The sequence below is a fragment of the Lytechinus pictus genome, chromosome 1, assembly GCF_037042905.1.
Source record: "Lytechinus pictus isolate F3 Inbred chromosome 1, Lp3.0, whole genome shotgun sequence".
NCBI lineage: Eukaryota > Metazoa > Echinodermata > Echinoidea > Temnopleuroida > Toxopneustidae > Lytechinus > Lytechinus pictus.
Genome location: NC_087245.1, coordinates 10,304,752 through 10,429,148, shown reverse-complemented (window position 1 = coordinate 10,429,148; position 124,397 = coordinate 10,304,752). Strand labels below are relative to the sequence as shown.

The 124,397-nt window shown below is 35.3% G+C and overlaps 1 protein-coding gene and 1 long non-coding RNA gene across 2 annotated transcripts; both read left to right on the top strand.

Moving 5' to 3' along the window:
• The first annotated feature begins 39,235 nt into the window (after positions 1-39,235).
• On the top strand, positions 39,236-45,235 carry LOC129257211 (frizzled-7-like). The gene has a single exon (XM_054895494.2). It carries the CDS (start codon positions 39,756-39,758, stop codon positions 41,448-41,450), a length of 1,695 nt encoding a protein of 564 aa, XP_054751469.1. The 5' UTR covers positions 39,236-39,755; the 3' UTR covers positions 41,451-45,235.
• Positions 45,236-90,585: 45,350 nt separating this feature from the next.
• On the top strand, positions 90,586-96,254 carry LOC135155543 (uncharacterized). Its single transcript, XR_010294691.1, has 3 exons — positions 90,586-90,734; positions 92,555-92,656; positions 95,500-96,254. It is a non-coding gene; the product is annotated as an uncharacterized LOC135155543 (long non-coding RNA).
• Positions 96,255-124,397: the final 28,143 nt, after the last annotated feature.

Genomic DNA, 124,397 nt, shown 5'->3' with positions numbered 1-124,397 from the left:
GAACATTGTCGTGCTATATCAACGCTTGACTGAATTGTTCTGTTGGTATATACAGGAGATGGGGGAAAGCTGAGTGAAAGAGGATGAAAAAAGAGCAAAGGGGAAATCAGAGCCAGAACCAAAAACGCATACATTCGTAATTCCGAAGCTTCGTTATTCCGAAGGATCGTATTTCCGAAGGTTCGTAATTCCGAAGATTCGTAATTGCGAAGGTTCGTTAATCCGAAAACGAAATAAGGTTCGTAATTCCGAAGGTTCGTCAATCCGAAAACGAAATGAGGTTCGTAAATCCGAAGATTCGTTAATCCGAAAACGAAATAAGGTTCGTAATTCCGAAGGTTCGTTAGTCCGAAAACGTAATGATTAACGAACCTTATTTCGTTTTCGGACTAACGAACCTTCGGAACAACAAACCTTATTTCGTTTTCGGATTAACGAACCTTCGGAACAACGAACCTTATTTCGTTTTCGGACTAACGAACCTTCGGAACATCGAACCTTATTTCGTTTTCGGATTAACGAACCCTGTTACGTTTTCGGATTAACAAACATCGAGGTATAGGCAATTTACGTGTTTCGGACCTTTGTTACGAACCTTTGGAATAAACAACCTTCGGAATTACGAAGTGTAACCCTAAAAATTAATCGATTTCTTTAAGCAAAATGGAGGCTTGAACTGATGAAAGTATTTTAAGCCTTCATTTCACCTGTTTCTTTATGAAATCAACACAAAATTAAAGTTTACTAAGTGTACATCCACTAATTTGAAAGCTGATTCTGAAACATTATTAAACGGGCTTAAATCATCTTTTGAAAAGTTAAGCCAAGGATGAAATATTTTAATGTTGGAGAGTAAAGTTTAACGACTATTTTTCAATGAAGAATGTATTCTTCAATACAAATCATGTTCCCCCTAAAAAGTTGAATGAACTGATTGGCGTATTTGAGGAAGTGTCAATCGTTTTGAGACTAGAGTTGGTTGCAGTGGGATAAGTCTAGTTTCACACCAACACATGTATAGTCCTTACCTTAAAGGACAAGTCTACCCCAACAAAAAGATGGTTTGAATAGAAAGAGAAAAATCAAACAAGGATAACACTGAAAATTTCATCAAAATCGGATCTGAAATAAGGTCAGTATGCAAATGAGGGGACCGATGACATCACCCACTCACTATTTCTTTTGTATTTAATTATATGAAATATGAAATATTTGAATTTTCTCCTCATTGTCATGCAGAACATTTTTCATTCCTCCCTGAACATGTGGAATTCTATCGTTTTAACATTTTGTGGTTCAAACGAGATGGTCATAATTTCCAAATCCGTTAAAAATAAAATATTGTATAATTCAAACAATAAAAAAAACAAAAGAAATAGTGAGTGAGTGACATCATCGACTCTCTCATTTGCATATCACTGAGTTGAGCATAGAACTGTTTTTTGAAAAATAAGCGACACTTTAAAATGTCATAACTTTCTTATTTTCCATCCGATTTTGATGAAGTTTTCAGCATTTTTCTTGTTTGATTTTTCTCTGTTTATTCAAATCAACTTTTTTCTGGGATGGACTTGACCTTTAAAAAGTGTATCGAGGTACAGGAAGTGAAAGGAATATAGAAAAGATGGCGAGGGTAGATTTAAGTGTCTCGAAACTGTTGATAGAAAAATAAAAAAAGATTACAGAGAAGGAATGGTAAATTGAGGAACGTAAATTAGTTGTTCCAATTTTGGGGAACGTTGTTCTAAAAATTAAACAAAAGTATGGTGAACATTGATCACAATGCTCGATAGTGTTTGAAAATTAAAACGAAAATCAGAAGCCTAAATTTTATAGTAATACTTCATAATATTTGAGTTGACGTCTGGGCAACAGGCTAACATCAATCTTCAAGCCTCATTTTGCCCTCTTGATGGCAGACATACAGAATGCACATCGTCATATCAATATCTTCATCTCCTATTTTGATATCAAATCTCTACACCACCCCCTAGGCCTCTCATTAAGAGAGACAAAGAAAAGAAATGACAGCGGCATGTTTGAACGGGGTTAAGATGAAAAGAAATGCTATTCCACTGCCCCCTAGCCCTCGATGAGTAAGTTGTGCTCTCCCTCAATATCCATATTGAACGTCTTAATATTAAATCTTACAATGCCCTCAGCCTCACTGCATGTTCAACTTTCAATAATTATAGCACTGCCCGAATACACACAGAAGTAACTCAAAGTTAGTTAATGTAGCAAATTTTTAGCTTTGCTATTATTTATGGCTTAATCGTCCACACTATACGACCATGGTTCATGATACAATTTCCATATTTTTCTGAACATGAGAAAATTTGATATTCCCCCAACTCTTTGATTATTGTTCTTGATAAGCTATACAGAGCTTTACTATATTCAGTATAGCTTTTTCACAAAAATTTTGCTTAAGCCAGCTTGAATATATTATTATTTAGCTGTGAGTGTATTATGTATGTGAGGGTGGGGATGTTCGCAAATCTATGTATATTGATAAATGATTTTATTTTAATTTCATTTCTTATCTATGCAGTTTAGAATTCGAACCCGAAATTGTTTTACTGATGGGAATATGATTAAATTCCTCATTAAAATTGTGGCAATAAATGCGAGCAACAGTTTATGAAGCATGTAATATTGCATTATCAAAAATCAATATGATGAATAAGAAGAAGGAATGGAGGAGATAAAGACAATATTGAGTTACCAATTAATACGATGTTGCATTAAATTGTACTGCATTTTTTTGTAGTAGCATCACAATGATATGCATTTACAAGTACATAGGATAAATGTTATGAGACGTAGTAGCAAACGAAAGATGAAAAACACCATTAACATAATGATAAAGGGGGTGGTAATCAGACAAATGGAGACATTAAAACAAAATACAAAAATGAGAGGTAAGAAAAAGCATGGATGCTTGAAGTGTTTTTGAGTGCTGATAGAGTTCAACTTGATTGAAATTCAGAGTTTGAAGCGACCAAGATACATCACCGTTTAACGTCAATAAGTGAGAAACAAACCGAGCCGAGGCGCCAAGCAGACGCATTCTCATTTCACGAATCTATGGCTTGAAGCTAACAGACAATACTCACTTTACATCCAAAAGATAATCATTCTGTACCTCTGCATGCTATTAATAATGATGCTGTGAAAAAAAGTAAATTGTTGTATTATCCAGGATTCTTAGTTTGGTAATAGATTGCTTTGAAAATAAATATGGAATTTCATTTTTTTCATAAAAGACGTCGTTCTTTCAAATTAAAGATTTCTGGAATTCATTTTCTTGTTTTTAAATACGGATCACAGCCTGTATATGAATGGTATTCATGACAGACTTATTAAAAAACCTTCTAAGTCATAATATAAAATGCACTACTCTCTTAAAAACAATCGGTTTTATTGTAAGGTCAACTCGATTCACCCTTTTCTATTCACATGTTTTTGAGTTGCACACCAATGAAACATAGTGTAAAATGATTTAATAAGAATTGCACTTATAGTTGATCCTTTTGAAGATGTTCTACGTCGTGATTTATGCACCCTTACCTTTAATACTTATCTACTAATACATGTAAGAATTGGTAATATAAGATGTTTGTTCCACAAACATCATTCAGCACAACGGCAAAATTGTCTGTCTCACAATTAAGGCATTGAACTACGATTAATTTTCCCATGTGAAATGGGCAAAAGAAGAGGCTCATCCTGGATACATTGTGGGCATTTCGATTACGTTTAAACCGAGATGTACAAGAGGATGGCTGATTAGGGAATGGGGCAATGGAAATTGGAGAAAGCTCAACATAGAAGCATTAGAAAATCCAATTCCAGTGCATGCAATCTTATTCTGGTGATTTCCAAGTCTTCAGACAAACTAGAGATAGAATGCATTCTTTATCAGTTCTGAGTATTCATAGTGACACGTACATGTCTCGATTTAGAAAGATGGTGCAATATGTAATGGACTTGCAATCAAATGAAATTGCTTTTATCTCTGTTCTGTATAACTTGTTTTGTGTATTTTTGTTTGAACATTGTATTTATTACATGCATGATATTTGTTTAGGGTAATCAATGTGGGAAAGCATGTACATTGCTTTCGGGATAGTACTGTAGATAGCAAAGTAACTTACTGATGAATAAGTTTCTAAAGCTATGTGCAAAGTGCCACAGTCATCAGTTTGAGTTATTAATGTTCAAATATTGCCCGTTTCTTACCCAGAATGCATCATTTTGATCGTGTAATCTTGTAACCTAAAACTCGAGTTTATATTAAACCCTGATGTGAAAGGAGCTCTACGATGACAATGGACTTGTTGAGGTATTTAACTCTTATTAGTTTGACTTTATCTTTATTTCCCCTCCTGAATCAATGGGAAGACCATTATTGTGTTCACAATACCCTTCATCATGGATGTGGCAATGCAATCCCTGTGACTAAAGTAAAGCTCAAATACTTTGGCGCACATATACCATATTACTCCAACTGTACATCAACTTTCCAGGTATCTCTCATAGGATGTGGCGATGTTGACCCTAACCCTGGCCCAACTCCTGATAATAATGGCCAAAAGATATATGTCCCATTATATGAACATAATCTATCTATTCCAGCAAATCATCAGTACCACGAATGTTGTGCTGTATCCAACAAGTCACAGAGGGTATAATTGTAGGATATGACATTCATTACTCTGATGCTCTGGTAATTAGCAAACTCACTTCACTATCTTCCAGAAGGGATTCACTTTTATTTAACTTTGGACAGAAATTGATGAACTCTGATCATCATAAACACCTACTTCCAACACCAAGGTCCATTTCTTGTACTAGACAATTACGCAACATGACTGGTTTCCCCACAATCAAATGCAATACTGAAAGATACCGTAAATCCACCATTCCTCACCTTGCAAAGAGTTTGAAGTAGTTTTCCGCAATTCCTGTATTTTGATTATATAGCCATTCCTTGTCACCATTTCAGCCCACAATCCTTCTGTCTCCTTTTTTTGTTAGTGTTGTTACAATGTAAACTTACTCTCTTACCTTATTTTTTTCTCCCTCTTTCCTCTTTCTTTCCCTTTCCTATAGTACTATTTTCCTTACCTATTTGAGTCCTATCCCTTACACTTTTCTCTTTTTATTTTCTTGTCTGATCCTCTTTCTTTCTTTTTTCCTTTCTTTAGCTTTCTATCGGTTTTTTGTAGGTTAGGCCTACGTACATGGAAAATTTGAAATTATTACAGTTATTGTCTTGCTAAAATGTATTATACTACTTATTCTTATGTTGAATCTATTTATATAATATATAAATCATTTTGTATCTCATATAGGATATTCATATTTTTATGTAGTGTCAATCATAATTGACAGTATTTTGGCTTCTATGTTCTCCATGTCACTCTCCACTTCTTCACCACTTTTTGTTTTTCTCTCTACCTCACTCAATTTTCTCTTTCTATTTGGAGGACATACTCCCTCTCTCCCTCTCTCTCTTTCCATTACTCTCATTTCTCTCTCTCTTCTTCTCTCTCCCTCCTCCCTTTTGCTTATTTATCTCTTTCTCAAACTTTTATTTATGAGATACATCTTTTAATTGGAGATAAGTTTTGACGTAGAATACTTTAATTACGTTTTTATTCATTTGCTTTGTTATATTTGTATATTCTACTTCATGAATTTTTGTAAATTGACCCTTTCAGCTTGTGCTGCTGGTCAATTTTTATGTGCATATATACCAATAAATAAATAAATAAAATAAATAAATAAAGTTGTGAGAGCGAATTGGGGCACAAATCCCTAACAGGACACATCCCATTTATTAACTCATATTATGACACCCACATTGTTCACAATTGTCTGGGAATAATAACTTAAGTATTTTGAAGCATTTTTCCTCATCATGAAAGCAAAAGGAAACAAAGTAGTAAACATATAAAATATAAACAGATTTTTTTTATTTTTTGGCTCCCCATAATTTTAGCACAGAGTTAGACCGTGTTCTAAGTTAAACCCATAACTCTATGGTTAAACCCGACTTCAGAATACGGGCCATAATATATAAGTTATATCCCTCTCATGAATATTCATGAGTATTCTAGATAAACGATTGGTCAATTCGCGATAATGTGACAAAGTATAATTTCAATAGGAAAGCACATCGCTGCAAATAGCTCCGTATAGTTTTCTTAGAACTATCTCCGTATATTTTTCGATATACTATCATGGGGAGAACTGCGCATGCTCATGCTCGATATTTTCCCCCTCAACGTTGAACTGCGAAAGCTCCCTATCCCGATATCCGCAAAAATTAATAAACAAAATAAAATACAAGCTATCGCTCAAATTACTTACCGACAATCAGAAAAAAAATGTGTGGAATCTGGGGAGTGTTTCATTAACATTTTCATCCGACAAGTTGTCAGATCTGACATCTTTCTCTGATGTTGATTGGCTGAGAGGTACTGTTACTATGGTAACTGTCGGATAAAATGGGACTTGTCGGATCAAACGTCCGACAAGTCCTTTCATGAAACGCTCCCCGGGTCTCGATTATCATGCATAAAATTTAATTCCATGACGGCCTTTCATACAGGATCATTCAAATTATACAAGGTGAGTCAAGATCCGTTTACTTAGCCTGCGCGTTTACAATTTGATTTTGAGTCAACTACAGCGGCGCAGCGGACCTCTCATTAACTGCAGTCGGGTAGAGGCCGCGCGCAGTTTACACAAGAACTGGTTAGCATGAGCTCGACAGGCCTACATTGTAGGACTAGGTTCGGCAACGTGAGGATTGGTCTAGGTTGGTTACGTATCAGCAAGGACTACGTCTACAAGTTAAAAAGGGATATAAAACAAATATATCAGGCGTTTCCTTCGAAAGCATAGTGGGAATTATTAATCCTCGGTTGGACTGGCAATAATAACTATTTTTCATCGGGTCTTCGCCCCTCTGAGAAAATAGTGAGTCCAACATCGGATAAATAATTCCCACTATACTTTCTCAAAGCCTGATATATTTGTATAGTATCATATGCAATGACATTACAGTATACATCAATATTGTCGCTTTACTCTTTATACAACATTCATAATTATTACGAGTTTTCGAGGAACGAATTTATATGGTTCAATTTTTACTACCTCTATTACTGACGCTACTATTACTATTACAACTACTACTACTAATACTACTACTACTTCTTCTACTGCTACTTCTTCTACTACTACTGCTGCTGCTACTTTTACTACTATACTACTATACTACTACTATTACTACTATTACTAATACTACATGTACTACTACTCTCTCTCTCTCTCTCTCTCTTTCTACCTTTCTTTCTTGTGCTCTCTTCTATCACTCTGTATTCTGATTCCTATCTGTTCCATGCTCTTCCCATCTCTCTTCACATCATTCTCTTCTCCATTGCCTCGCCCTTCCCTAATCATATGCATTTCTTATATTTCAACCTACCTTCATCTTACATGCTCTTCCCTTATCTCTTACATCTTCCTAATTTTAGCTGTAGGCCATCTGCCTTGTTACTATAAACCACTACCAACATGAACAAATGACTTAAAATGTCACATAGATCATTCTGTCGGCAACGTTACCAAATGCTCAGCTCCGTTTATGCACTTTCCATTAAAATTCATGTATAACATGCATGTAAAATTTGAGGCATATTCTTAGGCCGCTAGATGGTACGTGACAAGAAAGCGCTATGTTAGCCTCTTGTGACTCATTTGTCTTAAGGAAGCCCTTGTCAGAATCGCTTCTTATTTTCAGTCTTTAATATTTTATGTAGATGAAAGGGAGGGTTGGGAAAATGGAGAGGTCTAGTGAGTCTTGGATAATGACAAATATTTGTTGACTAAGCTTGAGTAAAAATGGACATGAAGAAGCGGAACCAAGTGAACGTATGAAGTAGGAAAAACGTGCATGGGATTAAAAGCATAGATATGTGCTGATAACAGTGATACCACTTTAGGAATCCCGACCACACGTATGTATTAAAAACTAGGATTAAAATCGTGTTGTATGTGATATCAAACGTGAGGAAAATTAGGGAAGTTGCGTGAAGAATAAAAAAGCTCAATGAAGAGGGGACATGATATATACCAAATAGATGATATAGAGGAGAAGGAGATATCGAAAGATTAACCGAAAACCTATTGTTTGACATAAAAAAAAGGACATCACCAAACAAGTTAATCTACATTCTTCAAGATGAAATAAGTAGATATACCATTTAACAACATATTGATTATAACATTTAGTTAAAAAACGGGTAAGCAAATGTGATAGTGTATACTATGTTCATATCTTATGCTGAAAGTAATTGTATTTTTTATTGTAAGGACATATAAACAACGAACACCATATTTTATATCGCTGTTATTATCATTATTTTTATTTTTACCATGTTAACCATTATCATTATGATGATGTTTGTTACTATGATCATTTATAGAAGGATTATTATTAATATTATTATTATTATTATTATTAGTAGTAGTAGTAGTAGTAGTAATAGTAGTATAGTAAACTTAGTACAGTTTTTATTAATATCATTTATATCATCATCATTATTATTGTTAAAACTATTTGTCATTATTACTGTGATATATTTCTATATCTTTGGATATGTTTTTTATGACCAAAAACACATGTAGATCTTAATTATTTATGTTCAGAATAACCATGAGATTTTTATAATAAAGACATAAACGTGGATTGAAATAAACAAGAATATAGGCCTTATATCACTACAGTTTAAGAAGCAATGAATATGAATATAGATTAAAGTGATCCATGCTTTGCACCGAAATCACTTCATAAAGCATGTTATAAAACGTTCCACTTGTCACCTTTTACGATACACCATCATTGACCATCAGGTAAAACAAAGTCTAAGAAGAGTCTGGAAAACAAGACAACATGCCACCCTCTGTGGGTTAGTATAACAGCAGACCAGCTGATCAACATTTCTCCTCACCTCTTCCCAAAATTTGTCAACCCTGCGAATCTAATTAATTGGTAAAATATGACATGCTGTGACATGGATAATTTGACAGCTTCTTCTGCCAGCGCGGTCCACATCAAAACACTACAAGCTGACACCATGGGCGAGGGTACGAGGAGGTTCAAGGAATGCATGGGGTCATCTCTGAACCTCCACGAGTTGCTTGAGCTTTAAGGGAATTTATTATTTCTGTACAATGGAACGATATGAGCTGAAAGGGGTCACAAATTCATTGGTCCATTCAAAAGAACCAATTTTTAACCCCCCTCCCCCCAAAATATCAGCTAAGGAAATTTTCAGTCGCGTTGCCAAGCACTGATTGAAATAAATTTATATGGTAAAACGATATAAAGTATGGCCCATCTTTGGCACATTCGTTGTGTCCTAGTTTCACATGTTGTTGATCATATGAAGACATTTTTAACCATGTTAACAACTTGTTACGAATATTTTGACATCTCTGCAGTCTGAATCTCAAGAACCCCTCTAGGTAAATTATGCCCTTTCATTTGCTTTATTACATTTTCCCCATTAGGAGCTTAACATGGATGTACCCCAGGGTGATACTGCACTCCAGCATGGGTGACAAACTTGTCTAAAATCAAACAAGGTGGAACAATTTATACACCTGTCTTAGTTGAGTCCTTGGATGACCCACAGTGTGGCACCAACATAATACCCATGACTCCTTTCGTGTTATTGGAAAGGTTCAAAATAAATATGGAGTACATGGTCCCAACTTCGTTACCTGCCCATACATACACATATTTAAGAATTGTCTTCGCTTTATCTTATTATCAGTCTCACACATTCCAACCATTTAAAGGAGTTTATCTATAAATCGTTCCACCTGAACAACAGAACAAATTGGGATATTTGTTTATTATATTCAACCGAAAGTAATCCTATTTAACCCTGAATTAACAATACATCTTTAAATGATAAAGAGCCCATATTATATAATTATCAAAATTGTTTTCCTCTCGTACAGAGCAAATTAATGAACAGAAATTAAGCGGAACGGAGGAGATTTTTAACAATTATTAAACAATAAAGAAACATTATTTTGTAGTGTTACGCATTGATCTTAAACCCAATCAGTTTTTAACATTTATTTCCTTTAAGTTAATTTTGAACTATCCCCAGGGAGAAGAGTCTAGTTGGGGTGGGGTCATTTCAGGTCAGTGTCAAATCTATTTCGACTAGATGAAAATAGACAGGTTTAAATTCTAGAAGACTATAGGGTCACTTTATCGAGCCCACCTACGCATTGATGACTGATATCATGCTGAGAAGGTATGCCGTGATGAAAGCAGAGATATTGTTTGGGATCAAAGATAATAATGTAGGAGTTCATTTGCCTGACTACTTCATGACCAAAGTGAAAGAGGAACGCAATTCTATTAAACCAAACTTCATTTTCAACCAATCACAAGTGCACATTTGAGATTTGCTTCTGATTTTTTTTTTCTGTTTTAATTTTGTGAACGACCCCACAATAGTCAATTGGTTTTGTTACTATTTTTATACAAGGCGTATTACGATTTGATATAGTTTCAACAGTAAAATACGAATGAATTTGTATTATTTTTATATGTATCCTTCATTTGTCCTCTTTTAGCTTCTTTCTTGCGAGCTGTTTTTTGATTATTTTTTTGTTGCTTCCCCGAAGTATCTCTTAAAGATGATAACAATCGCACTACGAAAATAATGATAATTATATTGCTAAAAGAAAAATAACAAAAGAGTGATGACATTAAAAGTACAAATGATGATAATAGAATAATAGCATACGTACATCAGTATCATCATCCCATCATTAACAATTTAAAAAAAAAATACATTTGAAAAAAAATGAAAAAATAAACTCAAACCCCAGCATGCTGGTTTAAGATGCCAACAAAAATTATAATGGATCGGGTTATAGATGATTGTTGCATCTGACGAGGCCGAGTTTTTACGTAGACCATGACATCAAAGGACCGATCAAGTCATTACTGGAGATGTCCTCCCATCATCAAAACTCAAAACATCTTAATCCCAATTAGAGATCTGCAACCTGCCAAAAGAGAGAACCTTCTACTTGCATCCATATTGACAAATGATGCTCAGCTGTATGTATTTGTAAATCCTTTTCTATCCGGGGCCTAATAGTTTTGCAGGAGGTCTATAATAGCTTTGATTTTGGTATCCTGATCATTGCACTATTGGACTCCTGCTGCCCATATGCTTTGCCTTATCCATCAACCATATTGAACTCAATTTAAATATCCCTTGGAGTGGTCAGTAAAGGGTGTGTTCACAATGATATAAACGTTCAAGAAAAACGTAAAATGAATACCCATACTGATATACGAGTGGTCAGCTCAAGCCAATGGGTGTGTTCATTTTTTTTTTCATTCATTTGTAAAATTGACCATTAAATTTCAATTGATTTAACCATAACATAAAACAAAATGTATGTACAAAAATCCTAATTAAAATACGAAATATGGCTTGGATCATACCAAAGCAGATAATGCAGATTGCTTATACGACATGGCCCAGAAGTAATAACATTCACGGCATGAATATATCATTCTTTAACATATCAGATAAATTTGAAGGTCTGAATGAGGAGGGGGAGTGGTAAGTGCAGATCTTTATTCATAGCTATGAAAGTTATTTGTTAAATCGTAAAACAAAGAATTACATAGAATTATCAAATCCACCATGAAACCCGCTTTTACACGTATTTTCCATTTACAAGAGACACAATTACAGAAAACCATCCCACGCAGTATTTGATTAGAGAGTAAGTTGAAAATAAGTAGTTTTCCATGTTTAGAATATGAAACAAATTTTTGGTTTATGGAAGTCAATTACAATTTAAATAAATCCAATTTAGAGAAACCACTTATTGGAAATTTCGATAAATGAAAGATTATTATAAAGCTAAAACAATCACTATAGTCAGACTAATTCAAAATAAAAAACGATAATATCACTAAGCATGCTTAGTCGTGGTAAATGTTAAGTTCTCGGGATAATACCAAACTCTCTCATTACAATCATCAACTCCGATTAGACCTTATGAATATTAATTTAAAACATTCATTGCTCTTGATTTTTAAAGCCTATATTCTGATATAAGCAAGCATCAAGAGCTGACAACCACGACCCATGATATTTCAACAATCTTGCTGGCAACATCCATGAAAACATTGATTTGAGACTACTTTCTAAACTGAAGGGAATCTCAAAAAGGGGGACCCTAAAGCTATGGGAGTATGAACACATTTTAAGATCGGTCAATCATGATCTGGAAATCAGACCATTAAATCAATGACCTGCTGAGCCGCAAGTTCAATTCAAATCTATACCCATTCCCCCAAATTACACAGACTCGTCCCCAATAGACCGGCTACCCTGAAAGAGAAAATAATAAGTTCAACTCTTCCAAGTTCACGGCAGGAAAAAACAAATCAATATATGCCCTAGATGTACCTCAAGATTATATTTTTACATCAAACAGGAAGCTAAATAGGGCCATTCTATGAAAACAAAATCTTAGAATTTGCTTTGTAGAACAACTGTTAATGTATAGCATTTTAGGATGCAAGATGTTTTTAAGTAAATTGATACAGAGCAAATATCTTCAAAAAAGTTACCAAAAATAGTACTTTATAACGCATCTTTTTTTTTTGGATAAGAGAAAATCTGAGAATATTTTACAAAAGGACATGCAAGTAACTTCCTATACCAAACAGAAAAAAAAATATATATATATTTAGCTCATAAAACAGAACTCGAGGTTAACAGCATTAGCAAAATTTGACCCATATTAATAAAATATTAGTAAATTGACTATACTGTTTTTATAACATATATGAAGAAATTGCAATTAAGGGGGTAATAATAACGACAGACAAAACACGAAAGTCACTAAATACATCATTGAATAGCATGATAATTAAGCCTATCACAAATCAAAATTATCATTTTAAAAGTCATATCCACTTATAAATTTAAATGCTTTACATGAAATACAGTTTAATTGTGGAAAACAGACATGTGGCCACAGTAGTTTTATATCCAAATTGTGAGATACCAACTCAGATATTGTCGCATGTCTCAACATATACATCAGTTTTGCATATCTTTGGTATGCATGTTTCTAATTATCAACCTTTTCCATCTATTGCCCTTTGTGTAGATCCACTCATGACCTTTTCACGTAGTCATAAGCAACAAATTTTACCTGTATAAATTGAATCAGCATTGCATTATACAGGGGGTCTTGCCTTATCGCTATAGTGATATTAAACAAACCTAATACCCAAACACATTATACACCTAATGAGATCATGCCCAAATTTGTATCAACAATCATGTAATTACTGAAGAGGACAGGTCGTGCAATCCTTTCACATAATTTCATTACCAGACTATACTCGCGTCCAAGCACAAAGATTTGAAGTCCGCTGTATCACCTGCGCGTTAGAAATCTTTTTTTAAAGTTTCATTACAGAAAGGGTAGGGTAATGCTTGCCACTGGCGGCGGAATAGGGGGCAAGTGCCCCCCCCCCCCCAAAAAAAAAAAAATAAAAATAAAAAATCCCCGTAGGAAAAAAATACCTTTTTTTCAAAACGGAAAATGCCCTTTTTTCAAAATGAAATGTGCCCTTTTTTAAGTAAAACAAAATACATTTCAGGTTAGAAAATCACATTTTCTGGGCTCGCGCTCGCATCAATTATTATTTAGTATAAGGTATTCGTCCTGTTCATGGTTACAAAAATGCATAGAATGTCCAGTTTTCATGTTGGAATATCTCACATTTTTGTCTCGTGTTTTGCGCTTGCACTAAGTAGTTTTCTGGTTAGAATATCACAAATTTTCAGCTCGCGCTCGCATTATTCAATTGGTGCGATATGTAGCCCATATCCTATTCATGATTCACTAAATGCAGTCTTCAAAAAGATTTGGGTCACTTAAAAAGATACTTTGCTCAACTTAATTACTACAAAACACACAATTTCTTTACATAGATGATAATCTCATGGTGAAAATATCCGTTTGCACCAAAAGTCCTATTTGGGACATAAGTGCCCTTTTTGGCTTTGCCCCCCCCCCTCAACGAAAATACGTTCCGCCGCCCCTGATGCTTGCAATATTATTGACTACGCTAATCATTAGACGAAGAACATAATTATGATATCGGAATCAATCCTCATTAAATCATGTTAGTATTGAGAGGATTAAGAAATATGTACACCAGTCATATTCTCCCTACAATCGAGGCGTTGCTGGGTGAGAGCTTTATCTGCAAGATTTCCGACCGATATACTTCCATCAAAACCTCCGTGTCCATATTAAAAACATCCACCTTCAAATACATGAACTGTAGGCCTTCATCATGTTCTTGCAGTATTTATTGAATTTATTAACCCAGAAGATAGGGGATCGTGCCCCTAAAAAAGCTTGCCCCACCTCCCCATTTTGGGAGAGCCTTGTATTTGGTTAAACGGGTTCGACTTTGCAAAATAGATACTGATTGTTTTCGATTTCTATAACGCTCGTTATGCTCGCTCATATATAGATATGAATTCGGAATCGTTTTAGTTATCCTTCACATTTTTTTCTCCAGCTAGCCCGATGCCGATTATCATTTACATTTGGGCAACCAGGTACCTAATTATTAAAACAAAATATCATTTTTAAAAAAGAAGATCATCACGCCAAAAACTCCATGTTCTAGAGGGAATATTCATTTTCGGTCGCTTTCTTTGCTCGCTAGTAAAAATAATTAAAAAATATGTTTTTGATGTCAACAATAATTATTGCTATATCAGAAATCTTTTGCTTACAGAAAATTTAAAAATAACCTGAAAGGAGAGAATTAAGGCAATAACTTTTCAAATCGCTCCATTTTTATTGTAACTTTACTTTCATTACTACAAGATCTTATATCTGTCACTAAGTCTTGAGCTATGCTAACCCAACTGCCCTCTGATCAGAGTGTTCTTAAAAATTGCTTCTTGAGAATGAGATGAATATAGGAGAGAGGTCAAGGGTTTTCTAACATGGATTCAACAAGAAAACTTGACAGGAGATGGAGGGGCGTGAAGCATCTATTCAATATGAAAGCTCTTGTTTCATAAAGAAGAGAGAGCAAGGTGAGGGAGGATATGAAATAATTGACAGGACGATGCTCATATTTCTAATAAGATATCGAATAACTATTTAACCGTTATAAAAATGGGCACCACTCCATAAAAATTGATTTATGCCTTGCCTTCTATGCAGTGAGACATTCCTTTCATGATATATTCACCGTGGGGAGAGGAATGTAACCATGAAACATATTTCATGTTTATAACTCCAAGGATTATCAACATTAAAAAGGGACATATATCCATTTATAAAAAGTTTAATTTGAGTTTTCAGTTTCACTGTGTACCTATTTTTAGGGCAAATAAAATATGGCGTATCAATGTTCTATGTATTGTATATGTCTTACACGTACGTATTTTAAAGGAAAAATGTCCGGAGAAAAATAGAATTAAAAACTCAATGAGATAATTCTGACATTCATTTCATAACAACGAATTAGAAAGAGCAATGAATTTGAATCAAAAGTTCGATGATATGAATAAAGACATATCATTATATATTAAAAGACATATGTTAAAAAAAGATTATCGAAAGTGGGAAAATGAAATATATCCGATGAGCAATTAGGTATCACATTATTGTAATCATATCATAATATTTTCCAAAATGAAAGGTATTCGCCCATTCCTTCAAACTTCGTTTCATCACATGACCTATAGCTGTTTTCCTAAAAATATTTCAATATCCATTACCTGGGTACCAAGGTTGTAATATAAACGAAAAAATAGTAAATGCTAGATTGGAAATGAAACAAATTTGACAAATATTTAAATTCGGTCTAAAAATTCCAAAGGTAATCGACAGTATTTGACTCTAATAAGAAATCATGGTATGATATGTTTATGAAGATCACAGACCCCTCCTCCCCTTGACTTTATATTTTTATTACTCCAGCAGATGTTATTTGATGGAGAGAGGAAGGATGGTGTTTAATGAGGTACATCTCCTTATTAAATAATGATGGAAATTACAATCACAATTTCAAAGGTAACAGATTGTTTCATGACATCACCATGCATTCAAGATGAATGGAGGATGTGGGCCACAATGCTAGTAGAAAACAAGAGGTAATGCACTGACTCCAAAACGCCCACCTCTTTTAAGTTAATATTTAACGTACATCTACCAACATGGCAACTCCAATTTAGAAACAACCAAACATAAAGTATATAGAGAATGAAAGTTAATGCTGAATTGATTGGAATTTTAGTATTGGACTTTCTGCATAATCAATTTTCATGATTCTGGTTATGATGTTGATAGCAGTGATAGAAATCACGGTTAGTGTCAATTTTAATGATGGTGATCTTGATGGCAGCGATAAAAATAAAAATGAGGTCAGCTTTCATAGTAATCAATAACATGAAAAATAGTAAGAAAATGGTTTGTTAATAACAACGATCCCGCCATGTTCCTCACAAAGACACATTAAAATTGTATTTACCAGCATCCGCTGTGATCAGATGATGCGCATATTTTGTGGAGAAGACACGATGTCTGGAAAATGTGAAAATGACTTTTGAACGTGTTAATGATTCTGATTTTGACACTTCGGAATATAAGGATGGCATCTTTGCACCCATTCTGAGCCTAATGATGCATGATGAATCCATGATGGATTCGAATGAGGAGATAAAGAGGTTGGATGAGGGCGAGAATAGAATGACTGAAATTACCTCATGTTCCAATGATAAAGCAGCACCATTTCAGATGATGAAATATTAAAGATCTTCGACAGTCAGGGGAGTGGGTTTGATTCATTGCAGGCGCAAGATACCACACATATGAGAGGGGAATTTTTTGTATCGAATTCATACAGATAACAACGGCTTCTAATAAGGAGCTGTGCATGTAAACCATCTAAACATATGGACCTGAGTTTCCAGTTGTGCAATTAGATTATTCAATATCCATTTGTACTTCGTATTTTAGGTGAGAACAATAACATAATAATTATATCCACAAAACAAACAAGAATTTAAATCGCTTGATTAAGAAAACAAAATAATGACTAAAAATGTGAACAAGCTGTAAACCACTAAATATATCTACAAACACGTGGGTACTTTATTCTATGCTTTACTATGAACAAAAAATATTTGCAAAATGTTTTGCTAGACGAGATCAAATTATTAATTTTATACGAAACCTATTTGGCACCTAATAATTTTGTTGCGTTTTGTAAGAATTCATTTGTTCCCATTATACTACCACACGCGGCGACTTCTGTATATGGCCTATGTATTTTTTCTGTGGAAGCCATATTCTTATCTCTCATGCATACATGAATGAAAAGCATCCAGATATAGAAATTGTCTAGATTTCTAAGGCTTAGTGAAATACTAAACATATGCCTGGAAATATGCACCACGCAAATGGGACGCCTAATCCTGACTTTACCATGTTTACCGTGGACCTGAAACCGCACAGGAAAAGGCGCCTTGGTGTCCCATCAAAGTTTACATGGGTGGACATGGTATATTTCTTTATATTTCATTTCAAATGATCAAATACACAATACACGACAAATAAAAAACTTGGAGAACTCATGTAGCTAAAATTGGAATACAATAATTCCTTTTCAACAACGAACAAATGTGAACTCGTTACTGCGTGACCCTGAAAATGTATGAAATACAATCATGACAATAATTGAAAATCAGTATTTGTATTTGTTTTTTATGATGCCTTGTATTTGTCTTTTTTTTCCTCTTGTCTGTTTATTTTGCATGTATGCAATGACTTTGCGTTAAAATTCGATGAATTGAATCGATTTGAATTATATCAATTTGAATTGAACTGAAATCAATAAACCTAAATTGAATAAAATCAATTAAAACTAAATAAATAAAAAAAATGCAAAGGACTTTCATTAGATGAAGAATCGAAATGGTCTGGACAAAATAAATACTTACTCCACCCCCCCAAAAAAAAAAAAAACCACACATACACATTGGCATAATAAAACGAACGACTGTTGTTTCTTTCTTTCTTTTTATCCCAAGACAACTACTGATAATGAACGAGCTAAATGGGCTTACGTAAATTATGTAAACACCACATTCATTATTCATAAGTTCAAATTGGCGTCCATCCTTATGTCTTATGCCACAGGCCTACATGTACATAGGTGTAATAAGGAAAAATGAATAGAGTAAGGTTTGCTGTGTGGTGAACTAGTTTTTTAAAACTTCGAGCGAGCGAAGCGATGGAAAACTTAACTTTTTAACTTAGTAATCACTCATTAATAAATTCGGTGTGTAAAAATTCGAATCGGCCAGAGGCAGAGAAATTCGATGGAGGTTTAATCTAGTGATGCAGTACATTATCATCCCTGGCTCTCCTCCTCGAATTTAAAGAAAGAAAACATGTCAAACATGCATGCACCACACACGGTTGGTCGAACTTTAAAATGTCAATCTCTTTAATAGTTTCCTGTCCTCCAACCCCCCCTTTACCGGTGCCTCACAATTTCACACGTTCTTTTCATGTGCTTGAGGAAATCTGAATTTGACTTGAGGGGTGGGTCTTCACCGCTGCTCTTTACTTGATCACATTTTCTCCCCTCCTCCTCCTCTCGACTAATCAATATCAGCGGTTATGAATCGACTCAAGTGTTTCATCGTGTGTCTATATTCTCGCCATCCATTTCCTAGTTTTATCCTTCTCCTTCTTCATCCACGTGACGAGATTTCTGTGGTCAACTTGTTTTAACTTTATGTTTCATACTTCTATATTTTCTTTTTTAGACAATTTTTGTTTTACTTTAGGATTCAGATGTAAACATGTGGATAAAGTTCAGTTACTTTTGTGAATAACGTCAGTTAAATATTTTCTTGTTTACTTTACTAAGATTGACGTTAATTGAGGCTTTTGGACAGAAAATCAGTTGAATAAACATACACCTCAAACAAGAGTATAATTATGATGATGGTAGCATATACATGATATATCTTCAAAGATACATACGACTTGTGATAAGAAATCGTGGTATTTTTTCAACTTCTCAGATTAATATGTTTTAATAGGCCAATACATTCGGGAGGCAACATAATCCCCCACCCTCCTTCATTTAATTCTTATACTTATACACTGCCAAAATATGCACACATCATGGACGTGCTGTCACCCGTGTACTTCAGCAGACCCGACAAACAGACCACACCCTTTTCTTATATCCGCCATTCTCTGCCACATGGACTTGTATTTATGAAGTGTTGACAGAATGTCTGATTTCTGGGGCATATAGATGGAGTGACGGAGGTTTGAGACCTGTTCTCAAGATGAGGCACTGTATCAAGGTAATGAGATAACTTAGGACCTGAAGACGAACAAAATTAGTTGGGAAGAGGAAATTCGTGAGGTATAGGCTACCATGGGTCGCAATTACTCTGTAGACCAAGTCAGACTAAGAAGACAAGATTAGTCAAAAAATTCCTGGACCTCGTCAAGTCGACTTGATGAAGACAAGGAGACACGTTCCTAGATGTCTATTTGTCTTCTTGTCCAAATCATGTTGACTTGATGACATCCTGGTTCTCGACAGTTTTATCTCCTTGTTCCGACTATGTCGACTCCACGAGACCTAGAAACTCCTAAAGTCGTCATGGTTCATTCAATTAACATTCCAACATTATGGAAGTGCTGCAAAATGCCAGATATTCAATTCCGCAAGTACACAATATTAACTTAATCTTTCTTGAGAAAAATTAGAAGCGTATATGAACTTGGGGTATTACAAAATGCTGTGCCTGATGTATGGATATTTTTCCATGTGAAAACCATCAAGACCAAAGCCTAATGCGATACTTGCATCAGAGCAAGTCTTTTTACATACAATTGACAATATTCAATTCGATAGATGATTTCAGATAGTTTTGGAGAGCAGTCTCATAAAAATAATTTTCTGGGAAAAGGCAATTAATTAGTCACAATTACTGTGGCTGAACTCACTCAGGAAGGTAATAGAGTCTCCGTATTTAGTGAATAGAGTCAATCAATACTTTACACCTGCCATTCCTGGGGAAATAATCATACAAACAGACATTAAAATTACGAATTTTTAAGAAAGAATTAATTTCAATAAGGTTCTTAGAATGTAACAAATAACATCAATGTAACATCTGCACCTTTTTCTCCCCTTCAGATCAACAATGAATATATTACTTCATGAAAAACACATTACTCTGCTTGATAGATAGAGAGTTAGAGATAAATAGATAGATAGATAGATAGATAGATAGATAGATAGATAGATAGATAGATAGATAAATAGATAGATGGATGGATGGATGGATAGATAGAAAGATAGATAGATAGATAGATAGATGGATAGATAGATAGATAGATAGATAGATAGATAGATAGATAGATAGATAGATAGATAGAAGGATGGATATATAGATAGAAGGATAGATATATAGATAGATAGATAGATAGAAGGATGGATAGATAGTTAAAAAGACAGAAATCTGAAATGATAGAAAATAGACATTGTAATCTCACTTTTCAGGGGCATTTCCCTGAAGGAAATACGGCATCTGAATCAATCGCAAAATACGTGATAAAACACATTGTCCCTGATAATGCAATTAATCCAGAATATATTTTCATCCTCATAGAGTGCATTTAAAATATGATATTATGAATGTCAATTTTCAAAATAATGACGTAGCCTACCTGTCACATATCCAACTTATATATGTTTACTCGTCTAAAATAACCCCTTACGTTTGACAAGTTCTGAATCCCTGTTAATACACTATTTTTACCCAGGGATAAACACATCAGCAAAATAAAACTGTCAAATTTAGCCTGCCGACGATTTCTACCAAGGAAAATAGAATCCTGTCATACATCATGGCTAACCAATTTGATTAATGAATTCAGTCTCACATGTGATATAGGATATTTCATTTACACAATTACATCTAAATAAGATGTGAAACTCTTGAAGAATAATTAACGATTGATACTTTAATGGCCTTTGTCCGAACCCAATTTTTGTCCACTTATCTCATGGCTATGTTATTCTGTCTCTACTCATCTGACTGTGTCTGTGTATATCCATATACGCCACACCCCCTTCTCTCTCTCATACACCCTTACACACACCCGCACACACACATATTTTCTTTTTTTCTCTTAATGGGATTCCTAAAAATAACAATTTAGCCCCCATTAAAGACAGCATAACATCTTCTGAAAATATTATTCTGCAATATTCAATATCAAGGATTGCATCATTTGATACCGTCCTTGATATTGATAATGTAAACAGGCGAATTTAGGTCTTTTAAATTATTTAAATGCATTTAACCAAATAATAATAATAATCATAATGGAAAAAAGTCTACAATAATGAAACATAAGTAGAAAAATTCTATTCTTCAAACTAGTTTGATGAAGGAAGAATGAAGAAATGGCATTCTATTTATTATTTTCTCATTTGAATTCGCCCACCTAGTTTTCTGTGTTATGTACATTAAATCATTATACCTGTATATTATTAGGCTCACATAAACATTTAGCAAGCCAATTTCTTGGAATGATAAAAACAACTTTAAAAAACAGAACAATAAAGTTGAAAATAACTGACCCAGATAAGACCACGTGGGCAAATGTACAGTATAGATATATATATAATAATTAATATATATGTATTATTGATATTTAAGGTACAATTATTAATATTTTCAATAATGTTATATATTGTATTAATTTCTTTATCAGAGTTCCTTAATATTTCATGTTAACCATGTGAACACACAACATGCAATCTAACAATGAACTTTTATATCCACATGACTGCCACCTCTATCTGTACTTTTCTTGAGGGGATTTCAACATGAAAGTTTATTCTTGCCTGTCAGTATGATTATGTGGATATCTGACCACAAAATGTTTGGCTCAGAATGGATAACATGCACTGTTTATGAGAAAGCAAAGCAGGTGCACGCAAGGAAATATGTATTGACAGTAAGAGCATGATATTCTATCGTGAGATGGAAAATGAGAAGAAGAGAGAGAAGGGTGCAGGGTGGTTGGTTGGTGGAGAAGATGCTATGAAGATTTATCATAAGTTGTAGGAGAACATAGATGGTGGAAGAGAAAAGAGATTGGATGTAAGGAATTAGTCTGTGTGTAGGACACATTAAAGGGGTGAAGAGAGAAACACAATACAAAACAAAACAACATTAATGTCAGTGATATAGGGCAGACATAAATACATCACAATCCAGGTGCGTGTGGGGGAGAGAGACAGGGGTGTGAAGCTAGTATAATATTGAAAAAGGTGAGAGGAACTTAGGGAATGGAAAATGAATACATTAATATCAAAGTGTACTGCCATGAATGGACTAAACTGCTACCAGAGAACTGGAGCTAGAAGTCGTTTAAACAAAGACTTACAATTGCGATTAAACTTTGTCGCTATGACAGCTATCAAGGTAACTGATCTGAGCAGCCAATCAAAAGCAAGGATTCTATGGTAGTTATCATAATGGAAAAGTTACCACTCTTTATACGTCTTTATGAAAGTGATCCTGCCTGGAGAAGGAAAGTTTATGATTAGAGGGACAGTAGACATGGTGGTAGACCCAACACCAAGGCGCCTAGAGAGTGATGGAGAAACGTACCAAGGGAGACACATGATAAGATGCAAAATATAGACATTGACATGCAAAACTAACAAACTCCCTACAAATTCTACATTTAGAACATGAGAGATAAGACATTGATATATCTCTGAGGTAAGATTGAAAGACATTATGAAACAAAGGCGGGGCAGAGACAGCTTGGAGGGCCAGTGGAGGGAAAGAGAATGGCATAAAATTTGATGGTTGGTGACATTAGGTTATTGGTCACGTCATATCTCATTTATCTTCAGTATCACCTCCTTTCACATGCAATTAAAGCAGAGAAAAACATGACTCATATATCAAGATACATTAGACTTTCATTAAAGAGCTTGCCTTCGGAGAGGGAGATCAGTTGTAAAAATAGCCGAACATAATCATGATAATGTAATTTCATGAAATAGTTGGTGCATGGAATAACGAGGTTTGGAAACTATGGGTTATCTCATGATGCTTTTTATTAGCAAAGAGAATATTCCTTTATGATTCATTTACATCATTTCAAATGTAACTCGACAATCTAATTTTACTTAAGTCATACAAAAAATATACATTTAATTTTGTATGAGAGAGGTACATGTACGTGTATCAGATTAAATTTAAACTCAAGCGTGGAAATATAATGGGTGCATAATTTTTATCCAATATGTGATTTTTGCCACTTTCCTTGCATCATGTAGGCCTATAAATATAGAATTGTCGGACACATATTCACCGTAAGCTAAGTTTTTTAAACAAAAGTTGCTGAAGCTTTAAAAGAAAGGTGCATTCCACTCCTTTTCTAACTACCTGCATGGAATTAAGCGATATGGATGATCATCTGTGATGAATAGAATATCAATTAAAACTTCATATTCGTCACTAGAAGTTCACCAACTGAAGTCACGTAGATTCTTCACTTTTTTGTTCAAAAATGAATTTCATTCGAGCACATTCAATACCATGCTCATATATAGCTGGTGAAGCAGCTAAACATTCGTTGCCTTATGCATGTATCCAGGCACTGCTATAAAAGTGTTTAATTTACAGGAACGAACGTCCTTTCATGTGGATATGAAAATACAAAGCATTTCTTCTACATCTAGTATTTCTATTTACTGAAAGCGTCTGTTTCAGTGACAGCTGAATAATCGAACCACACATCTCCTTTAGGACCAGTGTGAACCCTAGATATTGAAAGATCAAGTGGTTTTTAATTGCTGAGGTTCAATGCCTCATCTTGGTCAGGTTGAAATTAGAGAGTCCTCAAATCTAGAGGGTCATTTACACTCGGGAAATTTGGGACTTTAATAGAGATGATGTGGATCGTATCACTCCCTATTGTAGTGTGTATTCAGAGGACGCTTCTGATTTCTACAATGTGAAATCGGTTTTATGTGGATACTTTAATCTTCGTTTGACACGCCAGACAAGAGAGTAATGATTGGATACCAAGGAATATCAAAAAGTGTCGATGATGATGATAATGATAATAATGATAACAATAATAATAATGATAATAATAATGATGATGATGATGATGATGATGATGATAATAATTATAATGATGATAATAATAATAATGATAATTATAATAATAACAATAATAATAATAATAATAAATGGTAGAAATAATACGATAAGAATACTAATGAAAACAATAGCAATAATGATGATAATACTTATCATTATCATTTAGTATTATCGTCATTTTTACACGAGAACTATGCATATTTCTATAAATTTCAAAGAGGTATACAATATATTTTTATAGGAAGTCTGAACGAAGAGTCATGATTGAAGGAATTGACTTTTTTTTCTTTTCTTTCTTACAAGATGTGAGAAGGAGGACGTGAGGAGAACATGAAACCTGGGATAGGATGTCGAAAGAAAACATAGCACCAACATTCTCCCGTCTCCGTTACCTGCTGGGAACATGTCAAGACCAGGAGAAAGAAGTCTATGGAAACATACCATCCAACACCACATTCTACAGGGACTTAATATCTCTGCTCAGTCGTTTCACCAACTCATAGCATCTGAAAAAACAATCGAGAGAATGATATTCAGCATTGGTAATGAGAGCCATTTGATGGGGGCAGACTGGGCTATCAGTGTCAATGGAGAGGGGTGAAGGGATGGGGGCGATCCCCAAGAGATAGGGGCATCAACAATTATATTATCTGGCAGGCAGTCATAATGTTTAAGTAACATAAGAAACTTGAAGGTTTCATGTCTAAAGTCATTGTGGTGTAAATCAAAGTTTCTGTCCAATTTGCAATAAAAATAGCAAGTAGCTTGCATTAACACGTTGACTTTGTTCATGCAGTAATGATAAGTAGCAAGATAATTTTTAAGATCATATCAATTCATACAAATTATTTACAAATTATATTCTGTGGATAAAATGTAACCCCAAAACAATTCAGAAAAATATTGATTTTTAAAAATTGGAAAGTGTATTGTTTGGAAAACTAAAATGGGATTAGTGGGGAAACCATGACAACACTGAGGGTAAAATGAAAGAAAAGGTGGAAAACATTCACCATGACCACAGTAAGGATAACAAAAGTATTGGGGTATAACCTTTATGATATAGGCCCTATCTGTATGCAATTTCTTGGGTCCATTTTTATTTTAAAATACATAGTACACTCTCCACTTAAAAACCAACTTGTATAATGTAGTGTGATATTTAATCAGAACGAAAAAATATAATAACAACACTGATAAATACATGTGTCTTTCTGATTTTGTTCATAATTTCCTGTATTTCCATATTTTGATGCACCCAGTGCATCCCCCCTAAAAAAAACCCCAACTCGATAGATCGTTACTCAATATAACACTTCCCTGCTCAAACTAAAACTTCGATGCAATCCCCTATCCCGTCCATGAACCCATCCCTGAATCAGGACTGAACCTTACTCCATGTTGCTCTATTATGAGTTTCGTATTACATACATTATGTGCAATTGATGCCAATCAGGGAACACCTGGCATTGGTAAATTACATTATGGTAACTCCATATCCCTTCACACATTATCAAGTTAAAGAGAGATTTAACTTTCATCTACATTCTATACAATCTAGAAGCAACTAGTGAGGTTTGGATATATGATGGAGTGTGAAAATCGGTGTGCACTTTGATATTTTAAAATTATAAATAATTGACATTCTTGATGTGTAGAATCAACAGCATTCCATTCTAAGTTCTATACAACCCTTACAATACCTGAACGATCCCAGGAGCCCTCTCCCCCACCCCGACATTTTGAAGACGGAAGTATAGTATCATGGTACGTTTCACTTTTTTCATAACACAATTTTTCCCCCGGTCGCTACGCTCCCCCACAATCACACACAAGCAATATTGAAGTTTGGTTTTCGAAGGGAAATGCTCAAACCCCTTCACTGCATTCAACTCACGACTTTTATATGTTATTAGTTTCAAACGACAAGATTTCTCATGAAAAGTAAACAAATTTTGTCGCATATAAAGAATTAAAAAAATCGCGGTGACGTCACTGACCCCAACTAGTTTGCCGTCCCTTATGAATACTCACAACCGTTAAACATTGAATTTTTCTCCCAAATAGTTATTACTACAGTCATTAATGAAATCGACCAATTCTAATTGATTGTCAGCATTTTATCAAAAATATTTATACATTATATGATAATAATACTATTCATCACAAGGACTCACTGATCTCTTTAAGTCAGTAGGAGGGGGGGGGGGGTAAAGGGAGAGTGAGAATTACGTTAGCAGATATCATTTGTCATCAGATGGAAACGTGATGTGAAATTGTAACCTTGGACTTCCAGGCAATTCTGTTCAACAGGAGCGAAACTGACAATGAGATTATGGTTTTGGGTCGATTGTCTAGCGATTGACATGAAAGTTAGATGGGGAAAGGAGACAGTGATGTTTGTGAGAAGATAGTAAAACCATGGCGATGATTATCAAATACCACCAACATAGGGAAACATTAAAAAAAAATGCTGGGTGTGCCTTATGTAAAAGCCAGATAATTTTGTTTCAAACTGTCAAGAAGCCCCGATATTAGAGAATAATTATGAAAGACGTAGGAACGAAATAGACATTCTATCATTAACCATTGAAATAATTTATGTAAAAGATTCTCATGAATGAATCTTGAAAAGCGAATTTTCTCCTTGAAAATAACTGACATTGATCTCACATCATCTAATTAATTTTCCCATGATAACGATGCATAGTGCTCAACAAGATATCATGTACGGTATGCCAAGTTTGTAGCTGATTTATAGCATTCCACTGATTTCTTCTAATACCAATTTATCTCATCGTTTTCATACCTATTTTGATTTTTTCAAATATCCCAATGCTGTAATTATTATAATCGAACCTCTAACCTGCATGATATCAACACAAAGAAAACACATTAACATTTACCATCCCTCGGATTCAATTCAAACACTCAAACCATCCAATAAAGTCTGCTCCTAAACTATCCCATTAAAGTTCCACAAACTGACAAAGAAGGACTATCTAGAAATGTGTTGGGTGTCGTTCTGATAAAATTTGATAACGAGGTGTACATATTTATATACCATGTATACAATAAGTTTATTGGAATATATATAATGATTATGAGGGTGGGCATGGTGGTCGGGTGCTGGAACTCACGAACTGATATGAGATACATTAACGTTCATTACGACTATATAGACACAGTCCATTAAACTTTGGAACCATAACAATTTACACAGCTTTTTGTCCTCATAACATAAACATCATTAAAAGAGATTACATACACTGTATTGTACAAATAGAGTAAAATTAACCAAAAATCATGCATGGAATACCCGATGACCTCTCATATCTGTCCAGACAATGCAAATAGATTGACATGTTTGACGCTACAGGGCCCTTTATATTCAATTATTATCTATTGATACCAATGTTGGCTATAAGGTTTAAAGTTATTCAAACTAGATCATTTAATGTCTGACAAACTTATAATTATCAATTTATTGACAATTATTTCCGTGCCTGTAAATTCATGCTGCATCATTCATACATCAGCTGGCTATTTTGCAATATATACATCTCTGTTAATTTGACCATCATCTTGCCCTTGTCAGACACTCATTGATATGTTTTCATAGAGGTATGGCTGTCGTCCGATGATTGGCATGTTATGCTTACCAAAGTAGACAAAAATAAACTGGATCCATGTAGATGAAGGGGCCAACTCTTGATATATCTACTCTGATCTTTTGAACCATACCATGCATATGTCATTACGAATATGAAATCAATGATTTCTGCCAAGGGGCCACCCAAAATCAACAATTTAGAATAATATGGCGGATATTTTGTAACCTTCTTCAAGTTCTTCCAAAAGCCTATACAGAGGAGAAAATTAGAGTCGTGTTGAAATAGATGCGTCTCAAATGTTGTGGCTTGAGGCATTTTCATAAAGTCGACGACCAACTTCCATAAACAAATCTTGTCATTTGAGTCTATCAGTTGACATGACATTTATAAATCTGTGGATCCTATTTCCAAAACAATAAACAATTGAAGATTCATTGAATATATCTCACTGACAGCATGACCGGTATTGTCTGCAATTAAAATAGTTTTATGAAGACATCATCCTAAGTGGAATGTGAAGCAGTGGGGTCAACTGCCCCTGCCCCCCCCCCCCCCCCCCCCCCGCTGGGTACGGCCATGGCCATGAAGCTCGACCTGGGCCATGCACATGAATGAAGATCCTAAACATCTAATACACATATCAAGAAAGCCTATACTGATTATCAATTTCTTTTTTTTTCTCTCTCTCTATACTTATAACTAAATGACATGTGACAGCTTTACGCGTTGTAACCAACTTTCAAAAGAGGCATATTATGAATAAATAACGATAGATAATCGCCAGGATAGCTGTGCCGATCTGTCCGCCAAAAAGTGGCGCTCGTGGTACTCTACCAATATAAAAGTTATTTGTAATTTACAAAAATTATATGACTTATTAGAAATATAGACACACACGAAAAAATGATATCGTTCTAGCTACTTTTTCAGCTTTAATGTGTAATATGAAGTTATGCTATTGATGTTGATAATGCGGTCAGTTATCATCTTTAAATTAGTAATAATTTCAGATTAAAAACTAATAAAGAAGCAAGAAGTGAAATACAGTTTCTCCGTCATTGGTGTTAAGTGGTGTTTGGATGAACATTTACGAAGTAATTTAACATGAGTGAGTTGTTTAAGTAGATTCATTACAAATGACACTATCACATAAATTATGATTTCTTTTGGCACGGTGCAGAGAGGCATAGGTCTCTACATGAAGATGCAGCGCTGAATTCCATTCACGGTATTAATGTTTGAACAATTCATTCTACGATCCTCAAAACGTGACCACTGCACTCCTAACTTAATCACAATCTAGGCATGTCACCTAGCAGCATCAAGTAGCCTGGGGCCCGTTGCAGAAAGAGATGCAATCAATCGCAACTCTAAAAATCATGCGCAACTTGATTTTCAACCAATCAACAGCGCGCATTTGGGACTTAAGATTGATTTTTTGACTTGCGTTTAAACGCAACTCTTTCTGCAACGGACCCCAGGACTCGGCACGAAGGGGTTGGGGTAGGCTAAATTTGGAATGTCATTCAAGTAGAATCCAACAAGATTTTTCATACTAATTTGAAAATTCTTACAAACCTAATGGTCAGCATCTACAAACTAAACGACCATAAACATGATAAAGAATAAGAGGTTTTAAGACACGTATCAAATTATGGCACTTTAAATGTAAAAATGGTATTTCGGCTTGTGCCATCATACAATTTCATTCTTGGATAAAAGCTATAAGTTGTTCAGAAAACAACAAAATATTTGTTAGATGCCTGTGAAAAGAGCATGGACCCGATGAGATATTGTTGTATACCAAACAATTATGTTACAGCATGCAAATTATTCATATCAATTAAATAAATCACTTCTGAAGAAATTCCAACGTTATAATATAATTCCAATGTTCTATATCATGTAAATGTATAGATGGCAAAAATTGTAGAAAAGCAAGATGATGTGATATAGGGATAGATTACCACGTAATACTTGGTCCTTGTAGATGGGTACGAATTGTTGTCATCATCTCACTATTCACTGTTGTTTATTTCATCATGTAATAATCTCTTCTCTTTTTTTTTGGAAATTGGTGAGGCAACTGGTTATTTTCATCAAACATCACTGCCGCTAATAGTCGCGTCTAGTTTTGAATCTACCTGCCCCTATACCTGCGTCCCAGCTCTGTGTATTGTAATGATGCAAACCGTGTTATTATGTTGATACAAAGCTCAAAAGGTGTGTAACATTAGCTCATCTTCAACTAGTATTCCAAACATGAATTTAGTAGAGGGGTTAGCTGAACTTTTTTTAGGAATTCCACATGATTGTATAGAGGGGGGGGGGGTATGGGGAAGCCTGATTGTGAGGGGTGAGGAGGAGAAGAGAGATAAATAAATAATACATAGAGTGAGAGAGAGAGTACCTGCTCCGCCCTCAATACATGAAATACATCAGGGTAAAGCAAGAGTATTTTATTTGAATAATTGGATGTAGACATCCTATAAGAATGACAGGTGTGGAAGATGAGACTCGTCATCCATGTCTTAATTCTCAGTTATGATCCCCTACTCAATGATACCATGGAGTAGGATCCATACATTTGAAGGCAAATGTAAATGAGGATGAAGGAAAACAACTCAAGGTGATGCACTAAAAAAAATCCAATGAAAACGAGAACATGATGAAAGAAAAACGACCCATTTACAACACATGTTCTCTGGTGGCATGGCTACCATAAGTTTCCTCTTTCACAGCTAGGCCTATACCTCTTGGTCTGTTGTGGGGATAAACAATTTCTCCCCTTTTTCGTTGAGAATGGGGAAAGGGTATTTGGGCAGGTAAATTAAAAAAGTCTGGCAATATCTAAAACACAATATGAAAAGCAGATGAATTTGGAAATCAATCTATTCAATGTATTTCCCCTATATTGCATCATTATACAGTCCAATTTTGATTGTATGAGTAGGCCTAGACAGTATTGTTTTAAAATTAGAGGTTTGTCTTTGAAACCATAATGTATGTATATCCAACATATCATGAGCTAAATATATATCTCCAATGCTCAAGATCGATGTTTGAAATGTAATTACCGGGCGTCCTAGTTCCTTTCACTCCCCCACTGTCCAATAATCAGAGGGCACTCCTCACTGCCTATTCTCGCAAATAACCCTCCCTTTACCAATCTTTCTCATATTAATATCATATCGTCCTGCCTTTCTCGTTCACCATTGGCCCATACACAGCATGTCATTTCTCCTGTGACACAGCTGGTTTGGTGGAATGTTTGCCACCCTGTCCTAGCCGACCATCTTGGTTCCTGCTTTCTAATAGAGCTTCCCGCAGTGCCAATTTGTCATTGGGGTTGGCTCGAACTACGAACCTAGAAATTGAAATTGAATGAGGCTGATCACATTCATGCCATAGGTTCATGCGTTAAAGGTATACCTATAACCTCTTTTCTCTCTTACTTGGGAACTTTATTTCAAAAGGCATCCATGCGGAGTAAAAAATGAAAGAAAATAATTATGATATTCAATGATCATAACTATATGATTGTTGTAATGAATGTTGTTAAGAAGGAACCAGAAGGTAGCACAAATGGCATGAATAAACAATCATGATCAATAATGATGATGATGATAAAATAATAGTAATGATGATGACAATATAATAATGATAATAACGGTGATAATAATATTGATGATGATGATGATGATGACAATTATGATGATAATTTCACAACAGTATCTAAATCGCTAACATGTAAGTTATACCTCGGTCACATTTGCTCTACGGCGGCCGTACGGCGAGTCGAAAACATCGGTTTTATTCATTTTTATCCAACCACTTATATGTAGCTATAACAAAAAAAAATTAAAACGGCTGTTTTCGACTTGCAGTAAGGCCGCCGTAGAGCAAATGCGACTGAGGTACAAGAATTGAAGAGAGAGCTTGGTGAAACTTGTAATTCATCGCGCGTTTCATCATTAAGCTTCAGGATGACATTCTCAAGATAAAGGAATTGACATAAGTCAATTTTCACACACTTACAAAAGTTACAGACAATATTTGTGAAAATTCATTTTACACTTTTATTCTGTCACTTGCCTGTTCTCAACTTTTGTTCAGAGTGCGATAAAAACCATACAGTTAAATGGAGACAAGCTTACACCTTGGAGAAAACCATTTACCTCATTATCACACGGATATGGTAAGTTCCAGGTAAAAACTTTCTCAGCAAGCAGCGTCTTCTCTCTGTCCTTTGTATTTGATTTATACAAACAAGAAGCTCGGGCTTGCATTTTTTATTCAATAGCAATCATGTTATGCAATATCCATTGACACCCAATCAGTCCCCTTAATTGGTCACAATTACCTATCCTTTGTTTGCTCGCCACAACTCACTAATTTCCTTGGCCCGTAGACGATCTCTTAAGGGTAACAAAGAAAAGGCAACGACTTGTAAGGAAAAGGTCATTATCACTAAGAGTCGAAAGGGGTAATGGTTTTCTTTGTTACTCTGGTGGTCCCAGCAGGTTGTTGTTTACAAACACAATGATAGAGAATCCTTTTACTAATGATTCAGTCCCATTCATTGGATTTCATGGTGGGGTGTGACTCGACTCTTGTATAGATTGCTATTTAGAATTCGCTCTCAGTAATAGTTACAGCACAGATTGAGGAAAGTGTGGATCAAGGGATGAACCAACCTTGTTAACATTTCCTCCAAAGTTCAGTCTGCATGGTATTACACTTTCCAAGATTCTTCTCTCATGAAATAGAGATTAAAAGTGTTTAACCCTTACTAATAAAACAAATTGGTATAAGTGAGATTTTTTCTCGTAAATAATCATATACATAACTGTCAAATGGGTTCATGTCCGTCAGATCATGATACTCTTGGCGTCCCAGAATACTGGTGAAAAAATAATGAATTATTAGAATGACATCTTCTCTGACTGAACTTGAATTTTAAAGAAAATATCGAAAGACCATGAAGTTACTTTCTTCTAAATCAGTCAATCTTCGCAATATAAAATCTACCGTTAAATGTACCCCCCCTTCCATGTCTTCTTTTATAAATGAAAGGGTGGGGGTAAATGGATTTTCCATAACTAAATCTTGAACATATTTTAACATTTTACAAATAAATCTGGAATCAGCAAAATTTGAATAATGGAAATACTTCATGAACATCCATATCTGCAAATGAATATGAAGGGACATTTTGTATATTGGGTTGCTCCATGTCCCTATTTCCAATGAAATACTGCATTCCTTTCAATGAATTAAAGTACTGATAAGATTCTATTGGATACGACATATGTTAAACAGTCACGCTACCTGTTTCAACAAGATCTATTCTTGGAGCAAATTTCACCAATTTGTGAAAAAGGTGAGTCATATGGCTCAGCTTATACTGCAAGAAAGTAGTCTTGATAGATACTTCTCCTGACGGTTTCATAATCATTCCACTCTAAAAAGTATCCATTGATTTTATATAAAGTGAGTACATGTTAAACCATTATATCTTTATATCTTTATAATTTAATTGAATGTTTAATATTTCATCTCAGAACTAGCCATACTCTACGGACAATGAAGTAATATTAATTTATCATACAAAATATTAGCAGTAGCTCAACGGGGAATCAAAACCATGAATTACGCCAGTGCTTTTTGAGAATTTAAATCTCATAATCTATATTAGAATATATATTATGGAATGCCTACCTCAAATCTTTTCTTCAATCAAGGGTCGATGACAAGATGGGGTGGCAATACGACCTACAATTATTGTCATTTCTTTTCGCCATTGACTAACAACAGGAGTAAGAAAGATTTACACGATCAGTACGTTTTTCCCCTTCCTTATTCTTAAATTCCCCCCATTTTGAAATATTTTTATGAACTTAGTATTATCTATTAAGTTCAGATTGTTCATTTATTTATACTTTATCTAATATACTATTTTCATAATATTTGAAATAAATAGGCAACCTTTCATAGTGTTGCAATTATATCTTTTAAGATCGTATTATATGTCTTTGTGCACTGAATTCAACACAGAACTGTACATTGGACTAATCACTAGTCATTTTCTATTTCACGTGATTGCGTGTACTTGATTTTACTTGCCGAAGGTCATGGTCTGTTTTGTTTTGTTTTCCTCAGCATATTATGTTCAATACTGCAGAAATGTTCAAATGTTCATTATAAGGATTTTGAAAATTATTGCTAATGGTGGTAGACGACGACGACGATGATGGTGATGATTATTATTGTTGTAAGGTTGAGAAATTGTAAGTTCGGAATAGAAAATAACATAAGTTCAAAGCAGCAAACTGAATCAATCATCGAACCAAAGGGGAAATATGTGAAACTGAAGTAGAGACGCAAAATGAATTGAACAGAACCCGAAGAAGTCTGGTAGTGCACTGATTTAATCTCTGGGTTACTTTGACTCAGCTTAACTTAGAATGATATACAAGTTACATGATTTATTCAAATTAGAAATAACAACCAAGAAACTAAAGAGAATGGAAGGATCAAACTAAAATGTAAGAACCAAATTCATAAGATAAACCAATAAGGAATGAGATGAAGATGATAAGAGGATGTCTGGGTGATTATGTAATAATGGAAATAGAAACTAAGGAGTAAGGTGAGGAATGGAATAAGTGGAACTCCTGAAGAGAGAATAGAGAAGAAATGAAGATGACAAAAGAGAATCAGAGGAAAGGCATTCAGAGAAGAATGAATTAATGACAACTGAATATATTTGAATATCATTAAACTCTTATGACCTAAGTTCAGACTGCAAGTGCAGTGCTGAAAATAAATGCAAATGAACTCAAGTCTAGCCGGAACAGAAACAGAACAGCTGAAGAAAACACAAGTTAAAGGAAATAAACAAAATGGCAAAATGGCAAAATGGCAAAATGACCATGTTACATTATTTTTATTTTTATTTTATTATTATTCTTATTATTATCAAAAGTGTTGAAAATATATGTATATAACTGGTTATTTAAATAGTGTGGAGTTTAATGGAAAATAAAATGTCAGATTATGATGATGATCGATAAATCAAACATATATCTGTTATACGTATAGTTTGTGTATTCAATCTCAAATGGAAGCTAAATAGGGTGACCTTGGAAATGTCATACGGAAATGTTTAATAACGTTAGCTCACAAAGAATGTATGTCGAAAATCTTAGTTCCATAACCCCCCATATCTTAGTCATATTCTAATTGGATCAATGTTACGCCCAAGGTTCTTTACACATTGCACGTTTAACTAATCTCCCGAACATCCCCCTTTTTCGTTTTCATGTCATGTAATGACACAGAAATACATGTTTGCTTATCCCTTTTAAGTAGTTCCCTTTCCGAGCAAACATTCTTATAACACAACTTTTTTTCATGTGTTTTAATGAATCAACACAATAAAAAAACATAAACAAATAATAATTATAATAATAATCAACAACAACAAAAATAAAACATGACATCAACGTAATGCATAAAAAAGCAGCTTATATCCATGTAAAGATATACGAATACATATTACAATCTATATGATGCACGACTTGACTGGCTTGAGTTATTGATGAACTCAGTGAAAATCTTTACAGAAGATTCAAGTGGAGAGAGAAAACACACATTTTGTCTTGTGCAGCGAGAGGATTACATGATGTGTGAAATTGGTCAGAATGTTGATTGGGGCACTCCAATGTATTTGGGGGCGATCTCCATCGATCTGGATATAGCTAACAAGATCAACATGATTGGGTGGAGGAGGAGCAAGTATGTCATCAATGAAATTAGATTGAAGTTCTGCGACATGTCAAAATAATTATTACTTAGCATTTTGTATTAAAGGTACTCATTAAAAAAGTCAAAAGAAATCCTAAATATCGAGGAGGAGAGTTACACATATCAAATGATTTCTGAAAATGCATATCGAAATGCCAATTATATTTAAAAAAAATTTAATAGCAATGATGAAAGCAATGATACTAGTAAGTGAGACAAACAAGACACAATTTCTAGATCAAGAGAGATAATACAGCATTGTTTTGTTTATGTGAAAACGGGGAATTATCTTATTATGTACATATTTATATCTCAATGAAATTACCAAATGAAACTACCAACATACGGGCATGGTGGCTCAGTGGTAGAGCGTCCGCCTCATGAACGGGAGGTCGTGGGTTCGATCCCCGGCCGAGTCATACCAAAGACTTATAAAAATGGGACCTTCTTCCTTCTTGCTTGGCGTTCAGCATTTAGACTGGAGAAGGGTAATAATAACATATTATGTTATGCAGGGCCCGCTGGAAGAGCAGTCTTATGATTGAAGTGGCTACCCTGTGTAAATAAAACGTTATTATTATTATTAACATAATTACACCCGTCTGTTAGGCAATACGGATTTTGGTGGTTAAATGAATTAGGGGGCACATGTCCGATTTAGTAAGTAATTCCTGACTGTATAAGTTAAGCATCCTGTGTGTTTTTCTTGGAAGGATGGTCTTTTTAAAACCTTTCCATCTACGTCTGCATTTGCAATAAATTTATGAACTGTAGATCAGTGTTCAACCTTTAATATCTCCTGAACATTAAAATGTTGAAAAGGATCAACAATAGAGGTTTCACAAGAAAATTACCGTCGAGTTTAAGAAATGCTGCCCTCTTACGCCATATAAATATTATCTAAAGGCAGTTCCGAGTTGATGACCCACTATTGAAACCAAACGAGGCATGACCATTCTAATACAGGCCTGATAGCTTCTAGGGTTAATGCTATGAATTTATTGTATAAATTTACAACTTTTAACGGTAAAGTGAAATAATTTCAATTAAACATCAATAGCAGCAAAATATTTGTTTGTCTTGCATTTATCGCAGTTTCATCGTGTCTATATTGTTTTGAAAAAATGTACTATTTCTTCGATTATATTTGTTTATTTTGTTGAACAGAAATAAATAAATCTAAATCTAATCTGATTATTTTCCATCGTTACTAATAAATCTCACTCACTGTACAGTCAATGTATAATAGATAAGGATGTTGATATACATGAAATATGATATCACCTATCAATGTAAAAAATTTGAAAGAAATATACAAAATAAAAATATGAAACAATATAAAATGCCTAAGAGATTATGGATGTCAATCTACATGTAAATTATCACCTGCAAGTCGGAGAGGAAATTCGTCTAGACAGATATGGGATCAAACTTTGATCTCTTTTGATGCATCTTCATTTTATCTCTCTGTGTCACCGTGTTCACGGATTTGTACAACTTCCTCTCAGGCAATTGAAGCATAGTATTGCTTCCTGTATGTCAAAAGTTTCCTTTGGTGAGTTCACATCAGTGCGGTTGAAGTGATGAGACCTGATGGTGAAGCCTCCGTTCCTCATTACATCCAGTTAAAGGGGAATCCAACTCAAATAAAAACTTGTTTTTATAAGAAAAAGAAAAATCAGGTAAGTTGATAGGTGAAAGTTTGAACAATATTGGACAAACAACAAGAAAGCTATGAATTTTTAAAAGTTGTAAATATTGGTAATCACTAAACTCATGGAGACTTCAAATTGGCCGCATATGGGATGTCATAGTGATGTAAGGCAAGGACTACTCTTCCATGTACTCCAATACATATTATGGCTAAAATGTCATTTTCCCCAAAAGTTTTATTTCAAATTACATTTATCTTTCATGAGGACATTAAACAATATACTACCTGGGTAATATTCAGATTACTGCCCCAGGGGAATGGGTACTTAAAAGAAAACCACAAATCCCTGATAATAAAGTACATGGCCTATGGGAAAGTTGTCCTTGCCCCTTGTCACAATTTACTTACCCAGTTGCCAATTTGAAATCTACATACTATTAGTGATCTCAAATTTAAAGCAGCTATAACTTTCTTATTGCTTGTCCGATTTCTTTCAAACCTTCACCATTCTGTTTAATTTATTTTTCTCCATCCCAACACAACAATTTATGGCCAAGGCTGGATTCCCCTTTAAATTATGCACGAGGGCAACTTAAAAACAAACCAGTGGAATAGAAGCCGAAAATTATTTTGCGCTTTGTTTTCAAAATTTGTCCCAAAGGTTCCTCGGAACAATCACCATGATGAGATGAATGTTGTATCAAATGTCATTTGCAGTTATCAGTTTCATGACTAAAGAAATAAAAAATCAAATGATGTGTTCGATTTGAATTTTATGTTAGTTACTGTTTTCCGCAGTTATAATCAAAACTAACTATCTCAGTTTTGAAATTTTGCTTTATATTTCACTATTCATTTCATACGCATATTTATTAAGTTCATATATATATATTAAAGATCCCTCAAAGTGAATACCCCCGTGACCGAATTCGTTATTATATTTAGTGCATGTCGGCTAGTTAAAAGCGAAATTCTGTAAAACCACTGACAAATAAATTGAAAATTAGGGTTTGATACTTTGGAAAATATAAAAAAGGTTCATCATCAAAATATTTTCATTGGTGAAAACTTGTTTTGGACATACATTTTCCCTGGCCCTGTAAATCCACACCTTGCACTGATTTTTTTTACATGAAATTATATCAACAAGTTGAGTATATTTATGCAATGAGTATTGGTTCAATGATTTGTCATCATGCATTTATTTATTACATCTATTGAGCAGAACTATACTTATAAAATATCAATTATAAACATATCAACATAGTTATATACCAGATTGGTTTTGGAACGTGTATTTAACCATTGAAAACATAAGTTTTTGTAAACCAGGTGACATTTAGATCTGATAAACTTCAAGGTGAATTCCCTCATATATTAATAAAATATAAATAAATGAAAAAATAAACACACAGCGTATTTAGGCTTTAATTCAACTTCATCAAGCAATCAAAACAAAAGTAAGAAACAGATAGTCAGATAATTGGAAGGCAACGTAATTATTAATGTGTCGTCAAAAATGACAACTATATTCATGAAGACAATATCATCATGAATAAAAAGATCAGTTTGTAAAGAGGCACTATTGAACTGTCAAGGGATTAATTGAAGTAGGACAGATGACATTAGCATCACCGCAGACAGGCTGGGAAAGTTATGAACTCAAACAGTTCGCTCCAAATTTGACCCAAGAACGAAGAACAACTCTTCATATATGCAAGAAAGCATACAGCGATGCACCTGCTAAAAACCCTTTTGTCCGCACGAATCACGTGGATTGCTCTTTCCGTTTTCATTGGTCAGTCACTAATTGGTTAGCGACAGGCACGTTTTTTCACCTCTCATTCGTTTTAGAAATAATGGGAAAATTCAAATAAATTAGACGAGTCAAAAATAAGAAAGGAACTATTAGAAGTTAACAGTTTTGCGATTTGCATGAACGGTGACAAAAATGGCAAAATAAGAAGGAGATTGTAGCGCCGTATGCAAATTTGGGATCCCAAACACGGCTCCTCCCTTGTGACGTCACGTATAGAAGCCATAATACACTTGCCCTCCGATGTGTTGGGGTACTTGCGAGCGAATTGAGAAGCCAGCCTGCCGATCACCGTCTACAAGCATTCATACACACAAGACCGGGCTTGGTTGTTGGTGCGACGATTTTGGTACCAAGCTGATGCCTGGTCGAACGCCTATCTTACCGAGGGAGGATACAAGCTTCATCTTGAGGCCTAATATTTTCATAATTTTGTCGAATTTCTACCTGTATTGAAGGAGATCTGTATTATTGGAATACTGCAGAAGATATTCAGTGTGAAGATGGGTTGGTTGATGAGAGGAAATCGGCATATTGCCGTCGAATTTTCATTGACATTGATGGTGGTGCTTTTTCATTTTGGCGCTGCCAATGCACAACAGTTTGATTACAACGAGGGAATTACACACGGACGATGTGAAGCCATAACAATCCCGTTATGTGAGGATATGCCGTACAATATGACGATCATGCCAAACCTTTTGAATCATCAGCACCAAGAAGATGCTGGACTTGAGGTTCATCAATTCTATCCTCTCGTCAAAGTACAGTGCTCGGAGGATTTGAAGAATTTCTTGTGCTCTATGTATGCTCCAGTGTGTACAGTGCTCGATTCGGCATTACCCCCGTGTAAATCGCTGTGCCTGAGTGCCAAGAATGGATGCGAAAGCCTAATGAACAAATTTGGGTTTTCGTGGCCTGCGAGTCTTTCCTGCGACCAGTTTCCAGAAGCAGGATTGTGTTTTGATCGGAATCGTACTGATGAACGCATTACCATCCCCTCCACAAAACCTCCAAACACTACCAAGTCGACTGAACCGTCAGTCACTAAAAATGTTCCATTTACTTGCCCTCTCCAACTGACGGTGGATAGTGACTGGGATTACACATTCATGAGGGCCCAAAATTGTGGTGCTCCTTGCAACATGTACTTCCACACCCCTAGAGAACAGAACTTTGCCAGATACTGGGTAGGATGTTGGGCATTTGTCTGTGCTGTCTCCTCACTGTTCACTGTCCTGACTTTTCTCATTGACCGCAGCCGATTCCGCTACCCAGAACGACCCATCATTTTTCTCTCCGGATGTTATTTTGTGATCTCGGTGGTCTTCATTGCAGGATTCTTTTTGGAAGATAAAGTGGCATGTAACAGACCGTATCTTCCTGGTGGGGAATCTACTTTAGTCCAGGGGGCAAAGCAACAATGGTGCACCATCCTCTTCATGTTACTCTACTTTTTCCAGATGGCATCGTGTTTGTGGTGGGTTCTGCTCAGTCTCACATGGTTCCTAGCTGCAGGACTCAAATGGGGCCATGAAGCTATCGAACGTAACTCCCAATACTTTCACTTCGCTGCCTGGTCCATTCCAGCCGGGAAGACTATTGGAGTCCTTGCTACTGGCCAAGTCGATGGCGATTCCCTTTCAGGAGTCTGTTATACTGGAATTCGCGATATGAATGCATTGCGGGGTTTCATTCTTGCACCACTCTTTGTTTATCTAATTATCGGATCATTTTTCTTGTGTGCTGGATTTATTGCATTGTTCCGAATCAGAACTTTCATGAAAAGCGATGGCAACAAGACGGATAAGCTAGAGAAACTCATGATCAGGATCGGTATCTTCTCATTGCTTTACACCGTCCCAGCCACAATTGTCATTGGATGCTACATTTATGAACAAGCAAATAGGGAATTATGGGAAGTGTTCTGGAAATTAGGAACTTGCCACCGCCTAAGCTTCGCATGCCCCCAACTTCAAGATTTGCCAAATTGGTTCCCTGTAGAATTTGTACAATCTCTCAATTTGCCAGGGCCAGACTATCTTGTTTTTATTGTTAAATATTTGATGATGCTTATTGTGGGAATAACCAGCAGTGTTTGGGTTTGGTCAGGCAAAACCATGAGATCATGGTCGCAGTTTTATGCAAAACTATGTAATTTTTCTTCGCATCCTAAAGGGGCCCCGGCCAACGTATGATCTTCAGTGAATAAAGTATTAAGTGTGGACAGCTTTATGGATTTGTACAAAAACAATTTTAGATTTGACATGGAAAACTAATATGAAAGTTTTGAATCTCCAGGAAACAAAGTGAGGTTTATGATTCGCTCGACCCTGTTCTGTTTAACCGATCCTTGATGCAAATATGCTTGTAAAAGTAATAGAAAGGGAAGTCATCTTGGTGTCATTTCATCAAGGTTGTCAACAGTAATGGTTGCCATGTAAACTGCTTCTTGATCATAAACGATGTTGAATTGAATGACAATGTAATGATGTGGTGATGGTGATCTCCATGAACTAGGGGACAGGTCGTCATTTATTTTTATCATAGATTGACCCAGCTACATTGATTGAAGTACATTCATGGCCAAGTTGTCCAGTAAAATATGATGTCTTTCATGTGGCATGGTAAATCCAGGGGGTTTCTGATCATAGGGTGAAAGATGAAAAATAATTCTGTATTCTTTTCTTTCTCTCATTCAGCTTGATAAACATACCTGTAAACTCTTGTGGGTTGATATTAAGAGACAAAGTTTTTTAATATTACAGCTATATGACAGCTTTAACTTATTTAACGAGAACTGGCATTTCTTTTATATGATTTTTGTTTCTATTTAAACTCCCAGAGAATCTGAAATAAATTTTTTGCCATTATCATTTTAGTTTCTTTGGTCTAATAATCTGACATACATGTAATTCAGTACCTGAAAGCATCAAGCAAACTTTTTTCTGTAGCGTATAATTTTCTTCATTTTTTAAATTTTAATTTGTCTTTTAAGGGGCACCAAGTCCGAGTCTAACCAAATATAGATCATGACAAAATGTAGAGTATCTATACAGAGCTGCCGTAGTGCAAACTGTATTACTACATGCTCTAGTTTGTTTTTTTTCGAGCACAGCAAGTTATAATTAAGTGTTGCCAATTTGTATACAGGTACTTACGTTCTGCTTACAAAGTATTATTGTTTCATAAACTGTATGTATCTTGATATGCCTTTGTAAATAATTTATGTACAAAAAAATGTATAGCTAACAGAAAATGTAAACAAATTATGCTAGAAAATGTACACTTGAAATAAATGTCAACTTTATTCGAGTTGATGTGTTGACAATTTTATATATATGTCGTAGGAAAGCTGTAGAATTGCATGATGATTTTTATGTCCAGTGTAGGGGAATACTGCTCATCTTTTGACAAGGAAAATTTTTGATAGTTTTACAAGGCAAATGTTTTTTCTTTTTTATTTTAGATTCCATTAAGAATAACAGTACTGTTAAATAACATTTAAAGTGAGACAATTGTATGTATGAAGGAGCAATTATTCATTTGGTTCTAAATTATTCAGTGCAATTAAAGCATTGTCAAAAAATTATGATGGCTGAATCTGGGATGGGGCATAGTTCTGTACACTCATTCCCCTCTTCCTTTCCCTTAAAATACAAATTGATTTCAAAGTTATGATATTGCAGTACATTTTTTAGTATGGTGTGCTATTATTTGGGGGACATTTTAAAAGAATTTAAGTAGATTGCCTCTCAAGCTTCACTGTGTTCATTAATTGTCATAAATACAAAGAACAAACACAATACAATTTAGTTTTAACCATACTTGCCTGTTATTAATATTATGTGATGTTGAAAAAGAAGTTTGCTTTTTGTCACTTAATTTTTTTAAATGTAATGTCTGCCAAGTTGCAATGCGTTCATACATGTCTGACCAAACGGTCATTGTTAATAAGTCACCAGGCCAGGAAGCCTTTCTTATGAAGCATCCAAATTGTTCTGTAGTTTTTTACAACTCGGATCAAAGGTTTGTTATGCACCAATATAGTCACTTACATGAATCATGTATTAATGCTTTCAATTTTCTTCATATATCTAAAAGAGTTTTGCTGGATTTGAAAAAAAAATTGATTTACATGAATGAGATATTTGGGAATCTTGTGAGTAATATATATTTAGGAGTTTCATTTTTTTTTATGTTTCCTGCCAGACAGTGTATGAACTACTGTACATGTGATAATTACTTCAAGTGTTATGTTTCGTTTTTCATGTCTTGTTAAATGATATTAATTAAATGAAAATCATATTTTACCCTTTTTTATTTGCAAAGCAAACAATGTTGAGGTCTGTTGTTAGGTTTCACAAGCCTTAATGTAACTATATTCAAGCAAAGGGGTACATTGTCATTATCCTCACAAGTTTGAACATCAATTAAATCTAGATGATTTGACTTTTTCATGAAGAAAATCAAAGCAAATTTCCATGGAAAAAAAAAAGGAATTGAAAAGCAACAGTTTCAGCATTTTGAAGTTTGAATAATTTCCATAAGCAGTAGATGAAAATGTGAGTAATTTATTTAGCAGTTGAGTCTTTGTGTAAACACACATGTACTGCAATTTTTCATATTGAATTAATGCATTTCATTTTTATCTCTAAAGGCAAGAATATGTAGAACGTGATTTCTTTTTACAAAGAATGTAAAGATAATCATAATCGTTTTTATGAATACAAGAGAGAGATCATCCTTGCACATCTGAAATATTTCACATTTCATGTATTATCTTTTTACTATACAAATTTAGAGTTTGAAAGATTACATAGCTGACACACTAATTTGCATATATCTGCCTGTCTTTAGTTTGCAAAATGATACATTTAGAAATTACACAGCTTTGTTTTTTATCTGATTTTTTGTCAAAATTTAATTAATAATTTTTGGCTGTGTATTTAAATCAACTTTTGGGTAGGCGCATCTCTTAAGACGTTGATTCAATTCTAAAATTGGAAATGAAAAGATGCACATAAAGGAAAATAAACAATTGTTCATGTTACTTTTATCACTAATAGAAGACTCTTTACAGAGGATTGCTCTTCAAATAACAGTCAGAAAATTTCCAGATTATGAACCTCCAAAAAAACCTGAAATTTTTGGGCTTCACGCCTTCACCCCAAATGTAGGCAGAAGTTAGTCAGTTTCTTATTGCTTTGGTGACCCAACACAAACAATGTTATTCATGTACATAAAAGTGTACCTTCACAAGTGCACATTATTCAAAATTTCCCAATCATCTTGAGACTTTTTTTTCATAAATTTTACCCATTTAAAATCATGAAAAACTACAAAAAAATGATATTAGGCCCTATTTGGTCCATGTCATGTGAAGAGTCTAATGTTGTTTGAATTTCCAGGCAGTCTTTGCAAACATTTTAAATACGTATATTTTAAAGTTTATTAAACCTACATGTACATGTGTATGCAAATGGTGCTTTTAATTGTTGGCAAATGAAAACATCTTCTTTACCTGTATTTTGTCTGTTCGTTACATATTTCAAACCTCTTGAAAGTTATGTTTTTATCACATGTAAATTTGCAAGAAAATTGTAAGCGGGACCACTTTTGATTTAATGAGAATTCAAAACTTTCAAAATTTATCTGAGTCATCCTTGTATTTTGCCCCTTGTATTTCACTGCACTATGCATGTATTCTTCTTGCATATTTGTTTTTCATTTGTTTTTGTTTTTTACAAAAGGCAGATTGATTATGTCAAGATTTAGTACAAGCATCAGTAAGTTTCAGTCCACTTTGTACAAGATTCAGTGTTATGTGACCGAATCGCCCATGAGAATGCAAATATGTTCTACATTTGTATCACTTCTGTGGAAAAATTGTTTTCTTGGTTCTTTATCATTAAGATTGTTGATGTTTAAAAGGAATAGAAAGATATGTGACATTAAAAACGCAAACATTTCTTGTATTTAATTCTGGTTTCATTGATGGCATTTGTTATTGGATTCTCTATTCAAATATGGTGTTCCAGTCTCTAAAAGGGAAAGTCCACAATTGTACATGTACCTTTGATCAAAGAAAAAAATAGTAAGCAAATTGCGAAAAATCGAATAAAAAAGTGTGAAGTTAGAGCAGCTCTCATTTAATGTCATGTACATGTACATGTATAATTCTAATGACATCAACTCGATTAATTCCCTTTTTTTATAATGGTCATGATCAAATTATATTTGCATTGTGTATGTCTGATTACACATTGAATGTAGACCTATAACTCATTGTCAATTTTCATAGAGTACTTTATAGAACTCAGCCATTGATTGCTCTTGTGTGACTTCACAAAAAATATTATTTCAAAATTTGTACCTGTAACTGTTGTTGGTTGGTAGTTTCCACCAAACCTCCAACTCCAATAGTAGTCGGTACAACTTTTTTTTTCTTCTGATTTTATTAACAATTTATCGAACATCAAGATGGACTTTCTCTTTGAATAATTTTTTACCAAATATGGTTATTTAACCAATATAAGTCTGCAGTTAACATTCCACATTTAAGCTGTTTTTTCCAATCAGATTATGCAAAGCATGTCTTACTACATAGTACATGTAGTCGAATGTAGTCATTTACATCATGTTAAGTACAGTACCATGATCTTAAGTTTGTAACAGATTCAAGCAACCATGTTCAAATATACTGTACTGTTATGATGGTCATGGTGTCATTTGGATAAGCGATAATCTATGTAGAATGTCCCATAATCCTTTGAGCTGTTGTTGGAAGTTCTTTTTAAATTCATTGCCAATGGCATCCCAATTAAACCTTGAAATGTCATTTGAACTTCAATTTAATCTTCTATTGTCTTTTTATTAAAGCACGTAGGCCAACAGCCAGAATTTTGAAAATGGTTAGGGCCTACATGATCACATGTATATAGATATATGTACTGATGCACAAAGCTTAGCAACTGAACGTACGATTCGCTTTTTACAATCTATTGCACATATTAAATGATGAATAGTAATACCATTCATCATAAAATATTTCTTGTATTGCACGGCTCCAAAATGGTGAATCCATCTTTTGACTCATAACTCAAGTCTCAATAACCTTTGGTACTATTGAACCCCTATTGAACTCTACTGCTATGTCTATGCTTTAGGTACATTTCCTAATTATGAGTGTACCATGCAGGCTACATTATTTGATAGGGTAGTAGGCCTATGCCCCCAGTGCTTTCTGGCACATATGCAAAAGCAGATAGTGAGCAATCCCCACCCCACACTTCATCCATCTTGATCTGCAAGTAGGGCCTATGCATATGTAATTGTTTTATACTTTTATTATTTAAGTGTTACTGCAATTTCAATTAAATAAATGGGGGTTTAACAAAAGTATCTTTGTTGGGTAATCTTCACTGCTTGTGATAGGTATGCCTGATTGTGCATCTTAACCAACATGATGCGGTGTAGTTGTTGTTACTGGATTTAATAGAGGTTTTATGAATTATGGGAAATTAGTAAAACAAAAAATACACTGTTATCAATTGTATTGAAGAAGCAAAGCACGATTTCCCATACTTGGGGTTAACTTGAAGTTGACCTGTAAATTCCAAGATTGGCCTAACATATGCCAGCCAGTCTTTAATTTCACCACAGGAGGGAAGATGGGATGAATTGAAAGCGGTCACAAAGTAGGGGCAGGGTGTCGAGTGAATGGCTGGAATCCACTAGCTGGGCCTTTGCCTTTACCCCATTGGTATTATTCCAAAGACATGTACTTCACAATATATATACACGTTCAAGTATACCAGAGATGTTAAGACGAGTGCTTGTACGTGTATATACACCCAGTCCATGATACACCTAACAAAGTCAATTTCAGTTGAGGTTTTCCAGTAGGGCCTGCAGTCACAACAATAGTGGTCAAAAAATTCCTTTCCATTTGGATTTCATAAATGGTTATCAAAGCGGTGAGTTTGTGTATTTTTGTCGCCCAATTTCATTGCTGTGATGTATTTTTCTTTCTCCGTTCTCCCTCCTGCTCCAAGGTTTTGAGAAGTTTGAGGCGCTCTTGGTATTTGTTTGTCCCAGTAGGGAGACCATGTTTTTTCTAAATTACTAGAGTAGGGCTTGAATAAACACATGGCTAACAGAGCCCTTTCAACTCTGTATGTATTTAAGGCACTTTGTTCAGTACTCTCTTTCTCTTCTTTTCTTCTCCTCTCCACAATTCTTCTTTTCAATGCTAGAAGAATGGACCAGCTTGCTTCGTTAAAAGCATGCATGGCTGCAAGTTGAATCACTGGAACACAATAGAACTCTTTTGAAGCATTTTAAGGTAGATTAAGAATAGATGAATCCCATTCAAATGGTTACTTCTTCACATTATTGTTGTAACATGGACTGAAGAACCGTTGTTGAAAAATTAGGCTTAACTTGTCAGTTCGAGCCATAGTTGCAACATCCAGTATAGTTTGGATTCTTGTTTTCTATGTCAGCGTTAATGAAAGTGCTTAGGAAAATTGAATGCCAAATACAGTAACATATTAGTATGTAATTTGAGCGAACTTGGTTCATAAATAGCTAAAATTTTCAACGTAAACAAATTGATTCCCTTGGGTGTTTATAGCATGGACCTATTAGGTCCATGCTTACAGACACTCTACTTGCAATGTACCTGTACCATGTGCGAGAAGCGACTCACGAACAGTCGCAAAGATGTTCAGATAAGCATACATGGATAATATTCACTACGAAACATTAAGGCCTACAGAGGCTATGATGAAGTCGCACGTTTCCAATTCAAACCTATCTGTCAGGATTTTTTTTTTACCAAGAGTCACCCAAAACAACTTCTAAACGCTTGTTGAAGTACTCACAAGTATAATTCAAGTTGAATTGAATTTCGGCGTTTTCGGGTCAAGTGAAAGAACGTGTGAAAATGATATCACACACAGCTTTGCTGGTATTATAAATCATTAGCAGGCATCCCAGTATATAGTAGGCCTACCTGTTATTTTCTTGATAGAATACAAAAGAGAAAAAAAATCAAAATGAGATAAATGTATTTCTAGTCCTATTTTTAATTGAAGTGTGCCTACAAAATAATCTTATCGGAGATACATTATCATAGGTTATGAACTGTCGAATTATAACAAGGGCCTTTTGTACTGTGAATATGCCCAAATATAGGCGATTTATTCATTTCACTTTGCGCTGACAGTTATTCATATCGAATTAAATCCGATTTTTTTTTATTCGAAAGCCTCAAATTCATGGCCCTTTACTACATAATAAGTTTATTTTAAATTACTTCCCTTGTAAAAAAGTACCATACAGTACCATGGTATACTATGGTATTACCAATGGTACTTTTTTACAAGGGTTGTTATAATGAAGATACACCAAACCTATTATCAAAATTTACACTGTTAGGTCTGTATTGGTCCTTTGTTATTACTTTCCCATACCCTGATACCACACATCATTTAGGTGTATGTGATCAAGTGAAGCACAAAAGATTGAAAAAGGCTAATTGATCTAAGTTAGAAACAAAACTGATAAATGGAACTACTCCTTCGGGCTCATCCTGCTTGTAATATCAATAGATTACTCATCCAGACTGTATGCAAGCATGTCTGCTCTTTGTCCCATCTCTACAACCACAACTCAACAATACGAATATATCATCAAGTCGATTGACTGTCTCCTGAACCCCCTTGGAAGTTTCTTGAGAAAAATATGAAACCTTGGCCTTCATGTTGTGTACACTCTTACACACAGACACCCCATTGACCATCAGTTCCACTGGAGTATTAGTGGATGTGATGGCGCTTCTATGAGTCAGACGCTCACAGCCATTTTCAGGAGTTGGGTTTCCAATAAGCATGAGTCACCCACCTAGAGATAGAAATCACATTCAATTTTGTTTGAGATCGCTAAATAATTAGTCTCCCAGTAGGATGCACAAGCAATTTGTGAATGTACTGTTAATTCGAAGAAGAAAAAAAAGGACTCCCCCATTCCAAATGCATTAATGCAGATGTTTTATGCAGTTTAATGTTAATGTCATACCAGATTTTTCTTTCAATTTTTGATTAGCAGATGTTGAAAATTTGTGTGGTCATTAACACAATGGAAATGGCTTCTGTATCAAAGTCTTTTTCATTTATTTTTAACGAATTTTTCAAATCAAATATTAAGTTTTCCCTTAATGTTTCTTCCAGGCATTCTATATATTCATTTTAGTGTTCCAGTTTGTAGCAGACAGGAGGCAAGTTAATAATAACTAATCTCTTTGATCATAGAAATCTGTTGGACTTAGGCAAAACTCTATTTAAAAAGGTGCAAATAACACATGCGTTGCATATTCCGCGAAAGCTCGAATTCGGTGATTTAAACAATTGATGAATTTATCGAAATATTACATTAACAAAATAACAACAAAACTTCCCTATTTGACGTCTAATAGTTTATTCCTGAAGTCATTTCGTATACCATGTACCATTTATTTTTAAGCAGGTTTATGTTTTGACGAAAAGTGGTATTGAAAATAAAAAGAAAATAGTTAAAACAGTTTACTTGACGATTTGACTATGGGATTAACTGATTTTAGATGAAGTAGGAATAGACAAAGAACAAAAAAGGGGGTGAATCCTCCTTACATTATGAAATGGGTACTGCAGGCTGAAAATATTATGACTTGAACAGAAACAGAAAAATCAGACAAAGAAAACAATGAAAATTTCATTAAAATCGCACAAGGAATAACAAAATTATGACAATTCAGATTTGCATTATTTTGGTGAAATAGTAACTTCTAGGCCTATGCATTTCTCATGAATATTTAATGAGAAAACTGGTGATGTCATATCCCCACTTTTTCTTCTGCGTATTATACATGAAATTACTTTATTCATTTTTTCCTACAAGAACTTAAAAAAATGGATTGACAAGCATTAGATATTCATGGATTGATGCCAACTATTAAGAGATATAGTTTACACATGTTTGTAAATATTAAATAACTATGATTTCATGTAATAACATAAGGAAAAGGAAAGTGGGGATGTGACACAATCAGCCCACCTAATGATATTCATGACGACGTGCATATATCTGTTTTCACAAAATATCGCTAAACTTTTAAAACTTCAATAACTTATTTGTTATCATATTTTGACGACTTTTGCAGCATTTTACTCTATCATTAAGACATAAATATTTTTAGCCTGGAGTACCCCTTGAATGCGTAAAATACCCCAGCCCCTTGAGAGTGGTAAGAATAATGGCTGGAATGAAATAAACAGACAGATAAGTGACTCTACACAGACGGATAAGTGCGTCAAAGAGTCCGGTGGGAAATGCGCGCCAATTCCCTCATCGAAGGTTATAAAACTGTCTGATGAATTACTGTTTCTCCAATAATAAAGTTAACGCGTTCTTGCATGCTGCCAGAAACAGTACAAATAATGAGCTCATGTGTTTGACCTTAAACGATTCAAAGGTCTCTCTTATGTTTTCAGGGGTGACTCCGGGACTTCGCAGATAAGGGGTTAAAAGAGGTAGGTTGATTTCTTAAAGGGGAATCCAACCCAAATAAAAACTTGTTTTTATAAGGAAAAGAAAAATCAGACAAGTTGAATGGTGAAAGTTTGAACAATATTGGACAAACTACAAGAAAGTTATGAATTTTTAAAAGTTATAAATATTGGTAATCACTATACCCATGGAGACTTCAAATTGGCCGCGTATAGGAAGTCATAGTGATGTAAGGCAAGGACTACTCTTCCATGTACTCCAATACATATTATGGCTAAAATGTCATTTTCCCCAAAAGTTTTATTTTGAATTATATTTTAATTTCTTTCATGAGGACATAAAACAATATACTACCTGGGTTATATTTAGATTACTGCCCCAGGGGAATGGGTACTTTGGAGAAAACCACAAATCCCTGATAATAAAGTACATGGCCTATGGGAAAGTTGTCCTTGCCCCTTGTCATAATTTACTTACTCAGTTGCCAATTTGAAATCTACATAGTATTAGTGATCTCAATTTTAAAGCAGCTATAACTTTCTTATTGCTTGTCCGATTTCTTTCAAACTTTCACCATTCTGTTTAATTTATTTTTCTCCTTCCCAACACAACATTTTATAGCCAAGGCTGGATTCCCCTTTAAGAACTTTCTGACAAAGCAAATTAAGAGGGGGAGAAAACTTCACGATGTTGGAGCATGTCACATGCATTCTTGACTGTTGAAAATAACTTCATATTATACTACTGATTGCAGCTTTCTTTTATTTATTTCAATTTCCTACACTTTAAAAACACAAAAGGCAAAAAAGGGCGCGGAAAATGGCCGAGGTGTGGCTGCGTTTTCCACCCTTTTAATTTTTAGAGTGTACTAAATCAAATTAAATATCACATTCATATAAAACTGACAAACCGAGGAGGACATTTAATTCTATATAGTTCAGTATAATATATATCCGTTTACATTTACTCACTCTTACAATAATCATCTAATAAAATTTCCTATACTGAAATAACCTTATCACAGAAAAAAAAACCTCTGAAATTCATTCCACGTTCTCCATGATAATTTAATAATTGAAATTACATGTACTTGTACTTGTTGTACACACTTCACAATTTTGAAAGCTCTTGAGTACCATCATGATAGCTTCATGAACCAGGTAGTATGCTGCTGCGTTAGATGGGGGCAAAGTCTACACCTTGGCCCGTTGTGGTAGGGTCCAGGACGTGCAAACCTACACGTTCTTGAGTTAGTGGGACTAGAATGAATTATCAAGGGCATGTAATTTACTCTTGTAAGGTTTCTATGTTTTAAGGGGGTAATTCGGGATCGAAGTGTTTACCTTTGTAATCAGAGAAATTCAGAAAAGATATAAAAAAGATAAGGAATTCATACAACTGCCTGATGCCTCAGACTGGAAGAGTCCAGAGTTCTAGCTAAAAAAGATATAGCATTGGTTCAACTTGAAATAAGTCCACCTTCCCCTTAGCCTAACCTCTGGTGTAACCTTCTGATTTGGGGGCCATTTACCCCCCCCCCCCCCCCAAAAAAAAAAAAATGAATAAAAAATATATAAATGAATGAATAGATAAATAAATAAATAAATATTTTAAAAAAATTATGAATAGATAAATAGAAAATAAAAGATAATAATCTCACGACCAAGTAAAATGACAAAATGAAAGAATTTTTTTATCAAGAGGGGTTAAAAGTTTGCCCGCTCGCTTCAGTCGCAGCTTTATAGAAATGTTGCCCCATTTGCACCCTTTCAATTTGTTGGCCCATTACGTTACTGAGCCCAGCCAACATAAAAGTCACCTATAAAACAAATACAAGAATGGACCAAAAAAGAATTCACAGAAATCATGCTCCAACTGATCTGATGACACCAAAATAAAAGTAATCTTTTAGCACATGCGACTAGAAACACCTTGTTTATTCACTGAGAAAGGGTCAATTGGAAAAGCCCCGCATATGGATAAATGAATTTCAACCCCCCCCCCTCAAAAAATAAATAACATTTTAAAAATGAGTCCCCACCCCCCATCGCTTCTATATGAATGCATTGAAGTTTGCAAGAGTAACTCCACAATGCTAAGCGCTATGCGAACAATGCACCACATCAAAAAAAGAAAGACCCTGATCCCTGAAATAGTGCTATAGCGAAATGGATATGTTTTTGTTGGTGTCGCTCATGGTTTATGGCATTTACCTTTACCTGTCAGAGTTGCCCTTATGTCGTATTTCAACAGAGAGCTGGGGTGGAAATAGTTTAGTCCGTTCTCGTAAAAAAAAACGTGACATGCCGATTTGGAGATAAGTTAAAGCTATGGGTTGAGGTGAGAGGTTATGGGGAGAATTCTAAGCAACGAATGTTACCATTAAGACCCTGGCTCTCAGACAATGCCGTATAGACCTATATATTGTACCTTGTACTTCAGACTTCACACCAAACCAAACTAATGCCATATACATCACATGAAGACATGAACATGTTCACGTGAGCGATTCAGTGCGTTGGTGTAGGGCTGGTGAGGGTGGGTATCGTGCTGGTTGAGGTAATAGTGGTACAACTGTGAACCTGTCACGATTGTAGACTGGTGGTATCACAATTATGATAATCAATTTTATATAGTAATGATGATTTTTTGTGTGTGGTGCAAGTAGAAAGTTGGTGCATGTGATAATAGTGAAATTGGGTTACTGATTTAGAGATTGGGTGAAGGCGATGATGGTGATGATGATGATGGTGGTGATGATGATAACAATAGTGGTTGTGTGATGTCACAGGTGTGTTGGTGGTTATGTGGTTGTGAACTTAAATTTTTGTTTTGGGGTATTGACAGTGCATGAGATGAATTTATTATCATGCAAATCGTGATCCAATGTTTCTTCTGGTATACAATATGATGAAGTTATGAGGATAAAGGAGGAAAATGAGACGGTGATGATGATGATGATGGTGGTGGTGGTGGTGGTGATGGTGGTGATGGTGGTGGTGGTGATGGTGATAGTGATGGTGGTGATTTGGTGCTGGTGTTGATGATGGCGGTGGTGGTGGTGGTGGTGGTGATGTGGTGTTATGGGGTTCCGGCCAATGAGAAGGAGGTGTTGACGAAGCGAATGGTTCCTACCGTATCGTTTTGTCAGTTATATCACACTGACCTTGACACTGAATTTTCATTCAAAAGTATGTAAATAAACAGTAGAGAGGGGATATATTTGGCTCATTTGATCCATCAATCAATCACAGAACGTATATTCCTATAATACATTTCGTGACTGTTAATTTGTTAAAATCTGTTCAAACATCAATGCGGTTTTACGCGTTTGCAACATGACATTGAGTCATGTTATGCAGGCCTACTGTGTTTGTCTAAGGTAATGTGGAAAAATGATGAGGTATTGTATATTAAATTATCTGGTGTGGATTTAGAGGTGAATAAAGTTCTTTTGATCCAATATTGGACCAGACACCACACCACGTACAGCTATACCCAAAACCCACACTCTGAATAACACAAGTGATCTTAAATACCCTATTGTTATACTCAAGAATCCAGCGTCCACCCAGGGATTTGTCCAACTTACTTGTAACGTTTATGTTGAAGCATATTATCTCAATATTTACAAACAGATGGGGGAGAAAGCAATGCATGTTGAATCGCAATGGTAATTCCAAAGTCCGATTACTTCCTAATATACATGTGTACTGATACCACTATCAGTAGCTGTATGCTCTTTGCAATCTGTTTGCTTATGAAGGTGGCCGGAGTTTTGTTTTTGATATATACGAGTAGACCAAGATGGACTATCATGGGTATGATCATAATCTATTGGATGACAAAGCAAGACAGAATGTCATATCTTCAAGCTCATAAATTGAGCGTGAAAAACAAACAAACAAAAAATATTTTAAATGCAGGTTCTTCATATTTATCTATTGATTATGATTCAGCTAGAATCAAAATCACGTGTATCATGTAGTTAAATGTTTTAAAAATAAATAATATTCCTCGGTTAAAGGACAAGTCCACCCCAACAAAAAGTTTATTTGAATAAAAAGAGAAAAATGCAACAAACATAACTCTGAAAATTTCATCAAAATCGGATGTAAAAAAAGAAAGTTATGACATTTTAAAGTTTTGCTTAATTTCACAAAACAGTTATATTCACACCTTGTCGGTATGCAAACGAGGAGATTGATTATTCCGTGAGCATGTGTAATGAGCATTGTTTAGTACTATATGATTCAGTCAAGTTGGTCCTCATTGTCAAATCTATAAAAAATGAAATATAATATAATTCAAACAATGAAAAACAAAAGAAGTAGTGAGTGAGTGACATCATCAACTTTCTCATTTGAGTTGTGCATATCACTGTTTTGTGAAAAATAAGCAATACTTTAAAGTGTCATAACTTTCTTATTTTACATCCGATTTTGATGAAATTTTCAGCGTTTTGCTAATTTGATTTTTCTCTATTTATTCAAATCAACATTTTTCTGGAGTGGACTTGACCTTTAAATATCGAGCAATATACATCGGATCGACGTCTGGCCAAATAACCCCGTAGTTTGGTCATGGTTGGATCGAACGCACGATCATCTGATTACAATCCAAGAGTCAGAACCTCTTCACTATAGTATTTAGCATGAATGGAGATCATTATATTTGCCATTTGAAAAATTTCGTTGATTGATTACAACTGCAAGAAATGTATTTGTAAAGCGTTTAGATACTAAGATCCTTACAAGCAAACAGATTTTAACCATTGTCTCTTATTTCTTGACACGTTTTGACTGGTTATTCCTCATGAATATAAAGCCACAAAGTTAGGGTCAAAGATCTTAAGCCCACAAACTAAGACTATATGGTGTGACATAAACTTCACTTTTTATCTATTCTTTCATTTCTCTTTTCTTTTTCTACTACTTTTTTTTAGTTTCCCTTATCATTTCTGTTCTATATCCTTCTCTGTTCTCGTTATTATTTTTTCACTATTTTAAAAGGCAGAATTTCCACCCAAATAATTATTATAAATTATATTTATAGATTAAGCACACGGTAATCCGATGATAATATTTCTCCATACCTTGGAAGAATTTGGTGCTCGAAAATATAGCGGGAAATGATTTAAAAAGAAAACGAAGAAACATTGCACTCGACATATCGATATGCTGAATTCCTCGTTATGTTTTGACATCGTTTTAGGTTGAAGGTACTTTTTTTTATTGATATGCCCTGTACATGCAATGCATTTTATAATGTGTTATTATTATCCGTGCGGGTATATCACAATCGGAAATGAAGGTGAGATGCTTTTCAGCACCAAAGGGCGGCAGAGGGTGAGCGACTTGAGGGATTGGCCAAGCAGTGAACAAAAATTGAAAGGAGGAAAACAATGGAAAAAGAAAAGAAAAAAAACAGCATCATAAAAATATACAAATGACAGCGGTAGGTTTTTTCATTGTTGATACTTCTTTTTCTGTAAATCAGTTTTTTTACGGTAAGTTTTTATTGATATACCCTGTACGTGCGGTGGACTTGATACGAGCTGTATTATGCATGCATGCGGGCTGGTACATTGAAAACAAGAGCTGAAAGCGAGAGAGGGGCGATATATACTGCACAAGACTGGTCCGTGACGGTATGTTTGTCAGTATTATCTTCATCGTAGCTACTTCTTTGTCTATAAATCAGGTAAATGTTTGTTTTAACTGGAATAAACTGAACCGTGGATTGAACTGATATGATAATACGGTCATGTTAAAGGAATCTGACCTGTAATGGAAACCTCAGATAAATAGGCCTGTCATATTAAAGATGGGCCGCGGTATTTATAATGATCGTGTGTTTTTGCGACTCATTCGTCGCTAAAATAAAATTAAGACATATATTTATACACATTTATAATATATGAAAACTAGGTAATACAGAGAATGAGATGAGATCATGAATTGATACATAATGATAAAAATATATCAATAAGTATATGAACAAAATAATAAACAAAATAAGAAAGAAGACTTGTCGGTTTGTGAGCATATAATTAGCAGTTTTTCCCCATAGAAAGAGTCCAGTTTTAAAGTGAACTGGTTAGTTCATCATTTTTTATCCGGTACACATAAACAAGTTATCAGGTTTTTTTAAATAAATCATTTGGAATGTGCTGGAATTGGCGAATGTATATTGTGAATATTATATTGTGAGGGCACAATTGTTGGTGTTATTTTTTTGTCTTCAAAATTTGCTTCCCAGTCCATGGGTGAATGTTATAAAGTATACAGTAATTGACTAGAATGGATTTCAAATCATCTAGCTTTGTAAAGGCCTGGAAACTGACTCTGTATTAGCCCCAATAATTGTATCCACACCTGCCTACGTGATTTTGAACATACATTCTAAGCCAGTCGACTATAAAATTGGGGAATACATTTAAACATCTACATAATAACAGTATCGATAGACGGATTTTATTTTATAAAACGAACACAAATATATATATATAAATTTGGAGATCTTCTAATGAATCAAAATGATCAGAAATGCTGCTGAATATATCGAACAATTATCTTTTAATTTTATGGACAGAACTATATAAGATCAATGTTAATAATGCTATTATGCCCACAATAAACTTGAGAATAATGTGAGCCTTTAATCTCATCACAAACCGGCTGACGTGCGGAGTAAACTCTGCGTTCTATGATGTAGCGTACTTCCGAACAGGGACGATATTAACATAATTCCTCGTATGCACACTGTTTTGTGTGTACTTACATGGCGCCTTCCTCGGCTAGCTTGAAGTGTTTTTGCAGAATAATGTTCATTTCATGCCTGTTTCAAGGCGGGAGTTGTCAGTTTATGTCCATGTTTCAAGTATCAATTATGGGAATAGCGTTACTCATGAGAAATATTTTCACATTCTAAAGAGTAAAGAGACATCTATAAGCCTGCATACGCCATATTATATCCTTTATCCACAACAAGCGAATTACCATAATATGACTTCCTTTTGATATTTTTTGTATTATTGATAAAATCAAAAAGGGAGCTGGAAATTATACAGGGACAAAAAGAAATTGAAAATACTTTGGATAAAGATTATGATTATCTATAAAATCTTTTGAAATATAAAATCATACACTCTGAATGTCACGGATTGAAAAGAAATCCATATTCGCTTCCGGGGCCATGATTCAGTAAAAAAAAAATAGATACTGAAGACTAAATATAAAGTTGAGTTTAAAAGTAAATCTTTAGGATTGAAATTAAATCAAGAATTCGACTTTTCCACAGCTGATCTGGATTAATTTTAATCAAATCCTTGTTCGTTCAAGAGAGTGTAGATGTAAAATGATGGAGAAAATGGTGATAATGATTATGATCATGAAAATGACAATGACATGTATATAATAATGATTATTATTGATTTTAATATCATTAATGTGTGTATTATCAGTCTTATAATCATTACTTAAATTATTTGTTCGTTTATCACTGACAACTGTCTGATTTACAAAAATCAGATTTTGTGATAGACTTTGACATAATAGTCAGAAAATTATATCATATTCCACCCTTTTTTCTTTCCTTTTCTCTGTTTTTTTCTTGGTCGAGATTTTTCTCCTTTTTGGGGGGAAGGGGCAAGTGTCCCCAAGTCCCTTCTCATCTGTACGCCACTGCTGGTAATGATGACGACGACGATTTGATGATAAATGAGAAATAGAGTGATCATCGATTGTATGATGACAGCAGAGATTTATATATACTACAGTTTATTTCAAAAGAACATAAGCAAACACAGAAAAGTATATTTTCTAAAGATTGATAATCATAGCATTTAACATATTTCAATTTAACAAGTATTCCAATAAGTATAAACAAAAAAATACTTTCAAAAGGTTAAACAATAAACCTCCAAATCATCTGGCTTAACAACAAAATGATAATCGTATGTCCGTGAACTAGTTCATCTATTTATTTTAGACATGATTATTTAATGAAAAGTGATTCGGTAGATCTCAGACGGTTGCACTCATGCTGTGTATATCACTCTCTCCCTTGCCAGCATCTCACCCATTCTCCTGTCTCCCGTCCAATATGAAAATCCATAACTCAAGCATAATTTATGCCATGGGAGACGGCGAACCTATCTGTCCCGCTCCTCTATTGTGACATAGCAAGTGGAAATGAATTTGGCTGGGCATACAGGATGAAGCAGGACTCTACGGATCTGAAATTTCACCGCTCACTGCTGCATTCCAAATGGCTGTCCTTTTATATTCTTCCTTATAGTTGTCAAATGTTTATTCATAGATATAATAGTTATTCCTCGATTTTGTAACAAAATTGTTTCAAACAGTTCATCACTAGCTCAAGTTATGATAGTACTACTATAATATTCTTAATTGTAAATCTTTTTTTCATGGCATAGAATTGGGCAATCACGAACGTACTTTTTTATTGAATTATAACCAAGATATTTTTTTATTAAAAAGACCTTTTGAAGAAACTGAAAGCAAATGGAAGAGAATAGCTAAGCAACTAAAATGGCATCGTAAAATAATGTGTGTGGTAGATAATTTTAAACTAAAAACGAATGAACTTATGAACTATGTTACATTGTTTATTTCTGAACGTAAACCCCTTTCTTCCATTTTTTTTGTTGGTGTGTTGTAGCATGTTTGCCAATCAAGCATTAAAGAGGCATATTAATTTACTAAAAGTTTAGACTTTTTGGAGTCTGGTAATTGAAAAGATTATTGTCCATGAAAGAACTCATTAAAATTAGTTTTTATATAACGAAAAAGGGATATTGTGATCTTCCGTTTTCGCATTCTCAAGTTTGTCATGGAAAATATCGCACAGAATGATCGAATTCAATTGACTTGTCAAATAATGTCTGTGTGGCATCGATATTATGAACGGCGAAGTTGGTAAGAGTATTAAAAATGAATACAAAATGCATACATTGTACAGACGCAATGTTTTAAGGACACTAGCCATATATCAGTGTGTGTGTGTATATATAGGAGACAGACATATTGGTGCGACTAATGACAGCCACTCGAACCATATAGTTATTGATTTCATTTAATTAATTGTAATTCAAATGTCACCCACGGCCGTCATTCGGCCCTTGTCTGTCCCCAGCCATAGGCAATGTGTAAGAAGATGATCCGTGCAATTCAGAGGCGGGATAGGGTTCTTACTCGTATGGGGGGTGAGAGAGATCTAGTTGATTTGGTTGTACAATTTGGCTTTGACAGACGGGTTTGAATCAGAAATGAGCATCTATGATTTCGGACTGCCCTTAAGAAATAAACCATGGAGAAACAGATTCCAACAGGGTGGACCCCCCCCCCCCCCCCCTTTGGTTGCTGGTGCTGCATGTAGGGGTACGACACGCTACCAATACCCCTGAATCCGTCACTCATTTCGACCCTCCTCAGATCAGATGGGTTTCATATCATCGCATGCAGATGTGGAACTCGTTGGCGACTCTGTGATACCCTCCATTATACAAACATGAAAATAAATAGCGTGGGACTGTTGAGGAAACATGCATCCTTCATCTGCCTGTCATTTATCTATGTCCCTGTCTGCCTTTTCTATTTCCTTCTTTCTTTATATTCTCTATATGTACCCCCCTCCCCTCTTCTCTTGTTGTCTCTCCCAACTAACATTTCGAGGAATTATTTTGTAGTTCCCCCATTTTACTTTCATTTGTTTAGAAACACTACCTGCTTTTCTATGTTTTTCAATATTCTCTATGTAGAACTAGAATAAAAATGACACGAATATATATAATTAAAAGATTCATGAAATTTATCAAAAAATATGTCTAAGATCTTTGATTTCAGATAAAAACTGCATCATCCTCTTTTCATTCGAATCAAGTAACATTTATGTCTAAATGCCAATTTAACTGTATATTAAAAAAGAACTTATGATAATGATGATGATGGTTTAGTGATAATAATAATATTGATAAATATGATAAGGATGATAAAAACGATAATGAACGTCATCATTTTTAATATAGTAGTAGTATTGTAGCCGTAGCAGAAGAAGAAGAAGTAGTAGTAGTAGTAGTAGTAGTAGTAGTAGTAGTAGTAGTAGTAGTAGTAGTAGTAGTAGTAGTAGTAGTAGTAGTAGTATAGTAGTAGTAGTAGTAGTAGTAGTAGTAGTAGTAGTAGTAGTAGTAGTAGTAGTAGTAGTAGTAGTAGTAGTGGTAGTAGAAGTGGTAGTAGTAGTATTAATATAAGTAGTGGTAGTAGTAGTGGTAGTAGTAGGAGTAGTAGTAGTAGTAGTAGTAGTAGTAGTATAGTAGTAGTAGTGTATATAGTAGTAGTATAGTATCAGTAGTAGTAGTATCAGAAGTAGTAGAAATCGTAATCGGTCGATTCCCTCTCACTTAATCACTCTCCCCTCTACCCCCCCCCCTCTATCCCCCTCTCTCATTCTCTCTCTCTCATCCCCCCCCCCCCCCCATCATACCGTGTCACATCCATGTAAAGCAAGTCTCCTGTTCAGTATAATAGCGTGGGACTGTTCCAAGCTGATCAAAAAGACATCAAGCCAAGCTGGCTGCGTTACACATCACCTCCAATCAGGGAATAACAAGACACAAATTGGTCTTGACATGTTCTTTGGACTGGAACCTGGAAGATCTGATTCCGAGACCAAATGAGACTAAAAATCTTGGGTTCATACTCATTAAATGATAATTCATCAACTCTCTCTATTCACACGTTTAACATATTTAAGCATTGAATTCTCACATATTTTATATGTGAGAAAGGCGATAATGTGTTTACAACAGGTATAGTTTAAATTGAACAAAATCCCTTTAAATAACACCAACGTCATGATCAATAAATGACAGGAAACTCTTTGGCTTTGTAAATTCTGAGCGACGTTGAAAATGAAATGTATTTCATTCAATTCAATGAACGATTACAATAAAACACATTTATGGGAAAGTTTTACACATCACTACAATCTTCCAACCAACATAATCTACCTTTTCGTTTATTATCAGACATTCTTCATTTTCACATTACATGATTCAATTATCTTGAAATCATATTATCATGATTATGAATATATAACTGCATATTAAATTCATTTAATTGCCATAGCTATCATAAGGCTTTTATTGTTTTGGGGTTATGAAAAGAGCCTAATTCGTCGTATTTTGATTTTATTCCTTGTGTTTTATACTGTTTATATTTGATATTTGACTTTATTTTACATACTTCACATGATTATGAACGCAATACAAAAACAATTTAACATCAGAAGAATTAACATGGTGTATCAGACAAATCAGCCATGGCATCATTCATCTAAATTAAATAATACAGCGATTTGAAAAGACAATTTGAAATATGGTGAAATATGAGGGAACTTGCATAAAAAGCAATGCCTGTTCAGTCTGCAGTATCCATTGGGTTCTCCCTCTCTACAATCGTGTCAGTCAGTAGTGTATTACATGCATAGTGTGCTTATTGTTGTTGATCAAATTGTTTACGAGAATGCAGAAAGGGGCTTCCATTCACTTTTTAAATCGGATTTCATTTTTTCTCCATTCCACCGAGCAACCACAACGCAGGAGCAATCTCCACTCTTCTGGCACAAACCTAATAATTCGCTCCCTGACGATCAGTCCCGCTTTTTCCCCTCACTTTTAAACCCTCTCCTCCAATACTTTCACTTGCTTTCGTTTTCCCCCCATCTCACTCGCAGATAGAAAGCTCCTGAAGCTTAGCCTGTAAGTAAATCTAAAGTTCCATTATAGTCACATTAATGATACTTCTACTGGAGCCAGTCTAAGCTAAAATGCATTAGGCTTGAATTGAAGGAGGTTCACGAGAAGAAAGCACTCAACTTTACTCACAAAGAGCCTTCTCTCATCACAGTTTGCTTGCAATTTACCTAGACAGACGTCCAATTTATCTTATCTCACTTTTCCTCTCTTTATTTTTATGGCTGTGGCTGTATTTCACTTTTGTCTTTTTTCCGTTGTTGCTATTTTTATATTATCGAAGGTACTTTTATTGAAGTCATAACGATCAGAACTGAAATGAAATGTTTGAATAACAATGTATTCAATATTATGTGAATGCAATATCATCTCAAGCATTATCTCTTGACATATTATACACATGGTGAATTATAATTTAATTGACAATAAACTGTACGTCACAGTATTTTGCAACGTTATGTTGCGAAGAAATTAAATTTGATTTTAAAGTTAAAGAGTGTTTAAAATTTTAAGATTTATGGAAAAGGCCAATAGATAAGAAATAATTAAAGTTTTCAAACAGAAATAAATGGTGGGGTTTAAGAATGCAAATTGATACACCGGTTTTATCTTTGGTCAGACCTTCGCTATACATACACCTGTCAAAATTTCATGGCGCCAGCCAACGCAATCACACGTATTGTGTGAATACAGGAGTTACAACATTGCTTCATGGCGATGCTGTCAAACATCCCCATCATTACAACACCTTTGCGTGCGCGTTAGCTCTACGTCACAATACATGCTGTCGCCCCCTCCCCCACTTTGGATAAATGCATGGATTTATTTGACAGAATGTGCTTGTTGTTTATATACACGGATTGGTGGGGCCCTCTGTGTGAGTATTGAATTTGAAGGATGAAAATTGAAAAAAGGGGGATTAAAGCCTTCCGCTTCCCCTCTCTAGTTTCTATAATTTAGTCTCAAGTATAAGACCCCTTTTCTAGTGAGGGTTCATGACTTGATTGAAATTACATTTCTTATTGAAGAAAATGGAATCCAAATATTACAAATGAGACCAAAATGACACCTACTTAAAATGAAATACTCGGATAGGTTACCCTTGGAAGGGATTAAATCTTCTTAATTCTTTTGAGACGAAAAGGTGGCTTTTTGTTGTTAGCCTACGTAAAGCTTTAAGTACAAAAGAACCCCTTTCTATTTTCCCTTGTTGTATTGAATTTCAGCTCTTATTAAGGAAAACACTGATATTCACTCTCGAGGAACTGAGTGGCGAAGGAAGGGATAAAGGATGAATAAGATTGAGAGAATTCAGGGAAAGAGGGAGTCAGAGAGAAAGAAACCAATAAGAAAGAACGAAAAAAAAAGAAGAACAGACATGAGAAAAATCGGGAAGGTAAACTAGAATGCTGTTTAATGAGAGAGGGCAAGAGAGAGAGAAAGAGGGTGTGAGAGAGGCAGATAGAGAAAATGGTGGAAGGAGATAGACAAATGGATAAAGAAGAGATTTAAAAAATACAGAGAGGGCTGTCTGAGAGAAAGATATATTTACAACAAGAAATACGCAAAATCGAATTCATAGTCAAAGATATACAACAGTCAGTCGTTCCATTACGTCTACACCTTACCAAAGACATCACAATGCCAATTAAAATGTACGAAACATAAAAATATTATACGTCAAGTTGCGAGTGGCATATAATTCAGCTGCTGCTGACAGGCGGATTTGGCGCCACGCTCTATCTCTCTTCTGTATAACTATCAAATCTGTGTGTTCTTATCACGACGCCAGTGACAGTTCGCATTCTGCTACAGTCTTCGAGTTGGGTTTTCTTTTCTTCTTTTTTTCCTCGAAAATCAGACCACATTTCTCTCGCGTTATCACATTGTTACTTTGAAGTTGTAATCATACATATACCATGATGCACAATTATCATACTGTCAGATTACATGGTTTACGTTTGTTGGCATTTATATCATATTGAAAGTTTACTTCTTGCATGGGTACTTAAAGGGGAATCCAACCCAAATAAAAACTTTTTTTTTATAAGGAAAAGAAAAATCAGCAAGTTGATAGGTGAAAGTTTGAACAATATTGGACAAACAACAAGAAAGTTATGAATTTTTAAAAGTTGTAAATATTGGTTATCACTATACCCATGGAGACTTCAAATTGGCCGCATATGGGATGTCATAGTGATGTAAGGCAAGGACTACTCTTCCATGTACTCCAATACATATTATGGCTAAAATTTCATTTTCCCCAAAAGTTTTATTTCAAATTATATTTTTTTCTTTCATGAGGACATAAAACAATATACTACCTGGGTTATATTTAGATTACTGCCCCAGGGGAATGGGTACTTAGGATAAAACCACAAATCCCTGATAATAAAGTACATGGCCTATGGGAAAGTTGTCCTTGCCCTTGTCATAATTTACTGACCCAGTTGCCAATTTGAAATCTACATAGTATTAGTGATCTCAATTTTAAATCAGCTATAACTTTCTTATTGCTTGTCCGATTTCTTTCAAACTTTTACCATTCTCTTTAATTTATTTTTCTCCTTCCCAACACAACATTAATGGCCAATGCTGGATTCCCCTTTAAAACCAATAACCTTATAATAGTCCCATGTACAATGCTTATATAACATTCTCTACCCACATCCCTCTCCCCCCCCCTCACCCCCCCCCCTCTCTCTCTCTCTCTCTCTCTCTCTCTCTCCCCATCTCCTCTCTATCACATGTTTTTTCATGTTTTTTATAACCCTTTCACTACATTTATCATTTTTCTATACTCTCAACACCAACCGATGGTATAGCATTGTAAATAACGTAACAGCCTAGGTCGGTTGTTTAGTTGTTTTCAACGGTGCATGTGATGAGGAGGCTGCACGGGAGCACACCCCAATTCTTAGCATATACTTTATATGCTTAGGTGTTTCATAAAGCTGTTCGTAAGTTAAGAGCGACTTTAAGAACGACTGGTGATCCTTTCTTACGCGCTAATGGTGAACGTCATTTACCACAAGAAAAGATCACCAGTCGTTCTTAAAGTCGCTCTTAACTTACGATCAGCTTTATGAAACGGGTCCCAGGCTATGCGTGAAAAGGGGTAAATTCGACGGTGGTCGATCGAACATTGAAGTCTCTTCTAGAGAAGAAGGGGTGTGTGCGTCCAACCTCTAATCACTGCCTTTATTTCGGTTAATACTATAATTACGAGGGGTATTAACAATTTCAATAAGGTATTACTAATCCCGATCACTCCCTTTCACCACGTCGCTTTAAAAATATTCAGGGGTAATTATGGTTTAATGATGACCGAGGGAGGGCCAAGAAGGACCCCCTATTGTTGACCGGTAATGGCGTATAATTACCAGAATCGAGAAATGAGACCCCGGTATACGTATAGCCCTGCAAGGAAAAAGATTCATTGCTTATAGAAGTTCAAGTTGCAATTTGCGAAACATCATAGCCTGTGTCCTGCACTTAGATTACCCGGATCGTATTATGATAATTTATAAGTCTCTTATAGTATAGTGTACTGTACTACCATGAAGCTATTCCATGGTACTACTGCTCGATATATTTTTGTTCACGTACATATTTATATTACTTGAAACAACTATGTGAGACTGAGAATAAAGCATAAGAATTATATTGTGATGAGGTTCAGTTAAATTCGAAGTATACAGTTGACAACAACACAATGTAGTTTTGAGGTAATAAGGGTGCAAAAACGCAACAAATGAAACAGTAGATTAATGCCTTTCGACCCCCCCCCCCTCCAAACAGACATCTCGCAAAAACATGTAGGTTTGCGATTTTTTCTTTTTTAAAATGTCGTTAGTGTTACCTTTCCTCATAATGGTTTGATGATCAATATGTTTTTAAAACTTGCTTGGGGTTATAATTCACAATATATCAAAGAACGGCTAGAGTTTTGCATGAAATTGACGGCTTAAAATTTGCGTTAAACAAGTTAAGTGATGGTTTGGGAAATCTGTTGTAACATTGCAGCATCACAGTTACGAGCCCCCTGGTTTTTCATAATTATTGATGGGGGACTAATTTGGTGATATTTGTTGTGCTATGGAATGCTCGCATTTTGAATAACACCTGACTAAACATTCGTTTTTAGATGAAAAAAATTTGTTCAGAAAGTTAACATAAAAGAAATCTATACCTCCGCTCTGTGAGTATTTGCGTTGGTATTGACCACTCGACGTATTTTTAAGAAGCACGTTTTTTTCTCCTAAAGTTGTTGAGAAAACTCATGAAACTAAGAACATATTATGATGAGTGTTGGATGTGATATCTCCCTAATCCATAGGATCACTGGGAAGATAAATACTCGAAGAATATATATGATGTGAACTCCTTAAATCTCTCGAGTACATTTCCTGAAGACAAATGTCATCAATACCCTCTTCATTCTGATCCCTTAAAACATTTTTACTTGAGATCACTCTTATTCTAAGGTAGGAGGTGAAGAGCATTGTAAATATAAAAAGGAAAAACATTGTAAGAGATAGGGGATGGACCGATAAAGAGAGAGTGAGAGAGAGAGGGAGAGAGGTAAAAAAGAAAGAGATTTATAGAAGGGATCGCAAAACATGTTTGTGCTAAATTGATTTTCTATCGGTATATCGCATTTAGCATCAGTATGATTGTGATGATCAAAAGGGGAAAGTAAATAAGATCAATAACCTAATTGAATTAAATTATTGCAGTTCTCTGTGACATTCAGACACAAACGTATTTCTGAAATAACATATTGATTAATCAATTTGACATAGTTTGTTGATGAATTGCATTCTCATTTATATAAGATATTTCAATAATAGTCTATCACGCCTTCAAGTTCAAGTCAAATTTATTATAAAAAAAACAGACATACGAATCAATGAACAGATGATATACAATAGGATATATGATATACAGCGCGTCCCCAAAAAAATGTCCCTCTGACATAGGACTGAATTAATTCTAAAATGTGGTAGTATTCTCAAATAAATGTTCATGAGTAGAAAGCTCATTTCATGATTTGAATACACACTCTGTTACGTAACAGTGGTGCATTTTAGCCCATTCCAAGTTTGCAGCATTGATGCATATCTGCATTGTCTATGGCATGTTAACCCCCATTTTACATCCAGGATCTGAGCAGTGACATTTCCCTAATCATATCCAGGCTCATCAAATTATAAACTTGGGCATGTTCAGAAGGGCAAGAAATATATAAAAAAAATCAAGTTTTTTTATGATTGATAAGGGGAATCAGTGCACCAACTTGAAAGAAATGTGAATGATGGATGAGTAAAATAAGCTCAAAAATAAAGGTGAATCCGCAAGTTAAACACCCTTTGCGAATAAGGAACTTTACTAGAGAAAATTTTGACTTTTTTTTCTTTTAAAAAGTTACATTGAATTAACTTGACCACAGTAGCTTATTAACTAAAAAAACATTAATAAAAACAAAAATGCAGTATTAGGCATGAATTAGGAATTAAACAGACATGACCCGTTGTCTTAATCATTGTGCATCTCCCATTTTCAAACATGAAATGAGCTGTCAAATATTGTTTTTGCCCTTCTAAACATGCTCAGGGTTGTGATTTGATGAGCCTGGTTAGATCATGGAGATTTCCCTGGTCAGATCAGGGAATTCCTTGGTCAGAATGGTCAAAGGGGGTTGATATGCTAGAAAATGCAGAACACACAGTAGTGCTGCATGCATGCAAACTTGGAATGGGCTGAAAAGCACCACTTTTACATAATAGACTGTGTATTCAAAACCACTAAAGCGAGACCAATGAAATTTTTATAGAAGTTAGAACATGAGATGAGCTTTCTACTTAAATACATTTCATTGAGAATATTTTTTATTTTTTGAAGTAATTTAGCCCCATATAAGAGGGACATTTTTTTGGGACGCGCTGTATATGAAATGTTTTCTAGGACCCCGAAAAGGCAGAGCTGAGTGAGGCCATACATCAAATGAGATGTAAACAATGAAAGAAATTCCAACATACATAACAAACGAAGATATAAATTACAAATATGTACATAAAACAGAAATAAGCAAAAACAAGCATGCAAGCACACCCACCCACACGTGCGATCATAATCGTCTGTCGTATCCATGCATTGTTCCTGTTACCATGGTTACGGGTTATCCAAGTCATGTTTACCATGTCGTACTATATATCATTTTTATATTTTGTCATGAAGCTCCCTGGCTTTCCAAAACATCTTTATAAAACCTCTTTGAAAAAAAATGATAATCATAAAAAACATGAATAGCAGAAAATGCACGATACGGGGTCTATGGGGTCAGCGTACGACCGCTACGGGTCTGCAGAATGACGATGAACAGTACCACACATCCAGAGAAAATTTCTCGAAAATTGATCGAATCAAAGACAGGTGCAAAGCAATTACTCTTCCAATAATGTTCTCTCCAGAGAGCCTAACTTTTAGTCTTACTTTACAAAAGGAGTAGCCAAAATGTTCCAATTCATGTTTTGGCATCCAATTAGGCTGTTCAATCCTCCTTGATAAGCACTTCCTCGCGGGTGGTGTGTAGTATTGTTATCATTTTTATCTTCATTTCACAACTACAAAAAATAATATTCACTCATATTCTCTACCGAGATTTTAAAGGAAGTAGCAAATTTCAGACGAAATGTTTTGTTGCTATGCTATTAGCCTGTGATAATATAACGTGTATTTCATAACGAGTCTTTTACGTCAAAGGGTGAATGTACTACATTAGCCCAATATGTAACCAACTGTTTTCTTTCAAAGAAATCTCGTTTATTTTCGGAAGTTAAGCACTTTGATAGAAGTCATTAGCTTGACTCAATGAAAACTATCTAACTGCAAATAGAATTCACAATCTCGCAGTTTATGGATTCTTTCCCCTTTAGTTGTTACTTTATTCGTCATACATGAGTTTCTTGTCGTTTACCTTCCATGTACTATAGTCTTTTTCCAAATTCATTCATCCAAAATGTTAATATCACACACCTTTCAACAATCAAGACTTTTACGAACTAGGGTTCTAATAAAAGGCCAATGCGCGACCATGCGCTTACTTTAATAATTTAAAATTAGTCTGGGTTTTTAAACAAGAATTAGCCACTCCGTTCATATTAGTAAAATAAGTACAAAAAAGGCAATAACTATACACTGCGAGGAATTAAAGTTCACTTATGGATAACTTTTGAAAATATTGCCATCTTTTATTTTCTTGTTTTATTTAAACATAAAAGCCGACGGGGAAGTAATTTTAACAACCAAACTGTCTATCGACAATTACGTGCACTGTCAACAAACTGCCTTTCAACAGTGATTTGTCCAATATTCACCCATTCCTTACGTAATGTCATATTCGTTTGTATGGCTTGAAATCACAATTCATCGCTTGTATCGCTTGTATTGTTGACTTCCCATGATGCATCGCCCGCAAAGTTTTGATTGTTGGCTATCTGCTGGATATGAAGTCATTATGGTTGTTTGAAGATTGGTTGGTTCCAAATTACGATGTTAAAGTACGTGTAAGTGCAACACTGCGTAATGAGAGATTTGGTCCGAGTGACTTAATCACAAGTATAATGTCTACTTATATTCTTTCTGAATAATATATTAGGCCTATACATACGCCTATATGACCACGAAGATGACGGTTTGCCTTTAAAGCCCTTGTAGGGGTTCCCTGCTGTTCCAATAGCTCTCTCATCTGTCACCTCAGCAGGGACATCATGGAGCGCGTTGGATGCTGTCACTCGACCAGTGAGTCATGGGGCATGATGTTGAAGAAGAGCAAAATTGAAATCAGTGGTATCACGGGGCAAAGGGGAAATTAAGGGGCCGAATAATGGGTAAGGTGTACTATTTTTGAAGATTTATCACCGAGAAAAGCGAGCGAGCCATAAAATCATAATTTTAATCAGCTGATTCTGTTACTGATTCAGCATGTTAAAATGTCATATCAGCTACAGTAAAAAGATGAAGAAATTATGCTGGAATTTAATATATATAATGTATATTTGTTTAATATACATTATTTTAAGTTTGAAATTTTGTCGATAATTATTATTTTCTCCAGCCCCTTAAAACGTCATTACGCGAGTGAATGTAATATATAATTTGATAGTGAAATTGAAATCTGATGAGGGAAGACGCAGGCCTACACAAGAAGCCAACGATGGTATGAAGTAGGAGAGAGATGGAGGGATGGGGGGGGGGTGAAGATATCGAAGATATCCATGTTCCACTCACATCCAGGGAATTTCAAAGAATTGGGATTGTGGAGACCCAGCGTCACTTTTTCGAAACATACCAGTAGACATTAGAATTGCTAGATATTTCATTTCATTTATTTTATTTTCCATTTCCAACAATCATTTACAATAAGTTTTGTTACATACATCTTGATATAATTATAATCAATAAAACGTTCTAAATTTCTGAATTCTACAAAATTGAATTAAAATTCACCTTATAATTAATGACAACTAAATGACAACTTGATGTAAAGCGGGATATATATATATATATATACACACACATAATTTATATAAATCTCCCTTTCTCTCTTCCTCTCTCTCTCTATCTCTGTTCGTGTGTCTTTCTCTTCCTCTCTCCGTCCATCTCCATCTGGTCATGTCACCATCTCTATTTTCACTTATCCAGCCTTCATCCCAGGGTATGTGGCAATCGATTGATGTTACCTTATGTTGACGTGGTAATAACCATGGTTTCAAAAGATCACCTTAAGGTCCACGTTACCATCGCAACCACACAAGTAGGTATCTTTTCATCGACCTTCCTTTATCGATATGAATAGATGGAATAATCCTACGGGGCAAATCCATCAGAATTACCGCCTCCTCCTTTTATTTATTTTCCACTTCGGTGAATTCTCTCAGAAATTTCACATCAACGAGCAACGAGCACTGTACTCTGTACCATCTGATCTGGCAAATGACATCGCCCTTTTCAATGCCAAATAATTACAACTAATTATCTCCTTAACATGATTTAAAGCTCGGTAATGACCATTGGAGGCTTTAAATCAGTCATAACAAAGGTTTTATAGGCAGTCTGGGCTTCTGTAGGAAGGGATGATCATCAAGCGTGAAAGAATAACAATTATACAGGGGACGTATTGCACGTATTATGTCTGATTAAATAGTTGTTCTCGATCAATTCATATGTGAAATAATAATTTGAAGAAAAATGTTTACTTCGAAGCAAATAATCCACGTAAAAATTGAGAAATACGAATAAATGAAAATCAACTGGTAACATTTTCCCCCCATAAAATTGTGTGTCAGCACGATTTAGGAATTTTGAAAAACAATTTGCTCGAATTTAAAAGAAGAGGGGCAATTTATATCATTCATATTCAAAATAAAAAGTTTCTTGCCATATACATATATACATAGATATTTACAATATATAACACTGATTGGTATATGTATACCAAACAATATCTCTGCACTATGTATGATACTCCATTTGCTGGTTCACTTCATCTATCATCCCAGTATAGCTTCATGTGAGGTTCCAATGAGATCATCAACTATCAAGTAAGTAGTGTTATTTATCGTGTATTTTTTCTTTGTAGGATGTTATACTGCTTCATAATGAACCGAAAGTTATTTGGTTCCTTTTGTGGTGTATAATAATACTGGTCCTACAATGGAAATACGATAGGCCCACCACGGTAGAAACATACCACAGCTCAAAAAATAATATTATCGTATAATATTGCGTTGGATTCCCGAATCGAAATTTTAATAAACCTGCAGATAATTATTTTACGCTAACAATCATTACATATGGGCTATCAAATTTAGCCCCCTTGTCATATTTTATATTGCTCTCTATGGAGCAGCCAAGATAAAAGTCAAACGTGAAAAACGTATATGACAAAAATTGTTGAACACTGTGCAAATTAGAATGAACATGGTTGTGAAGTACGTGAAAAAGTTCATTGAAACGTGTCACTTTAATAGCCCGATAACCAAAAAAATATATATACAACAAATTTGAACACCGAATTTGATTTTTCTGATTATTGTATCATTGTAATGATTATTGTAATTTTAACAATACTTCTGCTCTAATATATTTCCAAAGGATCATCAATATCATGAATATTATTACCCAATGTTCCACAGCACTCTATTTCCCTTTAACCTCGTAGAAAATGAAAGTTGAGAATGTAAACATCTTAACATGGAAATATATACACACTGGCTTAGATGTGTAAAGATATGAGCTGTGTATACTGCGAAGGAGGATGATGGCTTCATGAATACACGATCTTTCAATGGAAGAAGACATACAAGTACTCTTGATTAGAAAGTGGTGCAGAGAAGACGAATAATATGGGCGCAAGATGAAGAGAGGGAAGGGGGAGAGAGGGAGAGAGAGAGAAAGAGAGAGAAAAAAGGGGGGGGGGGTCTAGAGATACAGCGAAGCTAGATAACAATTAATCTACATCACTACTACATCCATGTCTAGCAAATCACATTCGTGCTTTATTACACATAGGTCTAGATGTATTTCCAAACACGATTAGATGAACAAAGCGCAAATGTTTGCTGATGACACAAAAGTCTTGTTCTCCAATTCATTTGCGTTCCTTTTTGAAACTTTGGAGAATTTCATTTCCTTTGCATTGTGGTTGCAACCCCCTTGGGACGGGTCCTCTTACGTGCTTATACCAGGTTAATACCTCCTTAAGCTTTCAGAAACCGTACTTTGCAACAACGCACGATCCCTCGCATCCGCTATGCTTAATGGCATCATCTTTGGAAGATATCAACAGAGTCAAGATGTATAGGGGTCTGATGCCAACGTGCTTGCTGGTGTCGAATAATTGGAGACAGCCGTGTTGATTTTGCTAACAAACTTCTAAACAACACCAGATGCATCATTAGCAAAGAAAAGTGATTTAAATAACACACCGATATCATTATTGTAGCATCATCAACTGGGTTATGGTGTTTGGAATAAGATTTGAAAGTGATTTAAGGAACTGTTTTCCATTCAAAATTTGTCATTTTCAGATTCGTATTCAACCAAATTTCCCACCCAAGCTATGTCAGTTTCATCGAATGATGTAGGGACATTCATTTCTAGTTCTCTACAAAACAAATTAATTTACATCATTAAATGTGAAAATTGTTTGAAGACACCCCCCCCCCTTATGCATATACAAATTGTCTATAGGCCTATTGTGTTCTGTACTTCCTTTTGAATCCGATCACTATGTCATGTATGTGACTTGTTTTCCACTAGGCCATATACTTAAATAATTAGCCTCATATTACTTCGGTGATTATGTTCTCTAAATAATGCTTCTGTCATTGATGTGAAGAGGTAAGGAACTCTGGACCCAACAGGCTCATAAAATACAAGGCAACGATGAATACCACCAAAATACAATACTCTGTGTGATCGAATGCACTATAATTTTGACTGGAAGCTGACAAAATGTATAGGAAAAACTGAAAAGGAATGTGCAAAATCACGCCATCAGCTAGACACATCTAAAGGAAGGCATCGGACTAAAGAGATAGCTTCACACATTAACATTATCAGCAGAGAGATAAGAATGAAAACAAAATAGTCCACTTTGATATACATGTATTATGCAGATTGTGGTATGCCATGTTAATGGCTCCCTATTTGCAATATAGCTCTTTCAAAATACAATATAGACAACCCATACCTTTCATACATGTATCCTAGGAATGCTCTGCATCTCAACCAACCATTTATGATGTCAATTATTATTTCAATTATCTTACGAATGAAATCTACTGTGTGTTGAAATTATTATTGATCCATTTAGGATCACCGATTCTTAACGCTTATTGACAAAACTCATTGGTCGATTTTAAGAAACTCCTGAAAACATATCGCTTCCCTTCTTAGATATACATCATGCTTGCAAATATAAATGATTTTTATTTGTTATCAGTTTCAACTTATACATGTAATTATTTTTGTTCTCTCCAACCCCTTTAAATGCTAATCTACATTACAGTGGAGTGTATATATGATTACAATGAATGGCATCTTCATGTACAGATCATTCTTTTTTTTTCACGTTGTAATCGCATGACTAGCTAAAGTAAGATATAAGCTGAGTGTGGAATAAACTAGGGGCTTAAAAAGAAGAAGAAGAAAGTGGAGTACTTAAGACCAGCAGCTAGACAAATGACCGGCCAGACAATGGTCACTAGATCCTACTCTTTGGCTACTCCCTAATGGCTTTCTTTGTTAGCTCATCAATGGTAGGCACTCAGATTTCAATTGTAGGGTCACTTTTGAGATGCGGGGGTATTGAGGGTCCCTTTTGAGAGGGTGTATTAGTGCGGTCTCGCTGGTCCGAGGAGAGTTGAGTGTCCTGGTTCAGCTTAAAGGGAAAATCTAAAATGTCATTCAATATCATAATTAGTTAGTTCAACAGAATATGAAAATATGAGGTACAAACTGAGCTAAAGAAGGTGGGGTTTTTAATTAAGAATCAGTCAAACAGCATTTTCACATGACGTTTATCACCAAATAACCTTCGGTCTATTCTGAACCAAAGCAATATCAAACGTTGCTTAGTTATTTTCCTTTTCATTAATACATTCACACTCATGCGCTTGAATTACACTTCTCTGTATTTCACATACTTTGTCAGTAACGAAAGATGAAGGTTTTAGAACGTCATAATTTCTTGATGTTGATTCTAATCTGGTGCATTTTCACCAACAGGATCCATCCATATTATCATTTTTTTATTTAAAGCTAGCGTATAACTTTACCAGGGCGATTTTCTCTTTCTTTAATGAATAAATTCTGGTCAAACGAATAGGAATACTGTCTGGGACAGTTCAGACGGTTGATTATGTAATCTGCAGCACATAGGCCTATATTTGGAAGGCTAAGTACATACATGTTCCAGTTGCACTGTAATTATTATTTACTGTATGTTTTTGTGCATGTGTTTACCTTTTAAAACTTGGATTACTTGAGTATATTGTTGTATACGTATAAATACATTAATCTTTATCATTGCTTACAATGATTTGTACTTAAGACATCTGTAGAATAGAGAGTGCCAACAAAACAAAAATCACAATTAGAGCTAGATAAAACTTATGGTTAAGACTTGAAGCATTGTCCAAACACTATTTCTAACATGGAAAGAAAACATTGATTTGTCGTGATCGTGTTATGAAAACCTTGGAAAAGTTCATGCTTGTTTTGTCAAGAACCTAAAAGTATCCTGATGTTACGCTCGATAATCGAGTTATCACCACCTTCATGGTTACAATGTTTGGGTAGCTTTAGCAGAATAGATAGATACCTTACTAAAGGCCTACGATATACGCTCCTCAACCCTCAATACATAATATATAATATGCAGAGATATTAATCTTTCTGTAAGTTCCCAGATTTGTTAAAACACGAGGAACTTAAGTGGAACAAATTGGGACGCGAGACTACACTTGACATGCTTAAGAAATCTGCCATGGGCCTACAAACACAGTATTGCCCCCCATTGCCCCCACAGAGCGAATGAACACAACCCAGTTAGTTTAGACAGTAAACAATGATCAGCTTCAAAGATATATGTACCGTGGAAGAACATTTATAAATTGAGTTTATAGGAGATCTGAAACGAGTTCCTGGATTGGAGATTGATGTGAAGGGGAGGGATGGAATATAATAAGGGACGTTAATAGAAAGATAGAATTAACGATAGCGGGTAAGTCTACCACACACATAACAAAATCATTTAAAAAATCAAAACCTTGCTTTTAAAGATTTTTTAATACTTTTATCTCATTATGCTTAACTTATAACCAACTTGACGTCAACATTGAATTTTGATTTTAAAATAATTTTCATTATTGCTCTTTTCTTGGGTATTTTCTTGATCATAAAGCTATTAAAGTCATAAAATGGTTCGTGTTTCCTTCAGCGAAATTTTCCTTACCCTGACAAAAATAGATTGTACAAACACCAATAGCTCCGTCTTATGCACGTTACACAATAATATCGATATTTCGTGAGGTAGACATTGTTGCAGTTGCCATGACGACGCTATAAGACGGAGACAACCTGATTATTTACCTGGAGCTCGCGGTAGCCCGATACAACCATATATGATGGGTTTTATTTTCTTTTATGGAGGGGGTGGCTTCGAAGAGAGTGATAAAGAAAGTAATGTGTGTGGTTCGTGTTTGGTTGCATGTATATAGTTTCATAATCCCTTTTTGTGTGTTACATGACTTTATGGCAGTCAGATTGCAAGGATTTTAAACTCAATCAAATAAAAATAAAATACGAACATTCATGTCCCTGTTTAGAGCATACAAGATTTATTATATTGAAGTCGGAAGTCAGATGATGAGATGAAGTCACAACAGTGAAACAAGAAAGAAAAATACGCAGTCAATCTTACCACGAAAGCTCACACATAACATGAATATCGACGGATCCAAATTCCTACATCCTGTACATATAGGCCTATTATCAAAGGAACTGGAAAGAGAGAGTGTGTGTGTGTTAGTAGAGGTTATGGGAAATCAAAGACCAGGGCCCCATCTTACAAAGAGTTGCGATTGATCTGATCAATCACAACTATGGACGGCCAGCAACGTCATCATCTATTATTCATGTTTGTTCAAATATTTTCTAACTATGATGTATATTCATGCATTCATTGTTTTCTTCCAAATTCACTGTGCTTTTCTTCGTTTACAAAGGACATGGTGCATATTTCCTGTAGAAAAAATTATGACACTGAGGGATTTCCATAGAGTTACGATAGATTGGATCAATCGTAACTCTTTGTAAGACGGGGCCCTGAATATTTTGGGGCAGAGGGGGAGAGTGTGGGAGACAGAAATGGGGGATGGGGGAGGAGCTGTCACCGACAGGCTGGTGTGGGTAATGTGATACAGGGGACCGTTAGTATATGCATGGAGACGATCCAATTGCCTTTCATAATACTACCAGGGTTTCTAGACATCACTATATAGATAACATCTCACTGACTGTATACAGCTGATGTCTCTAATGCAGTTGACCTTTCAAAAATAATCCAAGACCTTTCAAAATAGGGAATAAAGCATCCATTTCTCCATTAACTTCCTGTCTATTTGCGTCCTATAATAGGTCAATTTTATCTGGTAATCATATTTCATTTTCAGAGATGTGAGTGATAAGGGTTAGGTCATTCTTTTCGACATTACCCAAGTTTTTGTACAATTTAACAGATATTCATAAGATACCTATCTCATGTTAAACCTTACCCAGTTATCTTTTTCGTGTATGTAAGTATCCTTATTATATCAATCGTTCTTTTAATAATTAATTTGGGTCAACATGTTGTTGGCCCCGGATTTTGCAAATTTGCCATGACATGTACAGAAGTAATTAAATTTTTAAAACATCACGATGCATTTTCATCTTTTCTTCATGTACTTCATGCTTTAAGTATTATAGTTGCGTATTTTGCTACATAAATTCTAAAATCCTTGATCCGATATGTCTCTCATTGAAAGGAAAACATTTTTTTTTATTGACAGGAAATTGATACAATATATTGCATGCGTATGTCAAAAGAATACGTTATTGCCAATATCCAGATAATGTCATGTATGTGTATTTTGATAAAAGTGATCGAATCAAATGAAGATCCAAGAAAGATATAAAGTTAGATGGAGGAGAGAGGGGAAGCGAGAGGGAGTGAGGGAGTAAGAGAGAGGGGGAGAGAAAGACGGAAGGGGAGGGGTAGGTATGTGTTTAAGGAAGCTATCGCGAAAGTGCATTCATATCTTGCGAAGATATGGATATTGCATATTCGGTATGATCAACAAATTAACATTATAATGATTAATCTATTAAAACAACATTCCCCTATTTTAGTTCATACATGCATGTTTTCCGGTGATATCATGACAAAATGTTAATTTTTTAATTTAATATTGGGCAGTTGCGAATCCAGGACATACAGATGATGAGGGCAGAAAATCGTCCAACTTTGTTGAGGAAAAAAAATCAACAAAGGAAAAAAAAACCTTGTAGTCGGCAATATCAGCCCCCCAAAAATACGAGAAAGCAAAAAAAAAATGAAATAACTTTAAAAAGGGGGCAACTTTGTCCCATGGAAATGCCACTGGAATTTGGTATTTGTAACCTTTTAGACCCTCCCTTAAATCATGTAATGTGCAAATTTATTTATTCAATTTATTATCTGAGCTCAATTTTCAACAGTGAAGAACATCGAGTAACACTAAACATTTGAATTCTTAAAACCTTTGCAATCTAAAAGATTATATATATAAAATTGTGTAAGAGAGCTAGTTGTGTATCGCCGATAGATTATCAATGAGTGATAAATCACAGAAAATCGGATTAAGAATATATCGAGGAAATCTAAAAGCACGTTTACACAGTAGTTACCCGCATAAATCAAGATCAAACGGGCAACACATCGTGAATAACGCTAATGGTTCACTGGCACGACTGGTGCACAATCATGAACACACTTGTATGGTAATTCCTTGATATAACCACTATACAAGCATGTTTACACATTGAACCTCGTTCAGGATACTATGCAAACAAAGACGATATATAAAATGTGATCATGATCCGAATCGACAAATAAAACCCGAGGCTGGTCAAAGGCCAAAAGGGCCATGCACTCTTTCATGACAACGTTATTAGTCAGTTCATGCAGTTACAACAAAGATTACCAGCTAAAGGATAAGGGCCTAAATGGCGACTCTTAGATAGATGGGATTTTCTTGATTGCAAATCAGCTGCTAGAATGAAGGAGAAGAAAATTAAAGAGAAAATGAATTATTTTATTTTAGCCAATCCACATGTTGTTGTTTGTTTGTTTGTTTTTTAGTCAAATTTTATCAGAAAATTTAGATAAGACCAATTGACCTTTGCGTATTCATGTTGTTGCGCTTCTCTCGACTAACCTTTAACCGGCTATCAGACAGTAGCCCCGCCATCAGACATTTAATGTTTACAAAATGAATGTTAGATAATTACGTAATATCCCCATGGTCTTTCGTCTGCATGTCACCAAGCTGTTCAAACAACCATACAATGTCTCTTTATGATACCATCCAATAGGGTAATTACGCTAAGCTGATTAATCAATTATTCTCACCGCGTGGGGAAAACTTGAACATTGGTCCGTACGATGGACCTCTTTATCAATTGATTAATGTCATGAATGTAGTGAGAAATAATTACAAGGAGCGCCTGAGCTGCATTTACACACAATGTTACTATTCGGATGTTAAGAAGCATGTAAACTTTTAATATCGCCCCTTGATGATTTATTTACAAATTGTCATTCAACGGGAGCTGAACATAAGCAATTTTTGTTACGCTTTCACGATAAAAAAAACTAATCTTTAAGCTGTTACATGCTTCATTTGTCAGTTTCAAATGTTACCTGCCATTGATTCAGTATAGGGTATACATACAGGGATAAATATCTAATAAAATACAGTTGCAAACTTTGTTTTGTTGTTGATAAGGCGAATCTGGATAAATTAGTAGATGAGAACAAGAGAGGGCGTGTTACCACACTGTTATGGCAGTTTGGACAATTACCAAGTGGGAAACTGCCATTCTTATGTGCATGGGTTCAACATGACTTGCAAACGTCGTAATGGGATAGTGCAAACTGAATGATATCTTCTTTGTTTTCAGTCTTGAAATTCTAGGCCTTTTGAAATGACTTTTTGTTTGTTTCTCCGTAAAAATCCTTTTTGATAAACGACTCGTCGCGACGGTTTATAAATAGAAATTCATTTAAAGTCATACAAAATATTCTCTCAGAAAAACCAAAACATTCAACAAATAAATATTTGTTTTTGCATTTGTAGAGTTTTCTTTAAAATTGCATTGTCAATTAAAGGTCAGCATAATTGAATTATTCCAGTATTACTGTCTCTATGCAAACAGCAGCCAATTTTAGTTTTATCATTCACAAAGAAAACATGGCGATCATATTTTAAGATAAATGAGGGCAAAACAAATCAACATCCCTTCACCCGGTCAAATCAGAGTTTGCTTGTTGATTGAGAGGCCTCTACATACAATCTACTAGGGCTAATTGATGGCAAATAAACAATTCATTCCGGACAGAGGTCGATTACAGATGGCATGCACCATCCTAGATGCATTCCATATGGGAATGTACGGTGCCCTTTTTAAAATTGATTGATTGGCCGATATGGCCTTTTATTTGCATCCAAGATAAAATCATACATTTAACATGATAAAACAATATTTAAAAATATCATAAAGAGGCAAGGGATAAAAAAGCAAAATACAATTTTAGAGATAACAATTACAACAAATGAAAGCACAACATACATGTACCGGATGCAGGGGACCAGCAAAGACCGAAGGCCTATCAAGGCTAGTCCCCGTTCGTTCTAACATTTTACATTTTAATTTACATGTCCAAACCCTAAAACATTAATTTAAAAAAAAAATCCTTTTCTAGAATTGAACACAGTTTAAATGGAATTCCGATACAAATGTAACTCCTTGGTAAAATTATGCCATTTACATTTTAATATCGCACAGACATGTCTAAAATGACACATTTTGGAAAATTCGAACAAACATAAATAAAAGGTTTTGTTTTGTGTGCTATGCATCATAATGTCATTATAAAGTACGAAAGATTGTACCTTATTCCCTATGAAATCATTTAAGGATGAGTCAAATGGAGATACATAGATTCGAAGAAGACAAGTTGAAATAAACTTGAAAATATTATTCTTAAATGTGGTGATTGATTGAGTCATATCTTCCCTGCGTCGCGACAGACTTTGCATGTTGGTGATGATATACGCTCTCCTAATTGGTAAGTGATCTGTTGGAAATGTGACAGAGATGGGGGCATTATTAAGATAAATAGTAAGAGACCAAGACTGCCATCTCCAACCGAGTTCTGGAAGACATCTTCATTCATCAAAAATGATAACTGGATATGGCTAAGACAAATATGTTTTGTTTTTCCGGGGGCAGAATATGACTCAGACTAATTTTGGACGAGGGAAACGAGAACGAGAATTTACGAGATTATGATTGCTACTTATTGATAATTTGTGAGAAAAGGGGGCTTTGATTATTATATAAGATGCTTAACCCATCCCTTACTGTTCTAGTGTGGGGTGGGTCATCCATTTTTATTGAAGCTGATCAAAAAGTTTTTTCATAAGCATTAGTGAATTTACACATAAAAACTGACAGGGAATGGGTCGGATGGGGCAATAAATCCGGTAATCTCTCAGTATTCAGACAATACACTGTAAAAAAAAAATTGGGTAAAATTTTAACCAACACGAGGGTAATTGTGTGTCCATCCGAGTTGGGGCAGTATTTTTCCCAATGCGGAGAGCATATTATCCAGTAAGGTTAAAAATAAGAAGCAATTACTTTGGAATGGGCAAAATTTTCATCACACTGGATAGATGAAAATGTCCAAAGTTGGCTGGTCACATAAATACCCTCATGGAGTATTTTTACCCAATATATTTCAGAGTTTACACAAACACAGATTATTAAAAAAAGTGCCTGCTAAAACAGTTTAATATCGTAGTAAGACACAGTCAGAACGGAAATTAGCATGCCTTAACCTAATGACTATGGGAATTTCAAAATAATGAAGGGGGCTAACAACATCATCATCATGAATATTTTGCGTATAAGACGAGATTATAGAGTCATGTCTAAACGCTGGTGTGAACTGTAACTCTTCGATGTTATTCCACCTTGGGCGAGAATGAATGGGTTAATATGGAGGGAAGAAAACGTACTTCTTTACCAACACTACTGACAGTGAAATGTTGAGAGATATATTGTATCGTTCCCACTGTCTCACATGAGCCTACATCTGGTCTGTGGTGCACTTGTATAACTCGGAGTTTGGAGATCACATTTCTCAACGAGTTCTTATCAGCATGATTACGGTCCAAACATCAACACCAGCATTCAGATACAAAAGAGCAATGGCATAAGCAACAAACAGTGAAATTGAAATGTGGCTCAATATTGCAATATATTTTTTCTGTCACATTGTAGGTGGGTCTTTTTCATATTCATGTTGCGTTTGTTTGTGATTATTTTCAGGTAAATTTTGTTTGATTTCTTCATTCGTAGAACACTCCCTGGTTAATTGGACAGGTATTCGTCTGTGATTATGCTTGAATTCTAAATTGTGCAAACATATACAATGAAGCATGTCATAGGTCACGTGATTATATGTCACATGCATGCATATACCTGGAACCCTTTTTAAAGGACTGCCAGTGGGAACCCACCTTGATAAATTTGCCAAGTGAGTTTGGCGAGTGATGGATTGTACGGAAATAGTGCACCGACATGACTGGAATGGATCGTAACAAGATGTTACAAAATGGCAACCCGAAAAGTGAGCGCGAAACCGATTTTCTCGCGCTTGAATGAGTCATTCATTTTTGGCCCTCATCATCTTGTGATAGGTAACGAAAGAAGGAGATTGGGGATTCAACTCGCATCTTCCTCTTACGGGATGTCTTCCCTAGTAGCAGGTGCATTCTCCCCACTTAATAGAGAAGATATATAGTCTGACATCAAGAATTTAAGATTTATTATGATTTGGAAATTCATTTGTAGTGTCTGTACAGCGATGTAAGCGACTTACACGTCGAGCAATGTGCGATAAATAATTCGTCTTTCAAGAATGAATTCAATTAAATCATCGGTGAATAGATTTTTCCCACAAAAAAATAATCCAATAATTGTTTACGGTCTTGACAAGAGGCAATGATCATGAATATGGGTTTGACCTAACTCCTCAATCAGTCAGTCATGAGTGACAGTTCATCTGAAAACTTTGAATATTCACTTCCACCATCACATCCCTACCCTTTCATCCCGTATCCAAAGCTTAACTTTCATCGGTTTAAAAAAGGGTAAGATATCATGAAGGGTATATAGATCTAATAGTTCTTCAGAAAGATAATCGTTCATGAAAATTATGTAGTGTAGATTATGGGTATTGTAAGCTGGGTTTAGGATGTGTATTCGTGTGTAGAGAATTCCACACTTTGCAAATTGATATAGAGGATGTGCTAGCTAATACAATACTTTCATTAAGCTTAATGCGATATCGCTCGTTGAAGGGGTAAAATATACTATAGAGGGGGAGGGAGAGGGGAAAGAGAGTAGAGCTTAAGGGGACTTGAACATAAACAGTTTGAAGAAAACAAACCGGTAAACATTAATAGATATAGGAGTTCATATCTAAAGAAGATAGGACCATCATTAAAATAAGATAGCTGGAAAATGAATGGTGATATATCGGGGGACAGTAGTATCTTCTTGTGATTCATAAAATTTAGATGGCTGCTGAAGAATTCATGAATCTCAAATTTACACTGATTTGATTGTTGTGCAAGGGTTTCTGACACTCCTTGAGGCAAACTGCAGGAAAGCGCTGCCAAAATGTCTGCTAATATCATTTATCGAATCCCCATACCACAACACCTTAACGGTGGGATGAAGAACTGAAGGCATCGACTGTAATTATTCAAGTTCCCAGCGGTGCCCGAGATGACCGGAGATGCAAATGGCCCGCTTTGAAACACTTTAGAAGTTGCTGTTCGGAGGATCTCAAAAGCCATCATTACCAAGAGCTCACCTGTAATAAAATAAAAGAAATATATCTCCCATGATTCAAGAAAATGCAAATACCAGCTGCCCGATTCGACACAGAAATTCAAATTGACTATGACTAACAGATTCTTCACTTTCTTCATCTAATATTAAACGTCAAAAGGTAAACCATGAGAATTTTGGAGGTGAGTCATTTTCTTGAAAGAAGCGGTGGTAAGGTTTGGGGTGTCAATAACCTGGTGTAAATTCCGATAGTGTCGCCGCGGCTTCCTCCTCTCCACTCAGATCGACCGGTTGTAGTAAATTTGACCTAAAAAGCAATGGTGTATCGAGGGTGGGGCGGCACGGGCGCTTGTGCAACTGGCGCTAGAGAACACAAATGGGGCAAAAAAGATATGAATAGAGAGGGAGAGCATGGTCGTACGCATAATTTTTTTCCTGGGGGTAAAACGCATAAAAATTGAAGAAACTCGAAAGCGAGGGAGCGAAGCAATGGAGCTTGTCATGGGGGCGCTTTTTAATTTTCTAAAGAGACAGTGGAGGACGTATAATCACATCCATGACACCCAAGCCGAAAAAAAGATGCCGGTAAGATCACTGGTCATACCGACCCCTGTCATATAACTTTTGTGTGTTTTTGATCTATTTGGTCGTGGTCGTGGTCTAGGGGTTAAGACTCTCGTCTTTCAATCTGAAGGACATGGGTTCGATTCCAAGCCATGGCGTGTTTACTTCAGCAAGAAATTTACCCACATTGTGCTGCACTCAACCCAGGGGAGGTAAATGGGTACCGACAGGAAGTAATTCCTCAAAAAAGTTGTGCGCACCGGAATCCATATAGACTAGCTTATAGCCGGGGAAATACACTGCGCCTTGAGCACCTAGCAAGGTGGATACGTGCGCCATACAAATCCTATATTCTTTTATTCATTTATTATTTTGTTTATATTATAAAATTTGAAAATGAAAATTCAGATGGATATAAGCTTGAATATGATTGGACCTATCATGTTCACTGCTACTGGGTAAACAATCTTAAATAAATGGGAAGTCTGAAGAATCGACAAAAGTAATCAAATCCATTGACCTGGATACTTGATGAGTAATCGTAAAACTGATATAAAAGTAATTTTAAAAGCCCTCTTCGAGAACCACATCTCACTTGCTCCGCCATCTTGGTATCTATTCCGCGATTTAATCTTCAGGAAGCTCTTGAAGATGGGGATGCTGCATACATCTTTATAGACATGAGAGATGTGAAAACAAAAATCGGAGGTCAATTAAATCAAAAGTTCTCATCTCAAAATGTTAATCTAAATTCTTTAATGTGTGAGATTAGAAACTCAGGGGAATGTCAATAGATTTGAATCTCCTTCGTAATGAAAGGATGGAATAAAAACAGTGGGAGATGGTGGTATGGTCAAGCACTGTCCCAATACTTCAGGGAATCCTATAGTACTGCCTTTAATTTGCTACTACTGAAAACGTATTGAACGAATCCTTTGCGATATCTTACAAAATCGATATGACGTTTTGATATCACTCATGTTAATAGTATGGTAAACGTATGGTAAAATACGTGAAAAATAATTGTTATAATTGCATTAAATTTTATTCTCCAAACTCCCATTCAAAATATTTTATGTTTATGGTTGCGAAATGATTGACATGATATATATTTTTTATTTATCTATTAATATATTCAAATAGGCGCCATTCCTAAAAGAAAAATGCTTTTAACCCTGACATAAATCTGTCAGTATGGGTGAAGTTAATTCATCTGATTATATTTCCCATTAACATGTCAGTATCTATCCAGCTTATCCTGACCCCTTCATCAGCATGATCAGGGTTTAGCGATTCAACGGTCTCATCAGTGAACTGAAGCAATACAATCATGGGGGGGGGGGGGGGGTTGGTGGTGGAAACTAAAGGTCTTGGGTTCAATCTCCAGCCGAGAGACACGAAGAAATAAAAAAGTGAATACCCATGTGTTGCCTCTTTGACAGTGGCGCTCTGCATAAGAATGGATTAGAAGGAGTAAATAACCATAAATAATATTATGCAGGACCCGTTTGAAGATCACCAAATAGCTGATACCGACACGGCCTGACATTCCCTAAATCTTATTTTGACTGTATATATTTCCTACCAATATTATAGGCCCATTGTATTAACTTCATTCCCCCTATAGTATAGGGTATAATTTAGTTTATAAACGCAATATACTCTGGTTTAGTTGGAATGCACAGTTGAATTTGCTTAATATTATTGAATTCTTACATTATTATGGCATTCAGACACGTGAACCATCAGAAATGACTGAATGTGTGCCAACACCCAACTCCCTGGTAACTATGACAAGGGGTCTAAACCTTTCAGTGAAAGTAGACGTTTTTATGGGGTCACAAAATTGGGGAGATGGAAGCCATCAAACAGACCCTAAAAGATGACCTTTCAGTTGAAATTGGCCGTCAATATGACAATAAGGAATTTGTCCAGGTCATCGGGGCACGCATCAAAGTGCCCTCTTCGCCTCGACATTGAACCAGAGGGGATGAAAAATAGATCACAAGATAGGGGCGGAGGGAAGGAATTGAAAGGAATTTGCCTTCAGAAATGTTATGATCATGATGATAAAGGGTTCACTCCACTTCAACATCTTACTCTGGGACTGTGGGGTCCCGGTATTTTAAGTATTTTTTTCCATCTGATGTTGTTGGGGGTAGTTTTTTAAAACACAAAAAGATCATGATCCAGATAGAGGTTTAGTTGCCCCTTCTAATTTTCGTATCGAGTCCAAAATAGCGTACTTTATTTTTTTTTCGAAAATTTCGAAATAATCAAGAAACACTTGGGATCAGGTGGTCTAGTCAAGATACCTTTGAAACTAGAATCTGGTCGATTTTACCAGATTGAATCATAACTGATTTGGATAGCCATGGTAGTGTCGCTTCTCGTGGGACGCTCTGATATATGAGTAACGAATTCTGTTCATATTTTCATCACACTCGAAAATGATGCCCGTTGGTTCTGCGCTCTTCAAAATAAATCATTTTGGTTATTTTGAATTTTTTTTTGTTTAGATCTGCGTTTGAATGATATTCAACCCCCGTAAAATGTAATCATGTGCCCCATGGTATGTTTGTATTTGCCTTGCTTGAAATAATGTGAATATAAGTGACATCTTCATCGTTTGTTTCGCAATAATGTACATCATCTTGTCCTCTAATAAACACATACATTCATTTCTAATACCAATATTAGACTGAACGCCGGATTTTTTTGTAAAGAAAATAGTCCCTTATGACAACTGAGGGAGGGTGTAGGTAGAAATTAGGCCATTCACCGGTCAGATTACCCACCCTGAATAGTGATCAACTTTTTTGAGAAAAAAATGGCTTACTGGGTCATAATAGTCACATCCATCATCAAATTCTCGAATATTACTTGTTAATGAGTCTATTAAAATCAGTCATCAATCCCGGCGAAAAAGTTGCGGTTTTTGTATTCTCTTAAACCGGTACAAATGTTAAAAGTGTTATAGCCTATATAATTGGTATTCAGATCATAGTAAGATTGATGTGTGAATCAATGGTATTATAATAGGCATCTGGTAAACGTGGTGTTTAATAACATGTATAGAGATCAGAGAACGGGCAGAAAGATGAACTACAAATTTCTAGGTCTCCATTTCTCTCCTTTCATGTCTGCTTTCCCTGTCTGCCATTATTACACTGATATTAACTAAACAGGATTTTTTTTCTCAAAAGATGAAAATTTAAAAAAAAGTGGAAAAAATGAAATTTAAACTCGAAGAACGAATGAGGGACCTTGCAGAGACAGTCTCTTTGTCGAATAAGGACATATTATTTTCTAAAATTGGGGCCGATTATTTCAAAACAACTACAGCATTGCTTAAAGCTGTTGAACTATCGTTTGAAATTACTTGTTTCTTCATTTTCTTATATAACATTATAAATACGCTGACATGTATCCCATTGAAATTAAACCTAGGTCTTAGAGGTCAATTGTTGCCTTCCTTTGTATATTCCCAAATTTGCCCGGATGCCCCCACCCTTCCCCCTGTTCCTTTGTCTCTGTTTGTCTGCCCTCCCTCTCTTTCTCTCTCTCTCTCTCTCTCATTGTTCCAGTTCAGAATTGACCAGCTATAAAATCAGATTCGATAACATCAATTAAACATCTGAGGATGATTTACACATAGATCTCAACCTGAAAAGGATAGGCCTATTATCCCTTCTCTAATGATTGATTTAAAGAATTATCATGCAAACGACGGCAAGTCGAAATTAGGTCAAATCCATATTTCAGAACAATTTTCTTATCCCGAGATTACGATCGATGATGCACTAATCAATCTTCTATGATAAGCCGGATGATAAGTCTATCTTTGCTTCATCAGGGATTCCAACCTACCGAAAATAGACAAGGTCAATACATTTTGAATCTTCTGAATCTGTTACTTCAGAAAACCACAGCAGATGGTCGTAGTATTATTTCAAAGAAAAATCTGTCTTTAGCAATCTATGATCATCATGCTGATCATAATTTCAACAGGTTTGTACTTCATCAGTTATTTATGACATTCTTAATACCCGGTCTTAATATAAAGGCATTGGTTAAAATTTATTTGACTTTTAAAAATCTTAGCTGCAAGGTCACATTTGTGTGTGTGGTTATGTGCTAAACATAAAGCCCTAAAAAACTGAACCCGAAATCATAATTTAGTGATAAAAAGGGTGAAAAATAAAGCGACCGGTAACATCGTCTCTATTTTATTCCATGTACTAAGATTAATTATTTTTTTCAGTCGCAAATATCTTGAAAGTGTCTGCACGAATTATTATTTTTTCTCCCTGTATTATTGTATCAATATGAAAAATATTAATATGAATTGAATACAACACACAACAAAGTTCGGGAAATAAAGACTTTTTGTAATGTATTTAAGAATTCAAAGTTTCTTTCCATCGTTCGGCGTAACTTTTGTTTATACCCGAAATAAAGTATGTCAAAACATAGGCCTACAGTTATATTTTCAATATGTTTGTAAAATGCGTTGCAAATCGATAATTTGTATATACAGCTGAAGATACATATGATTACTTGACGTAATGAGTATACACAATCAAACATAATGTAACAATGAGGAAAATCTTCCTCGTGTTTATAATTTGAAAAACTCCGTTTCCACCTCTGAAGTAAAATATTTTGGCTGCTCTTTTTATCCTTTGATTACATAGGGGCGATCACCCCTCCCTCCATCTAGTATCACCACCCTTACCAAGATCTTTATTGAAAAACTGATGTCTACATTATAGTCATGTCAATGTTTTTTCGCTTTATATCCTACACCAAGGTCGCAATCCTGTACTTCAGCCACCCCAACCAACAAAGTATTGAAGAAAAAAACCCGTCAGACATATTTTCACGCTCCCGGTCACCTATTCTCTGAAGACCAAATTGTCGAGTATGATTTTAAAGCAATTATATTTTAAGTGCTGTAAATCTAAACCACATACAACATGGTAATGATAGTAGATCCAGGGTGGTGCGATTGTGACCGCCTCCACACTTCACTCAAATGAAAAAAAGAATGAATGATGCATCAAGAAAAAAGCCCGGGAAAAAAGCAGAAGAGGAAAACGGTTTTCATGGTATACATAGTCTAGTATATGAAAATAAGTTAGTTAGCTGATGTCACATGCTCCTTTATGGATGTTCATACCGACTCCCCCCCCCCCCCCTTCCCCCGGGAAAGTGTGCAGTTGATACGTCCAAAGAAGATCAAACTGTGTAACATTCTTGAATAACAGGATTTAAAAGAACATGCCCCTTATTATGTTACAACAGAATAAGCGGGCTTGTAATCATCGGCACACTCATCAATTTTAGGACACCAACTTTTATCATTTATTCAACTATGCAGACTTCATAATGCTTCAACCCCTAAAAAGTTTAGCCATTTTTCCTCCAATTTGGATAACCGTTTTAATGGTTTGATTTTCCACTTTCATCCAAATCACCTTCTAAAGTCTATGGTTAGAGTATACCCACCCCACCTTCACTATCATCTACCAGCATAACCAGGGGATGGGGGGATGGGGGTGAGTAGAGCACCTTCTAAGGTCTCTGGTTACTCTCATCTACCATCTACCATGACATGCATTGGATCGGGGTGGGGGGTGAGCAGAGCCCTTCTTTCATCCTCGTAGCTGAAGTAACCTCATTTCATTCGCTTTCTTTATATAGGTCTCCTTGGTGGAAACCCAGAAGGACTTGGTGACTGAATAGTGAACTGTGGCTTAGGTTTCACAAGGGAACGACAGTTTCACACAGCATCCAGATGCGGCGAGGTGACGAGAGGGCGATGCAGTACTCGGGGCAATCCGGGGGTCACGTAAGGTCGTCTTTATTTCCCACTTAAAGGGGTGGTCGTTTAATGTATCGCCACATCGTCACATGAAAATAAGAATATATCTTTGTGATCGTGGTGATTTCAAATGCGCAGTCATGGTAGTGGTGTTAGTTTAAAAAAGAATCAACATAGAAAAGGAAAACGGAGAAAATTGTTGATCCCAGTGGTCACAACAGACCATCATAATATCCTTGCCCAACTGATGGCCCTGTATTAATTACCCCCCCCCCCCCGACCAACACCATTCGCTATTTCTTTTACTTAAATACTTGAAGATATTTTGTTTCCAAACTCTCTTTCCTTTTGGTTCTCGAATTCGAAGACAATTTTTTACACGTCCTGTGCCCCAACGAAAAATTTCTGCGCACGGCCATGCCTTCAATGGTCGCAAAATTCGATTCTTAGTCATCTTGGCCATCGAGATGTCTCCATCTACAATAACAGCCAAAATCAATAAATAGACTTCGTACTATAGAAATTTATATACTTGAAAGAGAACGTATTCAAGAAAAGAAGAGAAAGATACCAAAATTTGTATAAAGTTGAGGTGTACAGGTGTCAAATATCAAATTTACTCAAATCCAAACTGAACAGTATCTTAAAAAGAAAGTGATGATCCTATATCCATAATTCAGAATATACTGTTCATTCTGCATGTAGGATTTATCATACCCTTAAAAACAGCCCATCATATAAGTTTTTTTTCACAGAGTTCACAGATTCAATGTCATGGCATTATCCACTAGAGACTTATAAATACTTTGTAAGTGCTCCTTTTTCTCGAAGGCTAAGGAAGTAGTACACAGAAGATTTATTGATAACTTTCAGATGTAAAGCGTGTTAATGACTTTGCCATCTGTATCTTTTTATTTCGTTGTGTGAAAAAATGTCCCCATTTCCTATTTTTTCGTTACAAAAGGGGATAAATGTGTCGGGTTTGTGGCATTGGCCTTGAACACCTGCCAAGCTGCAAGAAACAACTGGGATTTGAGAAAGGACGTTTGTTTTTATCACTTGATAAAGCGAGATTAACCCAAACTTTGAGAAGTTTCCGCCGCAACACCCAGCATAAGCTGGTTTCTCAATAGCAGATTATAGTTTAGTATCCGGTTAGGGTTTTTCATTTCTCTGTTTATTATCTCGGTTAAATTAATTATTCAAAGTATATGTTTCGGAGATTCTGACGATCGAGGTGTCCCTTCGATCCACACGTGCAATAACGATGAATCGTACGACCCGCGATCTACAACCTTCTTAAGTCGTCACGAGCTACACCCTGAGACTTATCAATCTCGTGTGGCCCACGAGGTATACTGTAGCGGGCTACAAGCCCTCATACGATATCAGGCTGCCCACAAGTTAGACTAAATGTCGTACACCACGCGAGCAATATTTGCCATTACGACCCACAAGCAACAGCCTCTACGATGTCACACGACCCATGAGCTACATTCTTCAAGTTACAAAAAAGACACACGAGGTACAGACTGCATTAATATGGCCTACAACGTGCACGCATGGATGTACACAACAGATATCAATGTTCTTGTCTATGTTTTACATCATACGGCAACAACTTTATTAGAAAAAACTTTTGATACACCAAGACCCCGTTTGAAAATTGATTTATATACATATGGAAATAAAATTTGACGAAGAATTAACTTGGGAATTATAAGTATTTGTATATAGGTTATGCATTTCTCGATACTGAATGCCTAATATTACACTTCTTATCTCTTTCCGATTTGCTTGCAATACGTTCTGACGAAATATACCTCGTTCTCGATTTTATTTTGTAGATTAAAAATTTGTCAATCGCTTTTCAACATAATATCTCCGCGGACTATCAACCAAAAGGACCGGGGTTCAAATTTCACCAAACATTCGCGTCCCTTGGCAAGGTATTTATCTCTCCGCTCTGGTGTAATAAATGGGTATTCGGTAGTAGGAAGGATAATAGTAAGGATATAATTATCCTGTAGCGACCGCACAGAAACACTGTTAGTGAAGGTGTTGTTAGTGCTAACAAGTCACTAACAAATCAGCCACTAACATCATGAGCAGAATGAACGCACAGAAAGCGCTGTTAAGCACAGGTGTTGATAGTGGGTTTGAGCCTTATAGTTAGGCAAAATCTATGACGTACTATAGTGATCTATGTGTGGATTGATACAATATAAGGGCCTTTATCCCATAGGCTCAATGTATTATTCCCATTAACCCAGGGTTCGGATTTGCACCATTAATTCTAACTTTGTGATGACATTGTACCGCGGTGTAAATTACTGAATTCTGATTATTTTAACCATAGTAGGTCCATGTTTTAACATAATACATAGACCTTAACATCGATGAAAAAATTATATATTAACGGCAAAAGTCAATAATTGTTTGATAGGGGAAGGGGGCTGTATATGTTTGCTAGCTCGTAGAGTGGAAGAATGACTTCCGTCTATGGAGGTGTATATCGGGAAGCATGATGTGGAGTATAGTCATACAAACAATTGAACATTAATCAAATAAAAAAGGCATTAAAAAATATGTGATATAGTTTTGCATAATTTACGTAAAAATTATATTACATATTATATTTACTATATAGGCGAGCTGATGATGTCATTTGTCATTTCCCCACTTCATAATTTTTATCATGGACCAATGAAAAAGATGGACGATTAACGCGAGTATTTCTTTGATCCAATGATAGTCACCGTCATCTGGTTATGTGCATCTTAATGAGAACATACAGGTGTTGTTACATTAGCAATTACCATTACTACCAAGGGTATCTGATCACTCAAATACGGAACAGTTTCCCGGTCCTGATTTTTGTTGGCAGATACCCTGTTTCAGCATTTGCCTTTCAGTCAACATGCTTCATAATAATGGAGCAGCAAACTTGAGGAGCAGACAATTTTTATGATATAAAATATGATATTATTCGATCCGCTAACTACCGCTCAGACATAAGGACCTCAATAACACTGAGAGATACACGATCTATAAATGTTGTGTGCCACGTATATCTGGAATATTATGGAGAAACTTGGGAAAATTGAATTTTAAATGGTATCAATAACAATCAATCACAATATTGCCTCTATATTAAAATATGCGGACATTTCCCCAAATAAAACACATGGAACTAAGATTACCAAAGGTTAACAAAAACTGCACATCAATTTTCCATTATTTCATTGATTTGTTATCAACTGCGCATATAATTTGTGAAATATAAATGTCCAATCACTAACTGCTTCAGTCCCTTCTCACGGTGACCATCATAGGACCAAAGAAGACTAGTATGAAGAGAATGTTATTCAGATGACAATTACAGTCACCTGTTAGTGAATTCATTATCTAAGCGATGGATGTCCATCTCTTCATAGGTCCATGTTTGTATATGAAATCGTGTTCATTTAAACTGAATTTGTCCTTACAGTTGAAAGTAAATATGACCACTGCTTCAGTAATCATCATGACCATTTACAAGTTTTACATAGGCCTACGTGTAGTGTTGAAACATAAATTTACCAGTTCACGGTCAAATCAGGAAAAGGGGAATGGGGTATGGGACCTTTTCTATTCATGACTTATATTGGTTTTGCAATCACAATCATAATCACAACATGTACATAATGGGGGAAACAAGGTAATAACAACAGTAATAATAATCATAAAATGAGAAAATCGGACTTGGCTTCGTAATTCTATTCTAGGATATTCATGGTGGCATGATAGGCATCAATGTTTTCAAAAATACTGTACAGTATTCACTTCATTCAATTCATATTTTATTTATTATTCTTCATTATTTTCCATTTAAGAATTATGTTATTGATTGTAATTACAGCCTTCTCATCTAATTTCATTCTGTTTTCTCCCACACGTATTGGGGATTGGAGCATTGGCGGATCCAAAGCAGTAATCAAAATTTTTAATATAAACATGCCAGCCATTTTTACCCAAGTGTGCCCCCCCCCCCCTTTCAAGCAATAAAAGACCCTTTTTTGCATGTCAGTTTTTGTTGGGACAACAATACCTTCAATTTTAGACGTAAACCTTTTTTTTGCTTGTCATACTCTTTCTCGGGAAAATGTGCCCCCTCCCCCTTTCCGGGCCCCTTTTGGAAGAAACTGGATCCGCCCCTGGACTGGAGTACCCTTTTAATTCTATCTAGGTCTATTTTAAAGCACTTGATATACAAGTTTTACGCAAGACACGCAATAGATATTCACTAACATTGTCACTATCGGTGCCCTTGGCACTGTTAGTGAATAGTTCAAACATTAGCGCTAATGTTAGCTTCTGTGCGACCTTGTAATGTTAGTCTAACAGCGCTAGCTAGTGATTGGGCTAACATTATGCTTCTGTGCGGGCAAAACCTCGCTAACAGTGCTGTTAGTGCTCTGTTAGCACTAACAACGTTTCTGTGCGGTCGGTACACTGGGTAATAGTACGCAGCTCTTATAACACCGTATTTAATACAATGTTGTATTTTAATACAATGTTATAAGCTCTATCACAATTTTGAATATCTTACTTATTACGTGTATTGTCATTATAATCATCATTATTTATTATTATCATCATTTATTATTTTGTATTATTTTATTATTATAAATATTATTATCATCATAAGGAAAATAAATAAACGTAAATCATTGATTTGATGTCGTAGCAAATGGCATGATAATGAAAATGTCTTTAAAAATTGTGTCTACATGATTTCATCCTCTATTAGGTCATCATAATTTTGATCTTTGGCCACAATCCGAGAACCCTAGGAACCAGCCCATGATGACTTCATTTTCTACTTCACATCACGAACGGGTCGCTATTATTGATTTAATACGGTCGATAGTTAATTAGGCTGATTAAAACAAACCCATTACATTTCCAGCGGACAGAATTACAAGTGTAAGAGAGAAAAATTGTTTTCATTCAATATACGATCCGATGAATCATAGACAATTATACGGCATCAATCGCCAGACACCATAAATATCACCCGGGAATCATGGGAATACATACAGTTAGGTACCGGACACATCTAATCTCAATGTAAATTAACAGTAGACCTACCATCACGACCATAAAATCGTTATCAATTAATATGAATCCTTTTTATATTATTTCTCTTTTACAATCTGACTAAACAAAGCATATTTTCAATATTTGAATTGACCGGCATCCTGATCTGTCTCCGAAGTTTGTTATTGGAGTCTGGGAATTATTGGTAGGCCTATTAATTTAATCACGTGATTCAGACTAGATTGACCAACCGGAAACGCGTTATTTAATCTCAGTAATATTATGGTTGGCCGTTCATGGCAATATTTTTTTTCTTGAATCATACACGTGAATGACATATGGTTCCTTCTTGATGTGCCATGTAGTAACTTAACTCTAATTTGGTAACTTATGTAGAAATTTAACTCTAAAATTTTGATCATTGTTGAAATAGTATGTTAAAAATATTGGAAATAAAATTTCATGAAATAAAATACTTACCTTTTTTAGGATGTTTTTATTGTATTCTCTCAAATCCAAATACACATTTCATGAACAATTTGTACAAATCATTTGAAACATGATTATAAATTATACAATAAATCCATATCCCATATAATTATACAAAATATTCAAACTTGAAAGATACCGGAAATTGATACTGACAATTGTGCGTTTCAACAATTACAAAATGAAATATTAACAAGATGTATTAAATGACAGGAGAGAAAAAAAAACAATGAATAAAACAGAGATGTTCTACCTCACCCCCCCCCCCTCCCCAGGTATAGAGCACCCTCCCCTTTATGCCTACTCTACATGGAAGGGACATCAATTCCCCGTATTGTATTCATGCTTTTTCTGCAAATTTTTTTTTTTAGAAAAAAGTATGTGTTTTTATTTGATTGATTTTTGTTTTGTTTTGTGGTTTTGTCTCTCGCTCTATATATACACTCTTAAAAATGTTGGGCAACATACGGTCCACACAACAATTGGTTAAAACTTTATCCAATTCTGGGTAGTTTTACACCAATAATGTGTAGTTTTCACCCAAAGCACACATTATTGGTGTAAAACTACCCAGAATTGGATAAAGTTTTAACCAATTGTTGTGTGGACCGTATGTTGCCCAACATTTTTAAGAGTGTACCTCTGCCTCTCTCTCCCTATATATTCCTTTAATTTAGATTTTCCCATTTCCTTATATGTAGAGACATCTTGCCTCTATCCAACGCCAGCCTTTTTTCTTCCCATTCTTCTTTAAATTTCCTTTTAATTTCATCCATGGTTAAGAGTGCGCCCTTTTCCCTCCCTTTGAAGATTAAAATTTTTACAAAGATTACAAAATGATTGATTAAACGTTCCTTTTTTCCTTCATCCTTTAAATCTACACCGTGTTCGATCTTTTCATAGGAAAAATTTTATTTGTTTTTAACCTTTCGAAAACATCAGGTATTGCGAAGTTACATTTCCTAAAATTTGCATAAACATTTTTAGATACTAACTCATCTATTGATTAAAAAGATTCCCAGATATAAACGATATTTCTTCCCTAAGAGAAGCCTTTTTTAAATATATTTTCATATTTCGTTTCCGGCTGACTGGAATAGTTTTATAAATTGTCTCTATCAAATGAAAATCATTTATGTTTAATCCCTGTCTTTGGAAGTATGAAAATTATCTTAAGTTTCCATCATAATTCATAATATGTTTCAATCTGTAAATATTTTTTTCATTAAATTTTTGGTCAATTATGCATTTGTACAAATTTATTGTTACCTTCGTTCATGCTATCGATAATTAGAAATATCGCATAGTGAGCCGAATATTACACACCGGACATAGCGGATGGGTGAGGGGCTCTCCCCCCCCCCCCATTATGTAAAAAAAAACACACCTAAAGTTTACTCCAGGGGAGCATTTCCTCAATGACTAATTTTTACCCACACCAGCAATAAGCCAACACTTGTGGGCCTCAAACATAAATGCGTCCTATGTCATGCACACTCCAGTCTTGATAAATGTTATTAGTGCTGACCATTTTCTTGCCATTTGATTGAACTCATATTTCTGATACGATACTGATGGGGGGGGGCTTCTTATTATTTACTGACGATTTGCAGTCTTTTATCACGCGTTTTGTCGACAACTGCCAGCCATGTAAAGTGGGCTCGCTGCCTGGTCCCCACTATACGCACATGAGTGCGCATGTTTGATTGGAAAGAGTTCGTGAACTTGGACGTTTTTCACCGGGAGTCAATTTATCTTGAAATTCCGAGCTGCTCTTATCAGCCATCTTCTTGATTCCATATTATGATAAGACCTTATTTCAAGAGGAAAACAATCTACAGAATGCGATAGAGTCTCGTGACGTTGTGAATCTTGCATCGTAAATATACCATGTATTGAACTGGTTATGTTTCCCCGATAAAAAAAACATTTGAGTAAAGATGATCGAAATCCGTTCATGTTTCTTCTTATGTATCAAAGTCATCAATGTAATCAATTGATTAGTTTGGTAAAGTAATATGATACCGGCGTAATTTTTTTTAGATTGACAACTTTTGCATCATTTTAAGCAAATGAATTCGAATCAAGGGGTGACGATTTTCCCTCAAAAATGCACTAAGTTGTAGGAAAGGTTGAAGTTCGTTGAATGGCCCCGAGTACAAATTCTTAATATGATGTAATATGTGATTCTTTGGCAACAAGAAAATTTATTTTGTAAGATAATATAGGTCTCCAGATTTTACATTCTTAAAACAGGAATGTATTGTTAATCATTATAACGATTTATACAATCATTATGATAACGGAAAATCGTGATGACGATGATAATGATAACATAAAAACCAAAACAAAAACGAGCATAAAATAATTGTAATCGTGAAAATATGGATGATATGATAGCAATTTTTTAATGATATTGAATAATATTACAGAAATAAAACTGAAGCATGGATTTCCACTGAAGGACAACAATATTATATTCCCATTCTATCATGCTACTTTCATTGCCAGTCCTTGGTTTCATCACACAGTGATATTATTTGTTTGAAAGAGTATTATGATTTCCTAACAATTTCTCATAATCTTGTTCTTACATAATTATGATTTCAGCTTTATGCTAATGGCAACATGGAAAATACTTCCCTCTGCTTTCTAAAACCATGAAAACCAGAAACGAATTGGACGATGAGTCACCATTGATTCTATTTACTCGGGACATCGCTTCAGAGTGACACAGTGCCACGTCTTTATATCAACTCAACGGAAGGATACCCCTAGCAGATAAATTTAGACATTTAATAATAGGAAAGCAATTTCATTTTGAAATTTCTCGTGACTAGCATGGCAAATTGCACGGGACGGTGCCAGCCAAGCGAAAGGATAACGTTTGTTTTTGTACACGCGTCTCGCCGTGAGCCTTGCATCTGAAGGCGTGCATAATGATGAACATTGCCAGATAGGAAGATTATTGCATGGGTGCATCTTGTATTAGGGCGAATGTGATTCGAAATAATGTACCAATACAAGTGGAATCCTGAAATTGATTTTCGCAAGTTGGGGAATTTTTCACTCATGCGTTATTCAGAATCTACTAAGGCAATTAGACATGGTTCATTTCCTCATCACAACAGAGGGAAACGTCATCGAGTATGAAAATTTTAATTACATTAAAATACAAACAAGGTTTGGAAACATTACAATGGGCTTAGGAGTGTACATTATAATGTCATCCCCAAACAATATGCTTTACTGTTCATCTTCTCCATAATGATTTAAATCAGCTGTGTGATTAGTGGAACAAAACGTCATACATGTTATACAAGGGGTGAGTTATTGGTTACAATGTACTTCTGAAAATAGGGAACGAGAGAAGCGAGTGAGCCCAAAACATGTTTTTTGAATATTTTGTCCCAGTTCGACATTCAAGATAATGATTGTTCCGCAATGACCCCCTATTTATCGGTGTTTAGGATTTTTGTCATTATTCTTATCTACTGGTAAAAAGGACAAAATCGTTTAAGCTTTCAAGGAAATTCATGAAAATAACATAATACAAAAATAATCTAATTTAAACAAATAAGTTTTAATTTACCCAAATATTTAATTTAAAAATTGCGCCCCCCCCCCTTCACACGTCGTTAATTTGAAAGGGGTGCTTATAAGCAGGCCTACTTTTCAATGTGAAATAAGTGATAAGAGAACTGTGACTGATATGGGAAATTTAACGTATAATATATGGAGTTGGTCCCTTGGAATGTACCGTATTGTACTTCTAAGCGCCCCTAAAGCAACAACAAAGAAAGCAACGCGATTTCATAAACTTGTAAGACTAATTTGCTGGAGACTTGTTTCCATAATTTCACAACAATATTATCTTATGAACTAGTTCCTTAAATTGAATATCTTAATCAAATGGAATTATTAATGTAAATGCATTTATAAGTAATCTCTTAGAATATTCTGAACGTAAATAAAGATGTAACTTTTAAAAAATCGATGAGTTTGGAGCCAGACAAGATCTCGATTAAAATGAAATCCCATATATAAGACTGTCAAGACCTTTTCGGCCCAATACAAAGAATATCTTTTAGCAGACGAGATGTCTACATCCATATTCATTTCATTTTCCAATAACCGGTTGATACTCCAAGCAAACCCTCTCCTTGCTCTTCTTGCATATCAAATGAGTTGTAAAATGAAATGTTTATATCATCCGAAATAAATGATACTGTGCATACAGGTTTAAAAGCATGCATGTTGTATACATCGTAATTCTCGTTGTCAAAATGAAGAATAATTTCTTACAACTTATTGGTAAGTATGATTTTAGTAATGATTATGAATTGTAAGAAGTTTGAAAATTGCCGATGGTAAAATGTCAAAACCATTTTTTTTTTCAACAGAATTTGGATTAACCAGGATCGGCAGTTAGCATTGGATAGTTCAGATATGCTATATTCTTAATCAATTATTTTTGGTGCACATTTCCCTTGGTAACTGTCAGATTTATGAAACCCTCCTGAGATCTCATATCCTTCTAATATTGTTGAAGTTTAACCATTGACTTTACAAATGCATTATAGTATCAACGAATCTACCTTGAATGATTCTTCTAACTTTAACTGATAAAGCAAGTCACTTTGTCATTCGACACAAACTACAAAAAGAAGATAGATTGTCATGATGCAGTTCCAGTGTTATCGCATGATACAACGTCATCTTGATAATGTGCGTTACCATGACAACGATCCCATTAGAGGAGCATCTTCTATAGGACAGAAGGTAATTGAAGCGAGAGGGGTTTTGGAAGCATTTCCTATATTGAAGACCCGTTCATGGGAATGCCTGTCAAACCTCAGCCAGTAACTGATCTATAGTAAACATGGTAGGGTACACCTTTACGCCCCTTCTCTGTGATTTATCATATACACCCAGTGGTGTAACTACGGGGGAGGGGGGACACGGGGGTATAGCCCCCCCCCCCCCCATCGGCTGGAGAAAAAACCGGGGCGAAATTGAGAAAAAGAGGGGTGAAAGAACGAGAAACGTAGTGGGGGGGAAAGAAATTATTGTATATTACATCATACTATATTATGTTATATATTATACCATATATATTATATTACATAAGAAATATTTTTCATAACTTTATGAAACATAATTTACTTAGGGCCTATATGTTTTCATCATTTCTGGTGCTCACATTCTCTGTTTAATGAGATAAATCTTGTTCAATGGAATTAAATCGTACTAAAACATCCCATCTTCAAGTCAATGTATACCAAATATATTTCCTCGCACTTCGAGCTTTTCTTATTTTATGTAGTTACATAGGCTTCTTTTTTATAACTACTTGAAATGATTGCCCCCTTTTATTGTCTGAAAATAAAATATTTCCAGTCCGTGCTTACGTTCGCATTAGTGAATTGATGAGATATGTCTGCTCTTCACGAATTCCTAAAAAAACAGTTCTTGAAATGTCTCTTTTTCTAGTCTGAATATCATTTTTTAGCGAGCAGTTCGCCTTCGCATTATTTTGTTAGTGAAATACGTAGGCCTATATGGTCTCAATGAATTCCTATAAACAAGAGTGTGTGTTTTTTAGTTTTGTCAGACGTGCATCAATCAGATATGATTATTTACGTCTGGGACCGACCTTTAACGTCACCATCCGAAAGACGTGACCAGGGCTCGAACCTCTGCAACAATTTGTAACTTCCCCACATAGCTTGGATTACAGGCGCACACCACAACACCCAGTTTACAAACAAGATGCCCCTTTTCAGGCCTGAATATCCAATATTTTTTAGCTCGCGCTTCGCACGCGCGATATTTGAATAGTGAGATACGTATCATGTTCATGATTACAATGACCACAAAAAGTACTTCATGTGTTTCGATGGAATTCCAAAAAATCAACACGCGCTTGGCGCTCGCATTAGATGACTATGGTGAGATATGTATGCTCTTCGTGAATTCCTTAAAAATGTCTTTAAAATGTCCCTGTTTGGGGTCAATATATACCAAAAAAATCAGCTCGCGCTTCGCGCTCACATTGTTTGCTTAGTGAGACAGGTACGTATCATGATTACAAAATGTGTGTAATTTGTCAATTTTTTGGGTCTGAACAACAAACAATTTTCAGCTTGCGCTTCGCGCTCGTATACCTGGGTATTGAGTGACTAAAAAAAATTGCTGGTGCCCCCCCAATGCCGTGACCCACGGTACGCCACTGTATAAACCTTCTTACAGTTTCGTTTCTTGCTCACCTCTTTTCCTGTATTGCTTTTAATTATCTTTATTGATAGAAATTTATATTTAGAAAACTAGTATACTTTCAATCAAATTTAGTTCAGTCGGAGAACATGAATATTTGTCATAATCACTTTATATCAAGGGGTGATAACTGGACTTATTAAGGGAGCTATGTACAGGATAACACAAAGTGTTTTGCCTCCTGAATGTGGCGTTATTGTCATTTAAATTGCGACAATCTAAAAACCTGTCATTACAGTTGCACGTGGCGGCGAGCTTTGAATTATAGAAGAGTTAATTACGGTTATTCTGATTAACCGAGTCATTTTGACTTACCGTTCACTCCAAATCAGGTTAATGGTTCCTTTGAGGCTTACCGACCGATTAGTCCTTTCTGGTTATTAAATATCCATGCAATATGGGTTTACACCCCAGCATGTCATTAATTTTCGTTTGAAAAGGAATAAGGAATAAAAGTAAGGCCATTAATCAGATGAATAATGTCGATCCAAACGTTATTATGTTCCGATGTGAAATTTTATGTAAATAGAAATCGTAGCGGTGTTAAAATCGACAAATTATCATGTTAAGAAACATCAAGAACGAGACCATGAAAATGATTACCAATTTCTTAATTAATTAGTCTCATTGTGCATATCAATAAATATGTTTGTTATTAGTTTACTAGGATTAGGTTTATTTAGTGCCGCTAAGCCATTGCTTCGTAGAAAAAAATCACATTAGGCTTGACGAAAGACTTGAAGCTCTATAATTTTGGTTAACTTTCAATGTTTTTCATTTCTAACAAAAAAAACCTCTTAAAATAAAATCAATCTGTGCATGAGATTCCAATGTTCTTTTAATATTTTATTTTGGACTTTAAACTAGGGGGGGAATGGAAATCAAACAGTTTTTTTCATTAAATTACCAAACATTATGACCCTATTTTACTCGCAATTCGGGTCAAAGTACAACAATTTAACAAGTGATTAATGTATATATAACGGCTGGGCAGAGAGCTTATTTAGCTATCCACGTCTCAGTAATTATTCGTTCTTCAATATTTCTGATTCATATTTAATTTTCATATTCATGAGCGTCCTATTTATTCATTTCTACTGGACTGTGTATAACGGTAGACTTGGATGAATGATACGACTAGACTTAAGACTATAGATAAACATCATACTTTTATTTTGTAAAAGAGCATTTATTGTGATTTATGAGCTGGTTCTAATGTTATTATGAAATTAATTCAGTCTTTCAAACCGGATGGTGTTTTACAAGTTAATACGTCCTTCTAGGGATGATGGCTCAGTCTTTTGCTGAATATGAAACCTCGATTTTCCATGTTGTAACTGAAGTTGATTGTAACACATGAAAATCAATTTTGTGTAACCCAAATCAAATTTCGACAAATTATAGTAATTTCATTCAAGTTCTTGTTAACGACAGGATTTTTGTTTACAAATGCTGGATTTCAAGTTCAACTTTAACTGACGGTAATAACAATGATTTTGAATTTAATTTGGTACCCGAGAACAGGTCACATGTCATGCGCAACTTGTATATAGGAAACACCCACCAGTTTGCAATATCAAAGAGATGGGTTGAGAGAAATTACTGGGTAATATTTTCAGAAGAAAAAAAGAGAGAAGCAGATACGGAGAGAGAAGAGAGCGCAATGGCGAGAGGGGAAGGCGATTGGGTGAGAAAAATAGAGAAAAGGAAAGAAACATGAATGGGCTTTATTGTAGTGCTAGAATACTCTCGAGCATTGTCGAGTATCCGATAACGTTTAACATCTTAATATTTTCTATTCTTTTCTTTGCCTTTCCATCCCCTACCCTAAATTCGCCCCTATTGTGTTCCCTAAATACCACAGAATAGGGGCGGCCTTGCCCCAAATAACACACAATGCACCCTTGGTTCGTCGGGGCTCGGTTTTACCAGTTTACATTTTCCACTGATGTGTACGGGCACTCTAGTTTTATCACTGTCTAAGAATTATTTTTCGTTCTTTAAGGATTTTTCTTTACATATTTTAATACATGTCATCACTTCTGTGGTAGATTTTATCAGATTCGTTTCGACTGGTGGATTTATCGTGTGTTGCATGACTTTGTGCTAAGATGTATGACAGAATGTGGGTTGAGCATGCAAAGTGTATATCATTTTCCCGATTTCATTATTTATACATTCAACATATACATTCGAGTTATATTTTGTAATACTGAAAGTAAAATAGTCAAAGAAAAATATAGAAACAACAATAACAAGAAATAGCTTCATGTAGTCAATGGTCAGATAGTGAGATATTAGAAATATTAAACAGCAATAGAGATGACAATGAAACACAGCTAGAAATATAGAGAACAAATATAGTAACTGGCGTGTAGAGTCAAAATTATGCAAAATACACAAAAAAGTGGTAAATATTGTAAAGAAAAACCACCCATCTGTACCTGCCATAGAAATAATCTCTATGGTACTTGCATTCTTTTTTTTTTGCATTATCATTTTAATGAAATATACCATGGTCATCCCCTACCAATTATCAATTTATTCTTCGATGTCTGCATAGTGATTTTGACCATATCAATTAGCGGTATTGTACAGAGAACAGACTGCTATCAATATATTACGTCCAATGTTCCAAATTGGCATATTTGGAACAGGTAATTAATCAGATTGGAATACAAAAAAAATGAAAGTAGGGAATCTTTCATTCCTATTTTAAATATGCATGCACGGTGCAATTTCAAAGTTGCATTGGCATGTGTATGTTTTTCTACTTTTGTTAATGGATAGACATTGCTTTGCAAATTCATTTTATTTGAGACTATCTGGTAACTTATAAAGATAATGAGTGATGGTTGTTGATATAATTATGTAGTATACTGAGCATCATCAATACGAACTACTATTATACTTACCAGTTTATTGTCATATTGATATCAATCGTTTTAAAATAATAATATTCCTAAACCATGTAAACTATTCTTAACAATTCTTAAACTATATACAATGATACTCGATAAACCATTGTTCCAGTGATATTACAATCAAGTAGTTGTTTTTATTATGTTGTAATGATACAGAAAATGATCGTTTCTTTAAAATGTTTGAGACGAATATTGATGAAATCCTCGAAATACGTCTCAGGTATACAAAAAATAATTAGAGAGAGGGAGAGAGAAAGCAGAGAAAGACAAACAGACAGAGAGCGCAGAGGAGAGGAGAGAAAGAGAAAAAAATGATTTGAAGGAGAGATGGTATACATTAATAATCATTATGTTGTCAGTTCATGTCGGCTAATCGATATAACTGAATCAGTACACCAACCTTGCAACAGTTGGCCTTACAATTGTTATAATAAAATAAGCTTAATTCACCTGGAATGATAAATTTATTTATTTCTTTCTTTTACTGTCTTTTCATTACACCAGAATTCACCCTTTTTCAGCATTTTTTTCTCAGAAAAATGAAAAATACATTTCCTGGAATTTCATGTAGTCTTTGGAAAAAAAATACTAAATACTTTGTTATTATGTTGAGTCATTTGCTTGTGTTACAAGTTTGTTTACATGTGTATGTCTTGCACCTTCCAAGTCTCTATTATAATGATTAGCCGACAGTTATTCTATGTAAAAATATAGCAAGAAAGTTATTTTAAAAAACTGCAGTGTGAAACAGCAACATTAGTTACAAGCCCATGATGTACATATGTACGCCTACATTGTTTCGTGAAAATAAACGAAATTGAAAATGACATAACTTTCTCATGTTACATCCAATATCGATCAGAGAAATTTCCAGTGTTTTTCTTGTTTGATTTTTCTCCATTCATTTAACTTAACTCTTGGCTGGGGTAGTCTTGACCTTCAAGTTTGCCTACTACTAAATCTATAGATATGGACACAAGAAGACATGGGGCAAGAGAAACATATTTTCAATAAATTAGGTCTTGGTCTCTGCTACCAAATCGCACGGCTCAAATCATCTTTAACCTATTGGCCCTTGGCCCGTAAAAATAGGACTACTCGGGGTCTTATCTGTAAAATAGATCATGGTTTGATGGAAATTTGATTTTTTTTTTTTTTTTTAACAGTAGTGAAAGGCATTTCTAAGGGGCAGACGTATTTCGGGCATTTCTCTTTGTCTATCGAATTGCTTATCACACTGCCTGCCCTGAAACATGCAAAATTTTGGTATTCAATTACATTTTGCTATGTGCGTGAGTGTGTGGGCTATGTGCGTGTGGGGGAATGTGTGCGTGTGTGTTTGGTTTCTTCGGCTATAGAGAGATAACTCAAGCGTCATGGAGTCAGAATAATCATTTAATTTCATTTTTAACATTTTCGGGGTAAGTGAGATGGCTCTTAACAGATACAACAAACAGATAGTCGAAATTATCTACACATAATGATCATTTTGTAAATATCATGTAATAAGCAGAAGAATAATAGATTAATATTTATTAATAGATATGCAAAAATTACACCTTTCATTATTTTCAACAAATTGATACAGCTGGGGGAATGTAAAAAAGGACATAAATAAAATTGATGAAAAACAAAAAAAAATGAGTCAATTAGTACAGATGGCGTTGATAGGGACCCAAGACCCCCCCCCCCAAAAAAAAAAAAAGAATTTAAGTAAAAATGGGTAAACTAAGACATTGTTTTGTGGATGTCATCAAGCATGGTATCCCCCCCCCACCCCACCCGCTCAGATTAATGGCAACTGTTTTTAACGTTCATGCATCATGCTCGAACAGAATATAACGAGAGATAGGAAAGAACAAGATGACTGTGTACGAATTCAACATGGCGCGTCATTAAACTGATTAATCAATAAAAGAATGTGGAAATGTGACACAAGATGACATCAATGTCCCTAGAACGAAAGGACAACCCTCACCTCCCCTTCGATTTTCATGTTGTCTGAATACATTAATGCACCATAGTGGCTGATTTTTCAAACGAAGATTACATTTAACACTCCGCCGCCCCAGACCTCGTCTCATTAACACGCTAGACAAAGCATAAGAAAATGAAGAGAAGAAATAAACATAAGGCATGTAAGGGGAAACGCGATCATGGCGATAGAAAGATAGAGGGAAGGTGTGAAAAGAAGCGGAAGGGAAAGAAGGAGTAAAATGAGAGATATATAGAGAGAAAAGAAGAGAAAGTTTCTCAAGCACCGGCGGATCCAGGATTGTCCAAGGGTGCGGGCCCCATCACTCCTTTCAGCCCCCCCCCCCCTTGGAGACAGAGGGTGGGCCCGAAAAATGATACAATTGTCATATTTTTCCTCCAAGAGCAGGGCTCCCACCCATGGATACGCCACCATTAGGCAGATCTATTCAACTTGAACAATTTAATGAATTATTTTTAAGACTTCAAATAGGTTGCAGACTAGCAGGACGGAATAAACATTCCCTCGAATGTAGAATGAATTGGTTTGGACACTAGACGTTCTATCTCAGTCTGATATCTAATTCGAATGCTAATTGGAACGGGGACTTTTAAGAGGTTTCTGAAAGGCAAAGGCCCATACACATTCAATTTTCTTCGAAAATGATAATAAAACAAAAACATTGCTCTCCTGTCTTATTTCGAGAAGGAATTTTGGCACTAGTATAGAAAATATTACATCTTTGCACACCGTTCATGCCTTGCTAAGACGATGTTTTCATGACATCGTATTTGTCCAGTATTTGTATTGGTAGCTGTCCGAAATCATTTTTTTCAATTACGAGCGAGCAAACAGAGCCAGGGGAAACAAACTTTTCTATGACGATAAAGTATTATTTACCATCGTGATAATATGAAGCTCCTATCCCTCCTCTTGGTGTGGTACTGATACGTTACTATAACCAGTTGACTATAGCAATTCCACCCCGACATAAATCGCTCTGAATTAAAGAAGAAAATACAGACATTACACTGAAAAGAAAAACAAAAATCATGTAAAGTCAGAGGGTTATGGCACTTTAACATTTTTGCTTAGTTTCACAAAACAGTAATACGAACAGCACGATTGAATGCTATATGAGGTAGTTGATCATACACTTATTATTCTTACGTATTGTGTTATTAGAAATCATATCAGTAAGTTTAGTTTCATAAACATAAGCATGATTTGGCCCCTCCTCATTGATCAATCGCAACTATATCCTTATCTAGTTACTTTAATCAATAACAGTTATATTCTCTAAATGAATTGAAACATTATTGATATTTCTCGTAGGCGAATCCATGATTTACTAAAAGGCGGCATGCACCTCCCCCCAAAAAAAGTGCAAAAAAAATCCCCCCAAAAGAAAAGACACGTTCCCACCGTGCCTCCTTTGTCCCCCACCCCTGGATCTGTGCCTGCATAATAGGCCACTGTAATAACTTTGGACTCTGGCTTTAAGATTTTTTGGGCAAGAGATTTCTTTCAGGCAAGGGGATATTCACGTTTCTCGCTGCTTATAGGTTCTTGGTTTGAAGCCCGTTGAGGGGGTCCATTTTGAGCATGTTACATTATTGACGAGGACAAAACATCCTTGAATTTCGGCTCTGTCGCCAGTAGTAAGCGATACTCTGCCGCGATAGGACGAATGGGAATGTTTGTGAAGGAAACCCAACACGGTGTGAAGTTCATGGGGCCGATGCCAATGTCATCGCTTGGGACCTATAGTTGATTGGGGACAGGCCCAAGGCAAACTGGTTCCCTGAATTTGACCCTAGTTGACACCATATTTTTTGGTGAAATCCCAATTGTTCGGAATGCCTGCGGCCATAAACACAGTCCAAACACAGCAGAAGATGAAATAAAAAGATTGAGGGAGAGAGTAAGAGGGGGGGGGGTGCTAAATTAAAGAATCACAATGGAAGAAAGTTATAAGAGAGCAATCACAATTATCGCAGCCGAATTAGATGGCGGTCCATGGTGATTTATTATTTTAGGCATTCCCCTTGATCAGATTCACTCTTTTTTCTTTGACTCTTTCATCATTGTCTTGTCCCTAATGGATGTCTCTTAGATCGGTTTCCAATAATTGCGTGGTTGGTCTCACCAAAATCCGCCATCCAGATTCTCCTTCCTGATGTAAACACGGAAGCTACACGGACGAAGTGCAGTAGCTGATACGGTCTTATCAACATGGTCAAGAAGTTATGACGAATGCACGGTGATTGGTACGGTGTGGGGAGTATAGAGGGTGAAAGGAAGTTATACTCTGATGCTTTTGGGGGAGATCCGTGCGGGAAATAATGCTGTTTGACTAGCATGAGCTATCCCTATCTTTTCATTTTTTTATTTTATTTAGGGCACTATTTTGAATTCTAGATATCTGCTTTCAATCCAAGTGGGGTAAATGAGAACCTTGCATGAATTTTGCTAATATTGAAATGCATGCAGAGTGCGTAACATCAGCCCTGCTAAAAGTCAAGATAAATGTGCTTCGTTATTTTTTTATAATATAAGTTATTGTAATCAAACACATGGCCTTATAGGCTCGGTCACAAATGCCAGTACGAACTGCTACGAACGCCGTACGAACGATTTTTAGACCATTTCGTAAGATCTTCTCAAGAAGGCCGTACGAGACCAGCGTTCGTAGACCGTTCGTGTGTTCGCAGTTTGGTCGATGGTCTTGTCAAAGATTATTTTTCAACTTCGTACGAAACCATCTCTTCGTAAGGCGGCCGTACGCACATCATAAGAACCACGATTGTTTAGGATCAGAATACAATTCTAGAAGCCTTTATTCTTACGATGATCGTAAGAAGGCCTTAAGTTGTTCGTAGAGTGCTCTTAAGGCGTTCGTAAGAACACCTTACGAACTGATAATTCGTACGGCGCTCTTACGGGCGACTCTTGGAGTTTGTAAGGCGTTCGTGTAGTTTTAGAGGATAATAAAGCCAAACGCGCGTAGTTCAATCTTCACTCTGCTCGTGGAGTTCAACAAATACGTATCACCTATTGAAGAAATGTGCGATCTAAAGGGAAATCTCTCAAAGGGAAAAGGGCGACGGGAAGAAAAGAAATGAGAGAGATGATGAGGAAGGAGCGAAAGGGGGAGAGCTGCAGCAACAGCCTCTTCATCAAGAATTGATGGACATTGGAAGTGACTAGGAGGTGGTGGTGGAACATGACGAGGACGAACACGACGAGGGAGAACCATCAAGACGACAGGGTGATTGTGAGGAAGATGAGGTAACGGGAAAACCAAAGAAGGAGAAAATGAATTTAATGCCACCACAGAACAAAAGGTCGTTGATTTTTTCGGTGACAATGATTGTTTTTACAAAAAAAGGGAGTGAGAGATATGCCATTTTGAAAGTATCAAACTTTCTACAGTTACATAGTTTTCGACATGTCACGGTAGCGTATTCCTTACAATCCGACAAAATATAGACAAATTCGTAAAATCTTTGTACGAATGACTTGAGATTGCCGTGAGTTCCACGTACTATGAATATCTTGCGAAAACAGAAATCATAAAATGGCCCTAAGTCTGACGAAAGAATAACTCAAGGCATTCTTACGAAAAACGTACGAATTCTAGGCCCCCCCCCCCCCCCCCTCCCTCAAAAAGGGATTTCCACTACAAAATGGAGATCATTTTGGGTCCGAGAAATTTGAAAAGCAAGAAAAAAAGGGGGTTCACTACAAAATGAAGGTCATTTGGGTTAGATTTCTCATTTTTTTAAAACACCTTCCAGAATCCCAGGGGGTGCTGTCTACAGAAGATAATACACGCAGCACCCCAAAGGAAGATATTGGGGGTGCCGCTGTCCAGGGCCATAGTGTAATTATCCCATTTTTCATATAATGAAGTATTTCCAATTATTTGTAATGAGATAGAGGGCCGAGAAAGAAGAAAAATATATAGACAAAAACTCGCCGGAGAATTTGTCATTTCAAAGTCCGGATCATGATGATAGGGTACACGTTTAAAACTCGAGTCAGGGCCTTACAGGCCCTTCAATGGTCCTTCGTCGGGAGGAAGGCATAGTGTATCCATTAACGCGGGATATCATATATATATATATATAAATGTTATGAGACACATGAAGGAAATGAGCAAAAGGGTAGAGTTGAGCAAAATAAAAAAACTTAACTTCGGGCTCTATTAACCTCTATGCTTATAAAATGGCACAGAAGTTGTTGAAGGATGAATAGCAAACCACAAGAAAGGAGGCCCACCTTGAACTGACGATCTCTTTACTGTTGCTGTTACCACGAATAGAATACGTTCGGTTTTCCGCCCTTGCCTCAACCCTAAGTGTACCCCCCCCCCCAAAAAAAAAAAAAAAAATGTCTTCTGAGGATGAAAAAAAGCGTATACATACTGACGCGAATCATTTTTTTTTTCAATGTTTGATCGGCAACTAAAATTAAAAGATCTTGAAATTTTTTTGTAGATGTATAAGAGTTGCCATGCTTAGGCTAGATAGTCTAATTTGATGATGAAATTACAGTCTCACCTTTTTTTCTCGGTCGATGAGCTCGCTCATGATAAGCATGTGATTTGGTAAGAAATTGGCATGCAATTTAATTCTTATGAAGGAATTATGGTTGGTACGTTGCTCTCTTGTGATTAAATATAATCTGATAAACCAATTTAGTAAGTTAAGACCCCACTCTTTGTTGTTGTTTTCTTTGATTGGTCTTTGAGTGATATAAAATCACACGAATAGTCATGATTAATGTTTCGGTGACAATTTTAACAACCATAAGAGAAACAGAAGTGATATACACCCTCCCCCCCCCCTCTTTCATTTCTCTTCTCTCTCTCTCACTCTCCAGGCATATTGGAATGAAACATTGAGAAAGAAAGGGCAGACGCATTTATTATTCCCCTCTTGAATAGGAGGCTTGTCCGAGTTGTCAGCTCTAATTTCGTGCTAACAAAAGGCGACGGAGCAGATTCCTATTTTTTTTTTCATTTTTAGAGGGTTCACAAAAGATGAGAGGCCGTAAAGGCAGAAGTATCAATCATACGCCGTGGATTAGACAGAAATGAAGATGTCATTTCGTTTTGGAAATCAAATCGTTCGATTTAGGTAAATAACAGACGAATCATAACTTTGGAATGAGAGAGGGTTAAAAAGACAGAGAGGGTAGACGCACTTCCTTATTGAGGGTTGTCATGCGATGGTTTACAGAAAGGGGATGATGACTTTTCTGGTACATTCATGTAGCCTTTATGTCTGTCTTTGTATTTTTAGTTATAATGACATTTCACAAAACTTGCCTTTATCAGCGTCGCGTCCATATATGATATAGCAAATACTTCATTTATATTTCCATTACTATATGAAATAAATATCAACTCTGAATTCTTCTTTGCTTTGTATTAAAAATATTAGATGGGACCCACATTTTCAGAAAATGAAAAACGAATTGAGATGTCCTGTTTGCATTGTGTGATGCATGTCCTTTTACATGTTCATCAATCTAGTTACATGCAACAATCTAAACATATACCTTGAATGATTATTTTCATCCATTCTGGTTGCCTTTTCTCATTTTGTACGAATACTGTATACCATTGTGATTATGATAAGTCTTGAATCCTTGTCCTGGCCTCGGTTCATCAAGCGGTGGACCACAAACCGCTAGACTAGGTCCATGCACGTCTGCGCCTATAATATGTAACAAAAAAATCTCGTTTATAAGCATTCTGTAGAATATTGAACCATGAACCTTTGACACCAGCTAACCGCAGGGATGCCCCCTCCCCCACCCCTATCCCTCGAGCACTGAACATCGGCGCCTCTGTAAAGTAAGGTTGTCCGTGAACTCTTTTATCCTCGATCAGTGTCTGAAAAAAGAATCCTCTCTCACAATGTTGACAGAAAAATAAAATAAATCTCAACCGAGCACCCTTGGATAATCGGTCTTCTTCACAAAGAGATAACATCCAATAAATCTTCCTTACATTGTATCTATATCTGACATCTGAATGTCGAATCGTTCTTAGATGCCTCGCTGGTCCCACCAGATAATGGGCTCGAAAATGAGACCCATTAGCGAGGGCGAATAAATTAAAACAAGGTTTTCACGTGCCTAAATGGTATCCTCGGTTTTTGTTTGAGCCCCAAGGGCCCAATTCACATTGGGAAATTAACTGGCAGGTGAGATGTATCATAAGAATGGGTCTTAAAGGATTATAGGAATAAATGTCAAGACATTGTGTCAATCAATAGTCAGTATGTTCCACAGAACATAAACCTTTCGCTCAGAAATGCAGTCACAAAACCAACCACACCAAGAAGCACAAATTCATAAGTCAAACTTATACTGGATTTTTGTTGTTGTGGGTTTTTTTTGGGGGGTAGGATAGCGGTAAATAGACTTGGGCACTGTGCAGTGCACCTGGAATCCAAGCTGCAGGGAGAAGTTGCTAGGTTCGAGTCCTTGTCACGTCTTTCGGATGATGGAGTTAAATGTCGGCCCAGACGTAAATAATTATACAAAATTGCATAGCGTGTAGGTATATTATCCTCTGATATTTGCCTATTTTTTAATAATTGCCCATTTTTCTCTGAAATTTGAACCCGTGATTAAAATCTACTTTGACTAACCTGTTTTATTTTCAATGATCTCTCGCTACTCTCTCTTGCAGTATTATGTAATATGTCCTATTATAACAACTCATCTCGTCAGTCTGAAAGCCACTCGTTTTCGAGTGCCCCCCAAATTTCGAAAAATTCAGGTTCCCCTAACCGTTCTACTGGCACAGATTTTTGTCAGATTGCATGATAAGCAAGGTTTTAAAGTTAGAATTACTCAAATTATTTAGTCTAGTCTGCAGGGAGTAATCTATATAAAATTTAATTCATTATTAACTTTTATTTTCCTTTATTGTTTCCTTTATTGTTGACAAATTGATACATTTCCAATGGTATTTAATTTATACTGCTGTGTGACCGACTTAAACGTAACAGAATTAAAATCCTGTGTGTGAATTGGGGAACTAATGAGATTTCAGTGAACTCCATCAAAAAGTTCATCGTTATTGTGGTCGTTCGCCTGGTGATATATCATGTCAAAATAGTACATTATACACTTATCCCCAGTCAATAGCACTGTCTATACCCCCTTTATACGGGTAGATAGTACTGTCTAAATCCCAATGGAAATAAAGGATATATATATATTTCATAGAATAGCGCAATTTTCAAACTGCTATTGTCATTATCACCTATCATCCTAGCGGTGCCTTGTTATCATCATCAAACGATACAGGCGCTTTTATTTCCAGGTTCCTCCCCCTCTCATGTTATTGTTATTAGAAAGAGGATATTAATAAGCTCACTCTGTTCTCTGGCAGTCTCTGTGAAATATTACATTTTCTTTCAAAAATTAAATGGATAATGGATTAACCAAACAAATCGTTATAGATGGGAATAGGGTCAACAAAAATTAAGTAGTACAATAATAAACAACAACAATAACAACATTGATTAAAAGCTTAAAAATGCTGAAGATGTAGATTACTGGGGCAGAGTATTTCATACATAAAAAAAAAAGGGGGATTTCTTGTGGGAAGGGGTGGGGGCTTGGAAGGGGGTTAAAGACCAACCTAGATGCAAGAGAGATCTTCGCTACGACGAATATTATTTCTTTTTTTTTCAGGATATCATATACTTTTTATAAACTTTTATCACAGGATTCTTGTTGTTTTAGTTGTTATCATCAATCTTTATCTACCTCTTGCTAAACCATGTACCCATATAGCAGGCGAAAATTATAGTTTAATAAATTCATTCCTCAAAAGGCAAATCATACTTATAATTGAATCAATAAAATGGAATGAGTATAGAGAATATCAGATAGAATTTCAAGAAGTAAATGAATGAAAATAAACAATGCACTAAGTGAAAGAGAAAACACACGAAAGAATGATCAAGAAATGAATCGGTAAACGGGTATGAGCAAATTCAAAAAAACTGTAACGAAATAATGTATCGTTTTCTCAACATCCACCATACACACGCTATCACAATCTCAAATAGGCCTTCTCATCTGTGATTTTTTTTAATGAAATGACATTCCCAACTTACATCCAATATAAATAGGAAGGAGAATATCAGAAAGAGAGAGAGAGAGAAAGAGAGAATGCGAACATATTGGCATGATTGTAGGAATACAATCTTTTGTTAGGATTAAATCAAGCGAAATGTTGTGGACAATCGAAGCCTATGGCATATTTTGATAAACTATTTCTTCTAACCATACAAGTAGCTATGTTTCCCCTCTCTTTTTTCTCAACAGGGAGAGGAGAACGAAATGCGTAAGATACCATATTGAGCCTATAAAAAGGCTTCTTCTGTCTATTTCCGATTTTGATATACGTTGTTGTTGTTTTTTAGACCAGGATATAGGTTTATACCAGACTTTACTTGTGTCTATGTTTTATAGGTCTTTAACAAGCTATCAACAACAAACAATACAAAAAAATTGTGTGTAATATTTCATAATAAGTTCTATATCAATCAATTTTTCGTTAGTTTATCTTATTTTTTCCAAGAGAGGGAGCTATATATTATAGGAGTCCAGTGCGGGAGGTTTCGGGCTCTCTCATGTCTGAAGGTTTATTTTGAAAGCATACGGTCTTGGAATAGAAAAGTATATCTTAAACTAAGTAATGAACATGTATTCATTTACTCTTCCTATCTCCCCCTCTCAATTCAAAAGCTAATCGAATTTCACGCCCTCTCTAAGTCTCTGTACAGATAATATTAATCCTTTTATTAATAAAGGCGATGTGAACATAAAGTTTTTATGTCAGAAAACAATATACGAAATAGAAAACATTCGTATCATGCCTTTTTAGCCGAAAAATAATTACACGAAAAATGTTTAACATTTTATTTGTAGATCTTACCCCTTAAAATATTTACATCGTATTCTTAATCACAATTTGTTTTTTATTAAGTCTTCTTTTAATATCATCCGACAATGTATTCATACTTTAAAAATGAAAATTCTATCAATTTTGCCAAAACCTTAATGCAGTTTTTAAGTGTTCCATTATTTACAAACAATGTTGTTCATTGAAAGCAGACAGACAATTATTCGAAATATCATATGATAAATGCAAAATGAGTAATTCGATGGTTAAGGTGGACTTGACCTCTGGAAGACCCCCACTCCCACTTCCGACTAAATAACAAGAAAACATACCCAAGTACGAGACAAAATATAGTCCATCACTCAGCACTCAGCATTAGAACAATGAAAGCAATCAGCTAAGTATAGTTACCCCCATTAGCCTAAACCAGAGAAACCTTCAAGTTCTCTGGATTCCACCCCCACTGAACCAAGAATAAAGATCCACCAATCCCATTAAAGGATTTTAAACTGTCCATCAAACCAATAATACATCCGTTTGGGAGGCATTATCACCTTGTCTATCTACATATAGTTCTATTCACACGACACGGCATAACTTAGAGTTAACAAATTGCACAAATGGGTTTTTATTAATGCCAAAATTTTGGTAGATTTGAAAACAAATTAATAATAAACCAAGCAGAAATAATACATGTTGACGACTTTTCAATTTAAACGAGAGATCAATCAATCAATGACAAATTTCAAAATGGAAGTATATATATTTTTTAATAATGAATATAATTCTAGGATGATCCATTCAAATGAACAGAAAACAAAACAACAATAAAGTAATTAGAAACGCAAAAGGAATTGTAAAGTATTTACTTATTTTTCAATAAACATAAAACAGTTTTTAAAAAAAGATAGGAACTGCTTCCATAATTATCATTGATACTAAGTATCAAACTTAATGTTGTCGATTAATAATGTTGCTTTTATTCGCTTTTTATTAATGTAGTTAATTGTTTATACGTTCAAATGACAATACCCCCTAATGGCCGCCCATAAACATAATACAAGTAAAGGTTTTGTGGTTGGTTAACTTTATGTTTCACTCTGTCGTGTGAAGAGACTTATTTCATCATTATTAATTTTAAAAGGCACTTTTCGTCAATTCTTCGAAGAGCAGGGGGCATTACCCTACACTGGACCATCCTTTATACTTATCGCCTCTGGGGAAGATTATTGGTTCTAAAACTAGCCTCTTTTCCAGTACGTCTCGTCGCGACTTTAAGGCATATAATAAATTAGTTAAGAAAACAATTTATTACTGAAATATAAACTTATAGTACAGGGGCCGCGGAATGCTTTTGACAATGGAGGGGGGGGGGGGGGCGGCCATGCAATAAAAAATCACAATCAAAATCACACTCATTTTTAAGCTTTTCTATACGTTTATCGAAACATAAGTTGGAGGTTGAAGCCCTGTACTTATTTTGTTCTTCGATAGTATATTTTGATGTTCTGAAATATTTTATGAGACTCAATGATCTTATGCCAGACAATATAATCTTAACTTTATTTTAATTTGTTTAAAACGCATAATGAAAATAATAATAATAATAAATTCAATTTCAATTGATAACAATTTTCGAAAGCAACTATATAATTAAACTAGTAATTTTACCTGCGAAATTAGATAAATCGAGATCTACACTGTCGGAAACTGAAATGATCGATGCTGAAATATGAAAACAGATGAATATTTTTTTTAACAGAGAGCATGCGAACAAGGCTAGCTTTCCAACCCACCTACGTATGAATGAGCTTGTCAGTTGGAATAACAGTGTTCTTGATTTAAGAATCTCTACAAGTTTTTTGATCCAGGACGCCCAAGAATTGGACTAATTGGGCTAGATTCAGCACCAAAGTAAACAATATTTAAGTATGATTTAGATCCTGTTTGTTTAGTCCCAAGGAAAGGTCAGAACGCCATGACATGGGTTTGGCAGGGGGTTTGGGAGTGGGGTGGCGTTGTTGATGTAAATGTGAGCGCGTGTGGGTGTGTGTTGTGGGGGGGGGCGTTGAGTAAATTATGTTAATTCTAAACATTCAGATCATGCGTTTTACATTCCGATGTAAAGTCTTTCATTTTGATGATTGACAACGGATTTGTGTAATTGTTTAAGACTCAAGACAGAGAGTAAATGGATTAGTCGGTTAGAGTGATATTATTCAATTTGTTCAATATAGATCTTCATTGGAAAATGGTGAAATTGATTAACTTAAACTATTTTTTTTAAGTAGAAGCGCATTAATTATCACCAAATTAAAGAAGATAAAGGGAGATATAAAAAATAGGGTGATATATAGGCCTATACAGGGGCTGCAAGAGAGGGGTGGATGAAGAAAGAGAAAGCTTCAAAAGAGGGACAGGGGTGGACAAGAGGAAAATAGGGAGAGAGAGAGGGGGGAGATAGAGAGTAAGAATGAGAGGGGGAGAGAGAGACAGAACATATTATACTCTTTTAATTAAAATGTATAATTGTATCATTATGGATATGTAGTAGTAGTAGTATAGTAGTAGTAGTAGTAGTAGTAGTAGTAGTAGTAGTAGTAGTAGTAGTAGTAGTAGTAGTAGTAGTAGTAGTAGTAGTAGTAGTAGTTGTTGGTGGTGGTGGTGGTGAGAGTGGTAGTGGTTTTGGTGGTAGTAGTAGTGACAACAGCAGCAGTAGCAGTAGAAGAAGTATACCGAGAAATATCATGTCTAAGGCTCGTATTCTGAAGTCAGGTTTATCTTAGATAAACTCTGTGCTAAAATTATGGGAAGCCAAAAGTGTCAAAAATTGTATTAAGTTGTATGTTTCTTATGTTTACTGTGCTCTATCCTGATTCATCGATGGTGAAGACAATTATCTACTTATACTTCCTAGACAATTATGAATGATTTGAGAGCCGAATGAGCTGATGTATGATATTTCTGTTGTTAGTGATTTATGTAACAATTGGCTGTCCATACTTAAACCACAACTTTAAACCTGAGTTTAAGTTAAACCCGACTTCAGAATACGGGCCTAAGGATTTATACAACAAGCAGCATTCAAAGGGAGTCGATAAAGCGTTTAATTATGCATAATTAATACAACTTTTATGGTTTAAAGTAGGAAACCAGAAGCACATTATGACCTTGGGTACCAAATATTTTAAGCGAACTTGATGGGGTAAAACGAATTTATATAGTGTCCGGAAAGGGGCATAATGAGGTAGGTGAAATGATGCTGAAGGCAAATGAAGAGGAAAATGGAAAGTAAAAAGAGGGGAGAGGAATGAAGAGAAAGAGAAAGAAGGATTGAGAAGAGAGAGAGAGGGGGGAGAGATGGAAGAAGAGAGATAGATTCAGAGTTTAGACTTATTGACAGACAAGGACAGAGAAATATTCGCTCATGCAGCATCACGAAGTGATTTTATTAGATGGTGATCAAACAGAACAGAATACATGATGTAGATCAGGGTACAGGCGTACCATCTAGGTTTTTTTTCACTCGCTTCAACCTTATCATTATGGCACGTATGATTATAATTATGACAGAGGGTAAAATGAGACTGAGAATGGTCCAATAAATTACCAAAGAATTCTAAATCCTTTATGAATGCCTCATTTCCTGACTCAAATCAGGGGCAATCAACAATCAATAAATGGGTAACTGAATAGATATATTCTAACTTGTGAGCACATAGTCAAGATTTTTTAGTTGAGAGATATTCGGAATAAAACTTGTTTATTTTGTTATGATGGTGGTCGTTACGATTATTATAATTTTTCGCCCCCAAACCTTCCCACAAACCCACGCACCCACAGACACAGATCCATCTCCCAATTTTCGTCATCTTCGGCATATTTTTCTATATAGGTCTAGGATGATACGGACATCAACTGAAACGAGAAGAGTCTTGATTATCTACATCATGGCACAGAACAGGGGAGATCCCGAAAAGATGTCAACTTCGCTTTTGACTTCATCTTTAAAGGGGGGTGAAAATATTTAGTTAATGTCATAAATTAGTGTAAAGAGTCAGAAAAGATTGTTCTTCGGGCGTTTTTAACTCAAATATAAGAAACTGTTTCATGGATAGATAAATGAATAAGTTAACATGTAAATACTAAGATAGATGAAAAAAATAAATGGAAATACATTCATCTATAAATACATGAAAATGTACACACACACGCACACGCCCATCCTCACATCATAAATACACGAATAATATTCCGATACTTCGACATCTACGTTAGATCTTCCTGTTCCATCTAATGTAAAACATATAAAACATATCTTCAAGAAGCAACGAAAAAGACTTGGATTGCAAATTAGTATTTGAAGAAAACATCCATTTAATATAATCATCTGCTACATGGATTTATTCATTATTAGGTCATACATAATCATAATTCTTAATATGTGTAATTTTCGTTCAGTGAGTGCAATGAAATCTCGGAGAGCTACTGAGGCAACGAACTGCGTGTTGAATCACTCTGAATTGTTGTAATAAATTATGCACTGTAAAATGGAACTACGAACCTTTGGTACTTTATTCCTCTCATAATGGTATGGGGTAAGAGTTCCAGTATTCTAAAGGTGAAAGTAGGGAAAACAATTGTTTGTCAAGAGATCATTGAGTTTATTCATGAGGACTGGGATGTAAAGCGCAAATTCAAGGGGGGGGGGGGCGGGGGCAACTCATTTGGGAAGATGTTCCCCCTAACTTAGTGATAACAGACTTAATCATTCAGTCAGGTTTGCTGAGATTCTTTTGAGTGACAGCCTTTATTAATCGAAATCGAAATGTAATACATAATGCTGGTATGCCCATGCATGTTATGGTCCATTTCTAAAGAAATAAGCTTAATGTATACTCCTAACGATATACTTTATTATTTTGGTCTGAACTTAGTGTTTGACTCTGAAATGTTTGACTGAATTTGCTTTAAAAAATTGTTAAGTGAGACGAGGATCATTTTGTTTTAGGATTTAATTTACTGAATTTAGTTTAGCAGCAAATTTATAATCATGATGACAGAGATTTTATCTCTAAATGTTCCTCCCGGCGGCTATGCTTTTTCCAATACGAGGCAGCAGAATGTAGATGGCGCTATTTCAATTATAATTCCATTCGCCCAGGTTGGGTAAATAGTGCTCAGTTAGTGAAACGAGTTTTACATAAAACGTATATATATAATCGGCAATATGCACTTCTGTGACTGTCATTTCCATTCCATTCCATTCCTTGTTTTTATTTGGCAATAATTAGGCCTACCTACATCCAAACAAATCTGGATTTTATATTTCTGATAATATTTTGTTAAAATAAAGATTGCAATAAAGTTATATGAATATTCCGTGAGTTGTTGGTCCATGGTTGTGGACACTAAAGATAAAAAAGAGAGATGAATTTCAACAGAATCCAACAAGAAAAAGTAAGTAATATTCTATTGTTGTTTAGAGAGGTCATTTCCAACAGTGATACTTTCAGAGGATGCTTATTATGTGTCGGAGATTTAAGTATTCGGCATTTAGGTTTGATTTTATATATATGTATAAAAAACTTTCTGTATCTACGAAGATGTGGTACTTTCTCCCGAAATACATCATGTTTCAAAGCGCAATATAAAAAAGGGAAAACAGAGAAATATGGTAAAATACACTTTTAGGAATATATAGCCAACAGCAAAGAATGTTAACAGGGCATTTATTGTAAGTAATAAGAAATACTGTATAGACTTTATTAAGAGTGTAAGAGAGCGGGGAATATAAGGAGAAAGCTATGTTGACATATTATTACTAATATTTTTTTTCTTAAATTATCTGACACCTTAATCTAACATCAGATGTAAAACCCAAGTACATCCCCTGTTCTACAGTATATAGGCCTACGTTACAACCGAATATCTCAAGCCAGGTTTCTTACGTCATGGTACTCTGAATCTTCTGGGTCACATTAATTTAGGTTCGTGGGACTGAGAGCTTTACTCCTATTTAAAAGACCAAGAAATGTATGGCGCATTCAGGAGCTTACATCAAGTCTTAATGGCGCACGCTGAACAGGAAATGAAATGAAAAGAAACCTAAATTGCAACTTTTTAACGCTGGGGGCCACATTATGGTAATAATTCGCATAGACTCATCGAATCTGTATCACGATGCCTAAATTACAACTCAAGACAACCTATTTCTGGTTGAGAAGTCCCACTCTTATAATGTATTGTCAAAGTATTCAAGTCTTTGAACGATATCGTGCAGGTGGAATTCGGTAATCTTCGTTAATGGAAAGTTCTGATTTATGAGATGAAAAACAGCAAATGACTCTGGGTGAAAATTATGCTAATGATGGCTTAACATATCTTTAAAATTGATATCTGTAACACCCCATTAAGGCAGTCGATAAACCTAACAGATAGAGACATAAGAAATAACAATTAATATGAATCACCAAATAAACTGCTTCCAAAGTGGCAAGTACCCTATAACCATAAAATAATAACGAAAGAAATTGCAGAAAATCATCATCAGAAATAACCAAATACCGAGTATCCGAAGTGATCAAAGTGTTTGTATAATGATGAAGCTCAAGATAAAGTACACTAACAACGATTAACAGAATAGTGATGATGATGATTATGACGATGATGATGATGATGATGATGATGACGATGATGACGACGATGATGATGATAGAAATAATATTAAAAGAACAATCGTAAGAATAATAACAATCATGATCATGACCATAATGATGATAATAACTACTACAACAATAATAATGCTAATGATGATGATGATGGTAATGATAACTTAATCATCAAACAATACACATTATGCATGATGATATCTTTAGATATTCAGGTCTGCTCGTATATTATCAGTTGCTATTTTGACCATGAATTTAGTTGCATCAGTAATTTTCATTTGAAGATCTTTCTTTTAAATCGTGAGACGTTTAAAAGAACTCGGGATCCTTTACTCGCCGCAGACGACGAAGCTCTCAGCTTTCATAGCAATCATAAGCCCTTGGTTTATTTTAGCTTCCTCCACGGACCTCCGTCTCAAAACATTGAGATTGATGGGTTTAGTCTTTGTTCTCAATTTTTTCTTCTCTCTTCCCATATTTCATTCCTCTTCCTCCATTCGTCTCTTTCGATTTGCTCATTTAAAGATATAGTTCAAGATTGAAGATTCGATCTTGAACATTTTCATTCCATTTCCATTTCAACAGAATGAACAAAAGCAAAGCAAAGCAAAGCTTGGAGAATGTTTTCCCCGATTGTTGAGATCTTCGTCATTTGTGCTGTGACAGTACGAAAGATTCATTGTAGTTTTATATTAATGTAAATGGCGGCATAACATTTTAAACTGAACACAACGCGACTTTATTTTGAGAGGTTTGATTTAAATCTGAAATTTTGCTAAATTGCATTAAAACTATTCAAAAGATCCCGAATAAACACGATAAGCGATATTAACGAAACGGAAATTCTTGAAAACCTCCGACATGAGTCAGTTATAAGTATATCTTTTCAGACTTGAAATTCGAGATCATTAAATAGAAAACTTTCATTTGACATTTTAACCAGACTCTCATAATATTTACCACAATGAATATACATGGACGTGGTTGTGTAGAGTATGGGAAGATCTGGAAATTTACCACGTTTCCCAAGAATCTAATTTTCACTTTAATGGTTCCATTCTTGAACGTGGAAACGAGGTTAATCCCCGCCCATCTGGGAGAAGGTTAGGGGTAGATGATGAATGGTAGAGCGTCTCTTTTTACACCACTTCATCTGGACCTTTTGCCCCCATCTCTAAAGAGTTGTTCCTCTCCATTAACGTATATTCGATCTTTTCCCTTTATAGTCACTCTGTCATGCGCCCCTCGTCCCTCTTCTTCTAGTTCTGAATCTCACTCTCTCCCCCATCTTCCCCTTCTCTCCCTCTCCCCTTCCCCCTCCCTCTCTCTCAC

Excerpts from the sequence above, each read along its gene's own strand:
- LOC129257211 (XM_054895494.2), top strand. The coding sequence starts at position 39,756 with ATGGGTTGGTTGATGAGAGGAAATCGGCATATTGCCGTCGAATTTTCA.